At 43.1% G+C, this 144,179-nt stretch overlaps 6 protein-coding genes across 6 annotated transcripts; 2 read left to right on the forward strand and 4 right to left on the reverse strand.

Moving 5' to 3' along the window:
* Positions 1–498: 498 nt before the first annotated feature.
* Positions 499–6,602, reverse strand: LOC120021112 (amyloid-beta A4 precursor protein-binding family B member 3-like). Its single transcript, XM_038964751.1, has 10 exons — positions 6,594–6,602; positions 6,382–6,531; positions 5,780–5,907; positions 4,951–4,956; positions 2,691–2,805; positions 2,487–2,574; positions 2,267–2,350; positions 1,374–1,489; positions 981–1,160; positions 499–726 (listed from the first exon to the last, which is right to left on the reverse strand). Exons 1-10 carry the CDS (start codon positions 6,600–6,602, stop codon positions 499–501), a joined length of 1,104 nt encoding a protein of 367 aa, XP_038820679.1.
* A 17-nt stretch (positions 6,603–6,619) lies between these two features.
* Positions 6,620–7,783, forward strand: LOC120021113 (histidine-rich glycoprotein-like). Its single transcript, XM_038964752.1, has one exon. The coding sequence runs from the start codon at positions 6,620–6,622 to the stop codon at positions 7,781–7,783; it is 1,164 nt and encodes a 387-aa protein (XP_038820680.1).
* Positions 7,784–25,620: 17,837 nt separating this feature from the next.
* Positions 25,621–29,726, forward strand: LOC120021516 (SLC35A4 upstream open reading frame protein-like). The gene is made up of 3 exons (XM_038965304.1): positions 25,621–25,743; positions 27,813–27,911; positions 28,135–29,726. Exons 1-3 carry the CDS (start codon positions 25,729–25,731, stop codon positions 28,330–28,332), a joined length of 312 nt encoding a protein of 103 aa, XP_038821232.1. The 5' UTR covers positions 25,621–25,728; the 3' UTR covers positions 28,333–29,726.
* Positions 29,713–32,817, reverse strand: cd74b (CD74 molecule, major histocompatibility complex, class II invariant chain b). The gene is made up of 7 exons (XM_038965303.1): positions 32,633–32,817; positions 31,881–32,050; positions 31,618–31,688; positions 31,483–31,510; positions 31,156–31,365; positions 30,178–30,219; positions 29,713–30,029 (listed from the first exon to the last, which is right to left on the reverse strand). The coding sequence occupies exons 1-7, from the start codon at positions 32,707–32,709 to the stop codon at positions 30,022–30,024; spliced, it is 606 nt and encodes a 201-aa protein (XP_038821231.1). The 5' UTR covers positions 32,710–32,817; the 3' UTR covers positions 29,713–30,021.
* A 19,456-nt stretch (positions 32,818–52,273) lies between these two features.
* LOC120021275 (40S ribosomal protein S14) lies at positions 52,274–55,324 on the reverse strand. Its single transcript, XM_038964952.1, has 5 exons — positions 55,245–55,324; positions 53,683–53,833; positions 53,340–53,501; positions 52,978–53,054; positions 52,274–52,385 (listed from the first exon to the last, which is right to left on the reverse strand). Exons 2-5 carry the CDS (start codon positions 53,829–53,831, stop codon positions 52,318–52,320), a joined length of 456 nt encoding a protein of 151 aa, XP_038820880.1. The 5' UTR covers positions 53,832–53,833; positions 55,245–55,324; the 3' UTR covers positions 52,274–52,317.
* An 8,752-nt stretch (positions 55,325–64,076) lies between these two features.
* On the reverse strand, positions 64,077–116,692 carry LOC120021903 (bifunctional heparan sulfate N-deacetylase/N-sulfotransferase 1-like). The gene is made up of 14 exons (XM_038965743.1): positions 115,936–116,692; positions 112,394–112,888; positions 104,794–104,881; positions 102,749–102,903; positions 98,163–98,348; positions 94,417–94,545; positions 94,062–94,244; positions 86,030–86,126; positions 79,130–79,253; positions 72,238–72,412; positions 71,761–71,931; positions 71,420–71,529; positions 67,049–67,151; positions 64,077–65,764 (listed from the first exon to the last, which is right to left on the reverse strand). The coding sequence occupies exons 1-14, from the start codon at positions 116,488–116,490 to the stop codon at positions 65,645–65,647; spliced, it is 2,691 nt and encodes an 896-aa protein (XP_038821671.1). The 5' UTR covers positions 116,491–116,692; the 3' UTR covers positions 64,077–65,644.
* Between the last annotated feature and the right edge of the window lie 27,487 nt (positions 116,693–144,179).

The raw sequence follows: 144,179 nt of genomic DNA on the forward strand, positions 1-144,179 counted from the left end.
CCCTACCCCCTTTACTCAACTCCCTCCCTCCCTCCCTACCCCCTTTACTCAACTCCCTCCCTCCCTCCCTACCCCCTTTACTCAACTCCCTCCCTCCCTACCCCCTTTACTCAACTCCCTCCCTCCCTACCCCCTTTACTCAACTCCCTCCCTCCCTCCCTACCCCCTTTGCTCAACCCCTTCGCTCCCTCCCTTTACTCAACTCAACTCCCCCCCCCCTCCCCTCCCTCCCTCCCTACCCCCCTTAACTCAACTCCCCTTCCGTCTCTTACTCCCTCCCTCCATCACTTGCTCCATCTCCCTCCCTCCCTCCCTCCCTTTAATCAACTCAACCCCCCCCCTCCTCCCCTCCCTCCCTCCCTCCCTACCCCCCTTAACTCAACTCCCCTTCCGTCTCTTACTCCCTCCCTCCCTCCATCCATCACTTGCTCCACCTCCCTCCCTCCCTCCCTCCCTCCCTCCCTCCCTCCATCCATCCTCTCCCACCCTCTCTGGTTGCTATGGTGTGGAAACGGCTGACTGTTTATTTCTGAAAGTCTCAAAAAACGCCAGCATGCTCTTTTTGGTGGTGGAGGAGCCAGCCTTGGGAGGGGACAGTCCTTGGTGACGGGGAGCTGGAAAACTGAAGCCGTCCATGGAGTTGGCCCGCTTCACCTTGGAACCCGCCCGCCACATTTTGGACCTGGGTGGTGGAGTCTGGGCTACCAAGCACTTCTGGTACTGGACCTGCAGGGGACACAATGGAGTCATGTTAAGCAGTGACCATAATGTCACTTTTCATGTTAGAAAGATACCATAAATGAGTCATGACTCCATGACATTCTCTACCATTTCCCTTTAAATTATTAATCATTCAGCCATGATAGCATGTATAAATTCAAGTATTTATCATGCCAGCTTGTCTACAGAAGCCATTTTGTCCATTAGTTCTCCATCACTGTGTTTCATCCTTCAGGGTGACCCCTAACTAAGTGACTCACCATGCACGCAGCCTGCACAGACTCAGAGATTATCCCTGCGTCTGGCTCACACCAGAAAACATGACACTCAAACCGCTGCGTCCCGCCGTCCACTATCACTGCAAAGGTGTGTGTATCATGCCCCACACCCAGAAAGGTCAGCAAACGCACTTGACATTCCCAAAATGGATCATCTCCATCCTGAAAGAGAAATCATAGAGAAGGTAGAGAAAGAAAGAGAGAGCGAGAGAGAGAGAGAGAGAGAGAGAGAGAGAGACAGAGAGAGAGAGAGAGAGAGAGAGACAAAGGTTTTTTAAAAAGTGAGAGAAACAACAGATAGCCAGAGAAATGTAGTAATTTCATTGGTTGGTCTGACCACCGGTGTTTACAGGTTTCCTGATTTCTCCTCCTCACCTCTCCTTTCCAGAGTGACAGGACAGTGTCAGAGATGTGGATGACGATGGGCTCCCAATCGTCACTGTCTGAGGTGTTCATGATGCTCTCTATGGCCCGGTTCAGCACCTCCATACCTGCCAGAGGATCCCACATAGAGGACCTTAATACAGCTGCTTCAGAAACAACACAGCTACAGTGACCTCCAAAAGCGAGGTAAAACCATAGATGGGCTTCTAGTGGTATTCTCTGCTCTTTTCTGTTGTGAGAGAACATGCTCAGAGTTTCAAGGACTTTTCCGTTGTACCAAACTGATTTCCTTGCCTAACTTCCAGTGATTGTTAAAATATAGGCTGATCAGCAAAGGTGTGTGATCTCAAATGAGGACAAATAGCTTGTCATCACTACTAAGAACACCTCAGTGGACCATAATAACCCAGACATAAAGCATCTGGGACCGGCTCTATGTCGGTCAGTCAGCTGGTCCGGCTAACAGCAGGCAGGCAGGGCACCTTGATGGATGCTACCGTTTTGGAGCCTGTGGTGAATACAGTACCTTGCCTAGGGACTGCCAACTGACACAGTGACCCTGAGCGCTAGCTAACGGGCGCTAGCAGCTAGCTTCACAATCACAACGTGACTCGGTGCATTTGCTGATAATAATGAGATGATGTCCTCTGTCTCTTAAATGATCCAGACCCAATTTCAAACATGCCTGTGAGTCCTGGCTGCTGTCTAATCCTCTATATCTGTTGATGAGACATCACAGATCTTGTGTTCCCCTGTTGAGTCTCAAGGTTGTTATAGGAAGGAGAAGATTGTCTCTCTTCTTTGAGCTAGTTTAATAAATCAATAGATGAAAAATGTGATGGTATTTTGCCAGTTTAATAATAGACTAGATTAGAATACAGTACCCATTGCCCTGGAGACGGGCAGGTTTCCGATGTACTGCACCTCAAACTTCTGCACCCTCTGCCTCATTGCATCCAGGAAGTCCACTGCAGTAAAAAAATAAGAATTAAAAAGTAATATGATTTACAATATTATGGAGTTGATAACTTGTATAAACTGGACATTGCTCCATTGAGAAAACCACTACAGACTGTAACTGAAGGTCTCTGTGACCTACTGTACCTTGGCGTGGCAGGTCCTCAGGGGAGATGGTCGCCATGGTGAGGGAGCGGGCCATAGATGGGCTTCTAGTGGTCTTCTCTGCCATGATCTGGACACATACACACAGACACAGCATTCACACTGGCTCACTCTAGAATGAACCTAAACTACTACGGTGGACTAAAGGGGTGTTAAACCACTTCCTATGCTTCACTCTGTGGTTACCTTTGAGCACATTTTGTGCAAAGCCGTGGCGATGGTTTTTGCTGGGGCGTTACAGCGAAACACATGGCACTTCAGCATAGAGGTGTCTTTGTCGCTGGCCACGAAGGCAAAATCTCTGGAAAGGAACAGAACACAACAGCATAGATTAACACAGAGTACAGGCATTATCTATAGGTCTGGGTTGTGGAGGGGATAGCTGACTCCCTGCTTCACCTGGTGATCTGGTACTGTATGTATAACAATATCATTCCATTTGTCACACCCTGGCCTTAGTATTCTTTGTTTTCTTTATTATTTTAGTTAGGTCAGGGTGTGACATGGGGAATGTTTGTGTGTTTTGTCTAGTTGAGGGTGTGTGTATTGTTTAGGGGGTTTTGTAGTAGGTATGGGGTAGTGTTCAGTGTAGGTGTTTAGGAAAGTCTATGGTTGCCTGATTTGGTTCTCAATCAGAGACAGCTGTTTATTGTTGTCTCTGATTGGGAGCCATATTTAAGGCAGCCATAGGCTTTAGGTGTTTGTGGGTAATTGTCTATGTGTAGTGTTTGTGTCAGCACTATTTGTCTTTATAGCTTCACGGTCGTTAGTTTGTGTATAGTGTTCGTTTCGTGTTTTTTCTCTCTTCAAAAATAAAGAAGATGTATTTTTCACACGCTGCGCCTTGGTCCACTCTCTCTCAGCAAGACGATCGTGACACCATTAGTATGACTGAGAATGGAAAGGAATTGAAAGCCATATTGAATACACATCTTCTGCACTAGTCCTACATCACTGTGTTAGCACACTGAACTAAAGCTAGCGGTGCATCAGCGAGTATCATCAGTTAGTTTGATCAAGCGCACAATCATCAAACGACTACTAAGCAACTGAGCACTGAAGACAGACAACGCAGACTATTTTTAACATTGATACTATCAGTTACTCTGGCTCATATTTTAGAAGAGATGGGGGGGGGGTGACCTCAGGCAGCGTCCCTCAGGAGCTGACAGGACCAGGCAGTGTCAGATATCAGAGGTCTATAAATACCAAGGATCCATATGGACAGACATTGTTCTCAGCACGTTAAGCAACATGGACAGGGAATGTATTGCTCTGTCACCAAGTTCTCATATCAGCAAGGGACTAAAGAGTCATGATCCTGTAATCACATATCAGAGCAAAAGCACCCAACTGACAATATACTGTAAACTCACTGACACGTAGTTAGTAAATGAAGAACTGTTCTGTGTCCAATGTGCAGTTGCTAAATGGGAAATGGGCTCGGTGAGTGTTGCCGAGGTGTAATTCTCTCTATTGTCTCTGTAACATCCTCAGTGGGTTTCCCCACTTAAAACGATCAGGAGCAACAGTGCTGTTATGTAGGCCACAGCTCTGGCACACCAGAATGTGCTGATGCCTGGGAAAGGAACTCAAATATTGAGGGAAAACACTGGAGTCAGAGGGAATAACAGATGAGCTTCCCGTCGGCATCAGCGGTGGGTCCACAAACGGTAAGATGTTTGTGTGTTTGTGTGTGCGTACAATATTCTGTATTCCATCCACAGTGGAACGGGAGTTGTTTTATGACAATAAGCCATGTCTTTTGTTGAGGTGTAATACAGTAAAGCCAGGTGTAAATGGAGATCATTTGTCACAGTGGCAGATGCGACCTTGCAGCTCGACCCTGGTTGGCACAGCAGAAAGGAAGGAGACTTGGCTAAGGCACGGGGGGAGCTGATCATTTGGACATGACCCAGCAAGCTCTCCTTGTCCATTTATCTTCACAAAGGCCCATCCAACTGTTGTAGAAAAGTCTGTTACATGAATTTACACATTGATGCATCCTCCACTCAGCTCTCAGAGGAATGCAATCATTATGGAGTTTGAGCAGAATTTACCTCAGGAAGATAGTCCATTATGATTCTCACATTTTAGCTCAATCATCAGCAGTATGGGAATAGGGCAAGACAACAGTCTGAGATGAGGCTGGGTGGGCATTTGTTGTGAGACAAGGACAGAACTGCTTGGTACATACACTGCATAAGAAATAACGGTGGATAGAAATGGAGAAAGAAATAGACGGGTTTCTTTGAACGTGCATGAGAAACATGTTGGCAGAAGCATGTTACATTATTGATGAGGCAATAATACACAGCATGACTACAGAAAGTACACCGGACCTACTGGAGCACTGAGCTTTTTTTCTTGAGACCCTGATGCAAGCTGGCAAAGTCACACATGGCATGTCAACAGAAAATTAGTTGACCAAGAAAAGAGTGATTACCTGTCTCTGTTTTCATGAGTGGCATTTAAAAAAGAAAGAAAGTTAATTATTACAACTACCTTAACTAGGAGACAAAATGGTTGTATTGCTTCATAACTATGATCCTCATACAACATAGCCTACTGTCAGTAACAATTGGGCTGTACTGACTTATTTTCCCTAGTTTCAGTCCTTCTGTATCCAGGCTGTATCACATCTGGCCGTGATTGGGAGTCCCATAGGGCGGCGCACAATTGGCACAGCGTCGTCTGGGTTGTAGGCCGTCATTGTAAATATGAATTTGTTCTTAACTGACTTGCTTAGTTAAATAAAGGTTAAATAAAATTTTTAAAAAATAACTAATTCTAATTCTCTACCCTTGTCACGTCTCTTCCTCAGGGCTATTCTATTCTACTCAGCCGGCGTCTGAGACGTAGTACCACTGACACTGCCAACAGGTCAATGCCTGAATTTTCTCCAGCAAGAACAGAGCCAAATATAACTGCCCTCAGATGCACTCAACTCCCAGTGTACTACAATAGACCTGACATGTCTGCTACGCTGAATTACCAACCAAACCCAAGGCTGTATAGCCCATATAAAAACACTCATTTATAAATGGTTTACTTTCTTCACTCAATGGAATATTTCCATGTCATCAAGTATAAACAATAACAAAAACTTTAAATAGTCTTCCCTGACCATCAACCCAAGAGCATTGTGCTTAGTTGGTTCACCATATTATACCGTATTTCAACATGTAACTTCAGGTATCAACACTGACCATAACAAAAAGAGAAGGAGAGAGGACTGGGGAGTATTTCCCAATACGTTTCCCAGGTTGGCCCACCTGCCGTTGTTGCAGCCCACGCCCCACACGCGGATGTCAATGATAGGCTGGCAGTGGAGAAGGCTGCGGTCCACTGGGTCCATCAGGCTGAGGGTATCCTTCTTCAGAACCATCATCATGTCCTGGCCCTGGGAGAGGACAGGGAGAGAGGACAGAGAGGACAGGGAGAGATGAGAGAGAAGACAGGGAGAACAGAGAGGACAGAGAGGACAGGGAGGACAGAGAAGACAGAGAGGAAAGGGAGGACAGGGAGAGAAGACAGGGAGAACAGAGAGGACAGAGAGGACAGGGAGGACAGGGAGGACAGAGAGGACAGGGAGGACAGGGAGAGAAGACAGGGAGAACAGAGAGGACAGAGAGGACAGGGAGGACAGGGAGGACAGAGAGGACAGGGAGGACAGGGAGGACAGAGAAGACAGAGAGGAAAGGGAGGACAGAGAGGACAGGGAGAGATGAGAGAGAAGACAGGGAGAACAGAGAGGACAGAGAGGACAGGGCGGACAGGGAGGACAGAGAAGACAGAGAGGAAAGGGAGGACAGAGAGGACAGGGAGAGAAGACAGAGAAGACTCTCTCAACCCCCCCCCCCCCCCCCCCCCTCACCTCTCCCCAGGCGCCCAGTGTGTCATCGCGGCCCTCTGCCTTGCTGCTGGACAGCTGCTGGATGCAGTTATTGACAGCCAGACTGCTCTTCCCCGGGATCAGCTCCTCTTCTGGAATCTCCACCCAGCCCAGGGAGCGCACTGCAAAACACTGACCAACACAACCACATCACACCACGCCAACACAACCACACCACCCCAACACAACCACACCATGTCCATGCCAACACAACCACACCATGCCAACACAACCACACCATGCCAACACAACCACACCATGCCAGCACAACCACACCATGTCCATGCCAACACAACCACACCATGCCAGCACAACCACACCATGTCCATGCCAACACAACCACACCACCCCAACACAACCACACCATGTCCATGCCAACACAACCACACCATGCCAACACAACCACACCATGCCAACACAACCACACCATGCCAGCACAACCACACCATGTCCATGCCAACACAACCACACCATGCCAGCACAACCACACCATGTCCATGCCAACACAACCACATCACATCACACCATGCCAACACAACCACACCACACCAACACAACCACATCACACCAGCACAACCACACCATGTCCATGCCAACACAACCACATCACACCATGCCAACACAACCACCCCAACACAACCACATCACACCATGCCAACACAACCACATCACACCATGCCAACACAACCACCCCAACACAACCACATTACAACATGCCAACACAACCACACCATGCCAGCACAACCACACCACACCATACCATACCAACAGAACCACACCATGCCAGCACAACCACACCACACCATGCCAACACAACCACAGACACCATGCCAACACAACCACACCATGCCAACAGAACCACACCACACCAACAGAACCACACCATGCCAGCACAACCACAGACACCATGCCAACACAACCACACCATGCCAACACAACCACACCACACCAACAGAACCACACCATGCCAGCACAACCACAGACACCATGCCAACACAACCACACCATGCCAACACAACCACACCACACCAACAGAACCACACCATGCCAACACAACCACAGACACCATGCCAACACAACCACACCATGCCAACACAACCACACCACACCATACCATACCAACAGAACCACACCATGCCGACACAACCACAGCACACCATGCCAACACAACCACAGACACCATGCCAACACAACCACACCACACCATACCATACCAACAGAACCACACCATGCCGACACAACCACAGACACCATGCCAACACAACCACACCATGCCAACACAACCACACCACACCAACAGAACCACACCATGCCAGCACAACCACACCATGCCAGCACACCACACCATGCCAACAGACCCAGGAGGGAGAGGAGTGGAGGGTAGAGGTGGGGAGTGTGTAATAATGTACAGTGTGTTCAGTATCTACAGTATATCAACATGATTCAGACTAGATAATAATGTTCAGTATTTACAGTATATCAACATGATTCAGACTAGATAATAATGTTCAGTATTTACAGTATATCAACATGATTCAGACTAGATAATAATGTTCAGTATTTACAGTATATCAACATGATTCAGACTAGATAATAATGTTCAGTATTTACAGTATATCAACATGATTCAGACTAGATAATAATGTTCAGTATCTACAGTATATCAACATGATTCAGACTAGATAATAATGTTCAGTATTTACAGTATATCAACATGATTCAGACTAGATAATAATGTTCAGTATTTACAGTATATCAACATGATTCAGACTAGATAATAATGTTCAGTATCTACAGTATATCAACATGATTCAGACTAGATAATAATGTTCAGTATTTACAGTATATCAACATGATTCAGACTAGATAATAATGTTCAGTATCTACAGTATATCAACATGATTCAGACTAGATAATAATGTTCAGTATCTACAGTATATCAACATGATTCAGACTAGATAATAATGTTCAGTATCTACAGTATATCAACATGATTCAGACTAGATAATAATGTTCAGTATCTACAGTATATCAACATGATTCAGACTAGATAATAATGTTCAGTATCTACAGTATATCAACATGATTCAGACTAGATAATAATGTTCAGTATCTACAGTATATCAACATGATTCAGACTAGATAATAATGTTCAGTATTTACAGTATATCAACATGATGCCTCTATATAATGTATTTACTGTATCTACAGTCCATCAATACTGCTCCTGCCTGACTCAAGAGATGACTCTCAAATCTTTTTAGCGGACATGGTATATGAATTCCTCTAAGAGCTGCCTAGTCTGAACAACAACAAATATATATTGATCAACGCTAACATTATAAATGTGGTCCCTTTTAACCCTTGAATAATAAATTATAGAAAGTAGTGTTAAGAGTTAAAAATCAGCTAAAATAGATTAGTATTCTCTGGAGGAGCACAGAAGTGTTTACCCCCCCCCAAAATTGGTCTTGGGTATGGATGTTATTGGTCAGAAGAAGAGGGATTTGGACCATAGAAATGTAATCTATAGAACAGGCTTGTCTCAAATGTGAAGGCCCGTTCTAAGGATTCTACTGTATTTCTATGGTTTGGACAACATCAAAGCCCACTCTACCTTGGAGTCAGGATCCATGTTGGTGCAGAAATAATCGTCCTGCCAGGAGACCCTGTGGGAGATCAGCAGAACAGTCAAATGACATGAAGGATTACTACCACGACAGCACAAATTACGCTGTTGCCTTTTCTGCATCCCTACCTGCTGCCCTGTAAGATGCTGTTCGGTATGGCGTATTATACGATGTTATAATCTAGTTCTTTGTTCATCTGTTTGTTTGTGTTTGACTTTGAAAGTAAAGCCCTTCCTTTCTGTTTGATGCTGCCTGCCTGTCTGCTCTTGATGGGGAAACAGCTGTTGAGTGGGTCATGGATGATCAAAAATAAACAGAGAGCTGTTCTGATCCCCTCACGCTGGCTGACTCAGAGGTTGTTAGACATTTACCTCTCTGATACAGCTGACTGGAGACAATTCCAAGAGGCTGCTATTCCTGCAACCAGGGGCCCAAGACTCTCCCTCTCTGTCCATTAAACTCTTTGGTGAAGCAGAGCAGGATAAGATAGTGTCCATTATTAGACCTATGCATTTCTTGATGCTACGCTCAGTGAACTGAGTTTCACTATTCTCCACAATCTCTGTCCATACAGAACATTAAGCTCCCCTGTGTCAAATGCATCCTGATTCAACACATAACCACTGCAGCAGGGACTGTGTTTATTGGTTGGCTCATTAACCTCTATACGTCACACAGGACACAGGGCCCCTCAAGGGGCTGCTAAAATAAAATAACTCCAGATAATTTAATTGTTAAGTTCTTTTGGTAAAGGCAAGGTAGCTATACATAATATTAAAGAACCTATGAACAACCATCAAGGTGATCTAAGATGCATTTGACCTAACAGGTTTGACCTTGCTGTATAGACGGGTTGGTTGTTTAGCAACAAAAATGAGGCGTGCGCAACTATGGGGCAAAACAGACGAGGTTAGCTTAGAATGTTGACAACGTGTAAACTAGATTTAGTCTCCAATGTTTATTGAAAACATAAATACATTTGCACAATGAGCACTTGTTGTCTCTCAAATACATCGTTACAGCTAGCTAGCGAATTTTAGCCATATTAGCATAGACATGACATCAGTCAAAACACCTCAAAACATGGTATCAATAAAAATATACAAGCTGAAACGAGCCACCTACGATTCCCCACAAGGCTGCTCCTTTCATTGTCGCTAGCGATATGACCATTCAGAATCATAACAAAGCACGGCTTCCGGCCACATCGATGCGCATGCAACATTTGTGATCTTGTCAGCCAACCCATCTACGCTAAAGAAACCTAAGAACACAGACGTGCCACAGATGGTTAAGACTCATCCCCAGGAACTACATCAAACAGTATTTTCCCTAATCGCTTGTATGTATTCAGATCATGGTACAATGGCTGAACTGTAATAATGATATGATGTAGTGTGGTGCTGAACTAGGGCCTAAATCTCAGAGGACTTATCTATTCCTGACTTTATCAGCCTGGGGACAAATATGACAGGCCTCTGATCAGAACACAGAGAATGGAATAGTGGGGGAAGTATTCCAGGAGGCATAGGGATATGTGATCTGCCACATTTCCAGGCCAGTGAAGCCATCATGAGCCATGGAGCCATCGAAGAGATTAAGAGAGAGAGAGAGAGAATACATCCAACACTCTAACCCTCTCATTTGATTACATCATCAACACATTCACCTAGTAGAATAACCTTCATCACACAACTGAAATGTACTCATTACTCCACCGTGGGTAGCATAATCCAGGAACAAGGCTACAGGGCTTACGCAGGTAAATGAGTGTTGGTTTGGGTCTGCAGAGGATTTTGAAAGACTACCTGTCATTTATGGAGGCCAATGGGCTCTCTGTCAGCCTTGCCCTTGATTCACGTCTGCCCCCAGCCTCCAGGCTCTGGAAAAGAGGACAAGAGACATTATTAGAGGTGTGATCCTTCCCCTCTGATGGCACCACATTCAGAATAAAGGACACAAAGTCAAACGGTGAGACTGAACTTTATTTAGAAGTTGAAGCCCTAACCTTGATGTCCGCGGCAGTGATGCCATTGATGGAGTTCTGGTCCTCCTCGGTGCTGTAGGACGGGTGCTGCCATTGGGTGGCGCCAGTGGCCACGTGCCAGTAATAGGTGCCGGTGCTGTCCCGGATGGTGCGCCACCCTGACGGTAGGTCAGAGTCCAAATCAAGGCTTGGGTCGTTCCAAATGTTGTCTGAAGAACACAGAACAGGTAGGAAGCACGATGATGACAGGTGACAGTAAGTCATCTTAATGAAGAAGTACTCAGGGCCAATATTACAGTGCCTTTTGGTGTCAAAATGTAACAGTAGTGTCAGGTCAATATTTCATTATGTTCATAATGGCGGCTGGCTCTAGCATAAACATAGCTCTTTGAGGTCCATCGTACACAGGGGGCTGCATCCCATTGGCATCAAACCTTAGCCTCACCCAATCTAAAGCCTATGTAAGCCCCACGGCTGGCCTTGCTCTCACGGCCCTGCTACACGTGACTGGCAGAGGAGAGCACAGCAGGGCGTGTGAGATCCTCTAGCCACATGATAAATCTACCAATTACCAGAATAGAATTCAGAACAGTCCCTCTGCATCACACAGGGCTGGCTGGCAAAACTAGTGTCTGAGGCTCGGCTCCTTTGTTTTCCCCTAACACTGAATATGCGATGGGACAGATTTGTGTTTGAAAGGGCAAATTAATATGTAAATCAGGAGATCAATTATTTAAAATGTGCAGAGAGGAGTAGAGACATAAAGACTAAATTAAAAGACGTGATGGGAGAGAAAAAGACCTTATGCTCAGCAGACGAAGAGTGATTTCTTTGGACACTTCAATATAGTTTGGACTAATTCTGCCATTAACTCAATGTGCTTCGCTCGAATGAGAGCTGGGTGAATGGAGTGGTGAACAACAACAACAAAAAGAGAGAGAACGCGAGAAGTGGGTCAGAAGTGACACAAGGACTGCATCCTAAATGGAACACTATTCCCTATGTAGTGCACTACTTTTGACCAGGAACTACATAGGGAATAGGGTGTCATTTGGGACAGGGTTGCCTGGGCACGGGTGTTTCTCTCTCAGCAGCATGCCACAGTTTTCTCGCTGTTATCACGGAACGAGAGAGAAAGAGGAGCTAAACCAAATAGAGGCTAAATCAAAGAGTCTAAATCAAATAGATGCTCAAATAAATAGGTGCTAAACCAAATAGAGGCTAAACCAAATAGAGGCTAAATCAAAGAGGCTAAATCAAATAGATGCTAAACCAAATAGAGGCTAAATCAAAGAGGCTAAATCAAATAGATGCTAAATCAAATAGGTGCTAAATCAAAGAGGCTAAATCAAATAGGTGCTAAATCAAATAGGTGCTAAATCAAATAGAGGCTAAATCAAAGAGAGGCTAAATCAAAGAGGCTAAATCAATCATGCAAAAACCATTTATGCCAGTTTTTCTTTAAGTCTGGTCTGTCATTTATTGCTAATTTTACATGATTTCATGCCTTGTACATGTCATCCACATTCATCTCGCTGTTTAACCCTGGTCACCCTTGTGTCTGACAATGAAAAACAACACCACGCATCCCTGGGATAGACAGCATGAGAAGATTAGACCCAGGAACAGATCAGCTGAACCCTGTTACAGGGAGAGAAAATCAATGAGACAACAGTGTTAGAGAAAGATGAGAGGCAGAACTCTCCAGGCTTTATAGGGGGGTTTATAGGCAGGCGGACCTCCTGGGCATGGGGCTAAGGACTGGACCAGCCTCTGGATGACACCACTATTCAGCAATTTTCACCGGCTGATTGATGGGTCAGTCAGTGCAGCATCTTCGGGGGATGATGAAGCTGTGTGCATAATTATAATTCATCTCAGCCCTGAGAACATGGAGGAGACAATTTGGCACAGAATTCTCCCACCTTAGCCTGCCTTCTCCCACAGAGTTCTCCCATCTTAGTCTGCCTTCTCCCACAGAGTTCTCCTATTTTAGCCTGCCTTCTCCCACAGAGTTCTCCCATCTTAGCCTGCCTTCTCCCACAGAGTTCTCCCATCTTAGTCTACCTTCTCCCACAGAGTTCTCCTATGTTAGCCTGCCTTCTCCCACAGAGTTCTCCTATTTTAGGCTGCCTTCTCCCACATAATTCTCCCATCTTCGTCTGCCTTCTCCCACAGAGTTCTGCCATCTTAGCCTGCCTTCTCCCACAGAGTTCTCCCATCTTAGCCTGCCTTCTCCCACAGAGTTCTCCTAATGTAGCCTGCCTTCTCCCACAGAATTCTCCCATCTTCGCCTGCCTTCTCCGACAGAGTTTTCTTAATGTAGTCTGCCTTCTCCCAGAGTTCTCCCATCTTAGCCAGTCTTCTCCCAGAGTTCTCCCATCTTAGCCAGTCTTCTCCCAGAGTTCTCCCATCTTAGCCAGCATTCTCCCACAGAGTTATCCTAATGTAGCCTGCCTTCTCCCACAGAGTTCTCCCATCTTAGCCAGCCTTGTCCCACAGAGTTCTCCTAATGTAGCCTGCCTTCTCCCACAGAATTCTCCCATCTTAGTCAGCCTTGTCCCACAGAGTTCTCCTAATGTAGCCTGCCTTCTCCCACAGAGTTCTCCCATCTTAGCCAGCCTTCTCCCACAGAGTTCTCCCATCTTAGCCAGCCTTCTCCCACAGAGTTCTCCCATCTTAGCCAGCCTTCTCCCACAGAGTTCTCCTAATGTAGCCCGCCTTCTCCCACAGAATTCTCCCATCTTAGTCAGTCTTCTCCCACAGAGTTCTCCCATCTTAGCCTGCCTTCTCCCACAGAATTCTCCCATCTTAGTCAGTCTTCTCCCAGAGTTCTCCCATCTTAGCCTGCCTTCTCCCATGTTATTACCAATGAGTCATACAGGGAGGGATTCTAAGAACTAGCATCAGTGAGACATAGTAGTGCATGACAGTTCTAAAGGAATGGATATTTTCTGCTTTAAAATATAATTGTACATTACAATCCAGTAGGTTTACTATGTACCAAGTATACTTGTCACCAACCATTACTGTATATCACAATGGCTGAGGCTGTATATAGCCTTGCCTCCCAATTCTGCTCCTTGAGATCAGAACAATGGCTCTGTGTGATGTAGCCTAGTCCTAATCCTGAGTCTGTGTGATGTAGCCTAGTCCTAATCCTGAGTCTGTGTGATGTAGCCTAGTCCTAATCATGAGTGTGTGATGTAGCCTAGTCCCAATCCTGAGTCTGTGTGATGTAGCCTAGTCCTAATCATGAGTGTGTGATGTAGCCTAGTCCTAATCCTGAGTCTGTGTGATGTAGCCTAGTCCTAATCCTGAGTGTGTGATGTAGCCTAGTCCTAATCCTGAGTCTGTGTGATGTAGCCTAGTCCTAATCATGAGTGTGTGATGTAGCCTAGTCCCAATCCTGAGTCTGTGTGATGTAGCCTAGTCCTAATCCCTGATGCACAGGTGGGAGATAGGTTCTTGCTGCTACGCTGGGTTCTTACTGCTACGCTGAGTTCTTACTGCTACGCTGGGTTCTTACTGCTACGCTGGGTTCTTACTGCTACGCTGGGTTCTTACTGCTACGCTGGGTGCTACGCTGAGTTCTTACTGCTACGCTGGGTTCTTACTGCTACGCTGAGTTCTTACAGCTACGCTGGGTGCTACGCTGAGTTCTTACTGCTACGCTGGGTGCTACGCTGGGTTCTTACTGCTACGCTGAGTTCTTACTGCTACGCTGAGTTCTTACAGCTACGCTGAGTTCTTACTGCTACGCTGAGTTCTTACTGCTACGCTGAGTTCTTACTGCTACGCTGAGTTCTTACTGCTACGCTGGGTTCTTACTGCTACGCTGGGTTCTTACTGCTACGCTGGGTTCTTACTGCTACGCTGAGTTCTTACTGCTACGCTGAGTTCTTACTGCTACGCTGAGTTCTTACTGCTACGCTGAGTTCTTACTGCTACGCTGGGTTCTTACTGCTACGCTGAGTTCTTACTGCTACGCTGGGTTCTTACTGCTACATTGGGTTCTTACTGCTACGCTGGGTTCTTACTGCTACGCTGGGTTCTTACTGCTACGCTGGGTTCTTACTGCTACGCTGAGTTCTTACTGCTACATTGGGTTCTTACTGCTACGCTGGGTTCTTACTGCTACGCTGGGTTCTTACTGCTACGCTGGGTTCTTACTGCTACATTGGGTTCTTACTGCTACGCTGGGTTCTTACTGCTACGCTGGGTTCTTACTGCTACGCTGGGTTCTTACTGCTACGCTGGGTTCTTACTGCTACGCTGGGTTCTTACTGCTACGCTGAGTTCTTACTGCTACGCTGGGTTCTTACTGCTACGCTGGGTTCTTACTGCTACGCTGAGTTCTTACTGCTACATTGGGTTCTTACTGCTACGCTGAGTTCTTACTGCTACGCTGGGTTCTTACTGCTACGCTGGGTTCTTACTGCTACGCTGAGTTCTTACTGCTACGCTGAGTTCTTACTGCTACGCTGAGTTCTTACTGCTACGCTGGGTTCTTACTGCTACGCTGAGTTCTTACTGCTACGCTGGGTGCTACGCTGAGTTCTTACTGCTACGCTGAGTTCTTACTGCTACGCTGGGTTCTTACTGCTACGCTGAGTTCTTACTGCTACGCTGGGTTCTTACTGCTACGCTGGGTTCTTACTGCTACGCTGAGTTCTTACTGCTACGCTGAGTTCTTACTGCTACGCTGAGTTCTTACTGCTACGCTGAGTTCTTACTGCTACGCTGGGTTCTTACTGCTACGCTGGGTTCTTATTGCTACGCTGAGTTCTTACAGCTACGCTGGGTTCTTACTGCTACGCTGAGTTCTTACTGCTACGCTGGGTTCTTACTGCTACGCTGAGTTCTTACTGCTACGCTGGGTTCTTACTGCTACGCTGAGTTCTTACTGCTACGCTGGGTTCTTACTGCTACGCTGGGTTCTTACTGCTACGCTGAGTTCTTACTGCTACGCTGGGTTCTTACTGCTACGCTGGGTTCTTACTGCTACGCTGGGTTCTTACTGCTACGCTGGGTTCTTACTGCTACGCTGAGTTCTTACTGCTACGCTGGGTTCTTACTGCTACGCTGAGTTCTTACAGCTACGCTGAGTTCTTACTGCTACGCTGGGTTCTTACTGCTACGCTGGGTTCTTACTGCTACGCTGGGTTCTTACTGCTACATTGGGTTCTTACAGCTACGCTGGGTGCTACGCTGAGTTCTTACTGCTACGCTGAGTTCTTACTGCTACGCTGGGTTCTTACTGCTACATTGGGTTCTTACAGCTACGCTGGGTGCTACGCTGAGTTCTTACTGCTACGCTGGGTTCTTACTGCTACGCTGGGTTCTTACTGCTACGCTGGGTTCTTACTGCTACGCTGGGTTCTTACTGCTACATTGGGTTCTTACAGCTACGCTGGGTGCTATGCTGAGTTCTTACTGCTACGCTGAGTTCTTACTGCTACGCTGAGTTCTTACTGCTACGCTGAGTTCTTACTGCTACGCTGAGTTCTTACTGCTACGCTGGGTTCTTACTGCTACGCTGAGTTCTTACTGCTACGCTGGGTTCTTACTGCTACGCTGGGTTCTTACTGCTACGCTGAGTTCTTACTGCTACGCTGAGTTCTTACTGCTACGCTGGGTTCTTACTGCTACGCTGAGTTCTTACTGCTACATTGGGTTCTTACTGCTACGCTGAGTTCTTACTGCTACATTGGGTTCTTACTGCTACGCTGAGTTCTTACTGCTACATTGGGTTCTTACTGCTACGCTGAGTTCTTACTGCTACATTGGGTTCTATGGGAGACTATGAGAGACTCTATTCCAATGGCTCCATCTCTATGGGAGACTATGAGAGACTGTTCCAATGGCTCCATCGCTATGGGAGACTATGAGAGACTCTATTCCAATGGCTCCATCTATGGGAGACTCTGTTCCAAAGGCTGAGAAACAGCTTCTATCTCCAGGCCATCAGACTGTTAAACAGTCACCACTAGCCGGCCTCCACCCAGTACCCTGCTCTCAACCAGTCTCCACTGTAAAATGATTTCCAATAACAGATTCAATGTGCTGTGCATTTAATTCCCATGGTAAGTGAATAGTATTGATTAAACCTTTTTTTCGATGTTGACACAGTACACAAAATAGCCCTTGTTTACCTTTTGCATGGATCTGTAATGGCTTTCCTTACTCAGAGGGCTTTCTATTGAATAGTGGAGTCCATGAAGTCCATGAAGTATTGGTGTATTCTCTCAACACTAATGATACAGGAGAGTAATACTTGGCCATTTCAGTTGGCCATTTCAAATGGTGATCTCTAAAGTAATGCCCTTATCATGCTACTTTCACCTAGTATATAATCTTCTCTATATATCATGGCTTTTGATCTACCGAAATATTGAATTATCTGATGTCAGTGAAGCCTCCATTACCACCTACATTGTAGAACTGAGGCCTCTGTCCTGGAAGGTGATAGGGTGGTTAATGTTCCAATCACACAGAAGGGAAGCTACACTTGCATTTCTTCCTCTAGTGTTGGGAGTAGAGAGCAGAATGCACACTAGGGAAAGTTTGAACTTTCAGGAGACGGAGGGAGAGAGAGAGAGAGAGAGAGAGAGAAACAGAGACATAGACGGAGACGGAGAGAGACAGAGACAGAGACAGAGAGACGATGTTAGTGAATTATTGATGAGTCCCAGAGAGTGAGTCTGCAATGCGTGATCAGTTCCTATAGCAACTACTTCTCTAAATCAGCTAATCAAATAAGCTAAACGGGGTAGAGAGATTTCACGTGATATTGTTGTGTGAGCTGTACATGTACATTAGATTGATGCATGAGGATGAATGTGACTGATATTTCCGGTACCGGCAGAAACTAGCTAGTCCTCTATGCGCCGTCAACCATTGCTTTGTCAGCATTGCCTTTCCTACTGTGCAGTAATGGATGCCAGCCTGCACTTGAGAAGTATTCTCAAGTATCTTGCTTCATCAATTTTGTCAGGCTTTATTTACTCGTGGACCTCGTTCAAATACCTCAAGTCTCCTTTGAGACTAGTGGATGTAAGGATGCAGTGACTTTATGGAGGAGGAGCACAGTACGGTCCTCACCCCCTTGTCATTGTCACTGATGACACCAGTGACCAAAATAAATCATGGCCTATCTAATCTAGATGCAGATAGACACTGGAGTCTCTCAACACACGTTTGGACTGAGCCTGTTACCAAATAACTCCCAAATGGCCAATGAAGACTGAGCTCCCCACAAGGCTGTAAACAGCTGTAATTAAGCAGTGATTGCAGTTGGGTAGCTCTCATCTTTCTCTCTGCCCAGAACTACCCCTTACACAACCGAATGGGGAATGACGGACTGGGACAGCTTAACAAATGGAATATTGAGGGGTAATGGGATTTATAAACGAGAGCAGTGGAGGCTGCTGAGGGGAGGACGGCTCATAATAATGGATGAAATGGAGTCAATGGAATGGTATCAAACACATGAAACCATTCCATTGACTCCATTCCAGAAATTATTCTGAGCCGTCCTCCCCTCAGCAGCCTCAACTGAGAGTGATGCTTAAAATTAGATCAAAATAACAGAATATGTTACAGAATACTGTAACAATGTAAGAAAACACCCTGCTGTAGACTAGAGACAAGAAATTGCATTATGCAAAGAGAGAATTAAGCAGAGACTATAAATAACAGTAATATGATAAACTGCAGAGCGAGAGAGAGAGGTACATCTGGAGGAGAGAGAGAGAGAGGTACATTTGGAGGAGAGAGAGAGAGAGGTACATCTGGAGGAGAAAGAGAGAGAGACAGTGAGAGAGAAAGAGAGAGAGAGAGAGAGAGAGAGAAAGAGGTACATCTTGAGGAGAGAGAGAGAGAGAGAGACAGCGAGAGAGAGAGAGAGAGAGAGAGAGAGAGAGAGAGAGAGAGAGAGAGAGAGGTACATCTGGAGGAGAGAGAGAGAGAGAGAGGTACATCTGGAGGAGAAAGAGAGAGAGAGTGAGAGAGAAAGAGAGAGAGAGAGAGAAAGAGGTACATCTTGAGGAGAGAGAGAGAGACAGCGAGAGAGAGAGAGAGAGAGAGTACATCTGGAGGAGAGAGAGAAAGAGAGAGGTACATCTGGAGGAGAGAGAGAGATAGAGAGTACATCTGGAGGAGAGAGATAGAGGTACATCTGGAGGAGAGCGAGAGAGCGAGAGAAAGAGAGAGAGAGAGAGACAGAGAAAGAGGTACATCTGGAGGAGAGAGAGATAGAGAGTAATCCCAGCTGTGCGTCTGTGCAAGGTCAGAGCTAGGCTCAATCTGCCAGAGGGATTATGGGTCAGACTGAATCACAACATCAATCTGGGATTCAGCACTGAATCAGGGACCAACCCAACCCATACATGGCATGACAATGAAAGTCAGATGAAGTTGGTTAAAGCACAAACTGTACAGATATGGGACTAGTTTTATATTTCACAGGGTTCTATCAGTACTCCATTCCACACCCTAACCCCCTCCAACACACAGTCACACATATACGAACACACACCCAAACTCTCCATCATATTTTTTTTATTTATTTTACCTTGGCAAGTCAGTTAAGAACAAATTCTTATTTTCAATGACAGCCTAGGAACAGTGGGTTAACTGCCTGTTCAGGGGCAGAACGACAGATTTGTACCTTGTCAGCTCGGGGATTTGAACTTGCAACCTTTCGGTTACTAGTCCAACGCTCTAACCACTAGGCTACCCTGCCGCCCCATATAAAGTGTCCTTGACTCAACAATATACCAAGTTTTTACATTGGATTTACCAGTTAAATAATCCATCACCAAAACCCTTGCTTACACAGAACAATAGCAGGACGATGTGTATACTACACTAACATTAGGCTACTGTTGCAGACTATTTTCTAACAAACTGTCCTAGTATTGACACAGCGTGACCCTGTTTATCGTGCCCAGCATAAGTATGACGCCTTCTCGCTCTCTCCCCACTCTCCCTCTCTCCCTCCCCCTCTTTCAAAGAGAGTTATTTTGGGAGCAATGACATACCCAGTTATTAAGACAAATGCTTTATTTGAGGAACCGGTGGTGTTTTTTCTTATGAATGAGGGAAAAGTCAATAACAAAAAAGGTTTAACATCAGAGGGACAAGCCTTCTATAGCCTACTATAGGATATTAACAATGCAGTTGCTCACCAATATGTTTTGGATTTGACATTTAATTCATCATTACTATAATAACATGCCGTAGAATAAATCATTAAATGTAATATTGATGTTTTAGTCATGAAAACTGATTATTGACTCTCCATTGACTCCACTCTCCTTTGTGCTTACAACAAAACACTGTGCTGACTGGCTACTGTCCTATCCAATACTCCCAATAATATACTAGCTGACAGCCGCTCCTTACACCAGGAGGGCAACAGTTACCAAGACAACACCAAGTCACATGGCAACCCACACAGTCACCCAGGTGAACAACACATCCTGTCCTCTATAAATAACATCTCTAGGCTGGTATTTGTTTACTGTGTGTGGGGAGGGTGGGGGACACTAAGTTGGACAGAAAATGAGACTAAACTCACCTAAACAATCTTCCAAACACATTTCAAAATCATGGCATGATATATTTTAATATCACAAAATCCAAGAATTACATGAAGATCAGCGGCAAACATAAGGATGCACAGAATTTTAAGCAGCCATCCTGTGAATTCATGTAGGTAGGCCCTCAAGGACCACGTTGCAGACTGGACTCACTAGACAGACGTTTGGTATTGCAAGGGAAAACTGTGAATTATCTCTCTCTATGATCCAATGCTTTGAGCAAGACCAGCTAGTAACACTGTGATATATGAAACTTCTCAGAAGCAACATACATCACTGATACATATATGATGCATCACTGCTAGTGAAATGCCCACCATCATCATTACTATCTTTAATACAAAGCTAAATACAAAACATTCATAGATCCACATGTTCTTTGTCTAACAGAGGCACTATAGTTCACTACCTGACCTCTCAACAAACCCACAATCATCTAACTCAGTCTTCATAAACATTGTATTTCCATGATCATTCTTCAGAGTTAAACTGTACATGTATCGCTAAGAATCACTCTTCAGTGTTTGTGGGACAGAATGCCTGGCTGGCCTTAATCAGCTCACACCTACAGACCAACATTAACTCACTCCTCCTCTTCTCCTCCACTTCCTCTGAGGAACGAGGGCTAAGAGAAAAAAGTCTGGAGGAGCCCAGGACAGTGTGTGTCTGTGTGTGTGTGTGTGTGTGTGTGTGTGTGTGTGTGTGTGTGTGTGTGTGTGTGTGTGTGTGTGTGTGTGTGTGTGTGTGTGTGTGTGTGTGTGTGTGTGTGTGTGTGTGTGTGTGTGTAGCCTACTCACCGTCATAATTGACTATGATGATGGCGAGCATGTAATCCTTCCCCAGCATGGTGAGAGTTGTTCCTTCCGTCCTGGCCCCCGGGTTAGCTGCAACACATTCCAAGCAGCCAGGGACACACTCGCATGCCAAGAGGATTAAAATCTTCACTCCACTCTCTATCTCCGTCTGTGTCACTCTCTCCTCTCTCTTCCTCTCTGTACAAGCTCTGGCCAGCACTCTGAGTAAAAGCTATGAAAATATAATCCCTTCTCCCACTCTGTCTTGATGATCTCCCTCTCTGTCTTGAAGAGCTTTATCTCTGTCTTGAAGATCCCCCTGTCGGTATTGATAATCTCTCTCTTTCTCTCTGTATTGATGATCTCTCAATGTCTTGATGATCTCTCTCTCTCTCTGTCTTGAAAATCTCCCTCTCTGTTTTGATGATATCTCTCTCTCTCTCTCTGTCTTTATGATCTCTCTCTGTATTGATGATCTCTCTCCATCGATGATCTCTCTCTGTAATGATGAACTCTCTCTCTGTCTTGATGATCTCTCTCTGTCTTGATAATCTCTCTCTGTCTGTCTTGATGATCCCGCTCTGTCTGTCTTGATGATCTCTATCTGTCTTGATGATCTCTGTCTGTCTTGATGATCTCTCTCTCTATCTCTTTATCTGTGCTGGAGGGATGCTGTTTGTTATACTGCTGCCGCCTATCGTTTCTCTCTCTCTCTCTTTCTGTATTGTGCTCAGTGGTGCCTGCAGCTTCTGCCACTCCCCCTCCTCTTTCCCCCCACCCCTTACCTCTCTCACACACACTCTAGCTTTTTCTCTCTCTCCCCCCCTCTCTGATTGTCCCCTGGCTCTGCTCTCTCTCTCTCTCTCTGTGCCTTAAGGACGGCTGGGCAGGAGGCAGAGAAAATGTACTTTAGGGACAAGGGTGAAGTGCACACCAGCAAACAGACACAAAATCATACTTTTCTAGAATATAGAATAAATACATTACTACAGGAATATGGAGGCCAATAAAAGGGCAATAATACAGAAACCAAAACAAACACACTTTCTCAAACAGTTAATGTGATTGGTGTAGCTTATATCAAGTGTCTGTGTAGCGAGGGAGCTGTAATAGGATTTAATTCAATTTGAGATGGGATACACACACCTCTCTGTGTAAATGGGATGTCTCAGGAAGATTAGTGACATAAATCTATCCCACACAAAGAACCCGCATCTGTCATGGTCTACTGTTTAAAAAAATATATTTGGGAGGGCAATATTAAGAGCGCTTTTTTATAGCAATGCCAGCAACATTTTCATTTGACAGAATACAGGAATAGCTACTGTAAATCTTCATTTTCCTAATGGGTGCTTCTCTATGCTAAGGTGTTGGGAGCAAAGGTGTTCTACAAGCAGCATCCCTTAAAGGGAATTACTGCAGCTTTTCTAAAACGTCTCATTTCCCTAGATGCAATGTTTTAGTGTAATTAAATTGATGGCCATCAATCTGACAGTAAAGTGATCGTTATCCCAGTCTCCACAAATCAACTGAGCAAAAATTGTAGGTTGGCTCCGCAGGGCAACGTAAGGCAGAGAGATTTTATGTCATTCTATGGCCAGTACAATTTGATGAATGGATGAATTATCAACAAAAAAAAGACTCCCTAGCTGCATATAGCCAACAAAATTGTACTGAGCATGCTTATACGGAAAGTGAAAAACATTTGACTGCCATTGGCTACACATGGTCTACAGTTCCATCCTACATTATTTCTATAGTCCACCTTAATCAGCATAAACGTCTTGAAGGCTCACACTGCCCGTCATCGTCCAGTCTGCTTGCGTCATCCGATTCTCACCTCCACTTGGGTTGCCGTAGCAACCACCTCCCAGCACGCGCGTAGCATGCACCCCTTGATGGCACATGATGAGGGGAGAGCGCGCGCCGCGCGATCGTTCTATGCAGACGATACAAAGTTTGCCTGACGACAAACTGAATTCTTCCTCTGCTCTATGTTCGCTCAGAGATACTTTTGAGGAGATGGGAAACTCCATTGTGAACGTTGCCCATGCGTCGTCAATGGGTAGCGCGGTGCATTCTGGACGATTCTGAGACAAGGAGCGCACTCCTTCAATTGGAGTCTATTGGGCGATAGCTCAAAAACACAACATTAGCATGAATAGAGCACCACAGTATGAGTCATAATACCCATAAAACCTAGCGGTCAAACAGGAAAATGGTTCCAATCATTTCCCCACCAGTTCTTAACTGACTTGCCTAGTTAAATAAAGGTAAAATAAATAGGCGATTTTAGAAACACTTAAAATAAGGGCTGTGTTTCATGTAAACTTACCCTGGCATGACATTTTGATAACCTTGTAAATCTCTTTAGGACAAGGTAACTTTTATCAATATATTTGCCTCTATTTACCCCCAACAAATGAATTGCTAATTAGCTGCTAATGTGGCTATCATAAATAGCCAAATCGAGGCAAAGGTAAGAATATCTGGATTAAACGGGCAGCAGGGAGCCTAGTGGTCAGAGTGTTGGGCCAGTAACTGAAAGGTTGCTGGATCGAATCCCAGAGCTGACAAGGTAAAAATCTGTTGTTCTGCCCCTGAACAAGGCAGTAGGCCGTCATTGTAAATATGAATGTGTTCTTCACAGACAATTCTGTAAAATTAACACAGTACCGGTTAGCAAAGGCATCAGCTAGAGGTGACATGCAGGAGCTTGTGAGATTTGTAGTTTTGCATTTCTACTTTAGTGCTAATTATCATTTTCGAATCAGACAGAGACTAATATATTGATAAGTCACCTTGTCCAAGAGAGATTTGCATGATTATCAAAACGTAATTGCAGGGGTAAGCATACACGAAACACAGACCTTATTTTAAGTGTTTCTAAAATCCCCTATGAGAAAAAAATATTGGGTACTATGACACCTCCACCGTGGAGCTCTATTTCATGATGTGAGATAATTAACTTGTTCTCTGTAATATCGTATAGGTTTGGAATCGTGCCATTACGTATAGCTTTGGACTCGTGCCATTACACATTATTTCAAGGGAAAAAGGCAGGTTTCTAGACTCATATGCTGCGTTCAAAACAACTGAGAACTCGGGAAATCTCATACTTCCGACTTCAATGCATTCAAGACAACTGGGAACTTATTCAAAAAAACTAGCTCCGTCTGAGAAATATTTTTGAATGGTCATCCAACTCGAAATTCCAAGTCGGAAACTCTTATCATTCTAGAATCTAGAGCTCTGACTTTCCAACCTGAAGATCATCAGCGTCATGATTAGACCTTGTTTTTTTTCAGTTTCCATTTGTCTTGAAAGCACCAATACCCTGACTTTTGGTGCATTCAAGACAACTGGGAACTCTGAAAAATATGAGGTTGGGTCGAGAAGTCTGAGCTCTAGAAAGAGGCCTGAGTTCCTGGGTTGGAATTCCGAGTTGGATGACTGTTCAAAAGATTTTTCCAAGTTGGAGCTCGTTTTTTCCCTAGTTCCTAGTTGTATTGAAAGCACTGAAGTCAGAAGTCGGAGATTTCTGAGTTCCCAGTTGTTTTGAATGCGGCATTTGAGAACGGATTGCGTGACGCAGCGTGAACGCGACTGGTCAACGGTCTGCTGGGTGGGGCGTTACACGTTCCTCCATACATTGCCTATAGGATTACTATCTCCTCCTTTATTTAATATCTCTGGTTCGCTACATACTTCATTTTTGAGAAGAAATTTACGTCTGTGAACGTGGTTTAGCGTTAGGCCAGAGCAAGGAGTTGGGTAGCCAGGCAAATACAAATTTGCCCTAGTTTCAAAAAAGTCTGTTTCAAACCAGTTGATTTGTACTAATAATAAAACAAGCTGACTTTACGCCTGGCATGTCCTGTTACCTGTGCACAGGCTACAGGACTGGCCTCAATGTCACAAAGCTATCAAGATATAAAACATTGACACATTGTAAAGATAATGAAACACCGATGTAGCAAGTAAGCAGAGTAAAAACAATCGGCACTGATTTGAGTTACAGTCTTCCAGAATACGGCATTCTGAGAGGATGTTTTAGTGCCTCTATGGCAATTCAGAAAGCTTATTGAATACCTTGATGAATGTGTTTGTTTTTTTATGCCCTTGTTTTCTTTCTGCTTGCATTTTGTAATTTCTGTAATTTATGGCTCATTTGTAAAATATACCCTGGACTCTATGAAGGATAAAATAAAGGTTAAATTAAAAATAAATAACAAAATGTCTTCGAGCAGGAAAGAAAATCGAGCCCAGTCATATGTCAGTGGTATAGACTGACGGAGCATTGATTTGAAGACATGGCGGACGACAAGGTTAGTGCCATAAATTGGGGAGTTAAAATCTGAGCTTTTATTCGCAGTTGTAGTACTTGTTTATTAACGTTATTTACCTTCAAGTCTGTTCATTGTAGATAACGTGACCGTGGTTTTGCAAGCTTTATGTTTTTGCGTAAGAGCTGTCACGCTAGCCTACTAGCTAGCTAATGTTAGCTAACTACACATTACATTCGTATCAGCAACCTGATTTACTGGTTCATTAGGCAACTGCTGCCGTTATTATGCTGGGTATGATGTCTGTAAGAATGTAGAATAGAAACACGATACTCATAAGCCATATTTATGGCCTGTAGAATTCCCATGAGCTGTCAAAGTTGTGCTGTGTTACGCTAGTCTAGAGTAATCAATAGTCGATCAAGAAAGTAAAACAACGTAAACTACTTTAACAAGCATTAGTATCGCCGAATAATGGATTTCATTTACAATATAGGTAATGTGACAGTAACAATTAGAAGATTTGGATGGAATATTTTTTGGCCGTTCTGCTGCACTAGGTGAGACAAACTAAAATAGTCCCAATAAGCAAAATGACGTTGAAACGACGCTGGGTTTATAAGCGCGGTTATCGACTCTGCCCCTCGAGCATGCTTTTGGGGCACAGTCGATAGCGCGCTGGACTTCGGGCTAGAAGGTCGAGCGTTTGTTTTCCAGACGCCGAAGTTAGGTTAAATGTAGATTTCGAATGAAAGGCGAAAATACGTATTTTCTGGACGTTGAAATAGGTATTTTACAAACGTGAATTCGGGTTCATTTTCAGTTCTGAATGACAGTTGAAAATACCTAACTTATAGACGTCTATGTTTGGACCAAATTCAGACCAGACCAAATCTGAACCAAACATGGACGTCCATCACAAGAGGCTGCTGAGGGGAGGGACGACTCCTAATAATGGCTGTAATGGAGCAAATGGAATGGCATCAAACACCTGTAAACAAATGTATTTGAAACAATTCCCGATTCTGCTCCAGCCATTACCACCAGCCCGTCCTCCCCAATTAAGTTGCTACCGACCTTATGTGAAGTCTATGTTTGGGCCAAATTAAGATTGGTCCAGACCGAACAAAATTTTAACCAAACATAAACGTCAAGGCCGGTCCGGAATGCACTAAAGAAAGACGCTGGCGTTGGACCGTGTTTACTGGGGTGTAGGCTACAATGGAATTTTATGAATGCCCATCCATGTGGTAGGCTTACGGTTTCTAAAACAGGCAGTTGCATTGGCTTTATTAGTCCTGATTTCTGTGACTAATCAATTTGGCTATTTAAGTTCGGAATATCAGCAACCCAGCTAACTTTATCAGGCGTTAAACTGAGCCTATTTGCAAAAATAATCAATCTGTTTACACAGCGTAAATTCTGATTCTCAAATTCTCAATGTTCAGTTTATCAGAAATATACGGATACGAACTTTAAACCACTGATCATGACAATTTAGCCCACGGGGTGAAACTCATGGAGAGCAGTTGTGAGTATCCTGATTGTCCATTTTACTTTGACCTGGCCCATTTTTAGGATATGTTGTTTAACATGGCAGTGCATTTGTTTATTTGATTGGGCGCCATTTTAGGTTAGGCTATTTGATCGGAGAAACTTGCATGATGTAAAAAGTCTGTCGCATTACATTGTCATGCATTGTAATGCGACGTATTATCACAGGGTAGCGTCAGCGCCCACCTAAAAAGCCCATATGCCACTGGTTGACAGAAATGGTCATTGTTTTTCGGCAGAAATATGTGAGGTTTTATGTTGTTGCAGGTGAATGTTGGTCAGTTTAGCACAGAAAATGCCGCCCTGGTTAATCGGCCGCCTAATCCTGCCTAATGGGCGGGCGGGCTGGCCCTACTTTCTTGTTTTGAGGCTCACATTTTGGTCCTAAGAATTACTGCATTCTATTTTATTCTCATTGTAGATTTTTTTTCTTCCAGTTATCAGTAGCCACCGAGGATATGACCAACCACGCCTATTTATAGAAGATTCATATATTAACTGAAATCCTGTTTGATAAGTATCTTATAGTAATTGACCTTTGACATGTACCACAACAGGACCCCTTGAGACCACTGAAGGACCTGGCAGAGCTCAAGGACCAGCTAGAGGACATTCAGCGGCGTGTGGAGAAGGAAGTACAGGCTGGGATCCCACAGGTCAGATGTCTGACACACATGCAGGCCTCGGGCTGCTTTCACACAAACATGATCTCATACAAACCCTCACTTTTTTGTAGTTGTTATATATCAGGTCTGTATATGTGCAGATAAGAGTACACGTTTTCCATACATCTTGTTAAACTGTCAGATGGGCCTTAGAAGAACATCATACCTGTTTGTTGTGTGTTTCAAACATGAGGGTGACTTTTTGTTGTTCCAGGGTGGCAGTGTGCTGGCCTCTCCTTTCCTTAAGGGCTTCTTGGCAGGATATATTGTGTCTAGGCTGCGATCCTCTGCGGTTTTGGGCGTGATCCTTGGTACTTGCACAGGCATCTTTGCAGCTCAAAATTTTGGCGTGCCCAACATCGAGCAAACCCTGAAAGACTTTTTCAACACTCTAAAAGGACCCGGCAAATAACAGCCCTGGTTCTGGGGGAGAAGATGGATCACTGAACCAATAAACCTGCCCCCTAAAAAAGATCCATTGAACTACTCTACTCCACAGCCTTCAGTTTTAGATTGCACAATGGTACTGAATTTAGAAAAATGATATTTGTTTGTGTGGAGAAATTTAGGAAAAACCAATATGGTTGCTTGAATTATGCATCACGTCTTCACAATCATCTCTTGCAATGTGTGCAATACGCCTCAGGGGCTTATATATATATTTTATATTAACTGGAAAGATAACGGTCTTATTTTATGCAATGGGGATTTTACTGATGGAAGTGGGTGCTTTATAGGGGGAGATTTCCTTTGCCTCAGGGCAGCTTTCTATTTGGTCTTGCTTGTAGATTAACCATCTAACCTTGTTATACCCAAATTATATTTACAACATACTGTAGTACCCATATGTTAAACATGAGAATATTATGTTAATATCTACAAATCTGTTCCTAGCAAGTTCTCTGCCTATGTTCTGACTTTTAGGTCACTGTAAACTCATATTGACCTGCTCCTAGTAGACCAGTCTTTATTGTGTCTGGTTGATAGTTCTGTACACTGAGTACATCACAATGCAGTCTATATAATGGTGCACAGTGACCTCTACAGGGGAACTATCGACCTGCAGTTTGCATCCATATCGGTCAGGTGGTCCTGGCAGGAGTTCCTGTGATTTAGCAAAGTAAATCCATATACCAACTGATATAACCCTGGACATCTGGCTCAAGCATTGCAATTCTATTAATGTTCAGTACTGCTTTCTCAGCCAGAACAAACTACATGGGAGAAGTTTCTGATTTACCACAATACTTGGGACTAGTAAACAATCTTGAGCCATGCACTATTAGGTTAATGATATTGTCCTCAGGGGGGGGGGGGGGGGGTTCAAACCTAGCTTCTAGGACCCCCAGCCGTTCCATGTATTTTAAATATGCCACAGCTAGCACACCTGGTTCAACTAATCATCAAACCATTGAATAGGTGAATCAGAATCAGGTGTGCTATTTCAGAGCTACAACTAAACTTAAAAAATGCCAGGGGAGAGATTTGAAAACCACTGCCATTGTTACCAGACTGACAGATGTTGGAGAGCCTAAAAGAATGAGATGCTCACAGTTAATGTTTTTTTTTATAGCACTAACATGCAATCTATATCGGTTTAATCTCACAGTGAAATGAGAAATCACCAATAGCAGAGCATTTATAATTGATTTTCCATACATGAGGTATGATATGTCAGTGATGTCTGTTCTTGTTGTGACAAAATGTAGCTGCGCATTTTCTTTTGCTTTGGTTTGTACACTTGAAATGGTATGACATTTCAATTATATGGCAGCCCTTTAAATAAAGTGTTTCATTTCAGTGGCATTTATTTTGACTTTATTTTATTAGCTAGAATGACTGTTACACCTTGGTTGGCCTAATCTCAGTTTTATGGTTAGCAGTGAGCAGCAGTTAGTACACCTGGCATTATTATATCAAAATCATAGGTTAATTAAATAGACCCATACAGAAAATACAACAAAAGAGAACTTGTTAGTTTCCAAATCCATGTGCTGGATTATTTAGAATGTCCACAGAATCGGGGCATTCTGAAAGGAAGTGCTTAAATGTAGACATGTCTAGTGGGACAGTTTTACTGGTCCTCACAGCTCACTGGTTTTTACTCATCTGTAAATAAAGACAAATGTACATTACCAACAGAATAGCCAGATAGTTCCTTACAGCATACACATGTAGTCAGACGATACTTGAAGAAAGGTCAACGATTAATTGCTTCCTATTTTATTGGAAAATGACATGCCACAAGGGTACTTACCACTCAGCATCACATCAGGTATGGCCATCACATGATTGAGTGCTGCAAAAGATAGTAATAATGGATGTGAATTAGGGCTGTCAAACTATTATAAGAGTTAATTGCTGGATTTGCTGTGATTAATCGCAAATTCATAATTTGCTTAAATTTAACTTATTTATTTATTTTAATACAAAAAGCATTACAAGAATATTGACATCTTGATTTTGTTCTAAGTAATGGTAAACAAAATCTAACAACGTAAACTTGTTTTGACATCGCACTGTTGTTTTTAGCTAAATAGATTATGTATTTTGGATGTTTTCAGTGTATTTTGAATGCTTTCAGACTGCGAATTATTGCACAAAATAAAAAGTGCCCTAAAATTACAAAAAGTTGATTTGAGTTAACGGATTAACTCTGACAGCCCCAGTATGAATACTTCATAATCTAAGAGCATTAATCACAATGGATTAATTCACAAAAAAATTCATTCATATCTATCTTCTCTGAAGAAAGGGAAAGTGAGACAAGTCAGGTCCAAGGAAAATTCCTGATTCATAAGGAAACTTCAGGTTGGAATTGTTTGGTTTCATTTAAATATTTCTGATTGGCTGACTTGATCAGCATCATCAGATGTTAGTGGAAGATTTTCTTGAACACAAAGGGGAACTAAAATATCTTGTCTCTGATGCAACTAAAACGAAAATAGTGCACTTGTTCAAGAAATCAAATGGTTAGTTGGAACTTCTAGGGTCAGTTTGTTTAGAAACAGATTAAGATAACACCTGGACTTTAAAAACTATTCCTACGGAGATTCTCTATTGAGCATGCTTTTTAAGGATATGGCTTACTCTTTGTCTGGGAAACTAGTCCCTGAAGTAGAAAAGAGTGAAGTGGGTCTAGTGTTTATGGGACGCAACATCTGAGTATAATAAAAAGAAAAATTCATCTATATTCAACTTCAAAATGAATAATCAACTTCAAACAGGATCTTACCGGATGTGGCGCCGCACCTAGCAGGCCCACTGGTTAGGGTGCCAGAGAGCTGCTTCCCACTGGCATCCACACACCAGCAAAGGGGTGTGGCATCCAGGCACTGCTGGAGCAGGTAGTTGCCCTGCTCATCACACTGGGGTCGGAAGGATTCAATACTTGCTGGCTTCAACCCTGTTGACTCCAGCTGACACTGTGTGGGAGAACCTGATCCTGTGTGGATGATGTTATGTGATGAGAGAGGAAGTGAGATAAAGAGTGGGTGGGGGAGCTTTGAAAGGGGGGTTTACTGGCATGACAGTTGAAATGTCAATGAATAACATTTCATACCTTCCTTTGGCCCTTGGGTAGATGTCCCCTGAAAAAGGAAGCCGAAAGACAGAACTGAGAATAAAGGCATATTCAAGAGACTGCTAAGCATGCTAATCATGGTTTAACATGTCATTTCTATAGCTGAAGACTGACCTCATCAGCAGACCCATCGATCAGCAATGGCATGGTGTTCATGGGCACATGCAGCTTCATGGGGACAGCAGCTGTAGACAGAAAGAGAGAAACTTTCATATACATTTACAAAGTTTAGCCTACATAAGATACAGTATCTTTTTGAGTGGTAGTTCACTCATTTCCTGTTCAAAAGGCTCCAAATAAAGGGTGTAGCTCTGATAGCCATTAGCTAACACTAGAACTTTACAGGACCAGGTCCTGAGGGGAACATATCGTCTCACCAGCGTGCCCTTGACTCAGCTCCTTCTTCAGGGATTTGCTCTCTTCCTGCAGGTCTTTAATGTCGTTCTTCTGGCCCAGGACGAAGTAGGCCGTCAGAGCCTGACCAGCAATGAGCAGGCAGGCCAAGAGGGTGAAACCAGCTATCTTGAAGGCCCTCTTGTTGGACCCTCTGTGAGGAGACAGAATATAGAAATTGAGAACATGATGGATACTTTATTGCTTTGTTATGAGTCTGATGGATGGGACTTTTCGTATAATTCCGCTATTACAGTAATCAATATAAATGTGTATGTGGCAACAAAAAAAAGAGTTTTGAATCAATTACTAGACCATACTAAATCATACCTTCTTTATGACGGTAAATTATTTTCACAACAAAAATGATGACGTCAGGGGTTGCTGGGCAGACAACCTTTTTAAGTTTAAGGAATTTATCTAGATTCTAAATCACATTTAAACAAAGATAAAATCTATCAGCGTATACATACACAATTTATGTAATCACAGATTAAAACTAATACTGCTCAAGAATTTGTATATCTAGATAGGAGTTTGGACAGCGTAGTAGTGATGATCATGCTTTTTAGTTTGGCAAAAAAAGTACATTTTTGTCAGTTTGATCATTGTTTCCTTTCCCTGGGAATACTTTTTTTTTTTTTACATAAAACGACTTATTTCAAATTACCCTGTAAATGTTAGAAAATTATAATAAAGACATTGACAAGTGAAAAAGGTATGTAATATTCCTTACTCTGCTGTAGTTCCTACATTAATTGCGGTCTGCTCGCTGGAAGCTCCGACGAGGGGCTGTCTCTCTGGCTCAGACATCCTGTAGCAGTCTCTCTGTTACAACCTTTTAAAGGGGGGTTCAATCTGAAATGGCTCACCCAAAACAGACACAGTTTATAACCTGTCCGAGGAGAAGGGAATTTTGAGATTGGTCAAATTCAAGGAAAGTCCCTGACACATAAAATAAACTCAGGTTGGACAGTTTGGTTTCATTAAATTATTTCTGATTGGCTGACTTGATCAGCGTCAGCAGTTGTTGGTGGCATTTTTATTTAACACAAAGAGGAACTACAATATTAGGTGTCTGCAGCAATTCAACCAGAGAGGAAGAGACGAAGCGAAGCATAACTGGGCCCAAAATCTGTCTTCTCCAGCAGGTGGCATTTCTTTGTTTTATTCGCTCACCAAGCGAGTCGTTTTTGCTGGAGGTCAATAGGAGTTTTGAATTTGATTAAAGAAAAAAGTAATTGCTTATTTGTTACGTATGTCTTATTTGATCTAATATACATTTCGTAATGTTCAGGTTGTCACGAGTGTACTGATATAAGTAGGACACGTGACATCCCAGCCACGTTGAAAAAAACACTTTATATCGGAGTTGTGCCTGTCCACACGCGTATTTTCCCTCTTATTAACTATAATTCATTGTTAGAGCTGCCACTTAAGTATCTGGTCAATATAATGGATAACCTGTGACTAAACCGTAAACAATATACTTGTTAAAGAGATCAAATGGTTAGTTGGAACTTCTAGGGCAGGATTCCCAGAGAGATTAATGCTGGCCTAAAAAGCGATTTAAATTAAGATTCTCCATTGACCATGCTTTTTAAGGATTAGCCTTAATCTGTGTCCGGGAAACCAGCCCCTAGAGAAAAGTGAAGTAGGTTTTGTGTTTATGGGACCCAACATTTGAGTATAATACAATCCCTCAATGTGTACTGTTTAGGTATGGATTTACTATTCTTGTCTGGTTTAGAGGTATATTTGTTGTGCACATATTGCTGTATTTAATGTGTCTATTGTTTTTACTATGTACTGCAAAATTAATTGCACCTCAGGGATAATAGACTCTTCTCTAATAAGGGGAATTGTCAGAGAAAATTGGATGGGCATTTACCTGTCTGACAATGGTATTCCCCTAGTAGTGTCACGTTTAGAAATCTCCCAAAGATAATTTACAGTAATTTTACTTTAAAACATGCAAAACATGAACCAGACTTAATTATTTGGAACCAATGATTAGTATATTGGACGAAAGGTCAAAAAGGTGGTCAATGAAGGGTAATAGCCCAAATGAGTTTACACTACAAAGCAGTTACAAAGGTCGCATTCCCCTGCTCAGATGTTGCATGCATCAACTAATGATTGTGTGCCTCATCGACTGACAGATTGCTGTAAGATGTTGTTAGCCGGTATGTAAAATACCAAATTCAGGCGTTGTAAGATCTGGCATGCATCAGCAACGCCTAGGCAGAGGAACGTGAAAAGATCTGTGATTGGTCAAAAGACACATTTGTTGAAAGAAGTCAGAATTGGGCTGCCTGTGTAAACTCAGGGGCGACAGGTAGCCTAGCGCAGAGTTTCCCAAACTCGGTCCTGGGGCCCACACTGGGTGCACGTTTTGTTTTTTGCACTAGCACTACACAGCTGATTCACTACAACAGTAGTAGGCCTAATTACCAACAATGACGAGACCGCCTAAAGGGAGGAGGTGAGGGCCCTGGCAGAGTGTTGCCAGGAAAATAATCTCTCCCTCAAAGTCAACAAAACAAAGGAGCTGATTGTGGACCTCAGGACACAGCAGAGTGAGCACGCACCCATCCACATCGACGGGACCGCAGTGGAGAAGGTGCAAAGCTTCAAGTTCGTTGGCGTACACATCACTGACAATTTGAAATGGTCCACCCACACAGACAGTGTGGTAAAGAAGGCGCAACAGCGTCTCTTCAACCTCAGGAGGCTGAAGAAATTTGGCTTGGCCCCTAAGACCCTCACAAACTTTTACAGAGGCGCAATTGAGAGCATCCTGTCAGACTGTATCACCGCCTGGTACGTCAACTGCACCACCCACAACCTCAGGGATCTCCAGAGGGTGGTCCGGTCTGCCCAACGCATCACCAGGGGCACACTGCCTGCCCTCCAGGACACCTAAGTCACCCGATGTCACAGGAAGGCCAAAAAGATCACCAAGGACATCAACCACCCAGGCCACGGCCCGTTCACTATCTAGTCACCAGCTACCATCTAGAAGGCAAGGTCAGTACAGGCGCACCAAAGCTGGGACTGAGAGACTGAAAATCAACTTCTAGCTTAAGGCCATCAGACTTCCATCACTAGCCATCACTAGCCGGCTACCACCCGGTTACTCAACCCTGCACCTTAGAGGCTGCTGCGCGATATACATAGACATGAAATCACTGGTCACTTTAATAATGTTTCCATTCTGTTTAACTCATTTCATATGTATATACTGTATTCTATTCTACCCTATTTTAGTCTTTGCCACGCCTACCTTGCTCGTCCTAATATTTATATATTTCTAAATTCCATCCTTTTATTTTTAGATGTGGTGTATTGTTGTGAATTGTTAGATACTACTGAGCTAGTAACACAAGCATTTCGCTACTCCTCCAGTAACATCTGCTAAATATGTGTATGGGGGGGGGGGGGGGGGGGGCCCAGGACAGTGTTTAAGAGCATTGGGGGTTAAGGGGTTGGGTTAAATGCGGAAGACATTTTGGTTGAATGCATTCAGTTGTACAAAAATGACTATGTATCCCCCTTTCTCGATAGACATCCAGGTTCTCCCAGACTGATTACGTGCATGTTGTCACACCCTGACCATAGAGAGCCTTTTTATTCTCTATGTTGGTTATGTCGGGGTGTGACTAGGGTGCGTAATCTAGGTTGTTTTTTTTCTATGTTGGCCTGGTATGGTTCCCAATCAGAGGCAGCTGTTTATCGTTGTCTCTGATTGGGGATCATATTTAGGCAGCCATTTCCCCACTGTGTTTTGTGGGATCTTGTTTATGTGTAGTTGCCTGTGAGCACTCCATAGCGTCATGTATCGTTTGCTGTTTTTTTCTTGTTTTGTGCGTTTCACAAATAAAAAGATGTGGAACCCATATCACGCTGCGCCTTGGTCCGAATGTTATTTTGACGATCTTGACACATATAGTACAAGCAGAAATGTTTGTCACTACAAAATGTTGACTACTTTATCAGCCTATAATATTCCATTTTGTTCTCATTCAAATAATTATCTATAAAATCATTTGTTAGTTTAATTTAAAAGGGTTGGATTGTGGTATTGAAGCCCGTTTTGAGTGGTCCAACAAAAATCGACCTCCTTGGCAGTGTGGATGAACAGGAATAAAGCAAAGCATTGGCAAAACAACGCAGTGGCTCAGCGAGACTGATGGAAATTTTCATCCAGGCTGAAAACTAGCCTTTAGTGGCAGAGAGGTTTGGAACTCATTGCTCTATTAACCAAAGTATTGCCTAGTGATGTCCCCAGTCAGGCCAAAACCCCATCACACCAAAACAGGCTGAAATAAAAAATAAATAAAAAAGCTCATACACTAAAAGGGTATTACCATAATTTCCACAATATTATTCCAACCTATGTGGAAATAAAAATATATACACTATCGGGCAAAATTTTTAGAACACCTACTCATTCAAGGGTTTTTCTTTATTTTTCACTATTTTCTACATTGTAGAATAATAGTGAAGACATCAAAACTATGAAATGACACATATGTAATCATGTAGTAACCAAAAAAGTGTTAAACAAATCAAAATATTTTTTTATGTGCCTTCTTAAAACTTAATTTGTGGAATTTATTTCCTTCTTAAATGCGTTTGAGTCAATCAGTTGTGTTGTGACAAGGTAGGGGGGACATGAAGGTCAGTCAATATAGAACATTTCAAGAACTTTGAAAGTTTCTTTAAGTGCAGTCACAAAAACCATCAAGCGCTATGATGAAACTGGCTCTCATGAGGACCGCCACAGGAATGGAAGACCCAGAGTTACCTCTGCTGCAGAGGATATGTTAATTATAGTTACCAGCCTCAGAAATTGCAGCCCAGCCTCCCGGGTGGCGCAGTGGTCTAAGGCATTGCATCGCAGTGCTAGCTGTGCCACCAGAGATTCTGGGTTCGAGCCCAGGCTCTGTCGCAGCCGGCCACGACCGGGAGGTCCATGGGGCGGCGCACAATTGGCCCAGCGTCGTCCGGGTTGGGGAGGGTTTGGCCAGCAGCGATATCCTTGTCTCAACGCGCACTAGCGACTCCTGTGTCGGGCCGGGCGCAGTGCACGCTGACCAGGTCGCCAGGTGTACGGTGTTTCCTCCGACACATTGGTGCGGCTGGCTTCCGGGTTGGATGTGCATTGTGTCAAGAAGCAGTGCGGCTTGGTTGGGTTGTGTTTCGGAGGATGCATGGCTCTCGACCTTCGCCTCTCCCGAGTCCGTACGGGAGTTGCAGCGATTAGACAAGACTGTAACTACTACCAATTGGATACCATGAAATTGGGGAGAAAAAAGAGGGTAAAATAATAATTACAAAAATAAATTGCAGCCCAAATAAAACACATCTCAACATCAACTGTTCAGAGGAGACTGTGTCAATCAGGCTTTCATGGTTGAATTGCTGCAAAGAAACCACTACAAAAGGACACCAATAATAATAAGAGACTTGCTTGGGCCAAGAAACATGAGCAATGGACATAACACTGGTGGAAATGTGTCCTTTGGTCTGGAGTCCAAATTTGAGATTTTGGTTCCAACCTCTGTGTCTTTGTGAGACGCCATGTGGGTGAACGTATGATCTCCGCATTTGTACTTCCCACCGTAAAGCATGTAGGAGGAGGTGTGATTGTGTGGGGGTGCTTTGCTGGTGACACTGTCAGTGATTTATTTAGAATTCAAGGCACACTTAACCAGCTTGGCTACCACAGCATTCTGCAGCGATATGCCATCCCATCTGGTTTGTGCTTAGTGGGACTATCATTTGTTTTTCAATTCTACAATGACCCAACACACCTACATCTGTGTAAGGGCTATTTGAACAAGAAAGAGAGTGATGGAGTGCTGCATCAGATGACCTGGCCTCCACAATCCCTCGACCTCAACCAAATTGAGATGGTTTGGGATGAGTCAAACCACAGAGTGAAGGAAAAGCAGCCAACAAGTGCTCAGCATATGCGGGATCTCTTTCAAGACTGTTGGGAAAGCATTCCAGGTGAAGCTGGTTGAGAGAAGGCCAAGAGTGTGCAAAGCTGACATTAAGGCAAAGGGTGGCTGTTTGAAGAATCTCAAATATAAAATGTATTTTGATTTGTTAAACACTTTTTTTGGTTACTACATGATTCCATATTTGTTATTTCATAGTTTTGATGTCTTCCCTATTATTCTACGTAGAACATAGTAAAAATAAAGAAAAACCTTTGAATGAGTAGGTGTTCTAAAACTTTTGACCAGTAGTGTATGTAACAGTTGTTAAAATACTTTGTCAATTTCACCAGGTCCATATATTCATATACAGTCGTGGCCAAAAGTTTTGAGAATGACACAAATATTAATTTTCACAAAGTCTGCTGCCTCAGTTTGTATGATGGCAATTTGCATATACTCCAGAATGTTATGAAGAGTGATCAGATGAATTGCAATTAATTGCAAAGTCCATCTTCGCCATGCAAATAAACTGAATCCCTAAAAAACATTTCCACTGCATTTCAGCCCTGCCACAAAAGGACCAGCTAACATCATGTCAGTGATTCTCTCGTTAACACAGGTGTGAGTGTTGCCGAGGACAAGGCTGGAGATCACTCTGTCATGCTGATTGAGTTTGAATAACAGACTGGAAGCTTCAAAAGGAGGGTGGTGCATGGAATCATTGTTCATCCTCTGTCAACCATGGTTACCTGCAAGGAAACACATGCCGTCATCATTGCTTTGCACAAAAAGGGCTTCACAGGCAAGGATATTGCTGACAGTAAGATTGCACCTAAATCAACCATTTATTGGATCATCAAGAACTTCAAGGAGAGCGGATCAATTGTTGTGAAGAAGGCTTCAGGGCGCCCAAGAATGCCAGGACCGTCTCCTAAAGTTGATTCAGCTGCTGGATCGGGGCACCACCAGTACAGAGCTTGCTCAGGAATGGCAGCAGGCAGGTGTGAGTGCATCTGTACGCACAGTGAGGCGGAGACTTTTGGAGGATGGCCTGGTGTCAAGAAGGGCAGCAAAGAAGCCACTTCTCTCCAGGAAAAACATCAGGGACAGACTGATATTCTGCCAAAGGTACAGGGATTGGACTGCTGAGGACTGGGGTAAAGTCATTTTCTCTGATGAATCCCCTTTCCGATTGTTTGGGGCATCCGGAGAAAAGCTTGTCCGGAGAAGACAAGGTGAGCGCTACCATCAGTCCTGTGTCATGCCAACAGTAAAGCATCCTGAGACCATTAATGTGTGGGGTTGCTTCTCAGCCAAGGGAGTGGGCTCACTCACACTTTTGCCTAAGAACACAGCACTGAATAAAGAATGGTACCAACACATCCTTCGAGAGCAACTTCTTCCAACCATCCAGGAACAGTTTGGTGCAGAACAATGCCTTTTCCAGCATGATGGAGCACCTTGCCATAAGGCAAAAGTTATAACTAAGTGGCTCAGGGAACAAAACATCGACATTTTGGGTCCATGGCCAGGAAACTCCCCAGACCTTAATCCCATTGAGATCTTGTGGTCAATCCTCAAGAGGCGGTTGGACAAACAAAAACAAAACAAATTCTGACAAATTCCAAGCATTGATTATGCAAGAATGGGCTGCCATCAGTCAGGATGTGGCCCAGAAGTTAATTGACAGCATGCTAGGGTGGATTGCAGAGGTCTTGAAAAAGAAGGGTCAACGCTGCAAATTGACCCTTTGCATCAACTTCATGTAATTGTCAATAAAAGCCTTTGACACTTATGAAATGCTTATAATTATAATTCAGTATTCCATAGTAACATCTGACAAACATTTCTAAAGACACTGAAGCAGCAAACTTTGTGGAAATTAATATTTGTGTCATTCTCAAAACTTTTGGCCACGACTGTAGCATGTTGATTTGTTATTATGCATGCCTGCATCCTGGGAATAGGGGAGTGTGTACTTGTGTTTTGCCCTGCATGCTCGTGCTCAAATAATTTTGATGCACTGAGAGGTAGGTATTCTTTTTCTGTTATCTTCAGAAAAGTAAGATTCCTTTAAGCACAAAGTCATACACCGTTTTTTTGTTCATGAATAATGTTGTATATTTAGACTTTGTGACTTAGACTTTAATTGTACTTTTTTAGGATGATATTAACATTCTGAATTCAACATGAGGTTACTAGCTAGCTAAGGTATTGTATGTGTGAACGATGCCTTGCTCCTCGACTGATCCCAGTCTTTTCTATTGTGCGTCTATGTTGCAGAAAGTGGCTACAATTGGCATAACATTTTTGTGCTCTACAAATGTTTTGTATTTTATTTTGGATGCAGAGAGAGAATTCTGATTCATTGAACAACCTGATCTCCAAAGTCCACTTCTATAGTCTCAATCAATCACACACAACGTAGAGCTACAGCTGTGCAGTACGGCACCAGTGACCTGGATTCATCGTTGAAGCAGCGCTGCTGCTCTAGAGACTCTTTACATCATTGAGGTACTCCTGCCGCATTGTGGCAAAGAGCGGAACTGCAGTCTATTTTCTTTCCTGTTTAATAATTTTTCTGAAAACAATGTATTGAGAATGCTGTTTATGGTTAACTAACATAGAAGTATGTTCACCAACATATATTTTAACATAACAGTGGTTTAGTGACATGGCATCTTATAATGGTGATGATGAACCCAAATTCACTGCCGGGAGGTGGAGGTTTTTATCATACCCTGATTAAACTACTGTAGAGAGTGTAGGTGCAGTAGGTTCCCCCATGTTTTGCTCCAAACAAAGTTCTGATGAAAGCCCTTCATCTAGTGTTAATCAAAATGCCCCTGTAGATGGTCTAGCTGAGCTGGTCACTCAGCTAGCCCGGGAAATAGGGAGCTCCATTAGGGAAAAAATACAGTGGTAGGTCCAGCACTCATGAGCCACCGGTAAGTACAGAGAAGATAAGTGATCATCACTCGGAGTCAGCAGGATATGTAGACCTCAGTAAAATGAAGTTCATCATGCAATCAGACGTGAAGGAACCTCCTACATATAGAGGAGATGGTACAGACAAATGCTCCATTCATAAATGGGAGGAGCTGATGAGAATATACTTGAGGAGGAAGGGATGTCCTGTTGGGGAACAATTCGGATGAGATGATTAGTCGATTATCTGGCAAAGAAAGAGACATGGTAAAGATACATTTACACAATTTGACAACTGTTGATCTTAAAGAGAAGCTAGAGATTGTATTTGACATTCTGAAACAGACTTTCAGCGAATTGGCCTATTCATGCATGCCTTTAGCTGATTTGTACAATACTAAACCTGAACCCGGAGAGGCTGTTATGGAGTATTGGATTCGATTGAACAAGGCCGTAGATGTCGCTGACGAGGGCCTTAAGAGACAAGGTAAGAAGAGTGACAGCACCAACTCAGATGTCGTCATGATGTTTGTAACACTGCCCTGACCCCAAACTGGCAGCAGTATTCCAATACAAGTCTGCTGAGAAATGAACTGCAAGTGAAGTACAGGAGAGAATCTATGAACCCCAGGCAACTCCATGTGAAGGCGGGGCCAATGCAGGTGCGTGCAGTGATACTTCTCTCACCGCCAAACAAGATGTGCAGAGTGCAAGTATCGAGAGGCTCATTCACCTGCTTGAACGTACCTCAGAGAAGAGCATACCACCTGTTATGGTTTCACACACGCCCTTCAGGCTTAGGAAATTCAGGGTTTGTGGATCAACAGATTACTCCACTGTGGTTTACCCTAGACATGAGAACTTGTGCTTCTGGTGCTTTTCCCCTGATCATTGGAAGTCAAATTGTCTAAAACAGGGGGAACGCTATGCCAATTCTGGCGGTGAGAGACGCCCAACACAGCAGCAGAGAAACCCACCACAGCAGCAACCGTTCAACTGACACGTCCACAGGTGAAGGGGGGGAATGTGGGTGTTCAACTGTCTGCCTCCAAGAAAGAATTTGATGATCTCGAGAAAACATATGAGATGTTGTGCTCTGATGTGAAAGAAGGAGAGAAAATTGTTATGTTAGGTTCACAAGAGGCTGAGGCTTTTTCAGATTTGTTTTACAGCTCTGTGTCTGTACATGGGAAAGTGCTGCTTAAGGGCATGCTTGACACTGGATCTATGGCCTGTACATTGAGTGAACATGCTGAGCAGAGATTTTTGGAAGCAGGTGCCCTTCCTCAGCATTATCAGCCTCCTACAGAGTTAGTGTTAGTGGGTTGTGGGGAGAAAGAAGGCCTCATCAAAGTGTTTCTATGACTTGGAGATGCAAATCTATGGGATTGATGTTAAAGTGCCCACCCTGGTTGTTCCTGGACAGCGTGATGATCTCATCCTGGGATCGAATGTCATTAAGCATCTATTGCATGAGGGGCACTGACGAATACTGGAAGCTAGTCAACAACATGGATGGCCAGACTCACTCAACAGTGTGTGGGCAGTTTCTATAGATGATGACAAGTGTCACAAGATGGAAGGGACAGGAAGTTGATGGCAAGATTGGGACCATGAAGCTTACTCAAGCTGTGACTCTTTTTCCCAAGACTGAACACTTAGTTTGGGGTAAACTTCCTAAAAAATGTGGCATTGTCTCCAGGCAGCACTGTAATAGTCGAGCCTACCAGGTCAAAGGTCATGCCCAGAAACATACTTGTGGGTAGAGTTATTATGCCCATGTGAGGACATGGCTGGGCCCCTTTAAAGGTAGTAAACTGTTCCAATAAACATCTCACTCTAAGACGTAACATGAAGCTGAACGATGTGTCTACATGCTTGGCTGGTGAGGATGCAACAATCTTTCAGGGCCTTCACGGCAGGTTGCCTAGTGGTTAGAGTGTTGGGCCAGTAACCGAAAGGTTGCTGGATCGAATCCCAGAGCTGACAAGGTAAAAATCTGTTATTCTGCCCCTGAGCAAGGCAGTTAACCTACTGTTCCCTGGGCGCAAAAGACGTGGATGTTGATTATGGCAACCCCCCCACACCTCTCTGATTCAGAGGGGTTGAGTTAAATGCTGAAGACACATTCAGGTGAATGCATTCAGTTGTACAACTGACTAGGTATCCCCCTTTCCCTTCATGAGGTGGGTAAAACCCCAATGGAACAGAAGCAGGATGACAATGGCTGCCACAACCTGAAACAAAGACTGTCTGATCTAGGATTAGGAGACATAGACATTGATGGATGCCAAGTGACTGACCAGTTGAATGAGAAGCTTGTGAATACCATCACAGAATATGAAAACATCTTCTCAAGACATAATCTGGACTGTGGAGAAGCCAGGGGTTATGTTCACCGCGGAATATCACCGTATTCCGCCTACCATTCAGAAGGTTTCTGCCTGCTCATTACCTGAAGCTGAGGAAGGCGTTAACGGATATGGAGGAAGTAGGCCTTATACGCAAGTCGGTTAGTGAGTATGTCTCCCTTTTAGTCATGGTATGGAAGGAAGATGGGAGTCTGAGGTTAGGCACTGACTTCAGGTGGATGAATGCACGAACGGTGAAGGACGCTCATCCCCTTCCTCATCAAGCAGATTTTCTCGCAGCCCTTGGTGGCAGTGCATTTTTCAGCACCATGGACTTGACCCTCAGGATTTTATAACATCCCAGTTCATGAAGAGGACAAGAAGTACACAGCCTTTACCACACCAATGGGACTTTATGAGTACAATCGCATGCCACAGGGTCTGTGTAACAGCCCGGCCTCTTTCATGAGAATGATGTTAAGTATATTTGGGGACCTACATTTCTCAAATCTCCTTTGTTACCTGGATGACTTGTTGATCTTTGCACCCACCAAGGAACTGGCTCTGCAGCGACTTGAAGTTGTGTTTGCCATCTAAGTACCAACACCCTCAAACTAGCACACAAGAAATGCCACTTCCTACGCAGAACAGTGAAATTCCTTGGACAAATCATTAAAAAGGACGGTGTGTCAGTGGACTCCGAGAATTTTTTTATTTCACCTTTATTTAACCAGGTAGGCTAGTCGAGAACAAGTTCTCATTTACAACTGCGACCTGGCCAAGATAAAGCAAAGCAGTGCGACACAAACAACAACACAAAGTTACACATGGAATTATCAAAACATACAGTCAATAACACAATAGAAAAAAGTCTATATACAGTGTGTGCAAATGAGGTAAGATAAGGGAGGTAAAGCAATGAATAAGCCATAGTGGCGAAATAATTACAATTTAGCAATTAAACACTGGAGTGATAGAGACTGGAGTGATAGATGTGCAGAAGATGAATGTGCAAGTAGAGATCCTGGGGTGCAAAGGAGCAACAAAAAAAAAGAACAGTATGGGGATGAGGTAGTTGGATGGAATATTTACAGATGGGCTATGTACAGGTGCAGTGATCTGTGAGCTGCTCTGTCAGCTGGTGCTTAAAGTTAGTGAGGCAGATATGAGTCTCCAGCTTCAGTGATTTTTGCAATTTGTTCCAGTCATTGGCAGCAGAGAACTGGAAGGAAAGGCAGCCAAAGGAGGAATTGGCTTTGGGGGTGACCAGTGAAATATACCTGCTGGAGCGCGTGCTATGGTTGGGTGCTGCTACGGTGACCAGTGAGCTGAGATAAGGCGGGGCTTTACTTAGCAAAGACTTGTAGATGACCTGGAGCCAGTGGGTTTGGCAACGAATATGAAGCGAGGGCCAGCCAACGAGAGCATACAGGTCGCAGTGGTGGGTAGTATATGGGGCTTTGGTGACAAAACGGATGGCACTGTGATAGACTGCATCCAATTTGCTGAGTAGAGTGTTGAAGGCTATTTTGTAAATGACATTGTTGAAGTCAAGGATCGGTAGGATAGTCAGTTTTACGAGGGTATGTTTGGCACCATGAGTGCAGGATGCTTTGTTGCAAAATAGGAAGCCGATTCCAGATTTCATTTTGGATTGGAGATGCTTAATGTGAGTCTGGAAGGAGTTTACAGTCTAACCAGACACCTAGGAATTTGTAGATGTCCACATATTCTAAGTCAGAACCGTCCAGAGTAGTGATGCTGGATGGGCGGGCAGGTGCTGGTAGCGATTGGTTGAAGAGCATGCATTTAGTGTTACTTGCATTTAAGAGCAGTTGGAGGCCACGGAAGAAGAGTTGTATGGCATTGAAGCTCGTCTGGAGGTTAGTTAACACAGTGTCCAAAGAAGGGCCAGAAGTATACAGAATGGTATCGTCTGCTTAGAGGTGGATCAGAGAATCACCAGCAGCAAGAGCGACATCATTTATGTATACAGAGAAAAGAGTCGGCCCGAGAATTGAACCCTGTGGCACCCCAATAGAGACTGCCAGAGGTCCGGACAACAGGCCCTCCGATTTAACAGACTGAACTCTGTCTGAGAAGTAGTTGGTGAACCAGGCGAGGCAGTCATTTGAGAAACCAAGGCTGTTGAGTCTGCTGATGAGAATGTGGTGATTGACAGAGTCGAAAGCCTTGGCAAGGTCTATGAATACAGCTGCACAGTATTGTCTCTTATCGATGGAGGTTATGATATCGTTTAGGACCTTGAGCGTGGCTGAGGTGCCCCCATGACCAGCTCAGAAACCAGATTGCATAGCGGAGAAGGTACGGTGGGATTCGAAATGGTCGGTGATCTGTTTGTTAACTTGGCTTTTGAAGACCTTAAAAAGTCAGGGTAGGATAGATATAGGTTTGTAGCAGTTTGGGTCTAGAGTGTCTCCCCCTTTGAAGAGGGGTATGACCGTGGCAGCTTTTCAATCTTTGGGGATCTCAGACGATATGAAAGAGAGGTTGAACAGGCTAGTAATAGGGGTTGCAACAATTTCGGCTGATAATTTTAGAAAGAGAGGGTCCAGATTGTCTAGTCCTGCTGATTTGTAGGGGTCCAGATTTTGCAGCTCTTTCAGATCATCAGCTCTCTGGATTTTGGTGAAAGAGAAATTGGGGGGGGTGCAGGGCAAGTTGCTGTGGGGGGTGCAGGGCTGTTGACCAGGGTAGGGGTGGAAAGCATGGCCAGCCGTAGAGAAATGCTTATTGAAAATCTTTATCGGTGGTGACAGTGTTTCCTAGCCTCAGTGCAGTGGGCAGCTGGGAGGAGGTGCTCTATTCTCCATGGACTTTACAGTGTCCCAGAACTTTTTGGAGTTTGTGCTGCAGGATGCAAATTTCTGTTTGAAAAATCTAGCCTTTGCTTTCCTAACGGCCTGTGTATATTGGTTCCTAACTTCCCTTAAAATGTGCATATCGCGGGGGCTATTCGATTCTAATGCAGTACGCCACAGGATGTTTTTGTGCTGGTCAAGGGCAGTCAGGTCTGGAGTGAACCAAGGGCTATACCTGTTCCCCTGGTTCTACATTTTTTGAATGGGGCATGCTTATTTAAGATTGTGAGGAAAGCACTTTTAAAGAATAACCAGGCATCTTCTACTGACGGAATTAGGTTAATATCCTTCCAGGATACCCGGGCCAGGTCGATTAGAAAGGCCTGCTCGCTGAAGTGTTTTAGGGAGCGTTTGACAGTGATGAGGGGTGGTCGTTTGACCGCAGACCCATTAAGGACACAAGCAATGAGGCAGTGATCGCTAAGATCCTGGTTGAAGACAGCAGAGGTGTATTTGGAGGGAAGGATGGTTAGGATGATATCTATGAGGGTGCCCGTGTTTACGGATTTGGGGTGGAAAAGGTGAAGGCCATTGCCAAGATGAGCCAAGCTCAGCTGATGGAGGTAGACGGATGCACTCCATCTGCTCGGAGGCTGAAATCCATCTTGGTTATTGTATCCATCTTGGTTATATATTACCAGTACTTAATTCCTGACTGTTCCCCCATAGCGAAGCCTTTGTATGCACTCATCGGGGGTCAAAAGAGAAGAGGAAGAGATGGGAAGAAGAAAGGCAACAGTGTTATTTTTTGGAAGCTGACGCCTTTGGATTGGACTGAGGAGTGTGTCGTTGCATTCTAGAAACTAAAGGATGCTCTTCTGAATTGTGTTGTGCTGGCTCACCCTGATTTTGAGAGGTCGTTCATTCTCTTCACTGACGCCTCTTTGGATGGTCTCGGGGCTGTGGTTTGTCAAGTGCCTGAAGGTGAAGATAAAGCAAGGCCCATAGCATTCGCGAGCAAGACCCTGAGTAAGTCGCAGAGAAGGTATCTGGCACACAGACTTGAATTTCTAGCCCTGAAATGGAGTGTGTGTGAGAAATTCAGTCACTGGCTTAAGGGGCACGAGTTCACTGTCTGGACAGATAGTAACACGTTAACGTACATCATGACAAAACCCAAGCTGGACGCTTGTGAGCAAAGATGGGTTGCCAAGCTGGCAGCATACAACTTCAATTTGAATCGTATCCCAGGGAGCATGAATACAGTAGCAGATGCACTGAGCCGTGACCCCTTCGCAGGGACTGTCACGCAGAGACTGATAAGGGAGTCCTACCAAGCACTTCTGTCTGAGGCTGTTGGGACACTGAATGATGATGTTCAAGATGCCTTCCTGTGGGCTTCTTATCCACAGGAGTTAACTTCCTTGACCACTGCTGAAGTGAAGGCCATATGTCAGCTCCATATCGACTGGGAATGTTCAACAGAGATGCAAGCAATCCAGCTTGGTTCCAACATCCAACAGCTGCTTTCTCCTGGTATTGACACTTTGCCTGAACTCTCGTATGAGGAACTTTGGGATCTCCAGCTGCAAGACTCTGTGATTTCCAAGGCCATTCCTTTCATCTTCAATAAAAAACGGCCCACCAGACAGGACCGATATGCTGTTTCTTCTAAAGTGTTGTTGCTGATGAAGCAGTGGGACCGCTTGATCCCAAGAGAGGGAGTTCTGTATCGCGTCATTAAGGAGAGTCACACAAACCGGAGAAAGTTCCAGTATGTCTAACCATCGGTGTTGAGACTCAAAGCAATGACCATCATTCACAACCTTGCAGGACATCAAGGCCAAGCTAAAACTCTAGCCCTGGCCAGACAGAGGTTTTTCTGGCCTGCAATAGAGAGAGACATCAAGGAGTGTGTACACTGCTGCCAGAGATGCGTTCTAGCAAAGACTCCATGGTTGGGAGTACGACAAGCAGGTTAGAGGCATCAGTTTGTCCATGTGGGATAGTGTCCTCATCGCCAACAAGGGTGAAAGGGGCAGCCGCAAGTTGGCTGACAAGTGGAATCCTGAGATTTTCAGTGACTTCAGTCAATCCACAAACTCACATGTACAGAATCCAAGACCACGACGGCAGAGAGGTGGTGGTTCATAGAAATCTACTGCTGCAGGTGAACTTCCTGCCATTTGAAATCGATGATTCAGAGCACTTCAATGACAGTGATGCTGCAGGATCTTCCATCAATGTAGATGCAGGAGAGGCCATGCACTCCGGTGATAGACTGGACAGGGAGGACATGGAGGACTCTGGGGAGGAAAGTGCATCTTGGATGGCGGAGGATTCAAGCAATTACTCCGAGCTCTGGACATCGGATGGAAAGACAGAACCTCCCTGAGGAAAATGACTTGGGAAGCACCCCTGAGATCCTGGAGCTGATTCCTTCAAATCTTCTTCTGATCACTGATCTAAGGCCAGAACCACTATTAGTCACCATGGCCCCTAGCCCAGTCCACTGTAATGCACCTAATAAAAGCAGCCCAGTGGCAGGTCGCACAAGGGCAGGGAGGGTAGTTAAACCAGTCAAGAGACGAATTGAGTCAATCCCCCAGAAGGTGCATGTTTAACATAGTACAGAATTACTCTTTTTTTTTTCTCTTTACGGCTAAGGTACATACAGTGTAAGAGGCACTGTGCATTTAGGGGCAGTTGAAGGCCTGACCAACCTTCACTTGCCTTGAACCCTATGGGTAACTTTGAGCTGAATTCAGAATTATGCCTTGAGCTTGGTAGTTTTCCACGTTTGGTGAAATTCAGGAGGGGTGAATTTAACAGTTGTTAAAATACTTTGTGAATTTCACCAGGTTCATATATTAATATAGCATGTTGATTTGTTATTATGCATGCCTGCATCCTGGGAATAGGGGAGTGTGTACTTGTGTTTTGCCCTGCGTGCTCAAATAATTTTGATGCACTGTGAGAGGTAGGCACTCTTTTTCTGTTATCTTCAGAAAAGTAAGATTCCTTTAAGCACAAAGTCATACACCCTTTTTTTGTTCATGAATAATGTTGTATATTTAGACTTTGTGACTTAGACTTTAATTGTACTTTTTAGGATGATATTAACATTCTGAATTCAACATGTGGTTACTAGCTAGCTAAGGTATTGTATATGTGAACGATGCCTTGCTCCTCGACTGATCCCAGTCCTTTGTATTGTGCATTTGTATTCTTTGTATTCTATGTTGTAGAAAGAGGCGACAATTGGCAGAACATTTTTATGCTCTACAAATGTTTCGTCTTTTCTTTTGGATACAAAGAGAATTCTAATTAATTAATACAGCCTGATCTCTGAAGTCCACGTCTATAGTCTCAATCACACAATGCAGAGGTACAGTACAGCACCGGTTACTTACAGTTGAAGTCGGAAGTTTACATACACTTAGGTTGGAGTCATCGTTTTTTAACCACTCTACAAATTTCTTGTTAACAAACTATAGTTTTGGCAAGTTGGTTAGGACATCTCGTGCCTGACACAAGTAATTTTTCCAAGTGTTTACATACAGATTATTTCACTTATAATTCACTGTATCACAATTCCAGTGGGTCAGAAGTTTACATACACTAAGTTGACTGTGCCTTTAAACAGCTTGGAAAATTCCAGAAAATTATGTCATGGCTTTAGAAGCTTCTGATATGCTAATTGACATAATTTGAGTCAATTGGAGGTGTAACTGTGGATGTATTTCAAGGCCTACCTTCAAACTCAGTGCCTCTTTGCTTGACATCATGGGAAAATCAAAAGAAATCAGTCAAGACTTCAGGAAAGAAATTGTAGAGCTCCGGTTCATCCTTGGGAGCAATTTCCAAATGCCTGAAGGTACCACGTTCATCTGTACAAACAATAGTACACAAGTATAAACACCATTGGACCACGCAGCCGTCATACTGCTCAGGAAGGAGACGCGTACTGTCTCCTAGAGATTAATGTACTTTGGTGCGAAAAGTGCAAATTAATCCCAGAACAACAGCAAAGGACCTTGTGAAGATGCTGGAGGAAACAGGTACAAAAGTATGTATATCCACAGTAAAACAAGTCCTATATCGACATAACCTGAAAGGCCGCTCAGCAAGGAAGAAGCCATTGCTCCAAAACCGCCATAAAAAGCCAGACTACAGTTTGCAACTGCACATAGGGAAAAAGATCGTACTTTTTGGAGAAATGTCCTCTGGTCTCATGAAACAAAAATAGAACCGTTCGGCCATAATGACCATCGTTGTTTGGAGGAAAAAGGGGGATGCTTGCAAGGCGAAGAACACCATCCTAACTGTGAAGCACGGGGGTGGCAGCATCATGTTGTGGGGGTGCTTTGCTGCAGGAGGGACTGGTGCACTTCACAAAATAGATGGCATCATGAGGCAGGAAAATTATGCGGATATATTGAAGCAACATCTCAAGACATCAGTCAGGAAGTTGAAGCTTGGTCGGAAATGGGTCTTCCAAATGGACAATGACCCCAAGCATACTTCCAAAGTTGTGGCAAAATGGCTTAAGGACAACAAAGTCAAGGTATTAGAGTGGCCATCACAAAGCTCTGACCTCAATCCCATAGAACATTTGTGGGCAGAATTGAAAAAGCATGTGCGAGCAAGGAGGCCTACAAACCTGACTCAGTTACACCAGCTGTCAGGAGGAATGGGACAAAATTCACCCAACATATTGTGGGAAGCTTGTGGAAGGCTACCCGAAACATTAGTTTAAGCAATTTAGAAGTTAAACAATTTAAAGGCAATGCTACCAAATACTAATTGAGTGTATGTAAACTTCTGACCCACAGGGAATGTGATGAAATAAAAGCTGAAATAAATCACTCTATTCTGACATTTCACATTCTTAAAATAAAGTGGTGATCCTAACCTAAGACAGGGAGATTTTTACTAGGATTAAATGTCAGGAATTGTGAAAAACTGAGTTTAAATGTATTTGGCTAAGGTGTATGTAAACTTCCCACTTCAACTGTATATACAGTACCAGTCAAAAGTTTGGACACCTACTCATTCCAGAGTTTCTTTATTTTTGCTAATTTTCTACATTGTAAAGCAGTGAAGACAAAACTATGAAAAATCACACATGGAATCATGTAACATAAGTGTTAAACAAAAAGTATATTTTATATTTAACTTTCTTCAAAGTAGCCACCCTTTGCCTTGATGACAGCTTTGGCATTCTTTCAACTAGCTTCATGAAGTAGTCACCTGGAATGCATTTAAATTAACAGGTGTGCCTTAAGTTAATTTCTGGGATTTCTTAATGTATTTGAGCTAATCAGATGTGTTGAGACATGGTCGGCATACAGAAGATAGCCCTATTTGGTAAAAGACCAAGTCCATATGTCAAGTACAGCTCAAAACAGCAAAGACAAACGGCAGTCCATCATTACTTTAAGACATGAAGGTCAATCTGGAAAATTTAGAACTTTGAAAGTTAAGTGCAGTCACAAAAACTATCAAGCGCTTTGATGAAACTGGCTCATGAGGACCGCCACAAGAAAATACCTAAGACCCAGTTAGTTACCTTTGCTGCAGATTATAACCAGATGAGATGGGATGGTGTATTGCTGCAGAATGCTGTGGTAGCCATGCTGGTTAAGTGTGCCTTGTTCTACATAAATCACTGACAGTGTCACCAGCAAAGCACCATCACCTCCATGTTTTAGTGGGAACTACATATACGGAGATTATCCGTTCACCTACTTCACGTCTCACAAAGACGTGGTGGTTGGAACAAACTATCATTTGTTTTTCAACAGGACAATGACCCAACACGCCTCCAGGCTGTGTAAGGGCTTAGATCAAGGAGAGTGATGGAGTGCTGCATCAGCCTGGCCTCCACAATCAGCCAACCTCAACCCAATTGAGATGGTTTGGGATGAGTTGGACCGCAGAGTGAAGGAAAAGCAGCCAACAAGTACTCAGCATATGTGGGATCTCCTTCAAGACTGTTGGAAAAGCATTCCAGGTGAAGCTGGTTGAGAGAATACAGTGTGCAAAGCTGTCATCAAGGCAGTGTGGCTACTTTGAAGAATCGGAAATATAAAAACACTTTTGGTTACATGATTCCATACGTGTTATTTCATAGTTTTGATGTCTTCACTATTATTCTACAATGTAGAAAAAAGTAAAAATAAAGAAAAACCCTTGAATGAGCAGGGGTGTCCAAACTTTTGACTGGTACTCTGTGTGTGTGTATATATATATATATATAATATATTTTCCTAGAAAGACTTGGAACAAATAGAAAACACACTGAAGAACCAGACAAAACGGCTGTTTGGAATTAACCTTTTATTGAGTGAAAAACTCAAAGCACATTTACAGACGACGCCCACGACGACCTCCCTTTCTTCGGGTGCTGTCTGATGGAATAGGGGTGACATCCTCTGCAAGGAGAGAGAGCATTGGTGGTCTTCACATGCATTAACAGAATTGTACATTGAATCCCAGATTCATTGACATCCCCATTTGTAATTAATATGGTCTTTAGGGCATTGGAACAGAGCAACTCGCTAACGATACATCACGCTGAATAAGTGTGTCTGCTAAATGACAAGTGTAAAAATACCATGGCTGTGACTACATCATGCGAGAGTATAGCGTAAACTGTAATGTAAATATGTAAATTACACAGCCTCCTTGTTCAGGAGACTCCCAAGAAAACAGGCCAAGAGAAGAGTTGAATTGTTTCACATGTAGTATTCAAAGACCAGCAAAAAATTAATTTCCAACTGAAAAATGTATATCCTCTGGAAAACATCATACAACCAATAGATTTCACCATTGACGCATTAAATATGCACAAGCATGGTACAGTGTTTCCCAACCCTCTCCTTGATTAGTTGACTCAACCACATCAGTGCAGGGGCTATAACTAACATGTGGACAGGACCATCCATTGGTCCAAGGCGAGGGGTGAGAAACATTGGTATATCAAATAAATTATTCTCCCAACAGGACGGCTGAGCTAAAGCTTACCGATGCGTCCGATTTTCATGCCAGAACGAGCCAGGGCACGGAGAGCAGACTGTGCTCCTGGTCCAGGGGTCTTGGTTCTGAAAGGAAAATGTTCAGTTACACAGAAGACAAATCTAATGTGTAGTCGACTAGAGAGATCCAGTTCCACAACTCAGAAGACTTAGCAAAATATAGACTGCACTCCTAAATTGATTGTTCTATTTACAGTGGTAACAAGAATAGTAGTCAAAAGGAAACAATGTGGCCTACCAAAACTATTTAGCTACATCAAGCACTGTGCAACCCCATGGATGTACAAAAGACAAGTTCTGACAGAGCAATAATAGGTTGCGCTTCAGCGAACAGAGGGAGGGATTCATTACCTGTTACCGCCAGTGGCCCTCAGCTTAATATGCAGGGCAGTGATTCCCAGCTCCTTGCACCTCTGTGCCACATCCTGGGCGGCCAACATGGCAGCGTAGGGGGAGGATTCGTCTCTGTCGGCCTTTACCTTCATACCACCAGTCACACGGCAGATAGTTTCCCTGGAGGGTACCGGGACACGTTTAGGGCAAAGCATTTGAAATCAACACTGAACACTGCACAGACAATAATGTGATGACATCGATTGCTGTAAGAAGCATGCAGGTCGATTGATAATGTATCAGGCCACTTGAATATTTTCCAAAGCCGAGCATGCACAGTTCCAATGCCTCCAGTACTTACTTGCCGGAGAGGTCAGTGACATGAACGAAGGTGTCATTGAAGGATGCAAAGATGTGGCAGACTCCAAAGACATTCTCGCCTTCGGCAACCTGAGGTCCCAGGGCGATGACCTGTTCTTCCTTCTTTTCTTTACCCTTGCGAGGTGCCATAGCTGCAAAGGAATACACGTCGGTCAGCATTTAGTTTAAGCGTCAGTTACCAATCCTGGCACTAGCAAGTGACCGGATTGGGGCGAGGCAGGAAGTAACGTTTCCATATCTATATCTAGCAAACTGGCTAGATCCTGACTCCTGGTAGGGGATGGATACATTACTAGACAACTTCACCACAAGATGCGTTTGAATTGCTGTATTTAAAAAGTGTCACTCACTAGTTATGTGCACAATGAGAATAATTAGCAAAATGTCAACCATTATTGCAACTGGCCAATAACTACTAGCTAACGTTATATACAAGCAGTGGTGGGAAAAGTACTCAATTGTCATACTTGAGTAAAAGTAAAGATAACTTAATAGAAAAGAACTCAAGGTAGTCAACCCTGTAAAATACTAGAGTAAAAGTATTTGGTATCAAAAGTAAATGGAATTGCTAAAATGTACCAAAAGTAACAGTATAAACCATTTAACATTCCTTATAGTAAGCAAACCAGACGGCACAATGTTCTTGTTTTTATTTTTGGATAGCCAGGGGCACACTACAACATAATTTACAAACTAAGCATTTGTGTTTTTAGTGAGTCCGCCAGATCAGAGGCAGTAGGGATGTTCTCTTGATAAGTGTGTGAATTGGACCATGTTCCTATCAAAATGTAACGAGTACTTTTGGGTGTCAGGGAAAATGAATGGAGTAAAAAGTACATTCTTTTCTTTAGGAATGTAGTGAAGTTAAAGTAGGCAAAATATTATCAAGGTACAGATACCTCCCAAAAACGACTTACGTAGTACTTTAAAGCTTTTGTACTTACGAACTTTACACCAGTGTATACAAGTGTCACATGGCAACACACGCCAGTGGAGTGGCGTTAACGTCAACTAACTTTTTGTTAACTACCAGACACCAGAATGTATAACACGACAATGTGTGCTTGTCACAACAATGTAAAGACTAAAAACTACAGTGGCACATAGTTTACCTGGTTAGCACGGTCCAACCAACGCGACAGCAAGCTAGCTACAATAGCTAACCGTTAGCGCACCATGAGCAACCTACACTCCACCCCACATGACACTCCGGTACAATTAAAGACATAGATAACACTTCCCAGCAGCAAAAATGCACACGAGTGAAGACATTCGGCACAATTTGGTTAATATAACTAGTTACACATGAACCCCACTCAATGTGCTTCAGAAAACTACATTTTCAGGCCTTGCTATGATGAAAATCGCTTCTTCCAGCCTACACTAAAGTAGTCTAATCCATAAACTTCTAGTCCTATTTTCGAACAAATTGCACATTTTCCTTAGCCATAAACGCTTACTTTATCGAATACAAGGACAAGTGGCAATATATACTTTAAGGGATTGAGGATTCATTTGGATAACAAATCTGCGATAATTTACCTGTGTGTGTCTCTAGTAATGCCGAAACAGAAAAGGAAAGAACTTTTGCAACCGGGTTGAAAGTTACCCCCCGGAAGTGGATCTTGCTCTTTACTGCCTCTTAGCGGTTTGTATGTACACAGCACGCAATCAGTTTGGAAAGGATCGGCCTTTATTTTTTTTACAGGTAAACAGCATCATTTTCAACTTGTGAAATTCTGCTATTTCAACCAAGAAAATATATAATCAATATATATAATGCTATTTTGTCCTGTCATATTCCATGCCAAATTATACAATTTGTTTCACTACATTAAAGAATCCAATGCCACATGTCAAAATCCTCTAAAATCCTCTAACTGTTTACAAAGTCCTTAGACCTAGATATTTGTTTCGAGAAAATAATAAACAGACCTAATTCATGAATTCCTTACTTTACTTATTCCTGCAATGTATTTTGAAGATTCTGGATCCAAGCATGCATGTTTTTCAAAAGGTTGACTATTTTTGTGGGTAATAATGATGACCATTGCCTTTTTAGTTTTTTTTAGTTTTATTTTTATTTTTTTTATTTTTTGGGGGGTGGATCAGCTTAATATTGCGGAAAGAATGTTGCTTCCAATGTAATTGTCTGCATCATTTCCAATCCCCCATATTTTTTGGGGTAAATATATATATCCATTCACGTATGCATACATATACACATATATACATACACATACCTACATAGACATACTTTTTTTAAAGAGTATACCTTTATTATTATTCCCCGCAAACCCTACCACCGATCCCCCAATTGGAGTAAACTGATAAACATTTCTGTTTTTACCTTCAATTTATACATCTTATACACATTTTACAGACACAGTCTACTTTATAATAGTTCTCTCTTGTTTGTTCTTAGTCCTTCCTCTATTTCTGTTGTCCATCCAGTTTGATTTCCACTTGTAACTGTGCTATTTCACAATAGCTCCGCACCTATACACATTTCACAGATCCCGTATGCCCTACATTGTTTATCTTGTTATTAGTCCCACCCTTCAGCTCCACTCAACCTTTCCCATCTATCTTCCAACATCATCCATTTCGGATTTTTATTTGCCATATATTTTTCAACTGTGCTGTGATGCTTCACAAAAGATTTGAATCTTCCTATTCTCATAGCTTCCACGGATTGTAAATTAAAAATAAACATTTTTGCTAAAATAATTATTATATTATTGATTGATTGACTATGGCTTTTCAAATCCCCCAGTATTGCTATCTGTAGCGTTAGTTCTACGCAAATGTTGCAATTCTTCAACCATTCCTGGACCTGTGACCAAAAACGAGCTACATGCGGACAATACCAAAATAAATGGTCTAATGACTCTGCCTCCTCACAGCAGAATCTACAGAGCTGGGAAGATTGTATCCCCCATATATATAACATTCTATTAGTTGCAAGAATTTTGTACAATAATTTAAATAGAAAAATTCGAAGTTTTGAATCCGGCGTTGTTTTGCGTATCAATTCATAAACCATGTGCCATGGAATGGGTACATCGAAAATCTCTTCCCAACTATTTTGCAATTTATATGGCACAGCTGTAAGTTTTTTGGTCCTTAAATGAAATTGGTATATGTTTTTATTTATCACACTTTTTTTTAACCATTTATGTTCTTTAATATAAGGCCGACATACAAGTTCCTTACTTTTATCCCCTTCCACCTGCCTATTCCATTTTTGTGGTAATGCTGCAATTAATTGGTTGTAATTTTGGGTAGAGCAGACATTTCCATATGTCTGTGTTAGCTGCATGTGTGACATTACTCCACCAGTCCTATTTATGATATCATTCACAAAAATTATACCTTTTTTAAACATTTCTTCGATAAATACAGTTTTTTTATCAATTACTATATTTGAATTTAACCACAAGATTTGTTGTACTATTTGTTCCGTCCTTTCAGGTGGATTAAACTGAAATTGCAACCAACTTTCTAAGGCTTGTTTAAAAAATAAAGATATTTTGGAGATTATTTCCTTTTCAAGCAACCGAAAGTGAGCAGGTGTAATCTGAATAAAGGGAAAAAGGCCCTTCTTGAACATAGGATGAGACATTCGTACCAATCTACTAGAGAACCAGTTTGGATTTAAGTATAACTTTTGTATGACTGATGCCTTTAGTGAGAGGTCTAATGCTTTAATATTTAATAATTTCTGCCCTCCGAATTCATATTCGTTATATAAATAGGCCCTTTTAATTTTATCTGGCTTGCCGTTCCAAATAAAATTGAATATTTTTTGTTCATATAATTTAAAAAGCAGGTCACTAGGTGTAGGCAAAACCATAAGCAAATAGGTAAACTGTGATATGATTAAAGAGTTAATCAGGGTGATTTTCCCACAAATAGACAGGTATTTTCCTTTCCATGGTAGCAAGATCTTATCTATTTTTGCTAACTTTCTATAAAAATTTATTGGAGTGAGATCATTTCTTTCTTTTGGGATTTGTATACCGAGTATGTCCACATCACCGTCAGACCATTTAATTGGTAAACTACATGGCAATGTAAAATGTGTATTTTTTAGTGATCCAATACGTAATATGGTACATTTATCATAATTTGGTTTTAATCCAGAGAGGATAGCAAATGTATCTAGATCCTCTAAGAGGCCGTGGAGAGATTCTAGTTGTGGTTTTAAAAGAAAACATGAATCATCAGCGTACAATGACACCTTAGTTTTTAGGCCCTGGATTTCTAATCCCTTAATATTAATGTTTGATCTAATTTTAACAGCTAACATTTCGATGTCAATAATAAATAGATATGCCGATAGTGGACAACCTTGTTTTACTCCTCTAGATAGTTTAAAACTTTCTGAGATGTAGCCATTATTTACTATTTTACACCTAGGGTTACTATACATAATTTTTACCCATTTTATAAGAGATTCCCCAAAATTGAAATATTCTAGGCATTTATATATAAACTCCAGTCGTACTTTATCAAAAGCCTTTTCAAAATCAGCTATGAAAACCAGGCCTGGTGTCCCCGATATTTCATAGTGTTCTATTGTTTCCAGTACTTGCCTTATATTATCTCCAATGTATCGTCCATGTAAAAAACCTGTCTGATTAGGATGAATAATATCTGACAAAACTTTTTTTATTCTATGCGCCAAGCATTTTGCTAGGATTTTTGCATCACAACACTGAAGTGTAAGAGGTCTCCAATTTTTTAAATGGACTGGATCTTTATATATACCACTTGGGTCCTGTTTCAGTAATAATGATATCACACCTTCTTGTTGCGTGTCTGATAATCTATCATTTATATAGGAGTGGTTAAAACAAGCTAATAATGGTCCTTTGAGTATATCAAAAAAATGTTTGTATACTTCCACTGGTATGCCATCCAGTCCTGGAGTTTTCCCATCCTTAAAGGCCCCAATTGCATCAAGTAGTTCCTCCTCTGTAATTAGGCCTTCACATGAGTCTTTCTGTACAGATGTTAATTTTACATTATTATTAGGGAAAAAATCCATACAATTAGTTTCAGTTAGTGGAGATGGAGGAGCCTGAAACGAAAATATATTCTTAAAGTACTTTACTTCCTCTTTCAAAATATCATTTGGTGAATCATGCGTGACTCCATCATTTGTAACAAGTTTTAATACGTTTTTTTTGGTAGCATTTCTATATTGAAGATTGAAAAAGAATTTGGTGCATTTTTCCCCATATTCCATCCAGTTCGCTTTATTTTTATAATATATTACACTGGATCTTTCTTGAATAAGTTCCTCCATTTCTTTTTGTTTTTCCTCTAACTTATTCTGTGCCTCTATGGTACCGTTTTTATTGTTATCTAACTGTACTGTTAGTCCTTCAATTTCCTTTGTTAATATGGACTCTTTTGATCGAAATTGCTTTTGTTTTATAGATGAGTACTGAATTGCATGGCCTCTAAAGGCACACTTAAAAGTGTCCCATACAATATGGGGATCTGCTGTACCTATGTTATGTCTAAAAAAGTCAGTTATAAATTCTTCTGTCCTAGTTCTAAACAATTTATCATCTAGTAGGCTTTGATTAAATTTCCAATATCCTCGCCCACGTGGAAATTCTGTAAGAGTAATATATATGCCAATTATGTGATGGTCCGACCGCATTCTGTCCCCTATCAAACACTTTTTAACTTTTGGTGCCAGAGAGAATGATATAAGAAAGTAGTCAAGGCGACTAGCTTGATTAAGCCTCCGCCATGTATATCTCACTAGGTCAGGGTATTTAAGTCTCCATATATCCACTAATTCCAATATATCCATGACATTCCTGATTTCCTTAAGTGCCTGAGGGTGATAGTTTGTAGTGTGATTTCCTTTCCGGTCCATAGAGGTATTTAAGACCGTATTAAAATCTCCCACTATAATAATAGAGTCTAGTGTTGCTTGTAGAGTTGATACATTCTTATATATATTGTCAAAGAAGCTTGGATCATCATTATTCGGACCGTATAGGTTAATAAGCCATATATGTTTATTGTCCAATAACATATTTAAAATAATCCATCTACCTTGAGGATCTGTTTGGACAAGTTGCACATTTGGATCAAAGTTATTATTAATTAAAACCATCACCCCTTTTGAATTTCTTTGCCCATGGGAGAAATATATTTCGCCCCCCCAGTTCTTTTTCCACAAAACTTCATCTAAAACTGTCGAATGGGTTTCCTGTAAACAGTAGATATTATAATCCTTCTCTTTTAGCCAGGTAAATACTGATCGTCTTTTCTTATTATCTGCTAAGCCATTACAATTGTAACTGGCTATACTTATTTCACCACTTACCATAATGAGACACACCTTTCAATTATTTTTATCAAAATATATGTTTGTAAACGTCCTATTAAAAAGTAACATAATGATTGAGTTTCTATATAGTTGTACCATGACATTTGCATCTCCACTAAGCAAACCTCCAATTGGTCCCCACTATTCCACCCGCCAAAAGCCCCCATCTCGAGTTGGGTTGTCATCCCAATGCCCGGCAGACCACCCCCGACCCCCCGCATCGCACAGCCCCGGACCGACTGGGATCCATCCTTCGAAAAGTGCACACAGCGCCATCCACCGAACCGAAGCAGATCCATTGCCAAATGCATTTCCATCGCCCTCACCTCGATTTTTATTACATATTGCTGTGAATCATCCTCTATAGTCCCTAACATCTTTTACTTCTTCCTTCGCAACAGTTGTGGGATACACACATACACCCACACACATTCAGCCCTTACCCCCACACAACCATAAGCTCACCCTCTCAACAATTGCACCATCCCAGAGCCCAACTCAAGATGGGTCATGATTTACAAATGTACTTGCAGTTGCAGCTGCATGAGAAGGCCTGCAAGACCGCGCAAAAAATGAGCATAAATGTAGAGATTTATTTACCATTCCCTTCCCCAAACTGTTGCCACAAAGTTGGAAGCACAGAATCATCTAGAATTTCATTGTATGCTGTGTAGCATTAAGATTTCCCTTCACTGGAACTAAGGGGCCTACCCCGAACCATGTAAAACAGCCCCATACCATTATTAATCCTCCAACAAACTTTACAGTTGGCACTATGCATTGGGGCATCCGCCAAACCCCGAGTTGTCCGTCGGTCTGCCAGAATGTGAAGCTTGATTCCTCACTCCAGAGAACGGTTTTCCACTTCTCCAGAGTCCAATGGCAGCGACCTTTACACCACTCCACTTCGCAGCTGAGCCGTTGTTGCTCCTAGATGTTTCCACTTCACAATAACAACACTTACAGTTGACTGGGGCAGCTCTAGCAGGGCAGAAATCTGACGTACTGACTTGTTGGAAAGCTGGCATCACATGACAGTGCCACATTGAAAGTTCCTGAGCTCTTCAGTAAGGCCATTCTACTGCCAATGTTTGTCTGTCTTTGGAGATTGCTACATTTTATACACCTGTCGGCAACAGGTGTGGCTGAAATAGCCAAATCCACTAATTTGAAGGGGTGTCCACACTATATATATACACACACACACACACACACACACAAGTATGTTGAATCTGTCAACTACTATCTGAAATGAGTTAATATTGCGCTTACAGTAGTAGGGACAGATGGCTGAGGTTTGTGCTTGCAGTAGTAGGGACAGATGGCTGAGGTTTGTGCTTACAGTAGTAGGGACAGATGGCTGAGGTTTGTGCTTACAGTAGTAGGGACAGATGGCTGAGGTTTGTGCTTGCAGTAGTAGGGACAGATGGCTGAGGTTTGTGCTTACAGTAGTAGGGACAGATGGCTGAGGTTTGTGCTTACAGTAGTAGGGACAGATGGCTGAGGTTTGTGCTTACAGTAGTAGGGACAGATGGCTGAGGTTTGTGCTTACAGTAGTAGGGACAGGTGGCTGAGGTTTGTGCTTACAGTAGTAGGGACAGATGGCTGAGGTTTGTGCTTGCAGTAGTAGGGACAGATGGCTGAGGTTTGTGCTTACAGTAGTAGGGACAGATGGCTGAGGTTTGTGCTTGCAGTAGTAGGGACAGATGGCTGAGGTTTGTGCTTACAGTAGTAGGGACAGATGGCTGAGGTTTGTGCTTGCAGTAGTAGGGACAGATGGCTGAGGTTTGTGCTTGCAGTAGTAGGGACAGATGGCTGAGGTTTGTGCTTGCAGTAGTAGGGACAGATGGCTGAGGTTTGTGCTTACAGTAGTAGGGACAGATGGCTGAGGTTTGTGCTTGCAGTAGTAGGGACAGATGGCTGAGGTTTGTGCTTGCAGTAGTAGGGACAGATGGCTGAGGTTTGTGCTTACAGTAGTAGGGACAGATGGCTGAGGTTTGTGCTTGCAGTGCAGAACTGATACAGGTTGGATTTACTGTCATTTGGCAGCTAAGAAACCAATTTACAGTCTATGAGCCACATGAGTTTACACAGCTTTCATGATGCCCCCACTCCTGGCTAATAGCTGTTACTTTACTTTGTACAAGAGATCAACTACATAGAAAATGAAGAGGCACGACAAGAGTTTAAAAAAGTGGTTTCTTTATTTGTAAATTAAAAATCACAAAAATATTAGCTACCAACAATAAAAAAAATATTAACAATTGGTTGATTGTACAGTCCAGATGATTATTTCCTTATAGTTAATTAACAATTACTACTCATTGATGTCCAATATTAACCATTCATTAATTAACTACTCATTAAATGTCATACAGAATCTTTGAAAGTACAACACTAGGACTTTTGCTGGGGTGGGGTAAAGACGGAACAACCCAGACATGAGATGTGCTGGGCTCATCTCCTGACTGTAATGTATAGGCTGGAACACCACAACACCCTCCCTGATACTTGGAACCAGAACACTTGTACCACATATTGCATTGTAAAATGGCTCAAGTCACAGGAAGTTGTAAAACGGCTCAAGACAAAAAAAGGAAACTTGAATATATTACAGCTCCTCGAGCAAATTGAAATGAGAGCAGCATTTGTGCATCCGTGTATCACCACACAAGGTGCATGATTCAGTACCTTACATACAATTAATCTTGAATGGACTCGTAAGTCCACACTTCCTTACAAGAGAACAAGTAATACAAAATAGAAAATGGAGCCCTGCAAAATTCCTACCACAAACAAGGACTGTTCTCCTTAACAGGAAAGTTGTAGCAGAACCTTCTAACACCTAGTGCTGAGAAATAAATATTGTGCTTCTAGGAGAGAATGGATTCAGAGTAGATCATGTGTCTGTACATACTGGAACTGTAATACAATAAAGAAATGTCATTAAACCCCCATATATGTTTAGACGCTTTGTATCTGTATAGCAACTAACAGATGAAACGATGCGAGTTCACATTCCTCTAACTTTGACTAATAACTGGAGAAAAGAAAGCCCTGTGTGTCCTGTACAGAAAACACCAGCTCCTCAGAATGTTTGATTTTGCAGCTTCAAAATCCAATTCCACCTCCTTTCATTTTCGCTCAAGTCTCTGCACAACACTAAAACTCTCCTGATTAGACTCTTTGAAATGAGCTAGGACCACAAGCTGTGGTGATAAATAAACCATGAGGATGACGGGACAGAGAGTGAACCTCTAAGAGCCATCATACAGGGACAGATAAGGACCACTTCTTACAGGCGTCCATTTACACTATCAACTGACCCAGTGGGCTTCGGTTCAAAGGGCATACTAAATACTAAATCAACTTCACCACTGCAGCTAAATGCTGCCGAGCTAGAGACATGTTGCTGTGACTGACGATCCTCAACATCCTGTGTTGGATTTAGCATGTGGCCAAGTCAGTCTACTCTAGGTGAAAGGGGAGACTGTGATGTTGTCTAACTGTAAACTAGGACATTATGGCTTAAGGGAACCAGTAGACTTCCTCAGTGGAGTAAATCAACAGATAACCTTCCATTCTACTCTCCCACATAGCCTAATTTTACAGGAACAGTAGGAGGAACAAATCAGGTGCCCGAATGCATAGGGAGGGGATTTAGCTTGAGTTGAGTTGGGAAAGACCAGGAGTCCTTACCTCATTAATAACGTATAGATGTACGGGCTACCTGACTCAGGCTCAGGGATGGAGAACTCTGGCGATCCCTTCCATCTCCACTGAGTTGGGGAGACCTGCTTTTAGTTTTGTTGTACCTTACACGTGGAATGATCTACAATATACTTTAAAATGGGAGGAATTGGTGCCTCTAGGGCAGGCCTGGGCAACTCCAGTCCTCAGGGGCCTGATGTGTCACACTTTTTCCACAGCCAACACACCTGACTCCAATAATAAAGATCTTCAGTTTAGAATGCAATTAGTTTAAATCAGCTTTGTTTGCTATGGATGGGGGAAAAGTGTGACACCAATCAGGCTCCCGAGGACTGGAATTGCCCAGGCCTGCTCTAGGGCCTTTCAGACGGTTGTTAGGGGACCTTTTTACTGAAGAATGTGTCAGTTTACTTAACATGTATTGTTGTGTATAATAACGTCTATTTTAATGTGTATATGAATGTGACGTTTAAGGTGCATATTGTATTTTGATGTGTATTGTTGTGCTGAACAGGGCTCATCTGTTAAATAGACCTTGGTCTCAGCATCGACTCCCTGTCAAAATAAACGTTAAATAAAAATGTAGTGCTTAATGTTTTTAATCAATAATTCTAAACTTAATTTAGTCTTAAATTGGTAAGGCATTTGATAAGAATGTGAAGTGCAAATATAAGAGGCGCATTACTGCAAATTTACAGATGTAGGATCTTAATTTGAGCCAGAAAATAATCCGTCAGCAATAGGAAATGTGAATTATTATGCGGATTATAACATTAACCTGCTGTCAAAATAAATGTTAAAAAAAACAGTCAACATCATGCTCCACTTGCTCTACAACCACTAGTGGAAACAAAGAGATATGCTCGGTACAGTAACACATCGGATGGCCATGATGATGCGCATCTCCCCAGTGATAAATTGCAATGTCTACCTTAAGGCCTTTTAACATGCGGCTACATTTCTCATGTCACATTTATGTTCAGTTTGCAGTGTACTCTACAGACATGGTAGGATCAGCTGTATTTAGGAATGGGTTTCAATATTTCATTATTAAAGGAAGTTACGACCAAGGACAAGCAGGAACATTCCACTGACCAAGGCAAGGCCAGCTTGTCTCGTTCGGAAATATCATTATGGATTTAACTTTTTTAATCCACTGTGAATTCATTCAATTGAAGGTCTCAGACAACCAAATGTAATTTGACTTGATAAAGGTCAAGGGTCAGTGTGGTCTGTGGTAGCAATACATGGGCTCCAGTTAGGTTTTCAGATGAACACAGATTAAAAACATGGAACAGTTAAAAAGAACATAAAGGCTCGACAGATGAGTTGTGCAACCACAACACCTCAGAAACAAATACAGACATCCAGCAGTATGAATGTTAATTATGAAAATATAAATTCAGAAATACTTTCAAATGAACATTCCACTCTGGCACTTGAATATCCATTATTGGCTAATGTATTGTTCATGACAGGCACAGAGAAATGACGTCGTCTTCCTTGTCTGTCAGAGAGTGCAAACTTCAGTGGTGGAACAAGAACATCCCTCTTCTCTCTTTGCCTCAGTGTCATTCTCTCCGAGAAGGAAGTAGAACAATCCTAAACTCAGTTCATGTCTCTCCTTCACCTCTGCCTCTTCTCCCTCCTGAGGGCCCACACCCCATGCTAGGGTCCCTGGGGGCCACTGGGAACAGCTGGGCTGACTTGGCATGGGGGGGCCTGTCTCTCCTGCCTTCCTCAGCTCCTGGTCAGCCCGCATGGCGGTGAATAGCTGGAGCCAAGGGGCGAGCACGTGCGTCCCCCTCTGTGGGAGACAGGAGGGTCAGGTTGGGGTGGTGTCTCTGTCCTCGTGTCCACGGCCGTGCTGAGGCTACCTGGTGTGGAGCAGCTCCTCCCTGAGCCAGCTGGGCAGAGGCTGGCCCATCTTATAGAGCAGCTTGGACAACTCTATGTTGTTGTCCCTGTAGTGCTCCCTAAGGAAGGAGCGAGACTGCCACAGGACGAGAGAAAGAGTGTGTCAGATATAGGGCACATAGTTAGAAGAAAATGTTTAATAAACATACATTGTTTGTAGCTCCCACCCTAGATACAGCAGTTACCCATTCAGTTAGGGGTTCATCTGCGAAGCTGGGTCAAACCCTACGGTATTTGTAGCCATTGGTTATTTTCTTCTGACGATTTGGTGAAATAAAATTCTAATTCCCGTGAGATGGTCGGGCCTTGGAGGTTGCAACCTTGCATCATGGTAAAGGGCCAATTGGCCACACCGCTCATGCAATGCTAATTGGCCACATGGTGGCGCTATAACAAGTGACTGAAAATGCTAACTTTGAAAGCTCACACCCCTCACCCTGTTTGAGCTAGTCCTGAAATTCATTAAAGGTCTCTGTCCTCACAAGGAACACATTTGCCATGTATCTGCACAAAACTTGATACACGGCCAAGGTCTCACAATGCATGTTTTTCCAGACTAGCATCGTAAACAACATGGTTGTTTACGATGAACAAACATGAAGCTGGTTCAAAGCTGGTTCAAAGCTGGTTCAAATCCCCAAGTTGACTAGGTGAAACATCTGTCGATGTGCCCTTGAGCAAGACACTTAACCCCAATTGCTTGTGTAAGTCGCTCTGGATGAGTGTCTGCTAAGTGACTCAAAGGTACATGTATATGGCTGCTTGCAGCTAGTTTTGGTATTGAAATTATATAACAATATTCAATGTTATGATGAGTATTTAACTCTTATGCCCAGGGAACAACATCACATTTAATGTTACATGACCTTTAGTTAACTTAGTGTGCAGAGAGAGCTTTAGTCCAGACTACTGAGTAACTCAGGCAGAGGGCACTGCAGCTCTGCGGGTCTCATGAGCCCTGTCATCCCAGCTAATTACCCCAGAGGTGTCTGTGCCAAAACAGTCAAGGTAACTTTAAGGACCTGAGCTCAATGCCCACCCTGTCCCCCTCAACACCCCTCTCCATGGCTGCTCCTGAGACACTCTACCAGATCCGGTGGATTTCCATGCCCATCCTGAGAAGAGCTGAGCGGAGGCCGTCACAGACAAGCAATGAGACCATAAAGCACCACTGACTAGAGTAGGAAATACTTCTATAACATCTATTCTAGGAGAGACAATTCAACTATATAAAAATTAAAAAAAAAATACTTGCTTATCAAGGTGACAACATTTTTATGTTGAATAATTTAATATGTTTTTAAGTGGAGGGAAAGACAGACATTTTTGAGGTTTGTGTACATGGTTCATAGTAACTTACATCTGTGTCCATGTCGGGGTATCTCCGTCCTTTACTCTTGCCCAGACATTTGGTCTTCCCTCCGTCTAACAACTGGCACCAGAACCCTTTTTTGGGATCAAACCTGGAAGAGAGGAACACAGAAACACACAATGGAGGTAGGCAAGTCAGAATGTTTAAATTAATGCTCATCAACCTAATTAAAAGGGAACATCCTGAACAGATGGTTTGCGACTCTTCGTGTTTAGAGAAGAGACACGGCGACAAACCATATCCATTGTCCACAGGGGGATGTGGCTGACAGATGTTGCTGTTTACTGCAGTCTGGCTGGGTGATTATGTGGTCAAGCATCAGAGGCAGAAACAGATATGGGGGGGGGTTGTGAACAGGGGGAAGCAGAAGAAAGGGAATAGGTTGGCATGGTAATGTCAAAGCGATGGTAATCTCTCCAAAGGAGAGCATTCTGAAAATCACATCAAAGCTGTTCACAAACCAAGCACCTCCGCTCCGCCTGAAAAGATAGGTTCCTTCACAATCACAGCAGTGTTGAACAGCTCAGTGCTTTAAAGCAGGGATGGGCAACGGGAGTCCCGCACCCTTTTGAAGGCCCTCGGATGAATTTCCAACAATTTAAATGTTTTACTTAAAATGTTTTAGCAACTCAGTCGGAGTCTCAACTTCATGTTGAGAGTCAGAATAGTAGAATACACAAGGTGCAATTTAGAAATGTGGTTGTGCATCAGCAGTTTTTCTCTTGTGTCATTCACAGATAGTCAATTAGCCCCTATCAGCAGAAAAAAATGTCATTGCTAAGTTAGTTTAGCAGCCAGCTATCTAAACTAAAACGCTAGAATTATCGGCTGGGGGACCAAAGTTGATTTCATTAGTCAATCTCACTTAGACATATTAAAAACTGCTAACATTTCTCTCCACCCTATGTCAAAATGTTTAGAATTACAGCAAATTGCTTTAAAACTGCAACATTTTCTCTACACCACATGGCAAAAATGAGGGGCCACAAAAATTGTTTTGATCACAATGTGGCGGATGTAGGTACGCACACCCGCGAGCAACTGCGGACCTTCATGATGAGTTCAGATTTTTTGTGGCCCCCACACCCATCAAAGTCGCCCATTCCTGCTTTAAAGGCCCAGTGCAGTCAAAAAAAAGCCATTTTAGTGTAAGAGCCGGTTAAAAACATTTGCCTGACATCACCATGTGGTAAATTACACTGACAAAAATAAACGCAACATGCAACAATTTCAAAGATTTTACTGAGTTACAGTTCATATAAGGAAATCAGCCAATTGAAATACATTCATTTGGCCCTTATCTATAGATTTCACATGACTGGAAACATATCTGCTGGTCACCAATATCAAAAGAAAAAAAAAGAAGGTAGGGCCGTGGATCAGAAGACCAGTCAGTATCTGGTGTGACCACCATTTGCCTCATGCAGGGCGACATCTCCTTCACATAGAGTTGATCAGGCTGTTGATTGTGGCCTGTGGAATGTTGTCCCACTCCTCTTCAATGGCTGTGCAAAGTTGCTGGGATATTGGAGGGAACTGGAACACACTGTTGTACACATCAATCCAGAGCATCCCAAACATGCTCAATGGGTGACAGGTCTGGTGAGTATGCAGGCCATGGATGAACTGGGACATTTTAAAATAAGCTTCTTGTGCATATGGAACATTTCTGGGTTCTTTTATTTCAGCTCATGAAACATGATTTTTGTTCAGTATAGTATAAGCCATTATCAATAAAACGTCACAATAAGGTGCAGAGTGCTCGATTTGCCTGTTGGTGGGCAAGGAGATGCCCAGCTCCGCTAAAACCATGAATAACTGTGCCGGGATAGTTAAATAAATATTAACTGTTTGGTTGTAATATCATCACCTCTTGAAGAACATAGTCAGAACTACAAATGACAGATTATTCAATGCCAAACAATTGCTCAGATCTATCATCAGAGTTAGAGCAAGTAAATGCATGCTTTTCATGATCATGAACATAAATTGAACATGTCATTTCAGATACGTGTTGGTCAAGGTGAAGGAAAAAGGAAACCGGACACTGCTCTTGACAGCATCACTGATCTTTAATATCGTATCGGCCTCAGCCTTCGTCAGAGCTTTTGTACGTTTTTTCAAATTAGCACCCTTATGTAAACCTAGCCACACCCACATCCGTTCCACGCATCGAAAGGGGTTGGAGGAGAAGGAAAAACAAATAAGTGCTACCAAATATAACAATATGCATTTCATAAATATTAGAATAAAGTATGTAAATAAAACGTATTAAACACTTCTGTAAAACCACAATGAGGACATAAACCTACCAAACAAGTTTTCATAAATCATTGGGTACAACATACGAAAAACAGAGTAATCTTAAATAGGGGTATAATTTATGTTCAAATTCACAACATAACATACATAGGCATTTCATCATTAAGTCCTTCAGGAAATAATGTCTGGAGGTTTGTAGCTCTTAATGCCGGGACTCTGAAACTGTGAATTGAGCCACATTTATTGTTTATTTATTGAACACTATTCAAGAGGAAAAACAATACTGCGTGGATGTTTTGGAGTCTGATAACTCTGAGGAACACTTTCAAAGAGGCACTTTTATTTTGAAGGCAAACTGCAAATGACACTATTGTGCCTAATCCTTATTGTGGCTAGCTTCACAACACATAACCCGGTCCGGTCGAGCTTCACTAGCCAGATGAACTTAGCTGGCTGCTTATGTTAGCTTTGGGTAACAGGGTTAAGTAGCTGGTGAGCTATTTATTTTCATGAACTCATGTTCAATTTCAATAGGCGAACAACAAGTGGCTACCTAGCCAATACTCACAACGATTCCTAAATCATTGTTAAGAATAATGAAAATGACTGCAGTTTCTACTGGTCATTGTTTTCAGGCTGCTTGTATTGGTGCTAGCTAGGTACCAAGCTAAAGCTAGCTACCCCAGAAGTTACGGTCGAACAAATAATGCTTTATCACCAACGCGGTATTGTAAACACATTGTTCGTGGCTGGTGTTTGCAGACTTTTTTTGTACAGCTTTGACAGTGCAACTGATAGTAGTGGTGGCACTTGACTTGCATGTGCAAATTCAGAACACACAACATTCTATAATAGAACTCTGTTATTTGATGTGTCAAATTAAAAGCTTATTTAAAGCGTAAAATAGTGTAATTTGACACCCATACGGCGTTCCATAGTACGTCCTGAAGCTAATAGCAGTGACGGTATTACTGTGCAACCCCGGTAGGGCAACATGTGTACCGGTGCTCGACCAGTCGGCGAAAGCCGAATTTGACACGTGAAATAACACAGTTCTATTATAGAATGTTGTGTGTTCTGAACTTGCACATGCAAGCCAGGCGCCACCACTACTATCTATCAACCGTTCACCCACGACAGAGAACGGTTGATTGTCAAGGGCAATTCATTCCATTATCTTGCCGTTAATGGATTTCGCCTTCGAGTTGTCTCGCTGAAATGTTCTTACTCTTTTAAATGACTGCTCGACTTGTTGACTGCTCGATCCACACAGCAGACATTGTGGGCTAGGTTAGGAATGCTGTGTTGCACGTATAGCACAACATTTTACATGGCGTCATTACGTCATGAACATACGTTATATAGGTATGCACGTCAGCTTTGATATCGGTTTTGCACATCGGCGTTAAACTAGACATCGGGCCAATACCGATGTTGGCATTTTTAGTTAATATCGGCCGATTCCGATATGTTCACCGATATATCGTGCATCCCGACTGATGACAGAGCTAAATGTGGAATAATCAGAAATGTGTAGTTCTGACAATGCTCTTCAAGAGGTGATGATATTAAAACAAAACAGTTAGCTATAACATTTATTTAACAATTCCTTTAAAACGGCGCGTAGTTCAAATCAAATTTTATTTGTCACATGCACAAAAGTTGTCATTGGTTTTAGCGGAGCTGGGGGTCTCCTTGTCCCCCAGCAGCCAAATCGAACTCTCTGCACCATATTGTGACATTTTATTGATTACGACCTATAAGAAAGAGTTCCAAAACTCTCTGCCAATAAAAGCACATTTTTTGTTTTCCCCTCCCCACTCAGACCACTCCCAGACAGTCCTAGAAGAATTACTGCTTGAGAAATTATCCTTTGCTAAGAAGCTATTTCTTTTCGACCATTTTAATTGTAAGAAACTTAATTTTTACACCGAATTAATTTAATAGAGATAAAAAGGCTGCATTGGACCATTTATACACTTTAATGTTACATGCCAAACAGTTAGGGAAACAAAAGCCTTCATTTGCCATGCGTTTTCTACAAAAGTGATGTTGGCTCTAGTCTATAGTGTTGAGCAGGCCTAATAAGACACTCACGCTAGAATCTTGTGGTAGTTCAGTGTGTTTGTCAGCTCAAGGAACTTCTGGATCTTGTCCATCACTGCAGCAGGCTCCGTCCTCAGCACCTGACCATCCAGAACCAGGATCTGAGGAACCATAGTTAAAATACCACAGTAGGTCAAGATAGACTAGCTGAGCGGTCTCAAATTCAAATACCAGCAACAATCTATACACACACCCACTGTACTAAACATGTACATATAGACACAGACTGAATACATCAATGTTTGTTTACATTTAAACCATATGCTTATGAACAAATCTGCAAACACATAAGCATGAACATGCACACCTGGGTCCCAGATTACCAAACCTACCTGGCTGATGTGGTAGTGGCTAAGCCAGCGGTCCAGGTGGGTGGCGTACAAGCCCGGCACCAGACAGCGGTTCTGGAGCACCCGCAGCTTGATGGGGGCGTCGTGGCCAGCAGTGATGACATCATGGAAAGTATACTTCAGGGCGACTGAGTCGTCATGGGCACGTTGGTGCTAAGGGCAGAGCAGACAGATATGACAGTCAGTCCACCTTGCCAGTTTAATCCAGTGCCCTTGCAGAGGTCATTCCAACTGATTTCTCACTCCTACAAACCGGTACATCACCTATTTCTTCACCAGGATATTAGCTACTTTATTTCCAAGTTCAAGTGAAATCAGCAGTACAGCTGACCTGGAAAAGGAGTGATGCTACCCTCAAGACACCCACAGCATTTCACCCAATTGCTATCCCTATAATATAGTCTGGTGTTGGAAATGGAACAGTTGGTAGAGGTTTAACTCAAAGGGAGGGAGGCTCACCTGGTACCATGAGTAGGCCCTGTCTGCAGGGTTGATGAGGATGGTGATTATTTTAGCCTTGGGCAGGAGGGCAGCCGCCCGGCGTGCAGCCACCTCTGAGTCAAAGTAGTTGGCGCTCTTCTCATAGTAAAAGTCTGAGCTGGTGTTGGAGGGTAGGGGAAAGTACTCCATGTACCTGTCAATCATAACACACAGACAGACAGACAGGGGTTTAAACAAGGCCACTGGACTCGATACATACACTGAGCGGACAAAACATTGGGAACACCTGCTATTTCCAAAATACTGACTGACCAGGTGAAAGCTACGATCCCTTATTGATGTCACTTGTTAAATCCACTTCAAATCAGTGTAGATGAAGGGAAGGAGACAGGTTAAAGAATGATTTTTAGGGGCCTCCTGAGCGGCGCATCGCAGTGCTAGAAGCTTCACTACAGATCAGGGTTCGATCCTGGGCTGTGTCGCAGCCGGCTACGACAGGGAAACCCATGAGACGGTGCACAATTGGCCTAGTGTCGTCCGGGTTAGGGGAGGGTTTGGCAGGTATGGTATTACGGGCCAAGCGCATCTACTACGTCTATGAAAGGGTGCATTTACTGTCACCTGGAGTGTGTTGTCTGAACAGATATAAAGCCAAGGTTGGTGATTAACTGCCACCTGGAGTTGTTGTCTAAACAGGTATAAAGCAAAGGTCGGTGATTAACTGCCACCTGCAGTTATGGAATGTTTGCTCAGGAGTATAATTCATCGGCTGATCTCTTCTGATGACTTGGACTGAATTATGTGATTCTTCCTTAACTCCTAGGAAGTCCCACACAGTTGACTACTTCAAAATGGTGAAAGTGCCCATTGGCGCTGTCCATGATAAAAAAGGCTTTGGGCATTAGAGCTGTCTATCTAAGTCTTTGAATACATAACAAATACCAATGTCCTACCTAGGGCTGTGGCGCTCATGACAATTTGTCAGCGGGTGATTGTCAAACAAATAACTGCCAGTCTCACGGTAATTGACCGTTAATTAACAAACATTTAGCATCTGCTTGATCCACGCATAGCCTACAAGCCATTGATGCAGACGTTTGGAACATTTACATTTTAAAAAGTCAAATAAATACATGTAATATAGCCTACACCATCACATTAAATATATTTATTTTACACAGGTCTAGAGAAACATATGAAGAAAATGTAGTCTATTTCAGAAGAACATATTTGCTTAGAATTCTGTGGAATTTCATAGTATGAAGAATACGATTGAACATAGCACAATAAAATAGAAAGGCTATTTTCTTCAAACTATTTGAATATGCGGCTATTCTGTGTTGAGCGGTTATCAAAGAAACAGGTACTCCTATATGTTTAATTTAGAGTTATGTAACTTTGGTTGTGAAATAAATGTTAGGCTATATGTTTTGATTTTTAATACATTCTAAGGCTGCATGATATGACTAATGATGATTTGAAAAAAGTTGTATGAAAGGCATGAGCTTTGCTTTGTTCATTTTTGCGCAGGCTGTACACACTTAATCAGCCTCTCGTTCACAATTTGACAAGCACTTGATAATGCCTTGAATTTCCCGGCTGTATCCACTTCTGTGGCCGTAATGCCCACTGAAAAGAATCCATGGGATTCACCCTTGGGCTGAATATAATAATTATAACTCCCTTTTCCCGGCTGCGTGCCGAAGCACCTCTCACTCACATGGCTCTCCGTCACGTGATCGGGTCTTTCTCACAGGCTACAAGTGAAGACCGAAACATCGGGGATGCAACTGCACGGGTCCTTATCCAATTCCGAGGAGCATATTGAAGATATTGGAAGAACTCTCCACATTTACTTTCGTCAGCCAACAAGATGAGTACGCCTAACGAACAGCAAAAGCACTAGCCTGTGTCAATCTACTATCCCCCATAGTACAAAAAAGTTACCCTATTCTATTCTGTACGACAAATAAATATTCCAGTTGCGGGATGCGATAGATCCCAAATAAACACAACCACTAGCAAAAAAATAACCTATTTTAAGCAATGAGCATGATGCAACAGATGAGAACACTTAGCTTAAAATGTTGATCAACTATTAGGCTATTTCTTCACATTAGAAGCCCCGCAATGCGTACACAGCAGTAGGCTATAAGCACAAATGTTACATTAGCAGGAAAACATTCTCAAAAGTGACCACAAATGCGATTATGCATGTAATGCTTTTATTACAAAGGTGGCTCTAAACCCCTTGTAATGCGGATTAATATGCTTCATTTTAAGACGTTATTTGGCCGCTTAAGTTGTGATACAAACCTTATCAAAACATATAGGCCTATGGGCAAGACTACATGAGGTGTGCGACTATGATCCGAAAACGTTTGGGGGGGGGGGGGGGGGGGGGGGGGGGGGGAAAGCATGTGCCGTTTCTTGCCTTAAGCTTGGCATCATTCACAAGTTATAATATATAATTCACAAGTGATAGGATAATAGTCACCCATCACACTATTCTTGATATAATATTGTCTTTAAATATATTAAATAATATACGGGACCGGTCAAAAGTTTGGACAAGCCTACTCATTCAAGGGTTTTTCTTAATTTTTTACTATTTTCCACATTGTAGAATAATAATGAAGACATCAAAACTATGAAACATATGGAATCATGTAGTTACCAAAAAGTGTTAAATTAAATCTATTTTAGATTTGAGATTCTTCAAAGTAGCCACCCTTTGCCTTGATGACAGCTTTGCATACTCTTGGCATTCTCTCAACCAGCTTCATGAAGTAGTCACCTGGAATGAATTTCAATTAACAAGTGTGCCTTGTTAAAAGTACATTTTATGGCATTTCTTTCCTTCTTAATGCGTTTGAGCCAATCAGTTGTGTTGTGACAAGGTAGAAGAAATACCTATTTGGTCAAATAAAAAGTCCATATTATGGCACAAACAGCTCAAATAAGCAAAGAAAAATGACAGTACTTTAAGATGAAGGTCAGTCGATAGTTTCCAGTTTATTCAAATGCATTCACAAAAACCATCAAGCACTATGATGAAACTTGCTTTCATGAGGACCACCACAGGTAAGAAAGACGCAGAGTTACATATGCCACAGAGGATACATTCATTAGTTATCAGCCTCAGAAATTGGAGCCCAAATAAATGCTTCACAGAGTTCAAGTAACAGACACATCTCAACATCAACTGTTCAGAGACTGCGTGAATCAGGCCTTCATGGTCGAATTGCTGCAAAGAAACCACTACTTAAGGACACCAATAAGAAGAAACTTGCTTGGGCCAAAAAACACAAGCAATGGACATTGACCGGTGGAAATCTGTCCTTCGGTCTGATGAGTTAAAATATGAGATTTTTAGTTCTAACCGCCTTGTCTTTCGTGAAACGCAGAGTAGGTGAACGGATGATCTCTGCATGTGTGGTTCCCACCATTAAGCATGGAGGAAGTGTGATTGTGTGGGGGTGCTTTGCGGGTGACACTGTCAGTGATTTATTTAGAATTCAAGGCGCACTTAACCAGCATGGCTACCACAGTATTCTGCAGCGATACGCCATCCCATCTGGTTTGAGCTTAGTGGGACTATCATTTGTTTTTCAATAGGACAATGACCCAACACACATCCAGGTTGTGTAAGGGCTGTTTGACCAAGAAGGAGAGTGATGGAGTGCTGCATCAGATGACCTGGCCTCCACAATCACCCGACCTCAAGATTGAGGTGGTTTGGAATGAGTTGGACCGCCGAGAAGGAAAAGCAGCCAACAAGTGGTCAGCATTGTGGGAACTCCTTCAAGACTGTCGTAAAAGCATTCCAGGTGAAGCTGGTTGAGAGAATGCCCAGACTGTGTAAAGCCTTCATCAAGGCAAAGGGTGGCTACTTTGAAGAAATACTACATGATTCCATATGTGTTATTTAATAGTTTCGATGTCTTCACTATTATTCTACAGTGTAGAAAATAGTAAATATAAAGAAAACCCCTTGAATTAATAGGTGTGTCCAAACTTTTGACTGGTACTGTTTATATATATATATATAAATAAATACAAATGTGGCTGTTCTGTGTGAAATTTGTTTCGATTTAGAATGGACTATTATCATGCTCTCGAAACAGGGACAGCGGAAAAAATACATGTCATCTATCCACTCAAATAGCGCATGGAGGACGCTTTTCCCGTGGTTCATTTTCATGCCAGCCAGGTAGGCTATACTCCTGTTGTAAATGTAGGAAAGTTGAGAAATAGAGTACAGTCAGAAAGTATTCAGACCCCTTTAAATTTTTCAACATTTTGTTACGTTGCATCCTTGTTCTAAAATTGATAGAATTGTATCTACACACAATACCCCATAATGACAAAGCAAAACAGGTTATACATTTTTGAAATTGTATTAAAAATAAAAAACTGAAATACCACATTTACATAAGTATTTCAGTCCCTTCACTCAGTACTTTGTTGAAGCACCTTTGACAGCGATTACAGCCTCGGGTCTTCTTGGGTATGACACTACAAGCTTGGCACACCTGTATTTGGGGAGTTTCTCCCATTCTTCTCTGCAGATCCCCTGTCAGGTTGGATGGGGAGCGTCGCTGCACAGCTATTTCCAGTTCTCTCCAAATGTTGAAATCAGTTTCAAGTCCGGGCCTGGCTGGGCCACTCAAGGACATTGAGACTTGTCCCGAAGCCACTCCTGTGTGGACTTGGCTGTGTACTCAGGGTCGTTGTCCTGTTGGAAGGTAAACCTTCTCCCCAGTCTGAGGTTCTGAGCACTCCGGAGCAGGTTGTCATCAAGGATCTCTGTACTTTGTGCCATTCATCGTTCCCTCGATCCTGACTAGTCTTCCAGTCCCTGAAGCTGAAAAACATCCTCACAGCATGATGCTGCCACCATCTTGCTTCACCAGAGAATCTTGTTTCTCATGGTCAGAGTCCTCCAAGCGGGCTGTCATGTGGCTTTTACTGAGTGGCGGCTTCTGTCTGGCCACTCTACCATAAAGGTCTAATTGGTGGAATGCTGCAGAGATGGTTGTCCTTCTGGAAGGTTCTCTCATCTCCACAGAGGAAATCTGGAGCTCTGTCAGAGTAGCCATCGGGTTCTTGGTAACCTCCCTGACCAAAGCCATTCTCCCCTGATTTCTCAGTTTGGCCGGGCGGCCAGCTCAAGGAAGAGTCTTGGTGGTTCCAATTTCCCCCCCCCCCTCCACAATTTTGTGATATCCAATTGGTAATTACAGTCTTGTCCCATTGCTGCAGGTCGAGAGCCACACGTCCTCTGAAACACGACCCTGACAAGCCGCACTGCTTCTTGACACTGCTCGCTTAACTCGGAAGCCAGCCGCTCCAATGTGTCGGAGGAAACACTGTCCAGCTGGCGACTTAAGTTAGCTTACAGGCGCCCAGCCAGCCACGAGTCGCTACAGTGCGATGGAAAAAGGAAATCCCTTTTTGAGTGCCGCCTCATGGGTCTCCCGGTCACGGTCGGCTGTGACACAACCTGGGAACGAACCCGGGGCTTTAGTGACCCCTGAAGCTCTGCGATGCAGTGCCTTAGACTGCTGCGCCACTCCGGAGGCAACACACTTCCTCCATTTAAAAATGACGGAGGCCACGGTGTTCTTGGGGACATTCAAAGATCAAGAAATGTTTTAGAAACCTTCCCCAGATCTGTGCCTCGACACAATCCTATCTCGGAGTTCTATGGACAATTCCTTCAACCTGTCAACTGTGGGACCTTATATAGACAGGTGGGTACCTTTCCAAATCATGTCCAATCAATTGAATTTACCGCAGGTGGACTCCAATCAAGTTGTAGAAACAGCTCAAGGATGATCAATGGAAACAAGATGCACCTGAGCTCAATTTCGAAACTCATAGCAAAGCGTCTGAATACTTATGGAAATAAGGTATCTTTTTTATTTGTAATAAATTAGCTAAAAATGTCTAAAAACCTGTTAGCGCTTTGTTATTATGGGGTATTGTGTGTAGATTGATGAGGGATTAAAAAATATATCAATTTTAGAATAAGCCTGTGACGTACCAAAAATTTGGAAAAAGTCAAGGGGTCTGAATACTTTCCGAATGCACTGTATAGTAGGCCAGAAAGCTGATGGCCTCTCTTAAAAATAGGAGGATCCCATCACTGTTTTCTCACACAATTCCATAGCCTAAAGAAATGTTGCACAACATGAGCTTATGGGCTCTCATGAAGTGTTTGATTAGATTGAATTACATTTGCATTGATTTCAGAGTGATTAGAGGGACAATAGAGTTAGCAAGTTTGGTAGGCTACTAATGACCATCAGCAGCATCAGAGCTTGGAAAAGCCTAATTACCGTGACTAAACGGTCTTCATGGAATTTGACTGCCGTCATGACTCGTGACCGCAGGTGTGGCGGTAATACGGTCACCGTAACAGCCCTAGTCCTACCTATACACCACAAACCTATAATGTTTCATAAATAACTATGCAATTTAATGGATAAAACATATGACTGCACCCGCATAAACCAGTCACAAGCTGAACGGGAGTAAGAGAGACAGACTTTGCAGACATGAAAGATTTTCCACAACTGAGCCCACCACACACTAATGTTTGATTCATAAATCCAATTGTCTGCTTTCTGTTAATCAATGATTGTGCTCAGAGGGGGATGAACCAAAGCCTCTCCCTTTGAAGGATGAAACGTTCCTCTAAAGCCAAAAATAGTAACTGGAATATGTTTCAAAACTGGGCAACTCAGTTGGTTTAATATACTACGAAAAGCACAGTGGTTTACAGGAGCAACGTGTCTCCATTCAATCATGCTGGAATGTTGTAAATGTGTTGGAGAAGAGGAATTAATGCCCAACTGACTGGTGGCAATGCATATATTAGGGTAAGACAAGGGGAATAACATACCAGTCAATGCCTCTGTGGTAGCTGTGGCCACTGAAGAATTGGATCTCCTCAAAGGTCTCCTTGCTGGGGTAGTTACTGGTCAGATCAGGATGCATCCCTAAGAACAGGTACAGGGCTGTGGTGCCTTAGCAGAGAACACAAGTTTTCATTAGTATTGCTCATACTAATATCAAACGTAGATAGCTACTATTAGGTGATGTAAATTTAAAGATTTAATTTAAATACAGAACTTGATGTAAATGCTAAACATGCATATTTCTGGGTAATTAGAACAGCTATTTACTACCCATCTCAAATGTGCCAAAGCTTAAATAGCAATAAAGACCAGAACACTCAACAAGTTAGAGATGAAGTGACAGTTAAAGAGGAGTGGTGGATCTAATGTTGACAGTAAACGACCGTTTATCAGCCGTGCTGATATATCGGGCCGATATTGGCTTTTCTAATCCATCGCCTATCCGCCCTTCTCTAACGACTTTGCTGATACTCTGTCCACATAACAAAACTGCTGCTATGCCAGCCGCCACTCACCGCCTGAGCCACGAGCACTGCCCAGCAAGCAGAAAGCTCATTCTCCAACAGAAAGGTGCAGTATTGAGAAACAGATGAATTGACAGTGACCAAAATTGATCTCCTGTTGCAAATACTAGTTCAGTGTAATTCACTAATAATACGGCTTGTGTCGACGTGCATGCAATAAGCTAGCTAGCTAAGCAGATAGCTATGTGACCCGTTAGCAAATATAATGATAACGAACCCTTTCATCTGTGGTGTTAGCTAGCTAGCTATATTAGCTACTATGCTAGCTAGCTGGCTAGATAAACATGGTGTTTGATATCAGATAGGAGCTAATAGCCAACGTAGCTAGCTAACATTAGCTGGTCATCATTTTGAACATGCACCATTTTCAGCTACAAGCCATCTGACTTGCGGTGTAACGTTAGCTATTTAGTGGTGTGCTGATCTGACCAGCCACAACCATATCCGTAAATTGACAGCTGATAGTCAGATTAGATAATTGTCATAATAGGCAAAGGAGGAAGTGTTTTAAAATGCCTAAATATTGGTAAACAAATATAATCTAAATGTATTTCCAAATGATCTCCTGATATACCTGACCAATATTGGAAACGCAATGCCGGTCTTGCTAAAAATATTTTCAGAAGGCCCTAAAATCTCAGGATATAAAATGAACATAGAAAAACAAAATAACAACTCATGATCTACAGCAATCCTTTAAGTGGCAACAAATACATTTAATAAAGATAACATAATCCCATTATCAACAATATGAAAGCAGATCTAATACAACAATCTTCCCATAAATCTTACAGGTAGAATAAATATTTTCAGAATGGCATGGCGCCAACAGTTATTTATTCTCAGTAATCCGAATTACCCCACCAAAGACATTCTTTAAAAAAAAAAGTATACTCGGTCATAAGACTTTATATAGGCAAATAAAACTGATAGAATAAAAGTTTTACATCTTCCTCAGCCAGGTGGTTTTAACCTTCCAGTCTTGGAATTGTATCAACTCGCCATCCAGGACCTTTACTTGCGACATACACTGACTGTACAAAATATTAAGAACACCTTCCTAATATTGAATCACCTTTTTGCTCTCAGAACAGCCTCAATTGGTCGGGGCATGGACTCTACAAGGTGTTGAAAGCGTTCCAAAGGGATGCTGGCCCATGTTGACTCCAATGATTCCCACAGTTGTGTCAAGTTGGCTGGATGTCCTTTGGGTGGTGGACCATTCTTGATACGCACAGAAAACTGTTGAGCGTGAAAAACCCAGCAAAGTTGCAGTTCTTGACCCAACCGGTGTGCCTGGCACTTATTACAATACCCCGTTGAAAGGCACCGAAACACAATCCATGTCTCAATTGTCTCAAGGCTTTAAAATCCTTCTTTAACCTGTATCCTCCCATTCATCTACACTGATTGAAGTATATTTAACAAGTGATCATAGTTTCACCTGGTCAGCCTGTGTCATGGAAAGAGCAGGTGTTCATAATGTTTTCTACAATCCATGTATCGTTAAATGCACCGAAGAGGAACAATGGGCACATATTTTAGATGCAAATGCTCATCCCCAGAATCTTTTCACGTGTCTAAGAAAGAAGCTAAGAACATTAACACCTTCATAGTTAAGAACACAATAACAATATGGAAGATAATTAAACGTTTTCTACAAGAATCGATATCATCACTAAAAACACAACACTATGGAACAATCCTTGGATATCTTTTCAGAATTCACCGATAAAATATGCCTTCCACATGGAAGGCATAGAAACCGGAAATGATTTGGTAATAGGAAATACATTTATTTCCATGACAGAATTATAAACCAATTTTGGACTGAACAATGTAGATGTGTTCAAATACATGCAACTTAAGTTTCATATCAAGAAATTTAAATTTGAAATCTTGGACATCAGAGAAATCTTGAGGGAATCCTATTTGAGCCAGAAAAGGATGTTGATATGATAGGTAAGATATACAAGACCTTGCCGAGTGCCTATCCAACTGATAATCTCTTGAAAAAAAGAAAAACTACTGGAACCGAGACATAAAAATAAGTGATATTGGCACAAGATGGAGGGAATGGTGGAACATTACTAACACAATTGCAATTAATGAAAATGTACACTTAATCCAGTATAAACTAATGTATAGAATTTATTACACAAGACAAAATTCACAAATTCTACAGCATAACGGCAGAGTCATGTCTTAAGTGTAAAACTAACAATGACTCAATAATCCATGCCTTCTGGGAATGTACCAAAAGGTACAGGCAGCTAGAAAGTTGGCTGTCATAAGTATTACAATGTAAATATACATTTAATCCATTTGTCTGCATATTTCCAGACATGGCATACGAGGGTGCAGTGAGATACACGATGGGTTGGACAATTGTAAAAAAGTATACTTAAAAACTGAAAATCAACCAATCCTCCATCGTTAACATGTTTACAGATGTCTCCTGACAGCTGACATTCTTTTTTTGTTCTCGATTACTTAAATACCAGTTTCATTCTCGAATACAAATCATGATGTTGCGTTGGACCTATTTGCATTGAATAGAGGTTATTTTACATTATCAAACAGCAGTGCCTATATGATATCCTTCCAAACAGGCGTGACATGGTGGAGTAATGCTTCTATGCAAATGTTGTTGCTCAGTAGGCTAATATACACTACATGGCCAAAAGTATGTGGACACCCATTCAATAGTGGTTTTGACTATTTCTGCCACACCCGTTGCTGACAAGGTGTATAAAATCGAGCACACAGCCATGCAATCTCCATAGACAAACAGTGGCAGCAGAATAGCATGTACTGAAGAGCTCAGTGACTTTCAAAGGGGCACCGTCATAGGATGCCACCTTTCCAACAAGTCAGTTTGTCAAATGTCTGCCCTGCTAGAGCTGCCTCGGTCAACTGTAAGTGCTGTTACTGTGAAGTGGAAACGTCTAGGAGCAACAACGGCTCAGCCGCAAAGTGGTAGGCCACACAAGCTCACAGAACGGGAGTTCGTTGTGCGTAAAAATGTGTTCTCGTTTGCAACATTCACTACCGTGTTCCAAACTGACTGGAAGCAATGTTGGGAACTTCATGAACTGGGTTTCCATAGCCGAGCAGCCGCACACAAGCCTAAGATCACCATGCGCAATGCCAAGCGTCGGCTGGAGTGGTGTAAAGCTCGCCACCATTGGGACTGGAGCAGTGGAAACGTGTTCTCTGGAGTGATGAATCACGATTCACCATCTGGCAGTCCAACAGACAAATCTGGGTTTGGTGGATGCCAGGAGAAAGCTACCTGCCACAATGCATAGTGCCAACAATAATGGGCTAGGCCCCTTAGTTCTAGTGAAGGGAAATCTTAACGCTACAGCATACAGTGACCTTCTAGACGATTCTGTGCTTCCAACTTTGTGGCAAAAGTTTAGGGAAGGCCCTTTCCTGTTTCAGCATGACAATGCCCCCGTGTCCAATGCGAGGTCCATACAGAAATGGTTTGTCGATATCGGTGTGGAAGAGCTTGACTGGCCTGCACAGAGCCCTGACCTCAACCCCATCTAACACCTTTGGGATGAATTGGAACACTGGCTGCGAGCCAGACCTAATCGCCCAACATCAATGCCTGACCTCACCAATGCTCGTGGCTGAATGGAAGCAAATCCCCGCAGCAAGGTTCCAACATCTAGTGTAAAGCCTTCCCAGAAGAGCAGAGGCTGTTATAGCAGTTGGGGGGGGGGGGGGGGGGGGCAACTCCATATTAATGCCCATGATTTTGGAATGAGATGTTTGACGAGTTGGTGTCCACATACTTTTTTTTTTTAATTTCCAAATTGGAGGATATTAGATTTGTCATCTGTAGCACCATAGACTCTACTGATCAGCCAAAACAAGCTCAGCTCAATATATGCACACACTCCTATTGAATATGCATTCACCTGTATAGTGAGTAGGCCTATGCCATCTTAATTGACCCAGTTTATTAAGAGATTTATCATTCAAATAACATTACCACCATTGTGTTGTTATGTAGTTAGATTGGTGAAAACCAAAGTCAAATGTATTGTTTAAAATTGGGAAATTTGTAAAAAAAAGAAATCACATTTTATGATGATGAATATCAGCCTAAAATATTTACCATGGGCCTCCTTGACCATCCAAAATCAGTATCGGTCCTAAAAAATCCATATAGGTTGTTCACTAGTTGACAGACAAGATGGCTGACGTGACTATAGTGAATGTTGGTGCAGTTAGGTAATTAAAATGGTGAAGTGTGTGAATTTACTCTCAGCTCCAAACCCCTAATCCATTTTTATTGAAAAGATTAACGGGGCCATTTTACAGCGCTCTCAGAAGGAGGGTTGTCACTCCCTTAAGACATCTTCAAGAACTTTAATTAGGCTACGCAGTAAATCTGGAATTCCCATTTACTGGGGTGCAGTCAAGGTTACAATAAAAGCCAGCGACTGACTGCCTGCCTACGGTGAACCTATAAATGAAATTAAGTATGTGACACTGTAAATGGCTGCTCAGTTGCCAATTATCCATCCTTTCTCTCCAGGCTGTCAGAGGTTCAAGGCTGCCCCATGCCAGACAGAACTTCTCCTCCTGGTGCAGTGGATCTAGTACAGTGAGCCACACCCTGGTGGTGTGTAGAGTAGACTAAAAGCGTCCGCATTCGTCACAACCGGAATAGTTTGTGCATATATTAATGACAACATTGTGACGTATTCGTTCATTTTCATTACGGCAAGTTTAGTGAGGTCAGCTGTTCGTGCACACAACATTTGTTCTCGAGGCAAGCCAAGTCGGGAGCCGAAATCCACGCCCATTCGTCTGTGACTGGTCAACAGTAGGGATTCTTCAATGAAGTGTTTGTTGTCATTCAACAAGAGATGACTCGTTTTTATGCAAGATTTTTCACTTGAGAAACACTGCACCAAACACCTTCTTTAGATATAAAATGGTGCAACTAACACCATGCCCAAAGCACCCACATCAAATGCGATCACGACACGCAGGTTGAAATATCAAAACAAACCATGAACCAATTATATTAATTTGGCGACAGGTCGAAAAGCATTAAACATGTATGGCAATTTAGCTAGCTAGTAGTTGCTATTTAATTTGTCCTATTTAGCTAGCTTGCTGTTGCTAGCTAATTTGTCCTGGGATATAAACGTTGAGTTGTTATTTTCGCTGAAAGGCACAAGGTCCTCTACTCCAACAATTAATCCACGCACAAAACAGTCAATCGAATCGTTTCTAGTCACCTCTCCTCCTTCTAGGCCTTTTCTTCTTTGGACTTTATATGGCGATTGGCATCTAACTTTCATAATTAGGTGTATTACCACAACCGACCGACCGACCGCAGTTCATATTTCAATTACCCACGTGGGTATAACCAATGAGGAGACGGCACGTAGGTATATGCTTCTAAAAGCCAATGAGGAGATGGGAGAGGCATCGCGTTCGGCGTCACAAATAGAAGCAACTTCTATTTTAGCGCTTGGAAACACAGACACTCGTTGGCGTGCGCAAGCACTGTGGGTGCAATGATTGAATAACATTGTATGTGTACATTTATTTTGCAACGCTGGCGCACGCGACAAGTCTTCGGCAAAAACGTAAACATTTATGACAGATTTCTTGAGTTATCTTAGATTAATTCTAACTATTTTGAGAAATTGTATACTGGCTACGGCTTCTCAAGATAAACAAACAGTACTATTGCCACTTTTTCTCATTTTTTAAGTGTAGGTCTTATAAGGGAGTAGGCTAGAAGCCAGCCAAACCGAAGCATGCTGACGCCTTAACTGGGACATAGTCTGTGTCCAAAATGGGACTCTATTCCCTATATTGGAAAAGTCCTGCACTATCAAAGGAATAGGGATGTAACCATACAGTATCTATAGCCCCCTAGCACAGTGGTATTCAAACTTTTTCAGGACAACATTTTCAGGACAACATTTTTACGTCAGAATTTCTGGACACCCAATTTTTTCTCACGACCCCAAATATAATGACAACCTTAAAAGTGGTAGATTTCAATTTTTATATAAACACAACCTTCCATTCATTACATTTTCATCTCTTATAAATTTGAAAAGAAACCAAGAAATACATCCGATCAATAATTTTCTTTCTCCTTCAAATTAGCCTCATCAAAAACGTTTGCACTGCATATTTTCCCATACAATATACAGTTTGAATGCACTATTTTTGTGCCCCCCCCCCCACAAGCTCAGGTCATGTTTCTCTCTCTAGGTTCAAACTTGTCATTGCTATGAGTGTGGTTGCATCACTGAACTGAGGTAACCTTGTTAATTAAATGTTTTTTGTACAATATATTTGTTTAATGCTCACCTGTCTTCTGTGGTCCAATTATGAGCAGCTTAGGGAATCGGTCGCATGTCTTCTCTTTGGACCAGATGTCTTTGTGCCTTTTGTCCTCACAGGGGTCCTGTAGGGACAGAGGGGGCAGAATTAGTTCACCTGGAAGTTCCGTTCAGTAAACATGGAGGGAATGTATGCCTCAGGATGAGCTGCCATAGGTATGACTTGCCCAACCAGTTCAGAATATACAGTACCAGTCAAAAGTCTAGACAAACCCATCAATGAGTAAGTGTTTATTTTTACTATTTTCTACACTGTAGAATAATAGTGAAGACCTCAAAACTATGAAATAACACGTATGGAATCATGTAGTAATGAAAAAGTGTTAAACAAATTAAAATATATATTTAGATGCGAGATTCTTCAAAGTAGCCACCCTTTGCATTGATAACTGCTTTGCACACTCTTGGCCTTCTCTCAACCAGCTTCACCTGGAATGCTTTTCTAACAGTCTTGAAGGAGTTCCCACATATGCTAAGCACTTGTTGGCTGCTTTTCCTTCACTCTCTGGTCCAACTCATCTCAATTGGGCTGAGGTAGGGGGATTGTGGAGGCCAGGTCATCTGACGCAGCACTCCATCCCTATCCTTCTTGGCAAAATAGCCCTTTCAAAGCCTGGAGGTGTGTTTGGTCATTGTCCTGTTGAAAAACAAAGGATATTCCCACCAAGCGCAAACCAGGTGGGATGTCGTATTGCTGCAGAATGCTGTGGTAGCCATGCTGGTTAAGTGTGCCTTGAATTCTAAATACATCACTGACAGTGTCACCAGCAAAGCACCCCCACACCTCCTCCACCATGCTTCACAATAGGAACCACACATGTGGAGATCATCTGTTCATCTACTCTGTCTCACAAAGACACAGCGGTTGGAACAAAATATCTCACATTTGGACTCATCAGACCAAAGGATAGATTTCCACCGGTCTAAAGTCCATTGCTCGTGTTTCTTGGTCCAAGAAAGTCTCTTCTTATTGGTGTCCTTTAGTGGTTTCTTTGCAGCAATTTGACCATGATGGCCTGATTCACACAGTCTCCTCTGAACAGTTGATGTTGAGATGTGTCTGTTACTTGAACTCTGTGAAGCATTTATTTGGGCTGCAATTTCTGAGGCTGGAAACTAATGAACTTATCCTCTGCAGCAGAGGTAACTCTGGGTTTTCCTTTCTTGTGGTGGCCCTCATGAGAGCCAGTTTCATTATAGCACTTGATGTTTTTTGCGACTGCACTTGAAGAAATTTTCAAAGTCCTTGAAATGTTCCGGATTGACTGACCATGTCTTAAAGTAATGATGGACTGTCGTTTCTCTTTCCATATTTGAGCTGTTCTTGCCATAATATGGACTTGGTCTTTTTACCAAATAGGGCTATCTTCTGTAAACCACCCCTACCATGTCACAACTAGGGCTGTTGCGGTGACAGTATTACTGCCACACCGGCGATCACGAGTCATGAAGGGAGTAGTCAAATGCCACATGACCGTTTAGTCACGGTAATTAGGCTTTTCCATGCTCTGATGCTGCTGCTGGTCATTAGTAGCCTACCAAACTTGCTAACTGCCTGGCACTCAGCACTCTATTGTCCCTCTAATTACTCTGACATCAATGCAAATGTATTTGAAAATCTAATCAAACACGTCATAAGAGCCCATGTTGCGCAACATTTCTATAGGCTATGCAATTGCGGGCCAAAACAGTGATGGGTGCTAATAAAAAGATGTGGATTGCGTCAGCTTTCTAAAGGCTTACTATATTTATTTCTCAACTTACCTAATATCAAGCACATTGCTTGAGTATAGCCTACCTGGCAGGCATAAAAATAAGCCATGGGGAAAAGCGTCTTCCATTCGCTATCTAAGTGCATAGATGACATGTATTTTTTTCCCATTGCCCATTTCGATGAAGGTGCATAATGGTAAATTCTAAATCAAAACAAATGTCACATATTATTTAGTATATGTAAAGACAAGATTAAATCAAGAAAAGTCTGATGGGTGACAATATTAGCCTCGCTTGTGAATTATATATTATAACTGTGAATGATTCCCAGCATAAGAACCAACGCCTTTATTTTGCAACTTTTTCGAAACATAGTCGCACACCTCATGTAGCCTAGCCCATAGGCCTATACGTTTTCATAAGGCTTGGATCACAACTAGTGGACAAATAAATTCTTAAAATTGAGCACATTAATCCGGTTTACAAGGGGTGTAGAGCCTAACTGGCATACAGTGTAAATCAGAAGTTAACACACCTTAGCCAAATACATTTTAACTCAGTTTTTCACAATTCCTGACATTTAATCCGAGCAAAAATTCCCTGTCTTAGGTCAGTTCGAATTACCACTTTATTTTAAGAATGTGAAATGTCAGAATAATAGTAGGGAGAATGATTTATTTCAGTTTTAATTTCTTTCATCACATTCACAGTGGGTCAGAAGTTTACATACACTCAATTCGTATTTGGTAGCATAGCCTTTAAATTGTTTTATTTGGGTCAAACGTTTCTGGTATCCTTCCACAAGCTTCCCACAATAAGTTGGGTGAATTGTGGCCCATTCCTCCTGACAGAGCTGGTGTAACTGAGTCAGGTTTGTAGGCCTCCTTGCTCGCACACACCTTTTCAGTTCTGCCCACAGATTTTCTATAGGATTGAGGACAGGGCTTTGTGATGGCCACTCCAATACCATGACTTTGTTGTCCTTAAGCCATTTTTCCACAATTTTAAAAGTATCCTTGGGTCATTGTCCATTCGGAAGACCCATTTGAGACAAAGCTTCAACTTCCTGATTGATGTCTTGAGATGTTGCTTCAATATATCCGCATACTTTTCCTGCCTCATGATGCCATCTATTTTGTGAAGTGCACCAGTCCTTCCTGCAGCAAAGCACCCTCACAACATGATGCTGCCACCCCCGTGCTTCACGGTTGGGATGGTGTTCTTCAGCTTGCAAGCCTCCCCATTTTTCCTCCAAACATAACGATGGTCATTATTGCCAAACAGTTCTAGAGGACATTTCTCCAAAAAGTACCATCTTAGTCCTCATGTGCAGTCGCACATGATTGCGGTTTTGGAGCAGTGGCTTCTTCCTTGCTGAGCGGCCTTCAGGTTATGTCGATATAGGACTCGTTTTACTGTGGATATAGATACTTTTGTACAGGTTTCCTAAAGCATCTTCACAAGGTCCTTCACTGTTGTTCTGGGATTGATTTGCACTTTTCGCACCAAAGTACGTTCATCTCTAGGAGACAGAACCCGTCTCCTTCCTGAGCGGTATGACGGCTGCGTGGTCCCATGATGTTTAAACTTGCGTACTATTGTTTGTACAGATGAACGTGGTTCCTTTAGGTGTTTGGAAATTGCTCCCAAGGATGAACCAGACTTGTGGAGGTCTCCAATTTTTTTTCCTGAGGTCTTGGCTGATTTCTTTTGATTTTCCCATGATCTCAAGCAAAGAGGCACTGAGTTTGAAGGTAGGCCTTGAAATACATCCACAGCTACACCTCCAATTGGCTCAAATGATGTCAATTAGCCTATCAGAAGCTTCTAAAAGCCATGACATTTTCTGGAATTTTTCAAGCTGTTTAAAGGCACAGTCAACTTAGTGTATGTAAAATTCGGACCCACTGGAATTGTGACACAGTGAACTATAAGTGAAATAATCTCTGTAAACAATTGTAGGAAAAATGACCTGTGTCATGCACAAAGTAGATGTCCTAACCGACTTGTTAACAAGAAATTTGTGGAGTTGTTGAAAAACAAGTTTTAATGACTCCAACCTAAGTGTATGTAAACTTCCGACTTCAACTGTACATAAGCTGAGAGTGAGTTTCAAGTTTGGGGAAGACAGTTTGCGCCATAAAAACGCACCATTATAATAAAAGCATTACATTTATAATTGCATTTGCAGTCACTTTTGAGAACGGTGTTTTCCCACTAATGGAACATTCACACTTACAGCCTACTGCCATGCGTGCATTCCTGCGCTCATAATGTGAAGAAATAAGCCAAATCATTTATCAACATTTTAAGCTAAACGTTCTGATCTGTTGCATCAGCCACATTGCATAAAAAATATGTTTTGATGCTAGTGGTCGTATTAATTTGGGACCTATCGCATCCCACAACTGTCCCAGACGATGTTTGGAATATTTATTTCTCGCAGAGTAGGTCGACTTTTGTACTATGGGGGATAGTAGATTGACATAGGCTAGTGCTTTTGCTGTTCGTTAGGTCTACTCATCTTGTTGGCTGACAAAGTAAATGTGGACAGTTCTTCCAATATGCATCTCGGAATTGGATGAGGCGCGCAGTTCCTTTCCCGATGTGCCCATCTTCATTTGCAGCCTGTGAGAAAGACCAGATCACGTGACGGAGAGCCATGTGAGTGAGAGAGCTTCCGATTGCGCAGCACACTCCGGGAGAATACAATTTTTATTTAACTAAGCAATTCATTTTAGAACAAATTCTTATTTTCAATGACGGCCTACCGGGGAACACTCCAGAAGGGCACAACGCCGCAAAAGAGATTTTTTTAGGGTGCAATCTGGCCACAAAGGGAATGCTGCTCTGAAATTCGAGGCATTATCAAGTGCTTGTCAAATTGTGAATGAGAGACTGATGAAGTGTGTACAGCCTGCGCAAAAAAACTAAGCAGAGCTCATGCCTTTCAAGCAAATCTTTTCAAATCATCATTAGAATCTCATCATGCAGCCTTACAATGCAAAAATCAAAACATATAGCCCAACGTTTGTAGAACAACTAAAGTTACATGAATAACTCTAAATTAAGCATATAGGAGAACCTGTTTCTTTGTTAATCGCTCAACACAGAATAGACTCATGTGCGCACTCCCTGAAATGTTCGGATACAATATTTATATTTGATTAAACTTTGTTCAATTGTATTCAGCATACTATAAAATAATGCCATGGAATGATAAGCAAATCTTGTCTGCTAAATGAACTAGCGTAGCCCACAGCCATTTGGCATAGCCACATGAGGAGTATGCTATTTATTTCTTCTGAAATAGACTACATTTTCTCCATATCATGCTTCTTTAGACCTGTCTAAAATAAATAATGGATTTATTGTGAAAGTGTAGGCTATATTACATGGATTTATTAGACTTTTTATAATGGTTTGTATAGAAGCCAGGAGATCCTAAATGTGTTTATGTTAATTAACGGTCAATTACCGTGAGACCGACAGTTATTTGCTTGACAATCACCGGCTGACAACATTTTGTGACCGCCACAGCCCTAGTCACAACACAACTGATTGGCTCAAATGCATTGAGGGAAAAAAATCCACAAATTAACAAGGCACACCTGTTAACCTCTCTGCGCACAGATCCATTTAGTGGGATCATTTCCCTAAACAACCGCTGAATTGCAGGGCACCAAATACAAAAATATTACAAAAAATATTTATAATCATGCAATCACAAGTGAAATATACCAAAACACAGCTTAGCTTGTTGTTAATTCACCTATCGTGTCTTTTGTGAGTGTATCAATCAATGCTACAACACCTAGCCCCAAATTAGCATGGTCACGAAAGTCAGAAAAGCAATAAAATGAATCGCTTACCTTTGATAATCTTCGGATGTTTGCACTCACGAGACTCCCAGTTACACAATAAATGTTCTTTTTGTTCGATAAATATTACTTTTATAACAAAAAACACCATTTGGGTTGCACGTTATGTTCAGAAAACTACAGCCTCGTTCCGTTCGACGAAAATTCCAAAAAGTATCCGTAATGGTCGTAGAAACAAGTCAAATGTTTTTTATAATCAATCCTCAGGTTGTTTTTAACAAACATAATCGATAATATTTCAACCGGACCGTAACCTATTCAATAAGAGAAAAGGAAAATGGAGAGCTCCCCTCTCGCGCGCAGGAACTATTCAGATAACACCTGACTACTTTTGAAAAATCGCGTTCATTTTTCAAAATAAAAGCCTGAAACTATGTCTAAAGCCTGGTCACAGCCTGAGGAAGCCATTGGAAAAGGAATCTGGTTGATACCCCTTTAAATGGAAGAAAGACTGGCCAGGAAACACAGATTAAAAAAAATACACTGCTCAAAAAAATTAAGGGAACACTTAAACAACACAATGTAACTCCAAGTCAATCACACTTCTGTGAAATCAAACTGTCCACTTAGGAAGCAACACTGATTGACAATAAATTTCACATGCTGTTGTGCAAATGGAATAGACAAAAGGTGGAAATTATAGGCAATTAGCCAGACACCCCCAATAAAGGAGTGATTCTGCAGGTGGTGACCACAGACCACTTCTCAGTTCCTATGCTTCCTGGCTGATGTTTTGGTCACTTTTGAATGCTGGCGGTGCTCTCACTCTAGTGGTAGCATGAGACGGAGTCTACAACCCACACAAGTGGCTCAGGTAGTGCAGCTCATCCAGGATGGCACATCAATGCGAGCTGTGGCAAGAAGGTTTGCTGTGTCTGTCAGCGTAGTGTCCAGAGCATGGAGGCGCTACCAGGAGACAGGCCAGTACATCAGGAGACGTGGAGGAGGCCGTAGGAGGGCAACAACCCAGCAGCAGGACCGCTACCTCCGCCTTTGAGCAGGAGGAGCACTACCAGAGCCCTGCAAAATGACCTCCAGCAGGCCACAATGTGCAATGTCAACTCCACACTGACTTCTACACTCTGTGTCAACTCCACACTGACTTCTACACTCTGTGTCAACTCCACACTGACTTCTACACTCTGTGACAACTCCACATTGACTTCTACACTCTGTGACAACTCCACATTGACTTCTACACTGTGACAACTCCACACTGACTTCTACACTCTGTGTCAACTCCACACTGACTTCTACACTCTGTGTCAACTCCACACTGACTTCTACACTCTGTGACAACTCCACATTGACTTCTACACTGTGACAACTCCACACTGACTTCTACACTCTGTGACAACTCCACACTGACTTCTACACTCTGTGACAACTCCACACTGACTTCTACACTCTGTGACAACTCCACATTGACTTCTACACTCTGTGACAACTCCACATTGACTTCTACACTGTGACAACTCCACACTGACTTCTACACTCTGTGTCAACTCCACACTGACTTCTACACTCTGTGTCAACTCCACACTGACTTCTACACTCTGTGACAACTCCACACTGACTTCTACACTCTGTGACAACTCCACATTGACTTCTACACTGTGACAACTCCACACTGACTTCTACACTCTGTGACAACTCCACACTGACTTCTACACTCTGTGACAACTCCACACTGACTTCTACACTCTGTGACAACTCCACATTGACTTCTACACTCTGTGACAACTCCACATTGACTTCTACACTCTGTGACAACTCCACACTGACTTCTACACTCTGTGACAACTCCACACTGACTTCTACACTCGGTGACAACTCCACATTGACAGTGTGAGGAACTGCCAAGATGGCAGTTGGACGTCTTAGGGAAAGAAACCATCTTCTTCCTGTGTTGTTGGGAAACAGTGTCTAAGTCTGCTCCCCCCACAAAACCACAGTTCAAAGAGCCAGCCTCTCGTAGCTCTAAACCCAAATAAGACTTGCACTGTAAGAAGCAATTGAGACTGAGTCAAAATTAATTGCACTGTAGGATGCAATGGTCTGAGTCAAAAGGACTTGCACTGTAGGATGCAATGGTCTGAGTCAAAAGGACTTGCACTGTAGGATGCAATGGTCTGAGTCAAAAGGACTTGCACTGTAGGATGCAATGGTCTGAGTCAAAAGGACTTGCACTGTAGGATGCAATGGTCTGAGTCAAAAGGACTTGCACTGTAGGATGCAATGGTCTGAGTCAAAAGGACTTGCACTGTAGGATGCAATGGAGTCTGATTGAAAAAGCAAAGTCTTTAGCTCCTGTCTAGCCTTCTCTAAAATGAACCCAGTGACAAACCCAGTGACCCACAGCTCACATGGCCTCTCACACACACACACACGCACCCACACACACACCTGCCAGATGGGGTCCCTCTCCTCTGGAAAGATCTGCAAGTAACGCTGGGCCAGCTGCACAGGCGCCAGGGTTTGCAGCCGCAGGTTAGTCCATGTCTGGAGGAACTTCACCAGGTTCCTAAAGGTGTACAGACCCAGACGGTCGTTCCCGTAGTTAGACAGGTGGGTCATGAAGATGCTGATCTGTGAGGAAGGAATCAACACAGAACAACGTTCAGAGAAAAACACAATGCAATGCAGGCTGCAATGTCACTTCCAACCACTGTTGCACGAAATACATTTGAGGGGGCAAGAAGGGCTAAAGCAACCATAGAGCCTTCCTCTCCTGATGTGATGGAGGTGTGTCTGGTCTCACCGGGTTGAGGAGCACTGTGAGGAAGAGCTCCCCTCCGTTGATGAGTTTGTCCAGCTCCTTGGGTCCTCCAGGATACTCGTTGTAGAAGATGGTGTGAGTAAACAGGCCACACGTCTGCCTCGGCAGCACCTACAGTACACAACACAATTAATATTACATAGCAACACATCTGCACAGTGGGGAGTGTCCTAATATAACCACACCCTGCTGATTCCCAGTCAACAACAAATCAAATACACAAACATTCAAACAGAGCCATAAATGCTCGGTGACACTACTTCGATGTGTTGTTTCCACTTCACTGACAGCTCAGGTGATTCAATTATCCCCGTAAACTAGAGATCACACTGTGGAGAATAAAATGTGACGCAAATCTTAATGCTGTCAGCAAAACCCATTTCTCGAGCCAAACATAAAGCCTCTGTCCTAACATAGTTGAAACACAATAAAACACACAATCGATTGGCATCCGAGCACACAATCACAGGAGCAGAACGACCTGGAAAACATTACACTGTCTGTTCAGCCTAGGTGCTGTACACAGTGTATCCATCAGGCTGTGATGTTAGCTAGCGACACAGTGTATCCATCAGGTTGTGATGTTAGCTAGCTACACAGTGTATCCATCAGGCTGTGATGTTAGCTAGCTACACAGTGTATCCATCAGGTTGTGATGTTAGCTAGCTACACAGTGTATCCATCAGGCTGTGATGTTAGCTAGCTACACAGTGTATCCATCAGGCTGTGATGTTAGCTAGCTACACAGTGTATCCATCAGGTTGTGATGTTAGCTAGCTACACAGTGTATCCATCAGGCTGTGATGTTAGCTAGCTACACAGTGTATCCATCAGGCTGTGATGTTAGCTAGCTACACAGTGTATCCATCAGGCTGTGATGTTAGCTAGCTACACAGTGTATCCATCAGGCTGTGATGTTAGCTAGCTACACAGTGTATCCATCAGGCTGTGATGTTAGCTAGCTACACAGTGTATCCATCAGGCTGTGATGTTAGCTAGCTACACAGTGTATCCATCAGGTTGTGATGTTAGCTAGCTACATGGTGTATCAAATCAAATTTTATTTGTCACATGCACCAAATACAACAGGTAGACCTTACAGTAAAATGCTTACTTACAAGCCCTTAACCAACAATGCAGTTAAGAAAATACCTAAAAAAAAGAGTAAGAGATAAGAATAACAAATAAGTAGAGCAGCAATAAATAACAAAAGCGGTGCTATGTACAGGGGGTACCGGTACAGAACCAATGTGTCAATGTGTGGGGGCACCGGTGTCGAGGTAATTGAGGTAATTATGTACATGCAGGTAGAGTTATTAAAGTGGCTATGCATAGATAATAACAAAGTAGCAGCAGCGTGGGGGGTGGGGGGGCAATGCAAAAGTCTGGGTAGCCATTTGATTAGCTGTTCAGGAGACTTATGGCTTGGGGGTAGAAGCTGTTTAAAAGCCTCTTGGACCTAGACTTGGCGCTCCGGTACTGCTTGCCGTGAGGTAGCAGAGAGAACAGTCTGACTAGGGTGGCTGGAGTCTGACAATTTATGGGCCTTCCTCCAACACCGCCTGGCATAGAGGTCCCGGATGGCAGGAAGCTTCGTCCTGGTGATGTACTGGGCCGTACACACTACCCTCTGTAGTGCCTTGCAGTCGGATGCCGAGCAGTTGCCATACCAGGCAGTGATGCAACCCGTCAGGATGCTCTCGATGGTGCAGCTGTAAAACCTTTAGGATCTGAGGACCCATGCCAAAACTTTACAGACTCCTGAGGGGGAATAGGTTTTTTCGTGCCCTCTTCACGACTGTCTTGGTGTGCTTGGACCATGTTAGTTTGCTGGTGATGTGGACACCAAGGAACTTGAAGCTCTCAAGCTGCTCCACTACAGCCCTGTCGATGAGGATGGGGGCGTGCTCAGTCCTCCTTTTCCTGTAGTCCACAATCATCGCCTTTGTCTTGATCACGTTGAGGGAGAGGTTGTTGTCCTTGCACCACACGGTCAACAACACAATCTCAACATCTATCAGGCTGTAATGTTAGCTAGTTACACAGTGTATCCATCAGGCTGTGATGTTAGCTAGCTACACAGTGTATCCATCAGGTTGTGATGTTAGCTAGCTACACAGTGTATCCATCAGGTTGTGATGTTAGCTAGCTACACAGTGTATCCATCAGGCTGTGATGTTAGCTAGCTACACAGTGTATCCATCAGGTTGTGATGTTAGCTAGCTACACAGTGTATCCATCAGGCTGTGATGTTAGCTAGCTACACAGTGTATCCATCAGGTTGTGATGTTAGCTAGCTACACAGTGTATCAAATCAAATTGTATTTGTCACATGTACCAAATACAACAGGTGTAGACCTTACAGTGAAATGCTTACTTACAAGCCCTTAACCAACAATGCAGTTTTAAGAAAATACCTAAAAAAAAGTAATGTTAGCTAGCTACACAGTGTATCTATCAGGCTGTGATGTTAGCTAGCTACACAGTGTATCGATCAGGCTGTAATCTTTGCTAGCTAGGGCTGGGGGTAGAAGCAGCAGCTAAGGCAGTACTGAGATGCTTAGAAAGAGAAAGGAAGGGAAGGCTGGATACAGACTGAAGCTCACAGGCTTTTCTCTCTCTGCTTTATAAAACACAGAGCGGGTCACAGCTAACGGGAGTCACAGACTGCTGATTAAGGGGAAAGAGAGAGTGGAAGAAAGAAGAGAAGAGACACCTCAGAGAGTCTCTGCCAAGTTCCCGGTGAATATTTCACAGGGACGTGTCGAGATCGGAATTAACATCTTCGTGACATCACACTCTTCCACCAGACATATAACAGAAAACTGCTGGGTCTAGAACAGGAGCATTCTACCAGGATTATGGGGAGAGAAAAAAATATCACAACATAGTTTGCACATTAATAAAATACAAATGTCTTTAAGCTCTAAAATCTGAGACATTTAAGCATACATTTCTTAAAGCGGCAAGCTGTTGTTTATTTCCAGGCAAGCTGTTGTTATTGTCCAGGCCAAGCATATGGACATAAAATTACACTTTGTAAAGATACTGTACATAAATTGGCATTGACAGACAGATTAACATTTCTCAAAAAAATTGAATGTTCTTGTCACATCACAAGCTAGCAGTTGTCTTTGTTGATTTTGCGAAGGCTGTCATTTGCGGTGAGATTGTCTTGTTGAGAGTGATAAACATGGCAATTTCCATAATGATCATTCACACTGCTCCATCTGTCTGTCAGCATGCTTTATTCCATGGGGTGTGGGGAGGAGCAGAGAGAGAGACACAGACACTGAGGGGCAGTGAAAAGACCACGCCACTAGGGCATGGCAACACGACTACTTCAGCACGACTGATCCTTCCCTCTACTCAGCGCGTTGTTCCCAACAGCTAAACTAAATTGTTCAAGCACACCAAGAAACAAAGCTTTGTCCTTTCAAAGGCACACGCAAGGATTCCAATACCCAGCACTTCCCAAAAGACAGAGGTGCAATGCAATGCATCTGTCTACACTTAAACCAGAGTAAATACTTCAAACAGCCTAATTTAATACTTCTAGTTAAATTATTGAGCACAAACCCAGGACTGAAAATACCAACTAAGACTTAGTTTCAAAAATTGCTAGTTTATACGTACAGTAGGACCTAGTGTGTGTGTGTGTGAGAGAGAGAGAGAGAGAGAGAGAGAGGGGGGGGGGGGGGGGGGGGGAATAAGGGGTGAGTCCTTACACTGATGCCACTGTGGTAGAATCCTCGTCTGAAGCGGGCAGGTTTTAGGTGGGGGTACTCCTCCGTGCTGGTCACCTTGATGCCCCACACCTTCTTCCAAGCGTCGTACAGCTGGACGTGGACGGGGTACACCCCAGAGTGGTGGGGAGCCACCGCGTAGCCCATGTTGGTGGGGATGCCATGCTCCTGGGAAGAGACAACCAGTGGATTCAACACATTGTTAGCATTTAAATCACCCTTGCTATTAATACATAAATACACACACACAGGTTTTTCTTTATTTTTTTAACTATTTTCTACATTGCACAATAATAGTGAAGACGTCGAAACTATGAAATAACATATACGGAATCATGTAGTAACCAAAAGTGTTAAATTAAAATATATTTTTTATATTTGAGATTCTTCAAAGCAGCCACCCTTTGCCTTGAGATGGAGGTGTGATGGTGCTTTGCTGGTGACACTGTCAGTGATTTATCTAGAATTCAAGACACACTTAACCAGCATGGCTACCACAGCATACTGCAGCGATACTCCATCCCATCTGGTTTGAGCTTAGTGGGACAATAATTTGTTTTTGTTTTTCAACAGGACAACCTACAGGTTGTGTAAGGGCTATTTGACCAAGTAGGATAGGGATGGAGTGTGCTGCATCTGATGACCTGGCCTCCAACCTCAACCCAATTGAGATGGTTTGGGATGAGTTGGACCGCAGAGTGAAGGAAAAGCAGCCAACAAGTGCTCAGCATAAGTGGGAACACCTTCAAGACTGTTGGAAAAGCATTCCAGGTGAAGCTGGTTGAGAGAATGCCAAGAGTGTGCAAAGCTGTCATCAAGGCAAAGGGTGGCTACTTTGAAGAATCTCGCATCTAAAATATATTTTGATTTGTTTAACACTTTTTTGGTTACTACATGATTCCATGTGTTATTTTATAGTTTTGATGTCTTCACTATTATTCTATAATGTAGAAAATAGTAAAAATAAAAGAAAAACCCTTGAATGAGCAGGTGTTCTAAAACTTTTGACAGGTAGTGTATGTATGTTTAGATGATCACGGAGTGAAAGACTGGAAACTACCTGGCTCATCCTCCATGTTCCCAGTTCTATCAGCACTAACAGCTGCTAAAGGATAGAAGCGGCCGCAGCTCACAACTGTGCTCTTATTAAGCATTTGCTGAAAAGATGATTGCATTTATGATGAGATAATTGCATGTCTTCACTATTATTCTACTATATATACACTGCTCAAAAAAATAAAGGGAACACTTAAACAACACAATGTAACTCCAAGTCAATCACACTTCTGTGAAATGAAACTGTCCACTTAGGAAGGAACACTGATTGACAATAAATTTCACATGCTGTTGTGCAAATGGAATAGACAAAAGGTGGAAATTATAGGCAATTAGCAAGACACCCCCAATAAAGGAGTGGTTCTGCAGGTGGTGACCACAGACCACTTCTCAGTTCCTATGCTTCCTGGCTGATGTTTTGGTCACTTTTGAATGCTGGCGGTGCTTTCACTCTAGTGGTAGCATGAGACGGAGTCTACAACCCACACAAGTGGCTCAGGTAGTGCAGCTCATCCAGGATGGCACATCAATGCGAGCTGTGGCAAGAAGGTTTGCTGTGTCTGTCAGCGTAGTGTCCAGAGCATGGAGGCGCTACCAGGAGACAGGCCAGTACATCAGGAGACGTGGAGGAGGCCGTAGGAGGGCAACAACCCAGCAGCAGGACCGCTTCCTCCGCCTTTGTGCAAGGAGGAGCACTGCCAGAGCCCTGCAAAATGACCTCCAGCAGGCCACAAATGTGCATGTGTCTGCTCAAACGGTCAGAAACAGACTCCATGAGGGTGGTATGAGGGCCCGACATCCACAGGTGGGGGTTGTGCTTACAGCCCAACACCGTGCAGGACGTTTGGCATTTGCCAGAGAACACCAAGATTGGCAAATTCGCCACTGGCGCCCTGTGCTCTTCACAGATGAAAGCAGGTTCACACTGAGCACATGAGCACATGTGACAGACGTGACAGAGTCTGGAGACGCCGTGGAGAACGTTCTGCTGCCTGCAACATCCTCCAGCATGACCGGTTTGGCGGTGGGTCAGTCATGGTGTGGGGTGGCATTTCTTTGTGGGGCCGCACAGCCCTCCATGTGCTCGCCAGAGGTAGCCTGACTGCCATTAGGTACCGAGATGAGATCCTCAGACCCCTTGTGAGACCATATGCTGACATGCACATTTGTGGCCTGCTGGAGGTCATTTTGCAGGGCTCTGGCAGTGCTCCTCCTTGCACAAAGGCGGAGGTAGCGGTCCTGCTGCTGGGTTGTTGCCCTCCTACGGCCTCCTCCACGTCTCCTGATGTACTGGCCTGTCTCCTGGTAGCGCCTCCATGCTCTGGACACTACGCTGACAGACACAGCAAACCTTCTTGCCACAGCTCGCATTGATGTGCCATCCTGGATGAGCTGCACTACCTGAGCCACTTGTGTGGGTTGTAGACTCCGTCTCATGCTACCACTAGAGTGAAAGCACCGCCAGCATTCAAAAGTGACCAAAACATCAGCCAGGAAGCATAGGAACTGAGAAGTGGTCTGTGGTCACCACCTGCAGAACCACTCCTTTATTGGGGGTGTCTTGCTAATTGCCTATAATTTCCACCTTTTGTCTATTCCATTTGCACAACAGCATGTGAAATTTATTGTCAATCAGTGTTGCTTCCTAAGTGGACAGTTTCATTTCACAGAAGTGTGATTGACTTGGAACACTTAAACAACACAATGTAACTCCCTTTATTTTTTTGAGCAGTGTATATACACACACACACAGTTGAAGTCAGAAGTTTACATACACCTTAAATAAATACATTTAAACTCAGTTTCACAGTTCCTGACATTTAATCCTAGTAAACATTCCTTCTCTTAGGTCAGTTAGGATCACCACTTTATTTTAAGAATGTGAATTGTCAGAATAATAGTAGAGATAATGATTTATTTCAGCTTTTATTTCTTTCATCATATTCCCATTGGGTCAGAAGTTTACATACACATAATTAGTATTTGGTAGCATTGCCTTTAATTTTTTTTAAACTTGAGTCAAATGTTTTGGGTAGCAAGCTCCCCACAATTTGGGTGAATTTTGGCCCATTCCTCCTGACAGAGCTGGTGTAACTGAGTCAGGTTTATAGGCCTCCTTGCTCGCACACACTTTTTCAGTTCTGCCCACAAATTTTCTTTGGGATTGAGGTCAGGGCTTTGTGATGGCCACTCCAATACCTTGACTTTGTTGTCCTTAAGCCATTTTGTCACAACTTTCGAAGAATGCTTGGGGTCATTGTCCATTTGGAAGACCCATTTGCGACCAAGCTTTAACTTCCTGACTGATGTCTTGAGATTTTGCTTCAATATATCCACATAATTTCCCTGCCTTATGATGCAATGTATTTTGTGAAGTGCACTAGTTCCTCCTGCAGCAAAACACTCCCACAACATGATGCTGCCACCCCCGTGCTTCACGGTTGGGATGGTATTCTTCGGCTTGCAAGCGTCCCCCTTTTCCCTCCAAACATAACGATGGTCATTATGGCCAAACAGTTCCATTTTTGTTTCATCAGCCCAGAGGACATTAATCCAAAAAGTACGATCTTGGTCACCATGTGCAGTCGCAAACCGTAGTCTGGCTTTTTTAATGGTGATTTTGGAGCAGTGGCTTCTTCCTTGCTGAGCGGTATTTCAGGTTATGTCAATATAGGACTCGTTTTTACTGTGGATATAGATACTTTGGTACCGGTTCCCAAACGTATCTTCACAAAGTCCTTTGCTGTTGTTCTGGGATTGATTTGCACTTTTCGCACCAAAGTACATTCATCTCTAAGAAACAGAATGCGTCTCCTTCCTGAGCGGTATGATGGCTGCGTGGTCCCATGGTGTTCATACTTGCGTACTATTGTTTGTACAGATGAACGTGGTACCTTCAGGCATTTGGAAATTGCTCCCAAGGATGAACCAGACTTGGAGGTCGAGAACTTATTTCTTTCTTGGCTGATTTCTTTTGATTTTCCATGATGTCAAGCAAAGAGGCATTGAGTTTGAAGGTTGTCCTTGAAATACATCCACAGGTACACCTCCAATTGACTCAAATGATGTCAATTAGCCTATCAGAAGCTTCTAAAGCCATGACATCATTTTCTGGAATGTTCCAAGCTGTTTAAAGGCACAGTCAACTTAGTGTATGTAAACTTCTGACTCACTGGAATTGTGATACAGTGAATTATAGGTGAAATAATCTGTATGTAAACAGTTGTTGAAAAAATGACTTGCGTTATGAACAAAGTAGATGTCCTAACCGACTTGCCAAAACTATAGTTTGTTAACAAGAAATTTGTTGAGTGGTTGAAAAACGAGTTAATGACTCCAACCTAAGTGTATTTAAACTTTCGATTTCAACTGTACATATTTTATTTATTTTTGTATCAATTTTTTGTCAACGAAATTATAACATTCAAATAGAAAAGTTCATTTTTTTTTTTTTACCAACAGTAGTACCAGTAGGACTCCCAGTCAGCGTAGAGCAGGACCCCCCAACCTACCTGTGCAAACCTCCTGTTGAGGAGCATCTGTTCAGCTAGCACCGACTGATTGTGGAAGAGGTGGGGCTGCATGTGACTCCACATGTGGGGGAACCACCAGAACTCCTTCCCATAGGAGAGGAGCAGGTCATCCCCCAGGTCCTCCTCATCTGTACCTGGAGCATAGAAACACAGAGGGGATTTAGTCTAGTCTACATATATACAGACATGGCATGGGCAAGGGTGTGTGCTGGTGTTGAAAACCTACAGATATACAGTATCAGTCAAAAGTTTGGTCACACCTACTCATTCAAGGGTTTTTCTTTATTTGTACGATTTTCTACGTCATAGAATAATAGTGAAGACATAAAAACTATAAAATAACACATTTGGAATCATTAAGTAACCCAAAAAGTGTTAAACAAATCTAAATACATTTTAAATTCTTCAAAGTAGCCACCCTTTGCCTTGATGACAGCTTTGCACACTCTTGGCATTCTCTTAACCAGCTTCAACTGGAAGGTGTTCCCAAATATACTGAGCAGTTGTTGGCTGCTTTTCCTTCACTCTGCTTTCCAACTCATCCCAAACCATTTCAATTGGGTTGATGTCGGGTGATTGTGGAGGTCAGGTCATCTGATGCAGCACACCATCTCTCCTTGGTCAAAACCCCTTACACAGCCTGGATGTGTGTTGGGTCATTGTCCTGTTGAAAAACATAGTCCCACTAAGCGCAAACCAGATGGGATGGCGTATTGCTGCAGAATGCTGTGGTAGTCATGCTAGTTAAGTGTGCCTTGAATTCTAAATAGATCACAGACAGTGTCACCAGCAAAGCACCCCACACCATCACACCTCCTCCTCCATGCTTCACGGTGGGAAGCACACATGCAGAGATCATCCGTTCACCTACTCTGCTTCTCACAACGACACAGCAGTTGGGACCAAAATTCTCTAATTTGGACAGATTTCCACCAGTCTAATGTCCATTGCTTGTGTTTCTTGGCCCAAGCAAGTCTATTATTCTTATTGGTGTCCTTTAGTAGTGGTTTCTTTGCAGCAATTCGACCATGAAGGCCTGATTCACAAAGTCTCCTCTGAACAGTTGATGTTGAGATGTGTCTGTTACTTGAACTCTGTGAAGCATTTATTTGGGCTGCAATTTCTGAGGCTGGTACCTAATGAACTTATCTTCTGCAGCAGAGGTAGCTCTGGGTCTTCCTTTCCTGTGGTGGCCCTCATGAGAGCCAGTTTCATCCTAGCGCTTGATGGTTTTTGAGACTGCACTTGAAGAAACTTTCAAAGTTCTTGAATTGTTCCGGATTGACTGACCTTCATGTCTTAAAGTAATGATGGACTGTCGTTTCTCTTTGCTTATTTGAGCTGTTCTTGCCATAATATGGACTTGGTCTTTTACCAAATAGGGCTATATTCTGTATACCACCCCTACCTTGTCACAACACAACTGATTGGCTCAAACATATTAAGGAAATAAATTCCACAAATTAACTTTTAACAAGGCACACCTGTTAATTGAAATGCATTCCTAGTGACTACCTCATGAATCTGGTTGAGTGAATTCCAAGAGTGTGCAAAGCTGTCATCAAGGCAAACGGTGGCTACTTTGAAGAATCTCAAATATATTTGATTTGTTTAACACTTTTTTGTTTACTACATGATTCCATATGTGTTATTTCATAGTTTTGATGTCTTCACTATTATTCTATAATGTAGAAAATAATGAAAACTAAGAAAAACCCTTGAATGAGTAGGCGTCCAAACTTTTGACTGGTAGTGTATGTGCTGGGCAAATCTTAAAGCAAGTTCATTATATTAAGCATCAACAGTAATGCAATAATTGATTTGGACATTTGATCCATGCATTTTCTTTGTGAAGTAACTGATGATCTAATCTCAGTTAACCCAGAACTAAAATCACGTGTCATTTGGTCAAATGTTTACGTAGTCTGTCCACGAGAGATTATTGATGATTGTCTGTCATAAGACATTGTATTTGATCCCCCTGAGTGTTACAGTCATGCAGTGGGTCTGTCCACTCCACCCACCAGTATGGAAGAACTTCCCAGAGAAGCCCAGGTTGAAGGTGAAGTTGGGGACGGAGGTTCGGAGGTCATTCTGGGTCTCCAGTAGGGCCTAGACAGAGGGGACAGGGACAACTTAAGACTCATTCACCTGCATTCCCTTTTTAAATACATATATGTTTAAGTATGTTGTATGTTTATTGGATAGAGAGAGATGGAGCTGAAAGGTAGGAGAAAGTGTGCTGAAAGAGCCTATGCTAGCAGCGATACATGGTGCGTGTCAGAGGAAGTTTCTTAGACCACTAGGCCACCACATATGCATTCTTTGTCACTCGCAACAGATGTCATCAGAGCGCGCAACAGAACAGTGTACTGTCTACACTCGGTCTACACTCGGTCTACACTCGGTCTACACTCGGTCTACACTCGGTCTACACTCGGTCTACACTCGGTCTACACTCGGTCTACACTCGGTCTACACTCGGTTTGTTGTTGTTATGAAATATACTGAAAAATATAAAACGCAACATGCAACAATTTCAACGAATTTACTGAGTTACAGTTCATGTAAGGAAATCAGTCAATTGAAATAAATTAGGCCCTAATCTATGGATTTCACATGACTGGGCAGGGGCGCAGCCATGGATGGGCATAGGCCCACCCACTTGGGAGCCAGGCCCAGCCAAAACAGAATTAGTTTATTCCACACAAAAGGGCTTTATTATAGACAGAAATACTCCTCAGTTTCATCAGCTGTCCAGGTGACTGGTCTCAGACGATCCTGCAGCTGAAGCCTGATGTGGAGGTCCTGGGCTGGCGTGGTTACACATGGTCTGCGGTTGTGAGGCTGGGTGGACGTACTGCCAAATTCTCTAAAACGACGTTGGAGTGGTATGGTAGAGAAATTACATTCAATTCTCTAGCAACAGCTCCGGTGGACATTCTGCAGTCAGCATGCCAATTGCATGCGCCCTCAAAACTTGAGACATCTGTGGCATTGTGTTGTGACAAAACATAACATTTCCGAACAGCCGTTTGTTGTCCCCTGCACAAGCCTGCACCCGTCTAATGATAATGCTGTTTGATATGCCACACCTGTTAGATGGATGGATTATCTTGGCAAAGGAGAAATACTCACCAACAGGGATGTAAACAAATTTGTGCACAAAATATGAGAGAAATAAGCTTTTAGTGCATATGGAAAATTACTGGGATCTTTTATGGGACCAACACTTTACATGATGCGTTTATATTTTTGTTCAGTATAGTCTTCATCAAATACTTTTAAATTGTAGCTAAAGTTTGTATTGCTAAGGATTCTGCAATGTCAGTGGCAGATTTAGGTATAGGCGACATGGGCAGCCGCCCAGGGCGTAATCTTGCCGGGGGCGGTACGGGGCGGCAACACTATTTTTCTTTGGAATGGTGACATTTGCGTGATCGGTTTTCTATTGCTCATTTGCACGTCACGTCAATATCATGTCACCATGTGGAACTGTGGGTCAATTAATCTTGTCGGAGTGAGCTCCCTGATTCTAATTTGTAAGCTAGGCAGGCTACTGCCTGGGAAAGTCTCCCACTCAGAAGTACGAGATGGGGAAGGGGGCGAGGGTAGGTTGACCTCAGGTCTCCCCACTGGAAGCCCGAGGTAGGGGGAGCGGGGGAATCTATCAAATAGTGCACCTCTAACTTTGTACAGTACTATTGCAAATAGTAAAATCAGTCACACTACGAAATACTACCAAATTAACCACAATTCATTCATAATACTGTGAATATATAGTTTCAGAAATATTTTTAATTTTTTTCTGGTTTGTGTGAAATCTTTAAGAACAATATAAAACCAGTCTGCATACCACCAAGGTGAATCGGTTAAGTCTTGACTCTTGGTTGACAGTGTGGGGGATGGATAATGTATTGATGCTCAGTGCCAAATCAACACAAATGTGTTTCTATTTGTCTTTGTTACTTCTTTTTTATATTTATGAGTCTTATTTTTGTATATATATTTTTAAATGTTATGATTATTCATTTTTGTTGTTCCAAATGTCTGAATAAAAATCACAGTTCATGCAGAATGGTGGGATTCAGGGAGCCATACAAGCTAGAAATGCCAATGTGCGACGCGGTCAGTCTTTACGGCTGGGACCTCAAGTTTGTGTCCCGGATTCCTGTTAAGTAGCAGTTAGCTGCTAGCCATCATGAAAACGGAGCAGGCTAATGCTAACAGTGTTAGCCCACGGGTGTTTTTATCCCCGGCTGGGCACAAATGCCTTAGGTGTTAGATGATTTCCACACAATCACAAGATGAAGATAAGGTAGAACTGGAAAATAGACAGGGATTTGTTTGCCATAAATGCACCACCATCAAGCAGTTTAGGGAAGATATCCTCCTGCTGTTAGCTCGGCTGCGGGAAAAGGATAACCTGCTTTCTAAGTACACCGACCTTGCTGTACACCGACCTTGCTGTAACTTAGGTAAACCACATCTCATTTTTAAATTACTCCTATAGCAAAGCTGTCGATGAGTCAGGGTTCCAGGATAATTTCCAGCAACATTGCAAACCGTTTTAGAGACTGACAGACAGGGTCTGGTGGTGCTCCAGTCCTCCCTGTCAGAAAAAGCAACAGAGGACTTGGAAACCATATCAACTCCTGTACAAATGGCACTATGGTTATTGTGAGTAACATAATCAATGTGTTTTTTTTACTCTGCCTTCTAGTGAGTTTAGAAAAGGTAATCTCCTATCATTCTGTTAGATTCGAGACTGCCAGAAAATGTGGCTGTAATATTAATAATTTGGTTGTTATTCCATTGGTTACCTCGAGGCAGATGCCCCAGGGGCAAAGTGGCCCTGTAAAGGCCAGTAAAGAAAAAGGGACTGACTCCAAGGCCATTTAATTACTGAATCTACTGACTTGATCCAACATGTTACTGGGCCCACCCTACCTGTGGCCATACTCTGGACCTGGTTATTACCAAGGGTCGTTCTTTTGACATATCCTCTATTGTTGATGTTGCTTTATCTGATCACTCATTTTTTACAACCTTGTTGCCCATAGAGCATTATTAAGAAACACTATCTTACCTTTGAAGTTGCGACAGATTTTATTGCGTGTATGAACAATACGCCACCACCTATTCTGCCTTCCTCTTGTGATGATTCAGTTAATAACTTTAATTTAATATCAAATTAAGAGTAACCATTGATGCCATAGCTCCAGTAGAGTTGAAAAAGGCCACATCCAAACAGAGAGCCCCTTGAATGAGTGAGGCATCTAATCAATTAAAGAGAAATTGCAGAAAGGAAGACTGGCAGTGGAGAAAGTTAAAGTTGCAGGTCCATTATGATATTCTGAGACAGTAACTTGGCATATATAACAAGGCAATTAGAAATGCCAGACGGACTCATTTTTCTAACTTGATCACTATTAATCAGAATAATTCCAGAGTGTTCTTCTCAACCATTGATGGCCTGATAAATCCTACCCCCTCAAACCTATGTGAACTTTCCTCCCCATCTAAATGTGATGAGTTTGCGGCATATTTCAGAGATAAGATAACCAACATGAGGCTGGGTATCAGTCAAGCAAGCCTTGATGAGAAGTGCCATAGCCTACCACGCAAAGGCACTATGGATTTTTTACCCCCTCGTTTACACAGACGTGCTCAGGAAAGTGATATCACAACTTAAGCCTTCAACCTGCCTTCTCAATCCTATTCAAAACAGTTTTTAATTGCATATCTGAAATAGTGCAGGCTATTGTTAAATCCCTCCCTGTTCACGGGCACTTTCCCCACTGCACTAAAAACAGTGCAAAATTCTGGAGAAATTGGTTTTCAAACAGTAAATATATATATATTTTTCCCACCACAGCAGAAAGACAGCCTTAGTTAAAGCGGTAAATGATCACAGATGCCAAACAGCGCTCTGTCCTTGTATTCTTGGATTTAAGTGCTGCATCCGACAATGTTAACCATGATGACCTTCTGGACAGACTGTAGAGGTGGGTTGGATGTCCGGTCCAGTTCTAAATTGGTTTAGGACCTGTTTAACCGGTCGAGATTGTGTCACCTTTAGAGAACATAATTCAGAGAAAACACACATCACATGTGGCGTTCCACAAGGTTGGATTTTGAGTCCGGTAGGGTTTAGTTATATACACTGCTCAAAAAAATAAAGGGAACACTTAAACAACACAATGTAACTCCAAGTCAATCACACTTCTGTGAAATGAAACTGTCCACTTAGGAAGCAACACTGATTGACAATACATTTCACATGCTGTTGTGCAAATGGAATAGACAACAGGTGGAAATTATAGGCAATTAGCAAGACACCCCCAATAAAGGAGTGGTTCTGCAGGTGGTGACCACAGACCACTTCTCAGTTCCTATGCTTCCTGGCTGATGTTTTGGTCACTTTTGAATGCTGGCGGTGCTTTCACTCTAGTGGTAGCATGAGACGGAGTCTACAACCCACACAAGTGGCTCAGGTAGTGCAGCTCATCCAGGATGGCACATCAATGCGAGCTGTGGCAAGAAGGTTTGCTGTGTCTGTCAGCGTAGTGTCCAGAGCATGGATGCGCTACCAGGAGACAGGCCAGTACATCAGGAGACGTGGAGGAGGCCGTAGGAGGGCAACAACCCAGCAGCAGGACCGCTACCTCCGCCTTTGTGCAAGGAGGGGCAGGAGGAGCACTGCCAGAGCCCTGTAAAATGACCTCCAGCAGGCCACAAATGTGCATGTGTCTGCTCAAACGGTCAGAAACAGACTCCATGAGGGTGGTATGAGGGCCCGACGTCCACAGGTGGGGGTTGTGCTTACAGCCCAACACCGTGCAGGACGTTTGGCATTTGCCAGAGAACACCAAGAGTGGCAAATTCGCCACTGGCGCCCTGTGCTCTTCACAGATGAAAGCAGGTTCACACTGAGCACATGTGACAGACGTGACAGAGTCTGGAGACGCCGTGGAGAACGTTCTGCTGCCTGCAACATCCTCCAGCATGACCGGTTTGGCGGTGGGTCAGTCATGGTGTGGGGTGGCATTTCTTTGTGGGGCCGCACAGCCCTCCATGTGCTCGCCAGAGGTAGCCTGACTGCCATTAGGTACCGAGATGAGATCCTCAGACCCCTTGTGAGACCATATGCTGGTGCGGTTGGCCCTGGGTTCCTCCTAATGCAAGACAATGCTAGACCTCATGTGGCTGGAGTGTGTCAGCAGTTCCTGCAAGAGGAAGGCATTGATGCTATGGACTGGCCCGCCCGTTCCCCAGACCTGAATCCAATTGAGCACATCTGGGACATCATGTCTCGCTCCATCCACCAACGCCACGTTGCACCACAGACTGTCCAGGAGTTGGCGGATGCTTTAGTCCAGGTCTGGGAGGAGATCCCTCAGGAGACCATCCGCCACCTCATCAGGAGCATGCCCAGGCGTTGTAGGGAAGTCATACAGGCACGTGGAGGCCACACACACTACTGAGCCTCATTTTGACTTGTTTTAAGGACATTACATCAAAGTTGGATCAGCCTGTAGTGTGGTTTCCACTTTAATTTTGAGTGTGACTCCAAATCCAGACCTCCATGGGTTGATAAATTTCATTTCCATTGATAATTTTTGTGTGATTTTGTTGTCAGCACATTCAACTATGTAAAGAAAAAAGTATTTAATAAGAATATTTCATTCATTCAGATCTAGGATGTGTTATTTTAGTGTTCCCTTTATTTTTTTGAGCAGTGTATGTTAACCCTTGGCAGGGTTATCAGAAAGCAGGTGTTATTTTAGAATCTGAACTTTTGAGTCACACAATAGGAATGTGACCAAAATAGCTTTTTTTTTTTTTTGTGGTCGTTTCTCTCTCAGGCTGATAAGCTTTTATTACAAGCAGGCTTGACTACTGTGATTTTCTCCTGTCTGGTCTACCCAAGAAAGCCATTGATCAACTGCAAAACATACATAATGTTGCAGCACAGGTACTGACTAAGACCATAGAGAGCACACAGACTGGTTTTAAGGGTCTCTGCACTGGCTGCCTGTGAGTTGTATTGGTTTTGAAATCAATCCACGATTGTGCATCCCAATACATGTCAGACATGCTTTTAAGTTATGTACCCAGTAGGTCCCTCAGGTCCTCTGGTACTGGCCTTTTAACTATACCAAAGCCTAGAACCAAGAGACACGGAGAGGCAGCCTTTGGTTATTCCCCCAGCCTCTGGAATAGCCTGCGAGAGAACCTGAGGGCCTGAAACTGTGGACATATTTCAGAGATCTTAAAACATCTTCTTAGCTTTGCTTTTCCTTCAAGTGTTTTTTTGTCATTCAGATGGTCATTCCTTTATTTTTTTAATCTTATGTTTGTTGTAAATAATTCAGAATTTATTTTCATTGTTTATACATTTTTTCCTGTGCAGCACATTGCATTCCATGCCTGAAATGTGCTTTATAAATAAAGCTTGATTTGATTTTCTCTAAGGACTGTAGTTAGCAGTAGTATTCAGTCCACACATCCCCCCTTCATTAATGTATCCATATTCAAACTGATCTCATCCCTCAATACCCTTTCCATATTCACTTTGCATCTGCATCTATTTGTTTTTTAGGTTTAGTCTCCCCCCCCCATTTTTCCCACGGCTCAATCAGAGCCTGATTCATATTTAACACTGTTGTGGCCCGCCGACATACAAGACAACTCAACAAGACTGCTTTGATTGTGTTTATGTGTTCATTCCCCACTCTTCACTGAAAGTCACTCCCTCGCACCGGGGGAGGGAGAAGAGAAAACAACAAAGCTGTATCAAATATTTATGCTGCAGGCGAGTCTGTGGACGCCCTTTGAACAGCAACTCATCACACAAAGCAAAGCTGGAGAAGAGTGGTTAAACTGAGCTTCATACCCTACTGCTGCGGGAGGGAGGCTGTACGGACAAAGACCGTCCTCTGGGTTTGAGGGAACAAGATGTGGAAGAACGCTGGAGGGCGGCTCCTGACCTTTAGTTTGTAATAAGCGTTTGTCTGAGCTGAGGAGGCTGTGTGGAGGGAATCCAGTAACGGAGTCTTATTCTACTTTCAAACGAGGCTTTGGATGGAAATACAAGAAAATATATTCTGTTACACTCTGCTGCACTAATCCTTCCTCTCCATCCTTCTCTCTCTATCCCTCCCTCCATTCTTCTCTCTCTGGCTGTTGAGGGGATATAGACAGTGAAAATGGCAGGGTGAGACTACCATGGCAGTCAGGCCAACTGTGTCCCCCTGTCCTCAAGTCGGCCCCCCAGGGGACAGACATGTTGGTGACTGCACCTGTGCCACATTTGCACAGCTCTAGCATGGACTCTGTCCTACATAGTATTGTGACCTGGTGGTCTCACCTTCTGTCTCCTTCAATCACGGTCAGGTCTGCCTCTGGCACTGACACCTGCATGACTCACTGTTACTCACCATCACACAGCATGGATCTCTGGGAAGTATGTATGCACCAGCAATAGAATAAGGCAGATTGCGATGCAACAGATAAGCGATTACAGATAATGAGCAATTACACACATACCCACACAAGTAAACCAACTTCTTACACACACAAAACCCACCTTACAAAGACCAATCCACCGCAGATGCTTACCTTGACATCTGAGACCTTCATGCGGGTGCCCTCCTTTCCCACGAAGATGTCATCGATGTCCACCAGCAGGTAGCGATCTAGAGCCAGAGACAGCCTCTTGCCCGTCAGGAAGGCCACAGCGTCCACAAACACCAGCTTGTGCAGCCAGAAGTTGAGGTTGTTGCCGAAGAGCACCCGCTGGATGCCGTCGTGAAGCCCCAGATCCTGGACAACAGAGGCATGGAGGGGGCTGCTACCCACCCCCATCCCCACCCCAGACATGCCCAGGTCAGGCACCCGGGTCCTGGCTAAGAGAACAGGCTCGTAGGTAGAGTGGTTGGACTGGAAGACAGTCCAGTCATCTCCGGGTAGGGGGCCTCGCTCCACCTCCCGGGCCTTAGTGATGAGGAGCAGGGGGGACTTGGGGTTGACGCTGCAGTCCTTCAGGCCCAGGTTGGAATGGAGGAAGAGGGGGAAGCCCTTCAACTGGGCACTAAGTAGGCTGTTCTCATTGGCCTGGGAGAGAGGACAAGAGAGAGATGGAGTCAGCTGCATTTCTGTTTACAGTTAGTTTCCTGGTGAAAACATTTGCACACTTTATCCTTGAGATGATTACATACCTGGCAATGTTACTTACAATTCTCCTACACACAATAGACACCGATTCAGAGATTCATTACCAAAGAGGTAAAGGGGCTCTATAATTCCCATAAGTGTGGCTATGCGTGGGTCGTGTGTATGTGTGTAAATTTCTGTTTGTGTGCAGGTAGCCTAGCGGTTAAGAGCGTTGGTCGGTGTTTCGAAACCCCAAGCCGGCAAGGTGGCAAAATCTACCATTCTGCCCTTGAGCAAGGCAGTTAACCCCCGGGTGCCAACTAAGGAAGCCCCCCCCCCCCCCACCCCACATATCTCTAATTTGAAGGGGTAGGGTTAATTGCAGAAGACACATTTCCACTGAATGCATTCAGTTGTGCAACTGACTAGGTATCCTCTTTCCCTTTCCTATCCATTTGTGTGTGTGTGTGGGGGGGGGGGGGATAAATACGTAGGTGAACCCTCTGCCCATTATTTCTTTGTTTACATTCAGAGCAGGAGCCCCGTAACTGTTGTATTGATCAGTGATAAACAGCACTTGGCGATTCACAGCAGCCCCAGGCAGTGAGTCATCCTGAACCTGTCAAACCATAATTCTGTGGTTTAGCAGATGCTGCTTTGCTCTCAGAGCCACTGGCAATATCATACTTTAAAGAATATGATTTACTATGCATATATCCGTCTGTATATTGACTTAAGGAATTCAACATCACATGCAATATTGACCTATAGCTATTAGGTATACCTCTCAGTCAGATATATATATAGGGACTAGGATGGTATATAAAATACTAGCCCTCGGTGCGTCATGGCAACATGGTTAATCGCTCAGGGTTACTACGGGCCGATTGGCCAAACGGCCACAAAACAGCCGGAAAAGGGTGCAGTTCTTAAAATAGCCTAACCCTGGGTGAATTATGAGGAGACTTACTCTAGTGCTAGTTTAGAAGGGGAGGATTTACTCCAATTATGCAGCAACTACATGGATATGGGATTAAGCTCAATGACTAATGGGAGGACGAGAAGGGCTTAAAGCAACCTCTATCCCCTGCCTGGGTGTAATTAAAAGTGAGGGTGCTGGTGGCTGGCCTCTGGGTGTAACAGCCCTGCTCTAGTGCCGGGATCTAACCTGTAGTTATAACAGCCCTGCTCTAGTGCCGGGATCTAACCTGTAGTTATAACAGCCCTGCTCTAGTGCCGGGATCTAACCTGTAGTTATAACAGCCCTGCTCTAGTGCCGGGATCTAACCTGTAGTTATAACAGCCCTGCTCTAGTGCCGGGATCTAACCTGTAGTTATAACAGCCCTGCTCTAGTGCCGGGATCTAACCTGTAGTTATAACAGCCCTGCTCTAGTGCCGGGATCTAACCTGTAGTTATAACAGCCCTGCTCTAGTGCCGGGATCTAACCTGTAGTTATAACAGCCCTGCTCTAGTGCCGGGATCTAACCTGTAGTTATAACAGCCCTGCTCTAGTGCCGGGATCTAACCTGTAGTTATAACAGCCCTGCTCTAGTGCCGGGATCTAACCTGTAGTTATAACAGCCCTGCTCTAGTGCCGGGATCTAACCTGTAGTTATAACAGCCCTGCTCTAGTGCCGGGATCTAACCTGTAGTTATAACAGCTCTGCTCTAGTGCCGGGATCTAACCTGTAGTTATAACAGCCCTGCTCTAGTGCCGGGATCTAACCTGTAGTTATAACAGCCCTGCTCTAGTGCCGGGATCTAACCTGTAGTTATAACAGCTCTGCTCTAGTGCCGGGATCTAACCTGTAGTTGCGGTAGCCCTGCTTGAGTGCTCTGGGACCAGGCAGGCTGGGCGAGGCCACTTGGTCCCAGTGTAGTGGTTCTAACAGGTGGGTGTTCACTTCAGACCCAACCAAAGAGAATTAGGCAGGCGGACGTACTATAGCAGCCAAGCAGCTGAGTCCCACTCCAACTCCTGGTGAATTTGCTGAACCATGTTCCAGCAGGGCCATTATCAGCTGAGCTATGAGCCATGACAGGACCACCGTACTAGAGAAACTGCAGGGTAGCAGCCAACCACAGCATGGCAAACAACCACAGGCACAGACTCTGTATACAAACCTCTGTGTGTGCGTGTGTGTGTGTGTGTGTGTGTGTGTGTGTGTGTGTGTGTGTGTGTGTGTGTGTGTGTGTGTGTGTGTGTGTGTGTGTGTGTGTGTGTGTATTAGACTTTACTCGCTGCTCTTTGAGGTAGATGACACCAAGGCGGAACCTGCCCGCCTTTTAAGCAGCCGGGAGTCATTTAAAAATTAACGAGCGCATATTTAATTCAAAACTTTTATCGCAAACCACAGAATTCCCCCTCGGATTCAGGGAGGTACACATTAGGGAAAAAAATACTATTTTTCTAGTCATTTGACTATGTGCTTACAGAAACCAATCTAGGTGTCTATTTTCTCTAATCCTGACCTGCATATCCCAGAGTGGGAAAGGATATTTAGTGCTTAGGTCAGGACTTCTTCTAGTCTATGTGGTGATTGCAGCCTATTGCAGACAGAGGGTCAAGTGCAGAGTCAGGGTGAAGGGAACTGATGAGTCTAATTCCCCATGATGGGGTCAGCCTGAAGAGGTGTTTAAACACAAAAATATTTGGGGCGGCAGGTAGCCTAGTGGTTAGAGTGTTGGACTAGTAACCGAAAGGTTGCTGGATCGAATCCCCGAGCTGACAAGATAAAAATCTGTCTTTCTGCCCCTGAACAAGGCAGTTAACGCACTGTTCCCCGGTAGGCCGTCAATGTAAATAAGAATGTTTTCTTAACTTGACTTGCCTAGTTAAATGAAGGTTACAACAACATCTGACAGACACAATCAGTACAAGTGCCCCTAGTATTCAAATTAGTAATTTCTAAAGCTTCACAGGCATCTTTATTTTACTATTGTTTCTACTGTTTACACAGCTGATTAAAGATAACAAGAAGCATATAAAACCCACTGCATACTAACCTTAAAGAAGCCTATGATACCCACTCCATACTCCACACAGTACTTGTCCAGCAGGTCTCTGTTCCAAGCGTCCAGGTTGACGTACTTCAGGATGTTCTCGTAGATGACCAGCGTGAAACGGCCTCGGTCCTTGTCTGTCAGGGTGGGCATGTCCCCCTTTCCCGGGGCCATCTCGGTTCGGTAGAGGAAGCGGCCAGACTCCAGGATGGCCACAATGTCCTGTCCCAGCTGGGAGTATAGGCTCTCCACAAACACCAGCACCACAGGGTCAGTGCGCAACGCATCTGAGGGCCTGGCCGTGCGTGGAGGGAGCGCCCGGGAGGAGGTGGAGGGTGTGGCGGCACGGCGGTCGTCCCAGTCAGCAGTGCCCTCCTCCGGCCCTCCCATGCCCCCCGCCGCCGGCTCCAGCTCCCGCTTGACTCCGTAGAGGAAGTAGGCAGAGACCAGGACGCTCACCATGCAGAAGAGGAAGAGGAGCAGGAGGCTGGTCTGGAGAGTGAGGGAGTGAGACTGACGGAAGAGCCGCCGGAGGCGACCGCATGTCGGCAGCAACATCACCCCGCACAGACTCAGTCCCAGACTGCACGGCGAAAACAATCAGAATGTAACGGTAGTTTTGGAGGTGGTAGAGATTCTTCTTCAAAAATACAATAGGCTCCTCCCCATCACGTACTCATGTCACCATTGCCGAGGGGTGGTGGGAGCAACATAGGCAGGGGACACCATCAGTGTGGGTGGGTGGCTCTCTGGCAGACAGGGATGTGTGCCTTTAACCCATCCACCAGCCCCCTGCCCTCCCCTCCCCCCCCCCCCGACACCGCTTACGCTCTAAATCCTGGGGCTCTCTACAGGACTTGCAGAAGGACAAAGGTGGTGACGGAAGATGGTTCTCTGGGGTCACACGGGTAGTCCAGCAAGGTGCTGCTCTTCCAGCAGGTCATCCCCAAAGCATTCTCCAGGAGACCTGGAGGACAAAGACAAATATTCAGAGATTAGAACAGGACTGTTCAGTGTTGCAGAAATACACAGAGATTAGAACAGGACTGTACATTGTTCCAAATTTACACAGAGATAACAGGTGAGGATCTGCAGAGAAGAAAATGGAAGAAACTCCACAAATACAGGTGTGCCAAGCTTGTAGCGTCCTACCCAAGAAGACTGGAGGCTGTAATCACTGCCAAAAGTACTTCAGCAAAGTACTCAGTAAAGGGTCTGATTACTTACGTAAATGTGATATTTCCGGGTTTTTGTTTTGTTTCTAAAAACCTGTTTTGATTTGTCATTATGGGGTATTGTGTGTAGATTGATGGGGGGGGATTTACGTAACAAAATGTGGGAAAGGTCAAGGGGTCTGAATACTTTCCAAATGCACTGTATGTTATGGGATGTATTGACATTATGGACGGTATGTGGATATAATATTTAGTACATCTGTAGGATAGAATCGTATATATACAGCAATAGTTGAATAGGGTAGCATTGACTAGAATACAGTATATACATATGAAATGAGTAAAACAATATGTAAACGTTATTAAAGTGACCATTGTCCATTATTAAAGTGACCAGTGATTCCATGACTATGTAAATAGGGCAGCAGCCTCTAAGGTAGCCGGCTAGTGATTAAGTTCAGGGCAGGGTACTGGGTGGAGGCCTAGTGACGGCTAATTAAAACTGATGGCTTTAAGATTGAAAAACAGCTTCTGTCTCTCGGTCCCAGCTTTGATGCACCTGTACTGACCTCGCCTTCTGGATGATAGCGGGGTGAACAGCCGTGGCTCGGGTGGTTGATGTCCTTCATGGTCTTTTTGGCCTTCCTGTGACATCGGGTGCTGTAGGTGTCCTGGAGGGCAGGCAGTGTGCCCCCGGTGATGCGTTGGGCAGACCGCACCATTCTCTGGAGAGCCCTGCAGTTGCGGGCGGTGCAGTTGCCGTACCAGGCGGTGATACAGCCCGACAGGATGCTTCTCAACGGTGCATCTGTAAAAGTTTGTAAGGGTTAGGGGCCAAGCCAAATTTCTTCAGCCTCCTGAGGTTGAAGAGGCGCTGTTCTGCCTTCACCACACTGTCTGCATGGGTGGACCATTTCAAATTGTCAGTGATGTGAACGGCCCCATCAATGTGGATGTGGACATGCTCCCTCTGCTGTGTCCTGAAGTCCACAATCAGCTCCTTTGTTTTGTTGAGGTTATTTTCCTGGCACCACTCCACCATGGCCCTCACCTCCTCCGTGTAGACGGTCTTGACATTGTTGGTAATAAGGCCTACTACTGTTGTGTCGTCTGCAAACTTGATGATTGAGCTTCATTTAGTTCAGTTACCTTTGCTTTCTTGGGTACAGCAACAAATGGTGGACATCTTGAAACAATAGGGAGAGATTGAATATGTCCGTAAACTCTCCTGCGAGCTGGTCTGCGCATGCTCTGAGGACGTGGCTAGGGATGCCGTTGTCGTGTCTTTGGCTATGCCGGATTAAGTGATATGACATGCTATTCTATAAAATAATTTCTCTGTAATTCATATTACCTGATTAAGCTAATCAGGTGAATGTAATTAACTAGAAAGTCGGGGCACTACGAAATTATGTTTATAGAGCTGTTATCTTCCGAATAAACTCTTAAAGACCGAGTAATCTTTTACATCAATATTTAATCGTCACCTTATTTAGTTTCATCTGAAAGTTGTAAATTCTTGGTTATCTTCACGAACGCTGGCTAACAAGTTGAATCAGCAATACAAAATGTGGTTTAATTATTTATTTACTAAATAATCACACAGAATTACATCTACACAGAATGGATCATACATTGATTACAAATGATGTCAAAGAAAACGTTCCTGGTGGACGGAGCCGACATGACGACTGGTTATACAAAGGAAAGGGGTTGGGTTTGAATGAAAGAGCGGGAAGACTGAGGAACAAAGGGAGAAGCTACGTCAATCGGGCCATAGGCAGCTACTCTATCGTAAATACAGAATCTTATGCATTCTAAATAACCGCCCATTTGGAAAAGGAAAATGCAATAAATATTTACTCTGAGCTGCGCTTTGATCGGTTGGTTGTAGATGGGAGGCCGGGTTGTCCTTAGAAGAATGTCTGATGGAAGAATGGATACTTGGTAGTACCGTCGTCTTGTGGTAGACAGATACTCTGTCCGTCCTCTCCTAGCCCACGTCTACAGTTGCTGCGCTAACGCGACGGCTAGGAATTATCACTTCTTTAGTGAATAAGAGTTCAAAGTTCATACCATGTTGCCATGCTATATGCTCATGCTATATTCTGGCTGGTATAGTCGAAATTCATCCTTCCGGCATGTAGGTCGTCACCTTCACATTGAAATTCGATGCTAATTTCGTTAGGTTCTCTAAGGTTGACTTAGTTCTATAGGTGGTCTTTTGTCCTTTCAACCACACGTCCTTGAAACAGGTTATTATCTGAGCCCTTTCAACGTAGGACCATCGCCCTAACGTCCTCGGAACAGGAAGTTACATTTTCATAACAGGGTTTATATAGTAGGGGAGAGAAGGGCATGTTTCATAATTTATAACCAATGTCTCTTCACATGGGCAGGGCCACTGAGTTGAGCATAGTTCACTCATGAAAACACAATTCTCTCATTTGGAAGCTAAAATTACATTTAATCTTTTCACAAATAGTTTCATATTTAAACATTTAAATTGCACAACAATTCCATGTGAATCTGATAACTAGAATGTGCAGACTTTCCAAGATACAGTTTGTCGTCCTATCATCAGTAATAATGTCTCAGATGCCAACTGATCTGGCATCATATTCATTTAGTACCAACGCATATTTTCAGCTGGTTGGATTACAGAAATATGGTTCCATTCCCCCACCCTTTTGATGTTCCCAGACTCTCTCTCAATGTTAACAAAGGGATTTTCAAGTCACATCGGTAGAGTAGAGAGAGGAAAAAGGGGAAAGGTATTCATGGGGGTCATAAACCTCCCCCCTCAGGACACCGTCTGGGCCGGCAGCCTTGTGAGGGTTAACACGCTTAAATGTCTTACTTACATCGGCCACTAAGAACGTGAGCCCACAGTCCTTGGGAGCAGCCCCCGTCAGTGGAACTGTGTTACCCTCAAAACGGACTACGGTGGTGTTTAGCTTGTCCAGGAGCAAGACGTCTGTGGTCACGACGTGGCTGGTTTCCCTTTGTAGTCTGTGATTGTCTGGAGTCCCTAACACATACATTGTGTGTCTGAGCCGTTGAGTTGCGACTCCACTTTGTCTCTGTACTGTTTTGCCTGTTTGATTGCCTTATGGAGGGCATAACTGCACTGTTTGTATTATAGGGAAAAACATTCCCTATACACTTCCTGATGAACTCAGTCACCGTGTCAGTGTATATGTCAATGTTATTCTCAGAGGCAACCCTGGAACATATACCTGTCCGCGTGAGTAAAACAATCTTGCATCCATACAGAAATGGTTTGTCGATATCGTTGTGAATGAACTTCTCTGGCCTGCACAGAGCCCTGACCTCAACCCCATTGAATTTGAACGCAGATTGCGAGCCAGGCTTCATCTCCCAACATCAGTGCCCGACCTCCCTAATGCTGGTGGCTGAATGGAAGCAAGTCCAACATCTAGTGGAAAGCCTTCCCAGAAGAGTAAAGGCTGTTATAGCAGCAAAGGGGGACGAACTTCATATTAATGAACATGATTTTGGAATGAGATGTTCGACGAGCAGGTGTCCACAAACTTTTGTAGTGTTCCTTCAGACTGTTTTACATATATCTGCTAATTGCAAGGCTTCTGATCTTTACTGAACAAAAATATAAAAAACACAACATGCAACAATTTCAATGATTTTACTGAGTTACAGTTCATATAAATGCAGTGTATATGCCTCATCACAATTCTACCTCGGAGATCTACGGACAGTTCCTTGAACTACACGGTACAGTTTCTACACTGTCAGCTGTGGGACCTTTCTTTCGAATTCACGTCCAAACAATTGAATTGGCCACAGGTGGACTCCAATCAATTTGTAGTGACATCAAGGATGATCAAGGAAATTGGATGCACCTGAGCTTAATTTGGAGTGTCATAGCAAAGGGGTGTGAATACTTATGTAAATTAGGTTTCTGTATTACATTTAATACATTTGCTAACATTTCTAAAAACATTGTCATGACAATCCTGTGAAGATCTGAAGGATCAGGTTAGAGTGGGTCCGGTCTACAGCGCCCTCTCTCCCCCGCAGAGGGGGAGGAGGGGTGACGTTGGCCGTTTTATGACGGTCGTAAATACCTTGTAGAAACTCTGCCTTTGGGCTTTGCAGGATGGAGGGGAAAGGAGATTCCTCCCGCCAAAACTACTACACCAAAAGGCTGGATAATGAAACAATATTTCTGTAATCCAAACATCGGGAATGGTCCGTGGGTATTTAAAGAATAACCATGTCCAACAGTAGTTGTTTTGTGATATCATGAAGGATGGTATAACTAAATACCTGTACCTCTACAAATGTGAATCTGATAACTGGGATGTATACATCTAAATGTTATGGAAATTAAATTATTAAATATGAAACTACTTGTGAGAAGATGTAATGTGATGCTAGCTTTCTAAAAGAGATAATTGTTTTTCATATAAAGTCTAACCAGTCAGTGACCACACCCACCTGAGCACAGACATGTCATTGAACGCACCTTCTGCCAGGGTGTATAAAACCCCTCGTTAAGAATTAATATAGACCAAGCAGGCGTCCGGTTCAACACCGTCCGCCTGCTTGGTCTATATTAATTCTTAACGAGGGGTTTCACGAATGGTTAGACTCTAAGAGACCAGAAAAACATGGACCGTGGTGCACAATGAAATGGTAGGAATTAAAATCTCTGGAGACCAGTACATTGCCGGGTTGCTACGGGCGGATAAAATGGTTCTAGCTCTACATTGAACCAGTGTGACCGACAGCGTGAGCTGAAAGGTACAACATGTTTAGAAACTCTCTTGAAGATGACTACACAGGAACATTAAGTCTGCAGCTGTTTAACCTCTTTGGCCTAGGGGGCAGTATTTTGACGTCCGGATGAAAAGTGTGCCCAAAGCCCAAACTGCCTGTTACTCAGGCCCAGAAGCTAGGATATGCATATAATTGGTAGATTTGGATAGAAAACACTCTAAAGTTTCTAAAACAGTTAAAATAATGTCTGAGTATAACAGAACTGATATGGCAGGCAAAACCCGAAGGACCAAAACCCCCCCCCCCCCCAAAAAAAATAATTCTGCCTGCCATTGTTTTCAATGGCTGTCACTTTTATAATAAGGCGAAATCCTCCCAGATTGCAGATCCTAGGGCTTCCACTAGATGTCAACAGTCTTTAGAAAGAGTTTCAGGCTGGTCTTTAGAAAGAAAAACTACAACTTGTAGCTCATTTAAGTGGCTCCCATTTTGGCTATAGTGTTTCCATGCGCGTGGAGGAAAACGCGTTCTTTGTTATTTATCTCCGGTAATGAAAATACTATTCTACGTCTTAAATTGTATTGTTTATTTACGTATTAGGGTACCTAAGGTTTGATTATAAACGTTGTTTGACTTGTTTGGATAAGTTTATTGGTAACGTTTGGGATTCATTTTGTATGCATTTGTATGCATTTTGTATGGAGGGAAACCAGTGGATTATTGACTGAAGCGCACCAGCTAAACTGAGTTTTTATGGATATAAAGAAGGACTTTATCGAACAAAAGGACCATTTGTAATGTAACTGGGACCTTTTGGAATGCTTCAAAGGTAAGGCGATCCAAGATGGCGATCCAAGATGGCGTAGCAGTGTAGACGTGTTTGTTTAGTCCTCTCGTGTACGTTTGTATTTTTCGTATTTCTTGTATATATTTAAAAAAAAAAATCTATCTCTTTTCGATTTTTAATTCGATTATACCTTCCGGTAACCTACCTCACCCAATGTGATACGGAATCGCTATTATTTTTTAACTTTGGAACACATTCAAGAACCCCCAGTAGCTTACCAGCTAATCAGCTACAAGCTATTTAGCCATTTTTAGCCGCTGCTAGCAGCTTTTACCTTCTGCACAGACACCAGCCCTGTTATTAGCCTGGATATTACTCACCAATTTTACCAGCATCGGACTGTCTCTCGACAACAACGCCGGACTCCTGCCGTAATCCCTGAGCCACTACTTCTGATCCTCACAGCTAGCTTGCAGCTAGCGCAGCTAGCGCCACTGCCACGAAGCTAGCACCAGTTAGCAAACACAATTCTACAATCACAACCTCTCTTTCGCCATCCGGCTTGAATTCTCTGTCGACACGACCACATCTGGTCTGCAGACGAATACCCCATCCGCTGTGCCCTCAACCGGCCTCCGTCTGAGCAGACCACCCCCCGGGCTACTAACTTTAAACGCCGCGTGCTAGCTTAGTGGCGGCTTCCCTGCTCCATCTACGGCTGCCCCCTGGACACTATGATCACTTGGCTACATAGCTGATGCCTGCCGGACTGTCCATTAATTCACGGTACTCCATTCTGTTTATTTGTGTTTAATCTGTCGTCTCTGTGTTTTAACTCAGGCTCTGTGTGTAGTTAATCCGACCCTCTCTGCCTAGTCGTCGCCATTTTTACCTGCTGTTGCTGTGTTAGCTGACTAGCTGCTGTTATCTCACCTGTTGTTTTAGCTAGCTCTCCCAATCAAGACCTGCAATCACTTTATGCCTTACTGTATGTCTCTCTCAAATATCAATATGCCTTGTATACTGTTGTTCAGGCTAGTTATCATTGTTTTGGTTTGCAATGGACCCCGTAGTTCCACTCTCCGTACCTTTGATACCTCCTTTGTCCCACCTCCCACACATGCGGTGACCTCACCCATTGAGACCAGCATGTCCAGAGATACAACCTCTCTTATCATCACCCAGTGCCTGGGCTTGCCTCCGCTGTACCCGTGCCCCACCATACCCCTGTCTGCACATTATGCCCAGAATCTATTCTACCACGCCCATAAATCTGCTCCTTTTATTCCTTGTCCCCAACGCTCTAGGCGACCAGTTTTGATAGCCTTTAGCCGCACCCTCATCCTACTACTCCTCTGTTCCTCGGGTGATGTGGAGGTAAACCCAGGCCCTGCATGTCCCCAGGCACCCTCATTTGTTGATCGTGATCGAAAAAGCCTTGGCCTCATGCATGTCAACATCAGAAGCCTCCTCCCTAAGTTTGTCTTACTCACCGCTTTAGCACACTCTGCCAACCCTGATGTCCTTGCCGTGTCTGAATCCTGGCTTAGGAAGGCCACCAAAAGTTCTGAGATTGCCATACCCAACTATAACACTTTCCGTCAAGATAGAACTGCCAAAGGGGGAGGAGTTGCAATCTACTGCAGAGATAGCCTGCAAAGTTCTGTCATACTTTCCAGGTCTATGCCCAAACAGTTCGAACTTCTAATTTTAAAAATTAATCTCTCCAGAAATAAGTCTCTCACTGTTGCCGCCTGCTACCGACCCCCCTCAGCTCCCAGCTGTGCCCTGGACACCATCTGTGAATTGATCGCCCCCCATCTAGCTTCAGAGTTTGTTCTGTTAGGTAACCTAAACTGGGATATGCTTAACACCCCGGCAGTCCTACAATCTAAGCTAGATGCCCTCAATCTCACACAAATCATCAAGGAACCCACCAGGTACAACCCTAAATCCGTAAACATGGGCACCCTAATAGACATTATCCTGACCAACTTGCCCTCCAAATACACCTCTGCTGTCTTCAATCAAGATCTCAGCGATCACTGCCTCATTGCCTGTATCCGCTACGGGTCCGCGGTCAAACGACCACCCCTCATCACTGTCAAACGCTCCCTAAAACACTTCTGCGAGCAGGCCTTTCTAATCGACCTGGCCCGGGTACCCTGGAAGGATATTGACCTCATCCCGTCAGTTGAGGATGCCTGGTCATTCTTTAAAAGTTACTTCCTCACCATATTAGACAAGCATGCTCCGTTCAAAAAATGCAGAACTAAGAACAGATATAGCCCTTGGTTCACTCCAGACCTGACTGCCCTCGACCAGCACAAAAACATCCTGTGGCGAACTGCAATAGCATCGAAGAGCCCCCGCGATATGCAACTGTTCAGGGAAGTCAGGAACCAATACACGCAGTCGGTCAGGAAAGCAAAGGCCAGCTTTTTCAAGCAGAAATTTGCATCCTGTAGCTCTAACTCCAAAAAGTTCTGGGATACTGTAAAGTCCATGGAGAACAAGAGCACCTCCTCCCAGCTGCCCACTGCACTGAGGCTAGGTAACACGGTCACCACGATAAATCCGTGATAATCGAAAACTTCAACAAGCATTTCTCAATGGCTGGCCATGCCTTCCTCCTGGCGACTCCAACCTTGGCCAACAGCCCCGCCCCCCCCCGCTGCTACTCGCCAAAGCCTCCCCAGCTTCTCCTTTACCCAAATCCAGATAGCAGATGTTCTGAAAGAGCTGGAAAACCTGGACCCATACAAATCAGCTGGGCTTGACAATCTGGACCCCCTATTTCTGAAACTGTCCGCCGCCATTGTCGCACCCCCTATTACCAGCCTGTTCAACCTCTCCTTCGTATCATCTGAGATCCCCAAGGATTGGAAAGCTGCCGCGGTCATCCCCCTCTTCAAAGGGGGAGACACCCTGGACCCAAACTGTTACAGACCTATATCCATCCTGCCCTGCCTATCTAAGGTCTTCGAAAGCCAAGTCAACAAACAGATCACTGACCATCTCGAATCCCACCGTACCTTCTCCGCTGTGCAATCCGGTTTCCGAGCCGGTCACGGGTGCACCTCAGCCACGCTCAAGGTACTAAACGATATCATAACCGCCATCGATAAAAGACAGTACTGTGCAGCCGTCTTCATCGACCTGGCCAAGGCTTTCGACTCTGTCAATCACCATATTCTTATCGGCAGACTCAGTAGCATCGGTTTTTCTAATGACTGCCTTGCCTGGTTCACCAACTACTTTGCAGACAGAGTTCAGTGTGTCAAATTGGAGGGCATGTTGTCCGGTCCTCTGGCAGTCTCTATGGGGGTACCACAGGGTTCAATTCTCGGGCCGACTCTTTTCTCTGTATATATCAATGATGTTGCTCTTGCTGCGGGCGATTCCCTGATCCACCTCTACGCAGACGACACCATTCTGTATACTTCTGGCCCTTCCTTGGACACTGTGCTATCTAACCTCCAAACGAGCTTCAATGCCATACAACACTCCTTCCGTGGCCTCCAACTGCTCTTAAACGCAAGTAAAACCAAATGCATGCTTTTCAACCGTTCGCTGCATGCACCCGCACGCCCGACTAGCATCACCACCCTGGACGGTTCCGACCTAGAATATGTGGACATCTATAAGTACCTAGGTGTCTGGCTAGACTGCAAACTCTCCTTCCAGACTCATATCAAACATCTCCAATCCAAAATCAAATCTAGAGTCGGCTTTCTATTTCGCAACAAAGCCTCCTTCACTCACGCCGCCAAACTTACCCTAGTAAAACTGACTATCCTACCGATCCGACTTCGGCGATGTCATCTACAAAATAGCTTCCAATACTCTACTCCGCAAACTGGATGCAGTTTATCACAGTGCCATCCGTTTTGTTACTAAAGCACCTTATACGACCCACCACTGCGACCTGTATGCCCTAGTCGGCTGGCCCTCGCTACATGTTCGTCGTCAGACCCACTGGCTCCAGGTCATCTACAAGGCTATGCTAGGTAAAGTGCCGCCTTATCTCAGTTCACTGGTCACGATGGCTACACCCACCCGTAGCACACGCTCCAGCAGGTGTATCTCACTGATCATCCCTAAAGCCAAAACCTCATTTGGACGCCTTTCCTTCCAGTTCTCTGCTGCCTGCGACTGGAACGAATTGCAAAAATCTCTGAAGTTGGAGACTTTTATCTCCCTCAACAACTTTAAACATCTGCTATCCGAGCAGCTAACCGATCGCTGCAGCTGTACATAGTCCATCGGTATATAGCCCACCCAATTTACCTACCTCACCCCCCATACTGCTTTTATTTATTTACTTTTCTGCTCTTTTGCACACCAGTATCTCTACTTGCACATGATCATCTGATGATTTATCACTCCAGTGTTAATCTGCTAAATTGTAATTATTCGATTTATTGCCTACCTCCTCATGCCTTTTGCACACATTGTATATAGATTCTCTTTTTTTCTACCATGTTATTGACTTGTTTATTGTTTACTCCATGTGTAACTCTGTGTTGTTGTCTGTTCACACTGCTATGCTTTATCTTGGCCAGGTCGCAGTTGCAAATGAGAACTTGTTCTCAACTAGCCTACCTGGTTAAATAAAGGTTAAATAAATAAAAAGGCATTTTTTATATCACTATTTCTGACTTTCGTGTCGCACCTGCCTGGTTGAAAAACGTTTTTCATGGTTTTGTATGCGGGGCGCTGTCCTCAGATAATCGCATGGTGTGCTTTCGCCGTAAAGCCTTTTTGAAATCTGACAGCGGCTGGATTAACAATAAGTTAAGCTTTATTTTGACGTATTACACATGTATTTTCATGAATGTTAAATATTTATATTTCTGTAGTTTGAATTTCGCGCTTTGCAATTTCACCAGATGTTGTCGAGGTGGGTCGCTAGTGGAACGCCTGCGCTACTTTAGTCTAGTAAACTCGACCGAAGACAAAGAACAATTTACTCACCAATATAGATACCTATATTCTAACAAACAGAGCCCACTGAGCAATGCGGGGTAGACCTCTGGAAGATCCATTCCCACAGACACTTCGAAACCAAGAAGCTACGACTATAAAGGTTATGGTGACCTCTGCTGGACAACCAGAAACTTTGTCAAATTACTCCCCGTAGATGGAGAGTGTTTTCAGAGAGATAGCAAAGACATACAAACGAAAATAAGTACATTGCAATTATTTCGAATGAGCGGCCGTTAATATGCAAAGTATTCGCATTTCCATGAGCATAGTTATCAGCTGTATGTACGATAGTGGAATTCCATTGTCTCGCCCTTTCCCTCTCTTTTGAATCCACCATTTTGTGTAACAAGCCATCATATCGGTTTGTCCACTAGGGACCTTCCATTGCATTGTGTTAGTAACCAATAACTATACCGTGTGTGTGTGTGTTTATGTATTTCTGTTTGATTGTTTAGTTAGGAAATAATTACGCCAATTTGTATATTGCTGATTCATCATTTATCCTTGGGTTTCTTGCAGATATCCAAGAATTTTGCACCATTCAGAATGAGACTGATCAGGTAAATAAGAATGAATGAATTGACTGATGTAAGAGATATTTACATCTTTAGACTTTAGTCGGGAGATAGGAACTCGTGAAATAACTTTTCCTGTGGTGCCCCAGATTACTAGTTAAATTGTTATATGATTAATTTAATCACGTAATAATTGAACGTGGTATGTAATTATTTTATAAAATAAGTCAAACAAATGAATGAGTCACAACACGACAACATGTTTTCACTTTGTCATTATGTATTGGAAAGGCCATCACAAAGCCCTGACCTCAATCCTATAGAAAATTTGTGGGCATAACTGGAAAAGCGTGTGCGAGCAAGGAGGCCTACAAACCTGACTCAGTTACACCAGCTCTGTCAGGAGAAATGGGCCAAAATTGACCCAACTTATTGTGGGAAGCTTGTGGAAGGCTGCCCAAAACGTTTGACCCAAGATAAACAATTTAAAGGCAATTGAGGTCTGATGTCAGGGTCAGAGGATGGAGGTCATGGCTTTGTGATGGCCACTCCAATACCTTGACTTTGTTGTCCTTAACTTCTTATGGCTGCAGGGGCAGTATTGAGTAGCTTGGATGAAAGGTGCCCAGAGTAAACGGCCTGCTCCTCAGTCATAGTTGCTAATACATGCATATTATTATTAGTATTGGATAGAAAACACTCTGACATTTCTAAAACAGTTCGAATTATGTCTGTGGGTATAACATAACTCATATGGCAGGCAAAAACCTGAAAAAAAATCCAAACAGGAAGTGGAAATTCTGAGGTTGGTCGATTTTCAACCAAGATCCTATTGAAATCACAGCGAGATATGGATGTGTTTGCACTTCCTACGGCTTCCACTAGATGTCAACAGTCTGTAGAACCTTGTCTGATGCCTCTACTGTGAAGGGGGGCCGAATGAGAGGGGAATTAGTCAGATCTGCCATGACCTGACCATTCTTTGACCATGCTTGTTCACATGAGAGGGAGCTCTGTTCCATCGCTCATCTGAAGTCAATGTAATTCTCCGGGTTGGAACGTTATTCAAGATTTATGTTAAAAACATTCTAAAGATTGATTCAATACATCGTTTGACATGTTTCTACGGACTGTTACGGAACTTTTGGACATTTTGTCAGCTTTTAGTGAACGCGCTTCCTGACGTTGGATTTGTTTACCAAACATGCTACAAAAATAGCTATTTGGACATAAATGATGGACATCATTTATACCGAACAAAACAAACATTTCTTGTGGAAGTGGGCGTCCTGGGAGTGCATTCCGACGAAGATCAGCAAAGGTAAGTGAAGATTTATAATGCTTTTTATGAGTTTTGTTGACTGCACAATTTGGCGGGTAACTGTATGGCTTGCTTTTGTGGCTGAACGCTGTTTAAAGATTATTGAATATTTTGTTTTGCCGTTAAGCTTTTTGAAATCTGACACAGCGGGTGCATTAAGAACAAGTGTATCTTTAATTTTATGTAAAACATGTATCTTTCATCAAAATTTATGATGAGTATTTCTGTTATTTGACGTGGCTCTCTGCAATTTCTCCAGATATTTTGGAGGCATTTCTGAACATGGCGCCAATGTAAACTGAGGTTTTTGGATATAAATATGAACTTAATCCAACAAGACATATATGTATTGTGTAACATGAAGTCCTATGAGTGTCATCTGATGAAGATCATCAAAGGTTAGTGATTCATTTTATCTCTATTTGTGGTTTTTGTGACTGCTCTCTTTGGCTGATTTTTTCTGTGAATTGGTGGTGACCTAACAATTGTTTGTGGTGCTTTCGCTGAAAAGCCTATTTGAAATCGGACACTTTGGTGGGATTAACAACAAGAGTACCTTTAAAATGGTATAAGATACATGTATGTTTGAGGAATTGTAATTATGAGATTTCTGTTTGAATTTGGCGCCCTGCACTTTCACTGGCTGTTGTCATATCATCCCGTTAACGGGATTGCAGCCATTTTGCCACAACTTTGGAAGTATGCTTGGGGTCATTGTCCATTTGGAAGACCCATTTGCGACCAAGCTTTAACTTCCTGACTGATGTCTTGAGATGTTGCTTCAATATATCCACATCATTTTCCTGCCTCATGATGCCATCTATTTTGTGAAGTGCACCAGAACCTCCTGCAGCAAAGCACCCCCACAACATGATGCTGCCACCCCCGTGCTTCACGGTTGGGATAGTGTTCTTCGGCTTGCAAGCCTCCCCCATTTCCCTCCAAACATAACGATGGTCATTATGGCCAAACAGTTCTATTTTTGTTTCATCAGAACAGAGCACATTTCTCCAAAAAGTACAATCTTTGTCCCCATGTGCAGTTGCAAACCGTAGTCTGGCTATTTTATGGCGGTTTTGGAGAAGTGGCTTCTTCCTTGCTGAGCGGCCTTCAGGTTATGTCGATATAGGACTCATTTTACTGTGGATATAGATACTTTTGTACCGGTTTCCTCCAGCATCTTCACAAGGTCCGTTGCTGTTGTTCTGGGATTGATTGCACTTTTCGCACCAAAGTACGTTCATCTCTAGGAGACAGAACGCGTCTATGGCGGCTGCGTGGTCCCATGGTGTTTATACTTGCGTACTATTGTTTGTACAGATGACCGTGGTACCTTCAGGCGTATGGAAATTGCTCCCAAGGATGAACCAGACTTGTGGAGGTTTGCCATTTTTTTTAGGTCTTTATTTGACATCATGGAAAATCAAAAGAAATCAGCCAAGAGGCACTGAATTTGAAGGTAGGCCTTGAAATACATCCACAGGTACACCTCCAATTGACTCAAATTATGTCAATTAGTCTTTCAGAAGGTTCTAAAGCCATGACATCATTTTCTGGAATTTTGCAAGCTGTTTAAAGCCACAGTCAACTTAGTGTATGTAAACTTCTGACCCACTAGAATTGTGATAGTGAATTACAAGTGAATTGTCAGTAAACAATTGTTACAAATTTCTTGTGTCATGCACAAAGTAGATGTCATAAACCGACTTGCCAAAACTATAGTTTGTTAACAAGAAATTTGTGGAGTGGTTTAAAAACGAGTTTTAATGACTCCAATCTAAGTGCATGTAAACTTCTGACTTCAACTGTATATATTATAGTACAATAATAGTGAAGACATGCAATTATCTCATCATAAATGCAGTCATCTTTTCAGCAAAAGCTTAATAAGAGATTAGAAAATGACTATTCAGTGTTCCAGATATACACAAAGTGCTTTAGGAAAGTTTTCCAGACCCCTTGACTTTTCCCACATTTTGTTTCATTACAGCCTTATTCTAATTTTTTTAATAAAAAAAATAAAATACTCTGCAATCTACACACAATACCCCATAATTACAAAGCGAACAGGTTTAATACATTTTTTGCAAATGTATAATTTTTGGGGGATTTTTTAAAAATAAATACTATTTTTACACAAGTATTCAGACCCTTTGCCATGAGACTCGAAACGGAGCTCAGGTGCATCCTGTTTTCATTGGTCATCCTTGAGATGTTTCTACAACTTGATTGGAGTCCACCGGAGATAACTTAAATTGATTGGACGTGATTTGGAAAGGCTGCTGCTGGTTAGAACGCCTGCACCTTGATTTTTTTTGTCTTCTACAAAGCACCAATTTTCAGAGGATAAAGCTAAAAAAAAACGAGAGCTTGTTCAACCGTCGGAAATGGCTGAAGTGACAGGGTGACAAGATCCAGCGTGCCTGGGGCTGGATCCAGTCAGGCACCACAGAGCCATTAATATACGGGCATATATGGAAAGAGAGTGGAAAAAATTATCAAAGCCTTGCAGAGGTATGGGGATAAAAAACAAAATGCATGAATACCAAAGCAAAGCAACAGCACAAAAGTACATTTATAAAGATGAAAACACAGGCAATGGAGGGGAGAAGGGGGCCAGGGAGAAAGCAATTTTATCACTTCAAAAGGGTGTTGGGAGCAGAGCATGTGAAAGACGCCAGTCGCCCTCCCTTTGGTGAGACACAGCTGTTCATGTTCTAGTCCGTTAAGGCTTGCACATATCGCAACAAATGGGGATCTAGCGTTCGTCTGACGATAGTTCAGCGCGTTGTGTTTTAGGGACCACCAGCTGTAGACCTCTGGCTGCTGACGTTTTTCATGTGTTTCTACATGTAAAATCGGTGTGCACTTGGCTTTCAAATTTCATTGAGGTGCTAAGTATTCTTGGCCAGCAAAAACTATTGGTGTGTGAGCCCTTAGCGTGATCCAATTTCCCCCATCAGGAATTTTTGAGGCGGGCAGGGGGGGGGGCTAGCTTTAGGAAGCAAGAAAGAAAAATTCCATAAGGGGTTGCAAGGATGACGTGCAGGCATTTGAGTACTTAACCCCACTCCCGGCCCCCTCCCCAGTCCCCACACCCAGAGTCTGAGCTCCAACCACAATACCCGTCACTTGGCTCCCATTGTGGCAGTGAGAGGGAGGTGAAGACCTGTCACCACAGGGGCTCTGCTATTCATCCACAGGGTATTTAGCCCACCTTTTTAAATGTGTAAAGGATTATGAAAACCCAGTATAATTCAGATGGCAATGCATTTGTCAAGTGAAAGAGGGGAAACACCCAATAAACATGAAGCACTAAAGCTGCTGGGTCATAGACAGTATGATTCTACTGTCTGTAGGACAGGGCTGGGCTACACAAGATTAGCTAGCTAAAACAGGAGTTTTATTAAATCTGTGTTGATGTTTTTGATGGTGGCCTGGTTTAATGTTGGCAACAAAAACAGGCAAGACAGGGTGGTAAAGGTGGCCACAGCAAGCTCAACTGGGTGCAACAGGCACAGCTCTCAGAAACATTCAGGAAGCAAGTGGTTAGGAGAGCTAACCGTATCCTAGGCTGTCCTGATCACCCCCTTCTTGACGAGGTTGAAATCCTCCCGTCAGGTCCATCGTGTTAGACTTCCCAAACTCAAGAGCAACAGATGGAAGAACTATTTTATCCCATAGGCTTTCTGAATCTGCACATGAAATGAAATGTTTATTGCTGCACTTTCGCACAATGACCGCTCCTTTTTTTAAATTGATTTTAAGATCGTAACCAATCTCATTATCTGTTGTATGGCTGACACCGTTTTTAATGCTTTTATTGTTAAACCCTGACTGAACAACATTTCTCAATTGGGACAATAAAGATAACTTGAAAACACGTAAAAAGTATAACGTTTGAATATCTGTCTTCTTCTATGACAGTAGAGATAAGTGACGAGTCGGAGCAGCCTCTGGCAAATAGCTGACAAAAGAACAGATTGTTTCACCGCTCTTCCAGATCAACAAAAACCCAGCTTTTCCCTGACATCATGTGTCTCATCTGAGGAACTGAATACCAGGCTGAGATGAAGGCACATAGTCTTACAAGACAACAGTGCCAAAGGATTTGAGGATTATTTTTTTGTTCAATGTAGCAGACAAAAAAAAGATGGAGGGAGAAAAAAAAGTTGTATTCCTGGCGGGTATTTGATTCTTGTGTGTGTGTGTGTGTGTGTGTGTGTGTGTGTGTGTGTGTGTGTCTGAAGTGAAGAAAGTCGATCCCAACTTCGAGAAAATTGAAAGTTAACTAAAAACAGCCTGAGCAACATTAATGGGTTCGAGTAGAGACTGGCTGTCTGGGTCACCAACACACTGCTCACTTCACCACACTAACAAATTGCTTTTGTGTCACAGGTTTCAAAAGCCTCTGCAATGACACACCAAACATGCAGAGGTGGTATAAAATACAAGTAAGAAGAAATACCAGTCCAGGACTGAAAAAAAAGGTGGGAAATTGAGGACCTTGACATTTAAGAATACGTCACCAACTCCCATGCCAGACAGTCCCACTATTTTGTCGCAGTCAGGGGACTGACAGACGTGTGAAAAGGAGCTGTGGGCATCTGGGAACAAACACAAACTCCCATTTTTTAGGATGAGCGTCATCACACGTCCTGCTCTCAGGGCATCACATACAGTGGCTTCAGAAAGTATTGATGCCCCTTGACTTATTCCACATGTTGTTGTTAAAGCCGGGAATTCAGAATTGATCAAACATATATATTTCTTTACTCATCTACACACAATACCCCATAATGACAAAGTGAAAACATGTTTTTAGAAATGTTAGAAAAAGTATTTTAAAAATCTCATTAAGATAAGTATTCACACACATTTGCTATAACACTCGACATTGAGCTGTGCATACAATTTCCTTTGATCATCCTTGAGATTTCACAACTTGATTGGTGACGACCTGTGGCCAATTCAAGTGCTTGGATATGATTTAGAAATTAACACACCTGTCTATATAAAGATCCCACAGTTGACAGTGCATGTCAGAGCAGAAACTATACCAAGGAATTGTCCGTAGACCTCTGAGATAGAATTGTGATGAGGCATATTGTGATAAGGCATATAACTGGCATATAAAAAATAAAAATTGGAACTAACCACTCTGCCTAGAGCTGGCCATCCGACCAAACTGAGCAACCGGGCAAGAAGGACCTCAGGGAGGTGACCAAGAACCCAACGACCACTCTGACAGAACTACAGAGTTCTTTGGCTGAGATGGGAGAATCTGCCAGTCTCTACAGCACTTCACCAATCTGGGCTTTATGGGAGAGTGGCCAGACTTAAGCCACTCCTAAGAAAAAGGCACGTGACAGCACACCAGGAGTTAGCTGAAAGGGCACGTGACAGCACACCAGACACAGCTCATCACCAGTCTAACACCATCCCTACCGTGAAGCATGATGATGGCAGCATCATGCTATGGGGATGCTTTTCAGCAGCAGGGACTTTGAGACTGGTATGGAAAGAGGGAACAATGAATATAGTCAAATACAGGCAAATCCTTGAGAACCTGCTTCATAGTGCAAAAGACCTTAGACTGGGGTGAAGACTTATGTTCCAACAGGACAATGACCCCAAACATAGTCAAAGCAATGCTGGTATGGCTTCAGAACAAGAATGTGAAAGTCCTTGAGGGGCCCAGCCAAAGCCCAGACTGGAATTCCAGAAGAACTTGAAGATTGCTGTTCACCGCCATTCTCCATCTAAGCAACTGAGAAAATCTGCAAGGAAGAAAATCCCCAAATCCAGATGTGCAAAGCTGTAATCACCGGCAAAGGTGCTTCTACAAAGTATTGACTCAGGGGTGTGAATAGTTATGTAAAAATGTATTTCATTTTTTATAAATTAGAAAACATTTCTAAACATGTTTTACTTTGTTTTTCCGCACTATAACCCATAATGACAATCAATTGAATCCATTTTGAATTCAGGCTAACACAACTAAATGTGGTATAAGTCAAGGGATATGAACACTTTCTGAAGGCACTGTACTTTATGCATCAAGTGTTCCTACCTCGAGAGACAGCAATATGCTCCTAGCCCGCTGACCCAGCAACATACAGTACAGGGAAAAGTCCTTAAAAAAAAATGTGCTACAAGCTGAACCATTAAGCATCACCTAGTCGATTCATGTTCAACTAACAAGGAATATAGTCTTTAATGTGGCTATCAAAATGTGGACAAGAAATCATATTCTAATATAGCCCTATTTTAATTCCATTATGTAATCGTAGCCTCCGGTATGTGAGGAAACCTATCGACTATCCTCTTCATCTGTCACTACTTCAATATGTTTCTTTCTCTGCCTTTTCAAAGCACATTTGGACAGAGGAGAACAGCTACTGAAGAAAAAAGGAGTGCCTCAACAGCTGGGAATATTAGTGAGCCACTGATTGGCGCGTAGGCCCATAAACACCAGAACCCTTCCTGTAATGAGCACCGTGGGTAACTGCACCAGGGGCTTGGGCTACAAGACGAACCCTGGCTGCCGGCCCTGGGTGGCTAGCCTTGCAGGACTGCTTTCTCTCAGACTCAGGCAGCCCCAACTTTAGATTCACAGAGTGTACCCAGGCCTAACCCCATGGGCTCGGTGCCATTTCACATTCACAATGACAGACATTGTTTGGAGCAGATGATGACTGCCTGAGAATCCGGTCCTTGCTCAGGCATGAGGGGTTAGCAGACTGAGACTAATGCAGGTTTTCATGGCCTTCCCAAACCCCACCTAAAAAGAAGTCAGGGTGGAGCTAGTCAATTGAAACAGAGGAATGGGTTGGCTCACGGGGTTTGGTGGAAGTAAGATGGAAGAGCAGCATTTTATGTTAAAGCTCAGAGGAATACAGACACAATATGAAAAACCTCTTCAAACACCAGATGTGGAGGACACCGATGTTTCCTGTTCCAGCTGTTCATGTGTTGCCTTATTGCAGCAGGCCCTATATGCAATCAAGCTGTCTTTAAACTGCCAAGTTTCTTCAATAAAATTTAGAGAAAGGAAAAAGTGAAAAGTTGGTATAGAGCGAGAAATATGCTCATTATGGCATGCTAGACACTGATTATGTTCAATTAGTCAGCCTCTGTATCTAAGGTACTGAGATAGTTAACCAACTGGTGGGAGTATTTTATTTGTAATAAATTTGTAAACCTGTTTTTGCTTTGTCATTATGGTGTAGTGCGTGTAGATTGATGAGGGGAAAAAAACAATTGAATCCATTTTAGAATAAGGCAGTAAGGTAACAAAATGTGGAAAAAGTCAAGGGGTCTGAATACTTTCCCAAATACCTTGTATCTATCACAGAGGGACAGGACTAAGAGAATCCTCCACATGGATGACCTAAGTTGAGATACTCGGTATACCTTAGAAGTCTCACATGGGCGAGAAATCAGTTTCTGACAACACGTACATGAACAACATAAATATTGCTTTCTGTGGGACAGTATCAGTACTGCACATATGAAAGACAACACTAATCCAAAAGCTGTAGCCTCTCTTAAGTAAATAAGGTAAGGAGAAAAAACATTCATGAAAAAATAAAAAAATAAAAAGAAATGGGGCTAAAAACAAGCGTTGGTTGGTTCAACGGTTTCAGTCAACCTTTCCAAAGGAAAAGCATAAACACAGCCTTCTTCAGAAAGCACAAGTCAAACTGCATCCAATCAGACACCAAAGTTCCCCTTCATCAGAATTTGAATTACTGCTGGAGAGCTGGCAACTGCCACCCGTGAAAACAGACACTACAAAACTTCTGACGGACATGGTTCAGAGAAATGCAATCAGGGGCGGATGTAACATGAGAATGACAAGTAAAAAACTGTTTTAAGTTTAAGAGCGCCACTGCTTTGTGACAGCTCTGAATCCGTTTGACTGAGGAGTTTGAGATCCTTAGTGCTAATGTTCTATCTATCACACAGGAGCATTTGTCTGTGAATTGTAATATGCCATGAACGTAGAGCACCACAAACACTAGAGTGCGTCAACTTTACCACGGTAAGATTAAAATCCTTTTAACACCATGGTCCTCTCTTCTCTCTTATTAGTAGGCAATAAAGGTCAGTCAGAACCCAAATGCTGTTCAGTTCACTGCCTTCATTCAGTCATTAGTTTATTGCAGTCACAATTCTTGCTTGCTAAAACTGTAATATATTATTTTATGCAAAGATTAAGGCTGTACTAAGGGGTACCATGAAATGGTACACGGAGAAGCAATTTTCAAAACCAACAAGCAAGACCACTGAAAATACAACCAATATCCATTCAAATGCTGTGAGAGAATCATATCAGAGGCATTCAGGCCATCCACCACATTTTCTTTTTTTAACATTTTTGTCATTTAGCAGACACTCTTATTCAGAGCATTCATTTTCATAAATGTTTTCCCATACTGGTCCCGCAGGGGAAGGAAACTCACAACCCTGGCGTTGCAAGCGTCATGCTCTACCAACTGAACCACACGGGATTAATTGCACAGCATACCAATGAATGGGGCACTGGGATGGTTCACCTCTGTCTCAGAGACAGAGTTAATATAAAACATTAGCAATCTGAAGGGCCTAATCCAGCACAATCTGGGGAGGGTCAGGGAAGTGTAATCCTAAATCTCTAATCCTGTTTATCTAGACTGGACCAAATGCGCAAACAAGTGGCAGATGAATGTACAGACATACAGAGCAGTGACCACAACTTGGTGTCCAACATGGACTAGTGCATTGATGGATCCGGAACCCATTTTCAGTTAACCAAATTAAATCTGTCCAAGACATCAATCTGAACCAGTGACTAACATTTATGTCAATATAGCCTCAGCCTACAACGAGAACACAAGTGCCTAACCTATAAAACCATACAATCCCATTTATTGTCGATGGAGCCACTCTGAAGGAAAGCGTCAGCCACAGTACCTTGTGAAGCGTGTCCATCCTATGAAGAGAACTATCCTCCAGGGCCCTCTAGCAGCCTGTGTGTGTGTGTGTGTGTGTGTGTGTGTGTGTGTGTGTGTGTCCCTGCCAGGATAGCCTCTGTGCTCCTCCAATTTCCACTCTACCAGCTAGCGTTGCTCCTACCTCCACAGGCGCTCTGCTCTACTCTGAGCTTCAACTCCACTTCCCCACCATGCTCAGCTCCGTCTGAGCTCACACACACAGCTGCTTACGTCTGGTGATGAACGCACAGTCCACCAGCCAGCCCTCTGCGTCAACCCAGCACAATCTGTACCACCACCATCACACCTGCTGTGTCGCTCCAATCCCTAGAGAGTACTTACTTGGCGAGAGCGGGTGCACCCCCCCACCCACGCACTGCATGACCAGTGTTTGGGGTGAGCTGCGAGCCCACCACGCTGCTTATTTAATGTGCGTTTTTGTCCGCGTGCTAATCTCCTGTTTCACTGGGACGGCGCTAACCCCATGAGCTGTACCCCTGACATAATCCCCCCGTGGACTGACTCCGGCATGAGGGTAAGGGGATTACTTCCCGTTTGGATGTGTTTGTCTCCTGACATTAAAGGAAGGGAGGGCGGGGGACAGGGGAAAAGTCTGTGTTTTCAGAGATAAAGACTGAGGGAAGCTGTGGGTCTAAATCCAATATGATACACCACTGCACGCTGCAATGTAGTTTACTTCTAAAGCTCTTCTGAAGCAGCACAGATATGAAACATGAAAAGGCCAGTAAACTGAAACTGTAACAGTCTCTCCAGAAATCCAGTTGCGTCCAACAACCACTTAGCGGTCATAAAATGCATAATTTAAATTGGGTTTCTCAATACATCTGTGATTACTGTACATTAAAATATTGTGCCCACAGTTGGCCTTAAAGGTAGATAGATAGAGAGACCGTAGGGCCGCCCAATACAGGCAAAAAAAAAAATTTCATTTCAATATACTGGTAACTGTCAAAATAATGGAAACACTTGAGTAAAATTAGCAATAAAGTACATTGAAAGCAGGTGCTTCCACACAGATGTGGTTTCTGAGTTAAAAGGTTAAGCAATTAACATCCCATCATGTATAAAATGCTCGGCAGGCCATTATTTTGGCTACAATGGTTATGCCCCCATAGAATGACAATGCCCCCATTCACAGGGCACGAGTGGTCACTGAGTGGTTTGATGAGCATGAACACGATGTAAACCATCTGCAATGGCCATCTCAGTCACCAGATTTCAACCTAATTGAACAAATGGGAGATTCTGGAGCGGCGCCTGAGACAACGTTTTCTACCACAATCAACAAAACACCAAATTACGGAATTTCTTGTGGAATAATGGTGTCGCATCCCTCCAATAGAGTTACAGACACTTGTAGAATCTATGCCAAGGTGCTTTGAAGCGGTTCTAGTTCGTGGTGGCCCAATGCCCTATTGAGGCACTTTGGGCGGCAGGTAGCCTAGTGGTTAGAGTGTTGGGTCAGTAACCGAAAGGTTGCTAGATCGAATCCCCGAGCTGACAAGGTAAAAATCTGTTGTTCTGCCTCTGAACAAGGCAGTTAACCCACTGTTCGTAGGCCGTCATTGTATATAAGAATTTGTTCTTAAATTACTTGCCTAGTTAAATAAAAAGGTAAAAAAATAAATGTTGGTGTTTCCTTTATTTTGGTGGTTACCTGGGTGAACTTGAAATCCTAGAAAGAAGGATTATATTAAAGAAGCAAAGTGGAATCTTTCTTGTTTGGAACAATCTGTTGACAGCAATGAAGCAGCCGCAAGAGTAGAGGCGGAGAGAGATGACAGAGAGAAGACTGACGGAGAAAACTGATCAAAACAGATATTACACGGGGCTCTGTGGCGTTTAAAAAATATTTTATGCGATATACACTACCGGTCAAAAGTTTTAGAACACCTACTCATTCAAGGGTTTTTCTTTATTTTGACTATTTTCTACATTTTAGAATAAAAGTGAAGACATCAAATCTATGAAATAACACGTATGGAAAAATGTAGTAAACTTGAAGAGTTTTCATACTGTGTATATCAACTTTACATACTGTACGTTGGAAAATATCCAGGATAAAGAGAATGTTTTTGTGACGATAAGATTGTGATTTTAGTTCTCTAATGAGATCATAGTAAATTGTGATACCTTTCCCAGGGAACCCAGAGAGCGTGTCAGCCTGACGTAAACACCCCTATTTACCAGAGGGTATCAAGCATTTGAGTTAAGAATGAACTTAAAATGGTTAACGTTTAGCTTGTTATGCTTATTTAAAGTCACAGTGGCTCTCATTCAGTGTGGGCAATCATTTTTGGCTTGAGGGCAACATCGGGATTTTGAAATTCAACAGGAGGGCCCTTGCTGTTTTTTGGGGGGGACGATTTGTTCTTCTAGCCTAAATCCATGTGGGCCGTATTTTGCCCAGTTCTTTTCTAGCCAGACAATGTCACTACCCTCATCCGCAGATAAAACATGCTGACCCTCATCTCCATCCTCCTCACAAGTATTCCCCTGAAAGCAGAGACAGAGGAAATTACTTAGGGAACTGCAATTTTGCTATCCTGTGTCCACTAACTGGCTAAATTAATTCTGGGGAACACAACGCCAGAGCTATTACCATAAATCCAGGGGCGAGAGAAAGGATTGGAACACAACTTGTTTATATGTCTCAGACAGAGAAACTAATCTACATTGCTCACTCCTGTTTACCAAAGGCAGGATGTATATTTCACTAACCTTTGTCAGAATCTGGGGAGGCGATCTGTATTACACCGTTCTGTGATTCCTATGGAAGTACACTTGGATGTCACATTACTGGAGATAATTGGAAGCGGTGTGTAATTACTACCGCACATGAACAGGGCAGCCATTCCGCTCCAAACCCAGATGCTGGGAGCAGCGTAGTCCCTATACTCTTAAAGGAAAAATCCACCCAAAACCACAAATTCCTACAATTTAGTGTTAAATGATTAAAAATAACATTTTTTTTATTTTGTTGTATGGTAGTAGCAACATGTTAAAATCATTGTGGAAATCTGTTACAGCTCAAGTTGACTACAAAACCCACAATGCAATGCTCTCTATGGGCTGGCTAGCTGTCTAGCTAGCAAACGTAGCTACACACAATAATACCAGTCAATATCAACATGTGAAGTAGCTAGTTTGCTATAAAATGGCCTAAACAAACTGTATACTCCTAAATTGATAGGGCAATCTCACCATGTTCAACCTGCAGATCGACGTGCCTCGCACAGTGGAGTCTGACAATCACAACGGTAGTGCAATGTCGCCATGCAACTGGACTGACAAGGCAGACAAATAGGAGAAATGTGATGGACCCTCTGTTAAATTTCAAAATATCTTGAGGTAGGAATATCGCAAAAATATGATTAATGGCTCGAGAGACGAGTCATGACATCGGCCAGTATTGTAATCTGACATGAATGATAGACGTTGTTGCGATCTAAAAGTCATATTCCTATTAACCTCTAGTGTAGCGAGGGCAGATTTATCACTTTGTCATACTGGCCGAATTTCTGCCTACATGAACGGCAATAGCTCAGATACACATGAAATGACCCCAAGAAAATCGATAGAACGTTGCTCAGACACATAACCAATACAGTGCATTTGGAAAATATTCAGACCCCTTCAATTTTTCCACATTGTTAGGTTACAGCCTTATTCTAAAATTAATAATTTAAAAAATATGTTTTTTTACAACTAATATCAGGAAACTCCAGAGATTTTTCGATGGGGTTCAAGTCCGGGCACTGGCTGGGCCCCTCAAGGACATTCAGAGACTTGTCCCGAAGCGACTCCTGCGTTGTCTTGGCTGTGTGCTTAGGGTCGTTGTCCTGTTGGAAGGTGAACCTTCGCCCCAGTCTGAGGTCGTGAGCGCTCTGGAGAAGGCTTTCATCAAGGATGTCTCTGTTCTTTGCTCAGTTCATCTTTCCCTTGATCCTGACTAGTCTCCCAGTCTCTGCCACTGAAAAACATCCCACAGCATGATGCTGCCACCACCACGCTTCACCGTAGGGATGGTGCTATGTTTCCTACAGACGTGACGCTTGGCATTCAGGCCAAAGAGTTCAATCTTGGTTTCATCAGACCATTGAATCTTGTTTCTCATGGTCTGAGAGAGTCCTTTACGTGCTTTTAAGCAAACTCCAAGCAGGCTGTCACGTGCCTTTTACCGAGGGGTGGCTTCAGTCTGGCCACTAACATTAAGGCCTGATTGGTGGAATGCTGCAGAGATGGTTGTCCTTCTGCAAGGTTCTCCCATCTCCACAGAGGAACTCTGGAGCTCTGTCAGAGTGACCATCGGGTTCTTGGTCACCTCCCTGACCAAGGCCTGATTCTCCCCGATTGCTCAGTTTTGCCAGCTCTAGGAAAAGTCTTGGTGTTTACAAACTTCTTCCATTTAAGAATGATTGAGGCCACTGTGCCCTTGGGGACCTTCAATGCAGCAGAAATGTTTTGGTACACTTCCCCAGATATGTGCCTAACCACAATCCTGTCTCAGAGGTCTACGGACAATCCCTCGACCTCATGGCCTGGTTTTTGCTCTAACATGCACTGTAAATTGTAGGACCTTATATAGACAGGTGTGTGCCTTTACAAAATCAGTACCAATCAATTGAATTTACCACAAGGGGACTCCAATCAACTTGTAGAAACATCTCAAGGATGATCAATGGAAACAGGATGCACCTGAGCTCAATTTCGAGACTCATAGCTGAGTCTGAATACTTCTGTAAATATATATACAGTGGGGAGAACAAGTATTTGATACACTGCCGATTTTGCAGGTTTTCCTACTTATAAAGCATGTAGAGGTCTGTAATTTTTATCATAGGTACACTTCAACTGTGAGAGACGGAATCTAAAACAAAAATCCAGAAAAATCACATTGTATGATTAAGTATTTAATTAGCATTTTATTGCATGACATAAGTATTTGATCACCTACCAACCAGTAAGAATTCCGTCTCTCACAGACCTGTTACTTTTTCTTTAAGAAGCCCACCTGTTCTCCACTCGTTACCTGTATAAAAGACACCTGTCCACTAGAGGTCGACCGATTATGATTTTTCAACGCCGATACCGATTTATTGGAGGACAAAAAAAGCCGATACCGATTATATATATATATATATATATATCATACACACACACATTTTTGTAATAATGACAATTGCAACAATACCGAATGAACACTTTTATTTTAACTTAATATAATACATAAATAAAATCAATTTAGTCTCAAATAACATGAGAACATATGTTAAAACGAACCACCAGCTTTCATGGGTCTTCAATATTCCCAGTTAAGAAGTTTCAGGTTGTAGCGCAGAACGCAGAGCTTGTCTGCATGGTCCCCTGTCAGTCTGCTCCTCCACGAAACACAGACCTTATTTGAAGTAGATCAAGACATTCTCTATGGAAGACATGAACGGTAAAATAACGAAGGAACCCCTTTCAAGTTCAGCCCCAAGTTATTACAGGAATTATAACGCGTCGACTATTTCTCTCTAAACCATATACCTTTGACTAATCCGCGTCGGGGCGTCAGAATTGTGGCAAGCCTACCTGCCATTGTTAACGAAATGACTGTACAGTCGTGGCCAAAAGTTGAGAATTACACAAATATTAATTTTCACAAAGTCTGCTGCCTCAGTTTGTATGATGGCAATTTGCATATACTCCAGAATG

The sequence above is a fragment of the Salvelinus namaycush genome, chromosome 26 (assembly GCF_016432855.1).
Source record: "Salvelinus namaycush isolate Seneca chromosome 26, SaNama_1.0, whole genome shotgun sequence".
NCBI lineage: Eukaryota > Metazoa > Chordata > Actinopteri > Salmoniformes > Salmonidae > Salvelinus > Salvelinus namaycush.

Excerpts from the sequence above, each read along its gene's own strand:
- LOC120021516 (XM_038965304.1), top strand. Across the intron at positions 27,912-28,134 it reads TACAGGCTGGGATCCCACAG|GGTGGCAGTGTGCTGGCCTC; the intron begins GTCAGATGTCTG and ends TTGTTGTTCCAG.
- cd74b (XM_038965303.1), bottom strand. The coding sequence starts at position 32,709 with ATGTCTGAGCCAGAGAGACAGCCCCTCGTCGGAGCTTCCAGCGAGCAG. Across the intron at positions 31,689-31,880 it reads GCTGAGTCAAGGGCACGCTG|CTGCTGTCCCCATGAAGCTG; the intron begins GTGAGACGATAT and ends TTCTGTCTACAG. Across the intron at positions 31,366-31,482 it reads TACCCAAGGGCCAAAGGAAG|GATCAGGTTCTCCCACACAG; the intron begins GTATGAAATGTT and ends TCATCCACACAG.
- LOC120021112 (XM_038964751.1), bottom strand. Across the intron at positions 2,351-2,486 it reads TGAGGACCTGCCACGCCAAG|TGGACTTCCTGGATGCAATG; the intron begins GTACAGTAGGTC and ends TTTTTACTGCAG. Across the intron at positions 1,161-1,373 it reads TGTCACTCTGGAAAGGAGAG|GATGGAGATGATCCATTTTG; the intron begins GTGAGGAGGAGA and ends TTTCTCTTTCAG.
- LOC120021903 (XM_038965743.1), bottom strand. The coding sequence starts at position 116,490 with ATGTTGCTGCCGACATGCGGTCGCCTCCGGCGGCTCTTCCGTCAGTCT. Across the intron at positions 112,889-115,935 it reads GTATCATAGGCTTCTTTAAG|GCCAATGAGAACAGCCTACT; the intron begins GTTAGTATGCAG and ends CCTCTCTCCCAG. Across the intron at positions 102,904-104,793 it reads TGGGAAGTTCTTCCATACTG|GTACAGATGAGGAGGACCTG; the intron begins GTGGGTGGAGTG and ends TCTATGCTCCAG.
- LOC120021113 (XM_038964752.1), top strand. The coding sequence starts at position 6,620 with ATGCCAACACAACCACACCATGCCAACACAACCACACCATGCCAGCAC.
- LOC120021275 (XM_038964952.1), bottom strand. The coding sequence starts at position 53,831 with ATGGCACCTCGCAAGGGTAAAGAAAAGAAGGAAGAACAGGTCATCGCC. Across the intron at positions 53,502-53,682 it reads GTCACTGACCTCTCCGGCAA|GGAAACTATCTGCCGTGTGA; the intron begins GTAAGTACTGGA and ends GGTACCCTCCAG. Across the intron at positions 53,055-53,339 it reads AGGGCCACTGGCGGTAACAG|AACCAAGACCCCTGGACCAG; the intron begins GTAATGAATCCC and ends TTTTCCTTTCAG.